Raw genomic sequence first — 144,179 nt, 5'->3', positions numbered from 1 at the left:
TCTCCTTTGAATGTTAATATCACAGTGGTAGGCTCCGCAACTTAAGCTCTGTGTTCCCCTTTAAATCCTAGGATAATGCCAATGTCCTATCACTATTAAATGACCAAGATTAGATGCATGAGGCATCATTTGGTCCTACAGTACTTCAAAGAACATTTATATTAATTACTGAAACCTATAGTTTTGGGGAGAGTTTGCATTTCACTTTGAGTAACCCTGAGGCTTGTAATAGTTCTTTGTCATACATCTGTCTGGAAAGGGTTCTTCCCAAGGACCCAGAGCTGTAACCATCAGTTTCAAAGTCCTCTTACCCATCTCTCGAAGGAGTTTTAGAATGTCTTAATAAAAGTAGACTACCTGGTGACCCACCTTAATATCCCAGAATTCCCCAAAGAACATAAAGTGTATATATGCTTCCTAGGATATGTTTTTCATTTGCCACTATAATAAATTAAAACTCCAGAGGAGTAATGCCAGTGGTTTCTCTTGTCAGTTTCTATAATATTAATTTATTTGTTGAGGGAGCAGTTTTTAGCACAGAGAGACTTCATCCCAGAATTCTCATTAGTATCAGCGACTCATACATATAAGTACTACATCCAACATTAAAAATTACCTTTGTCATTTTCTTGGTAAACAATAAAAGCAGATTTGATGAGAAAGACATCATCCATATGGTAATTTGATATCTTAAAAAATCGAGTAGGCCATTTAAATTGGTAAGTTCAATAAAATGCCATTAAAGATATCGTATTCCCTTTCTCCCCAACCAATTCTGAACCCAGGAAAGGGTTACCAAGAAAGCCTGAATAGTGTCTTGTTTAACTTTGAATCAGATATGGCTCCATTTATTTCTTCAAAAAATGGTAAGAATTAATTAATATTAATCTATAATCACATTGATGGAAAAATTAATGGACATTTTAATAAAAATATAACCTTAACAGGATTTGAAGTTGTCCTTTAGAATATAAAGCCAACACTTTATCCACAAAGCAACTGGTCCTCTGATACCAGCTGATGAAATTATAAAAATTAACTGCAGGGGGATTTCTCTTTTGTTCTGTATGCATTAGAAAACATTTTGAGAACTAAAAAGAAAAACGCATTAAAATGAAAGTAAATTTAGAATTGATCAAACCTATTCATTATTTCGATCTCTTTAGAACATGTTTTTATTTAGAGAATTATGGTGCCTATTAATCCAAACACATCTTATTCTCTTTACTAAATTATCAAGGCTTTGTTTTGTAAATTTTACACTTTTAGTTTTGGAGAAGACTTTATAATCCTAAATAAATAGGTCAAATTACTTGGATTACTGAAGTCTTGAGAACTATTGAAACGACAGGTAAGTACATGGCATATTAAATAATTTTGCTTAAGGAAAAATTGCATATATGCTGAAAATTAGGGCAATATCAAAATGATAATTACAATGTTAAACATGTACTTCCTGGAATATAAACAGTCACATTCATTTTCTTTATTTACTATATACTATATAATATTTAGTAAACTAACCCATACATAGTAGTTACTTATTAGGAACTTATAGATGAGTGAAAGTTTGAACTTTTTCAATATTTATTGAATGTTTATGAAATTAAACACTGTGCATTGTACAGAATACAATGCTATGTATAATATAAACTATTATTTTGCCATTGTATTCATTTAGTGCTTATCAATATTTCAGTGACAATACTGAATGTTAAAAGCTATTTTTCCTCATATTATATCAGCCAGAAATCCTTATCAGAAGACACTCTTCATAGCTACAGAATAATGATAACTCAGCTTTATAGTGATAACCCTAAAGCAAACAAAATATCCTGAAATCCCTTTTAAATTATCAAAGAAAGAAGTAATATGAGACAAAAAAGTCATAATAAGTAGATTTTTATTATAGTGTAGCAATTTGAAAATTGATAATTCATGTATATATGGTTACTCTCTGCAAAGAAGAATTTTTGATTAACTAAAACAATGAATCCCTGACTATACCTAATGACAGAACTGACAGTCCTCGCATAATAATTAGGCCCACTGCTGGACATTCACAGTGATGCAGAAGCCGGATTCTGACTTTTTTCTGTTTATTATTACAATTCAAATCATGTTTATAATTAGTGACATGGTAAATAATTGTGTCCCTTTCATTTACCTGATTTCTTGGAAATGGGCTCTTTATTCCAAAAGCATAAGGAGATGAGAAAAGCCCAGTGATTCTAGGAGAGAGCAGCTTTTGTCATGAAGTATTCCTGTCTGTATGTTTTTCGTAATGCAGGGCAGGAATTAGCCCAGAGCTGCAGGCCTCCAGGAGCAGAAGCCTGTGGCCCAGTGAGGTCCTGTAGGAGCCAGTTTCCTCCTCAATAGACACTCGAGGTTTTCCTCTGAAAGATGCCCTCTTATTGTCTGATTCTGAATATTTCCCATTTAATTTTCTTGAGGTCAGTATAAAGTGTGTGAAATAAGATTGCAGATGCCAAATACGTACTGTAGCCGTGACATCAAAGTAAAACAAAGAGATGCACAAACCTAAATGAAGTAGACTTTGAGAAAAAAATTATGAGGAAAAAAAAATCACACCTTATTTCTAGAAACTAATAAAAATCTAATATTGACAAAGCCAAGAGATATAATTCAGCTGGTTAAAGAGTATGTGTATGTTTAAGCGCTCATTCCTTTGTATCAGTGATTCTCAAGTGGGGAAACATTTCTGATTGTCACATCTCTCTTGGGTGGGGTACTGTCTTCTAGTCAGTAGAGTACAACAATGCTGCTAAACATCCTACCAGGCACAGAACAGTCCCCGCAACAGAGAATGTTCCAACACAAAAAGCTCAATGCTGCCAAAGGGGAGAAACCCTGCTTTATACTCAGTGAAATTTGGCTAATGTAATTCGTCTTCAGTTCTCTGTGTCATTTCTTTCTTTACTAGACTCAGATGAGGAAAAAACATATAGTATAATATATTTCTTCAAAATGAAAGTGCTTATGCATTACTTATTTTGAATGTAATACTGCTATGCCTAAGAGTACACAAAAATACCAGAAACAGTTGTTCAATGTTCACTACTGTCAGCACTCTACCACAGATACCCCATCTGGTACGGTCTGATATGGATAATAACGGTGGAGTGTTCTTGCTGTCTTGACTGTAGTCATTACTGTGATGTTATTTTAGGACTAAGTAGTGTTTGCCCATTGGACCATAAAAGTGTGTCATGTAAATACAGGTTTTAGAACACACAATAGTCTGTCCATGTGTAGAAATATGCAGGAAAAAAAGCCTCATAAAATGCTATTTAATAGTATTTGTTGGGCATGTGAAGTAATTCCTTTTCAAAGTTAAATTACTTGGAAAAAAAGGGGCTTCTCTTTTCAAGGACCCCGTAAGTAATTATACTGCATTATACATCATTCGTATGTCAATGCAAATTTTGCTTCTAAATGGAAAGAGTTTTGAATGACATAGTGCCAAGCAAATGTCCAACATTAACCAAACCTTTTATTTATTTATTTACTCTCACCTGAATTGCTCCTTGAAATTGAATTGGGGGTAGGGGGTTAGTATTATGTAGCCAGCAACCTCATATTTGACACTTTATCCTAGAATTAAATCCTGAACATCAAGATATATCATAGAAAAGAAATTTTAAATGACAACAACCTTCAAAAAAAAAAAATCCTTAACAACAATTGAGACATATTTCTCCATATTTATATGGACAGCAGAGAAACAAAATGGGAAATATAATGGACTAAAACAATATTTAGAAATTTTATATTTTGAATCATACATGAAAATGTATACCTAGATGTGTATGATGATGTTGGAAGCTTGAAATCTATGCCTTTTTTTTGATCTATTTTTTTCCATTCCTGTAGTAGTGATGAACATCTTCCTGAGATAAATTTATAATGACAGTAAAATTTATAGTTATGTTAAATAAAATTGCCCAAACTGTTCCAAGTGCCTTGATGATAGAAGAATTCAGAGTTATTAAAATGGTGGGTAGACTAGAGACCCTTAGATACTTCTCAAAACAAATCATCTTTACATTTAGGATGAAAATCTTACAGAATTAAGTTTTTATGCTTTCTGGTACTCACAGACATTTCAACATTAAGAAACAACTCTGAAAAAATATTAGAATTTTATTTTTCAAAAATAAAGTAGCCAAATATTCATAGATGTTCACTAAACTAAGATTTTATTTAATTCCAATATTTGAAGGAATGTGTGTGAAAGAAATTGAATGAATGGATAGAAAGATAGATAGATAGATAGATAGATAGATAGATAGATAGATAGATAGATAAAAACTTTTCTTTCTTCCTTTTACAGATTCCCCTCCACCATTTAAAAGATAGTTAAACCTACTCTAGTAAAATTGTTTTTCATTTAACATTTCATTAAAAATATTTAGACAAATCAGCAACTACTTCAACACCATTACTCAATTCTATTCTTTAGTCATTTAAATTAAAAAGAAAAATTGATATGAATATCAATTTACCTGAGTGGTGACATTTTTAGTTTTAAGAAATACAGACCAGTTTCATGAATATCTATAATGTGCATAAGCTTTTAATTCTCTGATGTTGTTACACAAGAACAGATTGCTGATAGATTTTGCCCTCGTATCTACTCAATAATATGATAGTTTACATGTCTGTAAATGGATCTTCTTTCTTTAAAGAAAAATACAAACCAGTGAGAACTGAGATTGAGGATTCTAAATCAACACTGACTTATTTAAATTCCAGGCTACAACTTGCTGTTAGTGCATCTTCAGAAAAGTTAAGTAACCATGTGTAATTCAGTTTCCTCATCCATAAAATGCTGATAATAAGAGTATCTGACTAATCAAATTGTTCTAAGTATTAAATGATTTAATATATATAAAGAGTTTAGAACAGTGCCTGGCATATAGCAGCACTATTAGAAGTTGGCTACTTTTGAAAATATTGTTAGCATTTTTTTCCTTCATTTAAAGAATAAATGTGTAATCCTTGAGTGGAGCTCCAAGTTTTTCATAGTGTGTTTGTAATATGTACCAGAGTAGGTGGCCAAAAGCAACCTGGGGTTCAGATATGAATCTTTTTCACTACACTAAAAACACCAGCCTTTGCAAGAGACTAGGATAATTAAATTTAGTATTAAAGTCCTAGTGGAATTTTCCAAACTAAACCTTAATATTCAGATTTTATTTTCTAAGATTTCTATATAATAGGTTTATTTTGGATGTGCTTGACAGTTCCACTCAGTATGGCCAGAAGTCAGTAAGTCAGAAGTCTTAACCTGTTCTCATCCCACCTAGATTCTCCACTAATGTCCTCATCTCTTAAAAGTGTACTTTAATCCTTCTGCTGGTCAAGCCTAAAACCTGGAGGTGACTCTTGATATTTCTCTTTTCCTCCCTCCGCAATTCTAAATTGTCACTAAGTCCTGTAGTCTTTTTCTTCTTTCTTTTTCTTTTTTGGCCGCCCTGAGGCAAATGGAGTGCAGAGCCAGGGATCAGATCCAAGCCACAGTTTCGACCTACACCCCAGCTGCAGTGTCCTTTAACCCACTGTGCTGGGTTAGGGATTGAACTTGCATTCTGGTGCTGTAGAGATGCCACTGATCCCATTGTACTACAATGGAAACTCCATGTCCTGTCATCTCAATGCACCAAGCACATGCAAACATGTCCACATCTCTGCTCAACAATGGCCACGCCACATGTATCATCTGGGGTTCTGCCAGGAAAGAGAGATCAGCTCAAAGTGGGCAATTTGAAAAAAAAAAAAAAGTTTAATAAAAACGGGTAAAAGGTATGATAAGGACTGAAGAAACAACCAGAAGTACTTTAAGACCCCATGGCTAGGAACAGCAGGAAAGCCTTTGACAAAATAGGCTGAAGGGACAGGGGAAGAAACGGTTACCAGAAATTAGAGAGAATGGCTCTGTTGTGAGTATTATCTGAGATAAGCTGTGGCCTTTGGTAGAAGAGTAGAAGGCAAAACAAGAAAGGAGCAAGGGGCACAAGCACCCAATCTCATTTTTTCTGTCATCCTCCAGTCCCAGGCTGGTATCTCCCATCAACTAAACCACAGTGGAATTTAGAGGACAAAAGAACCCCTTGATGTTGCTTATGGCTATCACCAATTGGGGTTGGGGGGTGGATAGGGCATGCACAGAACAAACAAAATATTCTGCACCTCATTTTTCTCCTAGCCTGTGTCATTTCTTATCTGAATTATTACCATAATCTACTCACTAGGTTACCTGCCTTTTCTCTCATCACACCTATCCTTAATCTATTTTCCTATGCAGTTAAGAGTAATCTTCTTAAGCCTGTATCAAGTTTTTCTTCTTAAAATCACTCTATTATTATGTGTTTTTTCATACTCCCAAACTCTTTGCTTTAAAATCATAATATTTTATTATAAAGATTAATTTTCTTAACATTTTTCCTAGTAGACTGAGTTCTGGAAAGGCAGGCATCATCTATTTTCATCCTCAAGTTCCCTATCGGTGTGACTAGTGCCAAATACATGTTGGATGAATTAGTGGATATCAGAAAACACAGATTTATATTTTTAAAAGCTTCTAAGTTGATTCTAATGTTCTAGATTAAAAGAAAGGATTATTGAAATAATCTTCTTCTGGTCTAGATTTTAAAGAGAATAGTTAATAAAATCAGTCTTTACCCATTTAATTCAGTTATTACATGTTAAGAACTCAAGATGTGCTCCTGAAAAGTTTTCTTTTTTTCAAGGCTATCTAAGTCTTTTTTTTTTTTTTTCTTGTCTTTTTTTTTTTCTTTTAGATATCACATTTAACTTTGATTAGGCCAACCAAGTATTTCTCCCTTTTAGAGCTCAAACATGAATGACTCTATGGTGAACCAGTTCACATGTAATGTTACATTTGAGAAGAGGAAATATTTCCCAAGGAAGTGCTTTAATGCCTTCTCATTATCTGATGCTATAGAAGAACAAATTCTTTTCTACAATTTAAACATTTACTATTTTTGTGGATTTAAGAACCACCACAGGAATGAGGTCATTTCACTGAGCATTTTAATGTTAAATTGCTTTTTCTTTGGGTCAGAGGCCCTTGAGTTTCTACATACCTGGCTGTGATCTTTTTCATTTCATTTCTGATAAATTTTCTTTTAAGTTGTTTTCATCTCATGTGAAACCCCAATATTTCCTCATCTGTTTTTAATGTTTATATACATTTACATACATTTGATATGCATCTGCCTGTTCTAGCACTGAAGCAATTCCATTTCTGCAACATGCTCTGCAACACCACTTGCCAGAGAAGGTACATGTTTCAAAGTCTATTATTTTGATAAATAATAAGTTAGTAACTGTATTATTTGGGGGCATGAATAACTCATCATTTCTAAGTATTTTTTATGAAATTGTTTCAATCAACAATTGCCATAGTAGTGACAATGCTGGATCCTTAACTAGCCTAGCCACTAGAGAACTCCTATACATTTTATTTTATTTCTCCACTTAATAATGAAATATAAGTAGAATCCCTAATTTACTGACAATAATTGTGTGAAAAAGCAATTTATTAAAGAAATGCTCTTATCTTCTGCATATAATTTTGAAAAGAGCACTAGCTCTAACATCTACTCTCCAGAATTTCCATTAGCAGACTGCCCTCCGCTGTGTATATATCTATTAACATACATCCTAGGTTGTAATCAAATATTTGTTTAATTGACTACTCTTAGCAGACTTAGAAGTTGCAAACCTCAAGATACGTATAAAGCTGTAGTGGCATGTCATCATTAGTTAATTTATAAAACCTGGGGTTATTTCTCTACTAGAGTCCCCACTAGGTATCTTCTGCATTTAAACTCATACTGCTAAGATTTCTGGAAACAATTCAATCTCAAGTCCTGAATCCAGTTTATTTAATTCTTACCTCCTCTGAAATGCAGCCGACATTAATATCTTCTGTTGCTGTCCCCATTTATTCTACATATATTTAAGGGTTAGATAATTTTGTTTATTCTACAGTTCCCTAATTGAATTGCTGTCTATCCATCTAATTTTTTCAATGTGATTATATTTTCTACAAAGGTAAGGCAATGTCTTATATCTCTTGCATACCTCACAATTTGTAGCACAGTTAATGATTACACAATTATTTATTCCATTTACTTATGCAACCCCAACTGATTATTAAGAAACATTATACAGTTCATTTAACAGGACTAGAGGTGATAAACTAAAAGCAACTTTAAGGAAATGATTAGGAATTATTTATTTAGAAGATCTATTTTGCCAGGTTTTTATTTGGTATTAAATGTTATCCTGACTGATAATGGAAGTAGTGAGATTACTAAAATTCAGTAGTTTTTCTTGTTGTTAATGGCATCGACATCCTGACTTCAGAAGTGAAAGGGTGTAGAATTCTGAAGTCAGATCGCAGGGAAGTTTGGAGTAGAAGACAGGCACTCCATCTTGCCCTACCCACCTGCACTGAGAATGAGAAGGGCAGCAGCTTCCAGGTAAAACACTAAAACTCCAAACTGAGGTCTCTGACTTTTATTTTTACTTGTGTTATCATAGACTTGATTATAATTTTCAATTTGTAAAATACTTACTGAGTATTGCTAAATTAAGATACTATATTCAAATTATATGAGATGTAATATTATTTTCTCAATTTTAGATCCTTTTGAACCTGTAGATGTTTGAAGGAACAACTGTTTTTATCCTTCTTGTTGTGGATAATGACAACGTAGTGACATAGCTATCTACATTGCCTTTTATTTGCCAAATCTGCATTACAGTCTTAAAATGTATCTAAATATTAGGTCCTGGGGAAGAACAACTTTTGGGAAAAAAATGCTACAGTATGACAACTAACCTTAATACTTTTTAAAACTTCCTTATCTACAAGTCTTAAAAGGAAAAGGTTTTCTAACCGGTATAAGATGTTACAGTGTTAATCTACATTTCAATAAGCTATTTAAAGGCAATACTAGAACTGTCAAGGACCTGCTCTTAAACTTGAGAGAAACCTACAAAGGAAAATGCTGACAGTTTCACTTTATGTGACATGAAAGCATTATTTTATCAAGAAAAATGTTATTAGATCCTCAAACATTTGAGCATTTTCCATTGCAGATTCTCTGAAAGTTCCACAGATACTCTATATTGTGTGGTGCTGGAATATTACCAATGTAAAATATCCTGATATATACAAATAAGGAAGTGATCTGAATAAGCAAGTTTTCCTCTATTTTACTTACTTCTATCTAAAAATTTTAGTGATGTCTGGAGTTTGAATAAAAGGCATTCATGTTTGAAAATTTAAAATGTAATGAAGGAATTTGGGAGGAGGGATTTAAAAGTCTATGCTCAGTTGCTCAGTTATGTTTAGATGTTGGTTAAAGATTTTTAGACTTGGAGAGTCACATCTTAAGCAACCTTTGAATTTTACTATATAGGCTTGGTAAAGTACCACACTCCTGGTCCCAATCTTAAAAATGAAAAGAGTTTTTCCAGGTCAGCAAATGATTTTTATTACCCAGATAGCCTGGGATTCTACAAATTTAGTCATAAATAAGTCAAGATAATCTTTTTTCACTCCTACTTTTCTCCTATTCTATTGCTTATTATAATGTTTCCCAAAGTATACCAAGCTTATCGTTGATAGTTGATGAGTCAGAAGAATACATGAATAGATATTATTATTACTACTATTATTATTATTACCATTTTGCTTTTTAGGGCCACATCCATGGTATATGGAATTTCCCAGGCTAGGAGTAGAATCAGAGCTACAGCTGCTGGCCTAAGCCACAGCCACAGCAACATGGGATCCAAGCCACATCTTTGGCCTACACCCTAGCTCATGGCAATGCCAGATCCCCAACCCACTGAGCCAGGCCAGGGATTGATCCCGCATCCTCATGGATACTAGTTGGGTTTGTTGACCACCAAGCCATGATGGGAACTCCCCGATTTTATTATTTAAAAACCAAAGTAATTAACATTTACTTTAATATGCATTATGTAAAAGAGAATCAATGTGTTAAAAATCTTAGATGTCATCTCTTAGGAATATAGGCAATATATAGACAATATATGGACAATATAAATACCTATAATTTTGAGAAAGAGTTGATTTAAAGGAAAATATTCAGTAACACTAGTATAAGTGGCACAAAGCTATAGCCAAAAAAAGTGGCGGTGGGATAGAAATGCCTAAAACCGGAGAGACACTGTCCATGGTACTCATCATTCTCATTATCAAAAACATGGTATCTCTTTCTGAACCCAAATAGACTGATCATCTTTGAAACATTCTAGTACTTCCATAAGGATATCTTTATCTCCAGTGACTCTGTATCCCAAATCAAGATTTTTGCTACATTATCAAGTCTGATGTCAACAGCTGTGTAAGGAAATGATAGTAGTGAAATATTTTCCCTTTTCTCCTTCTCATCAGTGAGGACTGTTACTCTCCTTTCTATGTCGTGTAGTTCTTCCTTTCCAATATGGTTTAAGGTTTTATTTTTAATCATTAATCAAAAGTGAAAGGATGAGGAAATTTCTTACAATTCCATTTTAATTTCTTTTAATTCTTGACAGTACAGAACTAAACTGAAATTTATTAGCATTCACTCTTAAATTTCTTATCTACAAACATATATAAATTTCGTAAACCAAAAAACCCAAAACAAAATTTAAAACAGCAAAAAGTTTATAAAACTAAGTATGGACCCCAGCATTAATGGCTGAACAGAGAATATTATTTTTAAATTCTTAGTGGATGATAAATTTGTATAGAAACTGAAAACTTACGAATTATTTAAAACCTGAAATTACTTACCAGAAGTTATACATTTGGATCATGAGTAATCCAACTTCAGAAAGGAGTTGTGAGTGAATCTACACTGTTGAAGCTTCACCCCATGCTGTTTTCATGGGAAACTCTGACATTGATTAGATATTGGGTAAGACTAATATTGGCAACAGACCAGTAAGCCTACCAGAAGAGCCTTCTACCAGATTGGCAATTTTGATCTTGGCCCTGGATATCTGGCGGATCTCATTAATGTTGGCACCTTGGTGTCTGATTGTGCAGCCAATTAAGTTATTTGGAATGATGAGTACATGGCGGTTTGAGTAGATGCACCCACACCTGCCCACTAACTTTTCAACTCTGGATAGTAAGAGTCAGTTTTGGCAAATCTGGTTTTATTGTGTCTCATGACAGAACCAAAAATTGTTGTCTTGCCAACTGGTTCAGCTTGGCCAGATGGAGCAGAAATTATGTTGTCCTTGAATCCAGCAGGCATCTAGAGGTGTATCTCACTCCCATATTCTTCCATAACTTTCCGTGGTAATTCTAACCCCTGTAAATACTTCACATACAAATTAATCTTAAAAAAAACTCTTCTTCCAAAGCGCATTAAATACTTTGACAGATTTGTTGACAGCACTTGCTATATTCCAGGCCCTATGCTAAACACACAGATTATCTCATTTATATCATCTCCTTATACCATACCAACTAAATACAAGTGAGGAGACTGAGGCAATAAAAGGTCAAAGGTCAAGTGATCAACATAGGGATCACCCTATATCTGGTTTCAGACATCATAGCTTTTATCACTGTGTAAAATTATTTTGATAGAAAAATCCGATACCAAGACTTATGTTGAGTCTTCTTTCATATTTCTCTTCTGCATATGACCTCAATCACTCAATTTTAAATGCTTGTTGCTCTTGATCTTATGATGCTCCACCCTATTGGTTTCCTTCCCACTTCTCTCAAAACCTCATGTTCCTTTGCTAATTCATCTGCTTCTTACTGCTTCTATGAATAAGCTTTGCACAAAATAGAGTAGTTGATCTATCCCTATGCTCTATTTATATATTCATTATTTAGCATGTATTGAATACCAACTCAAGGGCATTTGGATAATAGAATGAAACAATTATCAAAATACAGTTGTTACCCTCAACAGAGTCTTCTCCACTAGCTTGGGGTACCAGATCACATTCTGTTTTGTTTTTAAATTAATCACTTAGATGAATGTATGTTTAGTGGGAACTATAGTTATCGGCAGTTATAAAATGCTTATCTTGTTTAACTGTCCAAGTATCAGAAGAGAGAGAGAGGAGAGGAGAGGAGAGGAGAGGAAAACTTAGACCATTCTTTCTGTTGTTACTTCAAAATCCCTTTTAGATTTGAAACCGCAATGGCAGGGGTACTACCATTAGTACAATTCCCTACACAAATGGCACACCAATGAGTGCTACTAAAAGTAAAATTAAAATTAACATTAGTTTATACATAAAAGTTTAGTTAATCTTCCATTAGCATAAACACTAAGTCTCAGGCTCTTCTGCCTCCTCCTCAAAATGAACCATCATATTCTGGTTTTTGATCCCAGATAACCACTCTGAATATAAGCTTCCTCATGATTATTTCTTCTCTAAGGACTTAGTAATTTTCCCAGGACAGCAAAATCTACTTGGGAACATTAGAGTCAATCGGAGAAGTTCAACAAGCATTACATCTCAAAAAGGAATGGGTTAGGATCCTTTTCATGGCCTCTCAAAAGACTCAAGGGCCACTATGCAAATATAACAAATTTGTTTTCAAGTAACACAGATGATTGGTAGAGGCCAGCCATGCCAGACACAAAAGATCCTATTACCTACTCCTCTGGGGGTATGGAAGCCATTTGAATGTTGAGGAAAGAATCAGGAAATATCTGCTCCAATTTGATGAACTGTAGTTGCTTGGTATCTCTTGGCACTGTCTCTTGAATAGAAAATTTAGTCCTTTTCACTAGATAGTCTATTAGAATTTCTCTATTAAGTAAGGAGGGCTTGTATAGTAACATTGTTATTTCAACTTCTTACCCTAGAGATTTTCTCTATTGTTATAAAAGAGATTGCTTTGATTAGGAGACACTTTATAGACAAACACTATTATGAACCAGGAAAAGAAGTAATAGGTAAACTGCTCAGTTTGTGAAATAACGATGAATTAGGGGATGAAGGTGTGAAGTAAAAAAAAAAGTTTTAGAAGAGAGTGAGCCATGAAACTTGTTAGAAGACCAGAGCCTGTGATGAAATATTGCCTGTGGTTGAAAGTTTCTTATCCTGGAAGGAGCTGAGTGCTTTTAAGAAATGGAATGTCTATTTGAACTTACTTGGTTTGCAATTTGCTCACATAAATTCCCCCTGCAGTCTTGATCCTTAAGAAAATGCCTCCTAACCCAACATCTTGTGCCAGGGAAATTTGGGGTAATGACTCATTTTGGGTTCTCCCTCACAAAAGCAAATATTACAAGGACAAAAACTGTGTCCAGGTTGTTTTTTTATTTAAGATATAATTCTGGATTCTGAGAAGTGGAAGTGAAGTAGCAGGAAAACACAGAGTGAGGGTCCATAGTTCAAAATCATTATTATAAACCTTCATTCCTTCCTGGTCTCAGAGAAATGTTCAGGAGTTTGAATATTCTGAATTCAGTATTTTCCAGGATCTGCTCCTATTTCATATTGGTTGAGAGTTATTCTAGACATGTTAATTCTTCTTTATTCATGAATTGCATACGCATCTGGGTTAGTGAGCCCCACACCATTAAAAAAGATCTTGTGATGGAGAACAGAAAGACAATATGGGTTCCTGGGGTGGAACAATGCCAGCTTCAAGGGAGCCCAAACAGTCCTTCTCTGAGACAGGTGTTATTATCCCCATTTTTTTCAGATATGGAAATTAAGTCACAAGGAGATTAAATGACTTGCCTAGATTTCTCAGCTAATAAATAGCAGAGCTGGAATTCAGACCTGAGAGTCAGGGTCCAGTGCAGCCTCTAAAGTACAGCACGTGATGCATCTAGGGACAAGATACAAAGTTCTTAGAAATGAAAATCCAAGGCTTTGTCTACAATGTTATTACATTGCTACCAGTTTTTCTTTTTTTAACAAACCCTTATTAATTTTTGTTTCATAACCACGATATTAATGTTTAAAATGATCTTACATGCCTCATCATGTATACATCCAAAACACACTTTACCGTAGATTTTGTTCTTTTTTTTTTTTTAATTTAACAATACAAAAAATAGGTCAAGCACCTTTGTTAATTAACTCTATTTCATTAAAATCATGACTTCTGGTTTAAAATGCCTTCACTCTAGTGTGTTAAATTTATGTGGATGGTCCATAAACAGTCCCTAATTAGTCACATGTGTATTCAGATGTGGGCTCGTGTGTTATAAACTAACACTGAAGTGTATAAGGAACTGTCAGTCAGATCAAAAGTCAACTGAAAATCATCCCGTTTGCAAAGCTGAGAGCCTGTCACAGTTAGTTAGTCATAAATGTTTAAAACAGCAACCAAACTTTTATTCTAATTGAGCATGAGTTGAAAGGCTACCCACTTTGATGTCTTTGCTTTTATCATTTGTATATAACTAAAAAACTACTATTATGCTTTTTTTAAATCCCCCCTTTGGAGTGGTAGACATTACTTGGTTCTCAAAATATACAGGTAGATCAATCTATAATTGCAGGGCCTTCGTACTATTTCCGGTTGTGCCTATAATCTTCCACGTGCAAATGTTCAAAAGTAAAAGTCTTCACCCTTTTTTCTCTATTTGATCTTTTTCCACGTATTTGCAATTTAGGACATAAGGAACACATCTTTGCAATAATTTTAGGGGAAGGTCTTTTAAAGTGTAATAGTCCTCTTATCCCATTTTTTTCAGCCTTTTGTAGCAACAAATCAAATAATAGATTTTTAATTAATATAACACATTTTAACAGTAAAATTCAGTGTTTCAGTGGCTCCATTTTAGAGATTTAAACATTAAGCCTCACATTGAAATGATTATCAATGTCCTAGAGCAATCCATCTGGAATTATGGCAAAAATCTCAGAGTTCCAGGCCTGTACCCATTTTCATTATTTTAGTCTAGAATTTCAATGCAAAGCCTGAATTGCTTTCAGGTTCATTATCCTATAATTTCCTGGCCAATAATATTATTAATTAGAATAGCTAACACTGGAAATACTCTCTGGACTACTCAAAGGACCACAACTGTTGTCATGTTTTTTGCTTTTCATGCCACAACCCCCTTTATAAATTATTATTTTTGTTTAGTAAATTATCTTTTAAAGATATTCAGATAGCAAGAAAAGAAATACATATTAACACAGATAATTACCACTTTTACTCTCTTTATTCCTTTGTGTAAATTTTAATTTCCATTATTCATAATTTTCCTTCTGTCTAAAGACTTACTGTATTATATCTTATAAGGCAGGTCTACTGGTGATGAATTTTTCTCAGTTTTGTATTTCTGAAGATGTTTGTATTCGGCCTTCATTTTGGTAAATATAATTGATAACTATAGAATACTGAATTGACAGTCTTTGTTTTTCAATAAAGATGTATGTATAAAGAAATATCTCCATTATCTTCTCACTTGTTTTATTTCAGGCAAGAAGTATAATACCATTTTCATCTTTGTTCTTCTGTGCATAACATATTTTTAATGGGTATTTTTAAGAGTTTCTCTTTAAATAGATTTTGAACAATTTTATTATGATATGCCTTAGGGTGACTTTCTTCATGTTTTTTATGTTTGGAGTTCTTTGAACTTCTTGGCTTTGTGAATTTTTGTTTCCTTTGGAGCCATAATGTCTTCAAATATATTTTCTTTCTTTCCTTTCTTTCTTGTCCTTTTGGGACACTGAATATCCCCTATATTAGTCTACTTGAAATTATTCTGCTACTCATTAATGATCCCTTTCCTTTAAATCCTTTTCTCCCTTGTTTAATTTGGATAGTTTCTATTGCTAAATCTTCAAGTTCACTAATATTTTCTCTCTAATATCTAATCTGTTGTTAAACCATCTAGTGTTTTTTTATCTCCAACATTGTAGCTTTCACTCACTAGAAACCTCACTAGAATGAGGTTTCATTCTAGAACTTGTAATAACTCTTTTAATATCATCCCTATTAATGATTCGATATGTTTATTATGGATGAGTTTCACTTGGCTGATTATTTTTCTTATTACAGGTCATGATTTCCTTCCTCTTTGTATGCCTATTGATCTTTGATTGGCTGCCCAGTTTTGTGAATTTTACCTTGTCAAATGCTAGGTGTTTTTCATTTCTATAAATCTTCTTGTGCTTTGTTCTGGAGTGCAGCTTAGTTACTTGGAAAAACATCCAAATCTTTCAATTCTTGCTTTGATGATTTTTTAGTACAGTCTAAAGGAGTTTTCAGTCAGGGGTAATTATTTTGAAATACCGAGGCCATACTTTCTGACTACTCTCGCCAATGCTTTGTGAATTAAGGGTTTTTCCAGTTTACTTTGTGGGAACAAGCACTGTTCCTGGCCCTGTGTGCACACCAGGCACTCTTCCCTCCAATCCTTTTGGATGTTTTTTCCCCAGCCTTGGGTAGTTTTCTCACATGCACATAATGATCAATGCTAGATTAATTCTAGAGGAGAACACACTGCACATCCTGGGACCCTCCTTTAGTACACTATCCTAGGAATTTTAACTGCCTTGTTTTCCCTAAACTCTCAGTTCTGTCTCCTCAGCTCAGTGATTCCTCTGGGCTTGGCCTCAGTTCCTCTTCCCTGTACTGTGGCCAAGAAACTACTAAGACAGTAAACAGGATAGATTTAGAGCAAGTCTTCCATGGTTTCCAGCTCTCAGAAACCCCCGTCCTCCACTATATTATGGCCAATTCCAGGAAAATTATTATTTCACTTATTTTGTCTGAATTTTGTTATGGTTTTTGGGTGTTTCAGGTGGGAAAGTAAATATTGTCGCTGTTATTCCATCTTGGCCAGAATGATTACTTTCTGAGAATAAAACATAAAAATTATCTTAAGCATTTACTATGACCTAAGCATTAATTTAATGTGAGAAAAAATAACATACACACACACACACACACACGTATGACTGGGTCACTTTACTGTACAGCAAAAATTGGCAGAACATGGTAAATTAACTATAATAAAAAATAAATTTTAAAAATTGAGATAGGAGTTCCCATCATGGCTCAGCAGAAATGAATCTGACTAGTATCCATGAGGACACAGGTTCAGTTCCTGGCCTTGCTCAGTGGGTTAAAGATCCAGTGTTGCTGTGACCTGTGGTGTAGGTTGCAGACTTGGCCTGGGTCTTGTGTTGTTGTGGCCAGTGGCTGCAGCTCTGATTCGACCCCTAGCCTGGAAACTTCCATATGCTATGGATGTGGCCCTAAAAACACACACCAAAAAAAAAAAAAAAAAAAAATGAGAGTGGAAGAACAAAGGTGGATGATAGTATCAATTTCCAGAGCATGGAAGTTGATTCATTATGTAGGTTAAAACATTAATGAGGGATGAATAGTTGGAGCACAGGAATTTGTAGGGCAATGGAACTATTCTGCATGATACTACAATGGTGGATGAATATCATTATACATTTGTCAAAACACACAGAGGAGTTCCCTTGTGGCAGGTTAAGGATCCAGCCTTGTCACTGCCAGGGCTCGGGCCACTGCTATAGAGTGGGTTCGATCCCTGGTCTTGGAACTTGTGCATGCCTTGGGAACTGCCACCCCCGCCCCCCAAAAAAAAACACACTCATAGAATGTACAACATAAAGAGTTGACCTCTAATGCAAACTACAGACTTTTGGTGATAATGATATGTCCATTTAGGGTCATTGGTTGCAACTAATGTACTATCTGGTTGGGGGCTGTTACTAATATGGAAGGCTAGGTACTGGGAGAGCAGGAAGGATCTGGGAAATCTCTGTACCATCTTCTCAATTTTGCTATGAATTTAAAACTGCTCTAAAAATAAATTTTATTAATTCAAATAATCAACAACTCCAACTTTTTCTCTCAGGAAGTAGATTAGAGATTACGAGGGGCTAAGAGAGAGGGGAATGGGGGGGTCATTGTTTAATGATAATGAATTTTTGATTTGGGTGAGGAAAAAATTTTGGAAATATAGTTGTACAACATTGTAAATGTACTAATGTCACACAATTATATACTTTAAAAATGGCAAATTTTGTATTATATATAAATATACATCATAATTTTAAAAATAAATGTAATATGGTAAAAATCATTGAATTGTACACTTTAAATGTGAATTGTATGGTATGTGAATTATATCTAATAAAACTGCTAATTTTTTCAAAAAAAAATGCATTGCATACACTTACTTATTGGATCCATATAGTAACTCATGAGGTAAACATTATTATTATTACTGAGTGGCAACTTTGATCGTTGCCTGGATAATATCATTACTACTTCTTTTTACATTTATAGCAGAAGTTCAGATTAGTTCCCAGGACATTACTCTGTTCTTGATGTATAAGTCTACCATAAATGAGATCTACTTTTTTTTTAATTGTTAATACAGAGTTTTTATTTATGATTATTTTTCCATTATAGTTGATTTGCAATGTCCTGTTAATTTCTATCCCTACAGCAAACTGACCCAGTCATACATGTATATATATGTTCTTTTTCTCACATTATCCTTTGTCATGTTCCATCACAAGTGACTAGATATAGTTCCCTGTGCTATACAGCAGGATCTCATTGCTTATCCATTCCAAATACAATAGTTTGCATCTATTAATGCCAAACTCCCAGTCCATCCCACTTCCTCCCTCTCCCCTTGGCAACTAGAAGTCTGTTCCCTAAGTCCATGAGTTTCTTTTCTGTGGAAAGATTCATTTGTGCCATCTATTATATTCCAGATATAAGTTATATCACATGGTATTTGTCTATCTCTTTCTGACTTACTTCACTTAGTATGAGAGTCTTTAGTTCCATCCATGTTGCTGCAAATGGCATTATTTTGTTCTTTTTTATGGCTGAGTAGTATTCCACGGTGTATATATACCACATCTTCTTAATCCATTCATCTGTTGATGGACATTTAGGTTGTTTCCATGTCTTGGCTATTGTGAATAGTGCTGTAATGAATGTATGGGTGCATGTATCTTTTTCAAGGAAAGTTTTGTCTGAATATATGCCTAAGAGTGGGATTGCAGGGTTCTATGATAGTTCAATATTTAATTTTCTGAGGTACCTCCATACTGTTTTTCACAGTGGTTGTACCAGTTTACATTTCCACTAACAGTGTAGGAGGGTTCCATTTTCTCCATGCCCTCTTCAGCATTTGTTATTTGTTGACTTGTTAATGGTGGCCATTCTGACAAGTGTGACGTGGTATCTCGTAGTAGTTTTGATTTGCATTTCTCTAATAATCAATGACGTTAAATGTATATCTTTCCTCACATTCTAGATTCATTCAATTGTATATATTTCAGAATTTTAGTAAAGAGAGCAGGATTGTTTCTAAGACTATTTTTTAAAGATATAATAAATTCCTCTAGAGGTGAATTTCAATGGACAGAGGACTGCTGAAGTATAGTCCCCAAAAACATTTTATTTCCTAAGTTTTTTGTGTGGATAACATATGCAAATTGTTTTGTTGTCGTTGTTTCCTAATCCATATCATCAACTATTGCTTTGTTTTCTTTTCACATTTAAAAAGTAGTTTTTTTTTGTTTGTTTGTTTGTTTTTATTGGGGATGCACCAGTGGCATATGGAGGTTCCCAGATGAGGGGTTGAATCAGAGAGCTGTAGCCACTGGCCTATGCCACACTCACAGCAATGTGGTATACCACAGTTCATGCCAATGCCGGATCCTTAATCCACTGAGAGGCCAGGGGTCAGACCTACGTCCTCATGGATGCTAATCAAATTCATTTCCACTGAGACACAATGGGAACTCCTAAAAAATACTTTAATAAAATAACATTTTTCATAGCACCAGAGTCATGTGGAAGTCCTGGGCCAGGTATCAAACCCATGCCACAGTAGTGACCTGAGCCACTGTAGTGACAAACTTGATCCTTAACCCACTGTGCCTCAAGGGACCTCCAAAATAACTTTTTTTTTTCTTTTTATGCCCATACCTGCAGCATATGAAAATTCCTGGGCTAGGGATCAGATCCAAGCTGCAGCTGAGGGCTTTGCCATAGCCATAGCAACATCAGATCCTTAACCCACTTAGTGAGCCCAGGGATAGAACCTGCATCTTCACAAAGTCCTTAACCTGCTGAGCCATAATGGAAACTCAAAGGAAAGCTCTTTTTTATCAGAAGATTACACACCGAGTGATTATAAAAGTATTCCATAATCCCTGAAGAAGATACTACTTTAATACTATAAAAATAGACTCCTAGCTAATCCCACATTCAGTTACTATAACTATACAAAATCAAAAAGTGTAGAAAGTTATATATTGAAACTTACCCCATCCTGACAACCATTAAAGAACAAAAGTGGAGAGAGAGAAAGTTTTTTAAAAAAACATGAAAAATATTTTATCTGTTACTAGTTGAGGACATTTTTATGTTTTCACCTTCCAGATAACATCCCAGAAGAAGAAATCTAGGCTATATGAAGAGCATCTCAAGAGAAAAAAAATACCTTGAACAAGTAAAAGGATAACTCATCATGACAATGAGACATATGGTCAAAGATTCAACAAAAACCATAAGTTTGAAAATGTTAAATAATAGTTTAGGAACATTATCCAACAAAGCTTTCCTGTGATGCAAGTCTCCGCGTGAGAATATTTTTTGAAAGCTTTCATATTAGTACTGCATATAGTGTACATAAATAAAACACAGAAAGAAAATTATATATGATGCCAGGAAAGAATTGGTAACTCCATTTAAAATGGCACCACAAAGAAACTATATTGAGGAATTAAATAATCAACAGATACAGTGCCACAGTCTTGTTGTATTTGGAATTAAACTGAGAAGAACATAAAATAGCAAAGAAATGTTGAAGCAAAGATGGGGAAAACAAAAATAAAGTCACCTATGGGTTCTGTATTGTGAGGCTATTATATTTATAAATGTCAACCTCTAGTCCCTTCCATCTATAAAATGATACAGTATAAGGGTGGGTTGGGGAGGGGGTTGTGATCACATTACTGTACTTCTGCAACTTCTGAAGGGTGTTTGCATTACCCAAGACAGACAAATCAATCTTCTTACTAGAATGTTTAATTTTAGTGAAATTGGAGGAAAAAGACTCTCTTTCACTTTTCATCACCAAAGTACAAAGACTACCTGTACATTTTTTCTATACAAGTTGGTAAAAGAAAATGAAGCAATAAAGTGACAAACGTAAATGAAGAAGGAGAAAGAGATTGAAGAAGAGAAAAATATTATGAAAGAAACATCTTTAGCTCTAGTCCCTTCCATCTATAAAATGATACAGTATAAGGGTGGGTTGGGGAGGGGGTTGTATGTGTTAGGCTCTTCAGATTCTCTCTTGTTCCCCTAGCCTTTCCCTGATATTCTACCCCCCAAAAAGAAAGTTCTATTTGGCTTAAAATGGCCTGGTGTTAATTCAGTTTCTGTCACTGAAATTGAAAGAATTTTGGACCAAGAGAAACATGGTCTGACTTGATCATTTTGTGACTCAGCAGCATGAAACTTTGTTTCACACTGAGGAGTTAGAATTTAGTAGTAAAATGCGCATGGAATTATACCATGAACTAAGTCAATTCACAGTGCCTAGATGCTAGTCTACTATTTCAGTTTACATGTTCCACTGAAACATTTTTTGAGAAATGTAAAGAATTTGAGAAATTGGGGGCTAGAAATGTGAACTAGAAACATTATGTAGATGTGTCCTTTTTATTATTAACTTTATTAAAAATATTTTTTACTCATATACCATATAAATAGAAGAATTTAAAATTAAGTTAGGGAGTCTCTGTTGTGGCTCAGGGGGTTAAGAACCCAGCATACAGTCCATGTGGAGCAGGTTTGATCCCTGGTCTCTCTCAGTCGGTTAAGGATCTGGCGTGGCTGTGGAGTAGGCCTAGAGCTGCAGCTCTGATGTGACCCCTATGCCATAAGTGCAGCCCTAAAAAAATAAATTTAATTTAATTTTATGCTAAATAATTATTGAAAAGTGCTATTGGAATTCTATAAGTAGTCAGCTCTGGAGATTGAATGTAATGGCTAAGACAAAGCTCATGTGTTTTGTTATATTTTATCTCTGTCTCATTTTTCTTATATTTCAGAGAGTTTTTATAAAAATTAGATGTGGTGATCTATGTGACTCTTAATACATCATAATGCCCCATTAAATGTTATTTTCTCTTCTTTATTCTAATACTTCATATCAGAAGAGTACTCCCTATTGCAATATATTAGTTGGAAGAGAGCAAGAAAAGATTACTGAACTAGAAAAGATATCACCAAACCCTGCTTCTAAATACTCTGAAGTTCTTCATGGTCATCTGCTGAGCAAAGGGGTTCTGATGTTGCCATTGTGGCTCAGCAGTAATGAACCCAGCTAGTATCCAGGTGGATGTGGGTTCGATCCCTGGCCTTGCTCAGTAGGTTAAAGATCCAGCATTGCTGCGAGTTGTGGTGTGGGTCACAGATGTGGCTAAAATCCCACGTTGCTGTGGCTGTGGCGTAAGCCAGCAGCTACAGCTCCAATTCAGCCCCCTAGCCGGGAACTTCCTTATGCCATGTGTGCGGCCCTAAAAAGGAAACAAAAAGTGGGTTCCACTACTAAAACTATGTTTGAGAACCTCTAATTCTGTTCCAAACTCTTTTCACCTGTGAGAATCTAACTTGCCCTCTGTCATGATCTTGCCCTCCCACTTAGGCCACATTCTTTTCATCAGCTAAAGTGCAGCTTAGAACTCAACGTAAGTACCCTTCCTTGATCTGCCTAACTGACAAATTTAATATGAATTAACATGAGAAAAAATAACTCCCAAGAGGCACCCAAGTGTGCTCCAAGGACAATGGGTCAGTGTTAGATGAGAGGGGAAATTTTGAATCCAGTATGGTCTTGGGTATTAGTCACTCAGATTGTCCCCTGGCTCTGCTGGCCTCATGCCTGGCTTGCAGGGAAGGGAGGAAAGATTGCAAAGATTGACTAGAAGCTGAAAGGACTCTTTCATTGGAATCACTGAAGGGTTTTGGAAACCCAAGGCAATGGTACTTTACAACCTCTGTCCTAGTAGGATCAAAGGGTTGTGGGTTAAGTGGAAGAGTGTGGGGTATTTTTCCTTATTCAGAGTTTCTGTTAAGCATGAAAATGTCACAGAGTCTGAGTAGTAGATCCCCTGACAATTGGAATGCAGAAAAATTGGAGATGGTATTTCATTGTGAAGAGTTTTGGAGATTTTATTGCAGCACTGATGATTTGAGATAAGATCAACAGTATAGTAGGCAGATGGGGTTGGGAGGGTGCTTTCAGTGGCTTTGATATCACTCAATGATCCATATCAGGAGCAAAAGTAAATGGTAGATACATGCAGTAGATGGGAGAATTATTTTCTTAGCACGGTGAGATAATCTTGGACCTGTTTTGTTATATTATATTGTAATATAATAAAGAGATCCACTAAAAGCTCCAACAATTTGAATTGTGTGCCCTAAGAAAAAGAGTGAGATAGGAATATTCAAAAGCAAAAAAAATTAGCAGAATTTTGCAGAGACCAGTGTTAGAGGACTCCTGCATCCTTGGAAACTGCAAAGACCTGAACTCAGGCATTTTCACTCAAGAGCTTCTTAGTTTAAATTAGGGTCCAGATTCTGAAGGTCTTCTTATTTCTATCTTATTCCCAAATGATTTTTCTCTGATGTAGAAACTTATAGTTTATTGAAAGCTCAGTTTTCTCATTAGACAAATTGGGGTTTGAATCCTAGTTCTTTCACATACATGTTTTTGGCCTTGGCCTAATCACTTCACCTCCATTTGCTTCTACTTCGTCATCTCTGCAGATGGAATAGTAACTTTACTGACCTCACAGGATTTTTGTGAGGCTCAAATGAGCAGAGTACATTGTTTGTGCTCAATAAATATCAATTAAAAATAAGTTTATCATTACTTTGTAACTATAACCATGTTACAACATGCTTAAATGTCCTTCCCTGAATTGTTTCTTACCCGTCTGTATCATGATCTTCCAATTTCTTTCTCACTAATATATGTCATAATGATTCTGTATTTTTTACTTAATGATCCTAAGAGAGATTGTGTCATCTTTTCAAGATTCATAAATGACTTTTTTCTGAATCAGTTGAGTCAGTTTCTTAAGTTCATATAATCGTATATAAGGACAATTATGTGAATATATATATATATATATAGAGAGAGAGAGAACATATATAGAGAGATAGTCAATAAGCAAGCCAGATAACATATTAAGTACCTACTTTCTATCAAGAAATATGCTAACAATAGGGATATATCTCTGAACACAAAACACAGAGTTTTATCTTCCTGGCCTCCTAGAACTATTTTGCAAGAAATTTTATGTGGACTAAAGCTCCCAAGTCAGATGCGGATACATATTTGGAAGTACTTTTCATAATGTTGTTATTTTGATATTAAAATCCTCCAGGCACTTATGACCTGGGGAAACATGGATTTCACTTTGCAAGGGTGAAGAATAGAGCACCCTGAAGAAGGAAAGCCTTAAGTTTGGAAGATCAAGGTAGAAACACAGAGGAACCTGGTTAATTAAACCTTTCCCTTTTAATGGGAACTTGAACTTAAATGAGTCACATGCCTCGTAGCTCTAGAGAAAAAGTAATGAAGTTAGAACTTGTGATGGATAATACTGTAGAACATTGCTAATACTTAGAGGTAAGTCTTTGAAATAGCTTTAGTGTCTAAGGAATAAGAAAAGGCATGTGCTTTGTTATTGTTTAATATATTACAGAAAATTTATTAAAATAAAAAATACTAGCCCAGTTTTGTTTTGTTTTTTTTTTTTCTTTTCTAAGGCCACACCCACAGCATATGGAAGTTCCAAGCTAGGGGTCCAACTGGAGCTGTAGCCGCCGGCCTACACCAGAGCCACAGCAACACAGGATCCGAGTCGCGTCTGCTACCTACACAGCTGTGTCTGCGACCTACACCACAGCTCAATGCAACGCTGGATCCTTATCTCACTGAGCGAGGCCAGGGATCGAACCCACAACCTCATGGTTACTTGTCGGCTTCATTAACCACTGAGCCACGACAGAACTCCTAGCCCAGTTATTTTTATGGAATATATTGGAGAGAAAAAAACCTCTGGATCTTAACAGATTAGGTGAATGCATTTTGCAAAATTCTTAGCTATGTTCTGTTGGTAATTTTCAATAACAGATTAGAAAGCATCTCTTAGAAATTCTTATAGTATTATTAGAAGAATAACTAGAATTTCTTGTGGTAAAGTTAGGGAAGAAAAGAAATGTATCAAGAAATCAGAGGGTTTGAAAAAAAACCTCAAAGTATAAAATACTCAAATTTGAGGGTCTGGTTTGTTTTATTTCATGGAATGTTTATCTGCCATACATGAGAAAACTTAATTTACAAAATGAAAAGTGAACAGAAACACAAAGCCAACAAAATATCAGAATGACCTAATTGCCAAATGTTTGCTGTTGTCTAGAGCAGTGCTTCTCAAAATTTTTTGTACACATCAATTACCAGAGGATTTAGTAAAAATGTAGTATGTGATTCAGTAGGTCTGAGATATGGCTTGAGAGTCTGTGTTTCAAGCATGTTGCCAGGTAATGCTGATGTTGCTATTCCTTTGATCATCATTTTGCCTTATTAAATTTTAATTATAAATTTATAGGCCGTTATAAGAAGTAATACAAAAAGATCCCTTGTATCTTTTATCCAGATTGCCCCAGTAATACCATCTCCAACCTTTGTAAAAATCAGTTGGGAATATTTATGTGGCCCTATTTTTGAGTTCTCTATTCTCTTCCATTATCCTATGCATTTATACTTTCACCAATATACCACACAGTCTTGTTTGATGAAGTAGCGTAATAAATCTTGGAATTGAGTAGATTGATTTCTCCCACTTTTATCTTATTTTCCAAGGTTGTGTTAACCTATTCTAGTTCCTTTCCCTTCCCATGTAAATTTTTGAATAATCATATTTGTATTTAGAAAATTTTCTGCTGACGTTTTGATAGAAATAAATATATTCAGGGAGAATTGGTATCTTTAGTAGTTGCATCTTTCAAGCCATGAACACAGTGTATCTCTCCTTCATTTAGAACTTTTCTGATTTATTTTATCAGAATTTTGTAGTTTTAGCATAAAAGTCTTATATGGATTTTGTTGGATTTATATTTCTAAATATTTCTTCATTTTTGATGAGCTGTCATAAATAGTATTATATCTTTGAATTGTGTTCATCTTTTTTTGCTGGTTTATACTGTTGACTTTGTATGTTTAGTTTGTATTCTGTAGCCTTGTTAACTCACTTATTAGTCTAAGATTTTGGAGGGAGGGTGACACGGGAGGGAGGGAGGTTGGTAGATTCTTTAGAATTTTGCTACTATGTAACCTGCAAATAGAGATATTGTATTTCTCTCTCATCTGTATGGCTTTTATTTCCCTTTCCTACCTGATAATACTGAGTCAAATTATAGTACTATATTGAAAAGAATGGTAAGAGCAGACATCCTTGCCTCATTCCTAACCCACAGGGAGAGTATTCAGTCTCTCACCATTAAGTTCAATATTAGCTATAGATATTTCATAGATGCTTTTTGTAATGTTAAGGGAATTTCCCTCTCTTTTATTTTCCTGAGGAATGGGGAGTTCATGTAATTTACCCATGGCCACCCTGGTAAACATTTAGCATCTGATTGAGAAGACAAGTCTTTCTTTTTAAATCCTATTCTCTCAAGAATCCTAATGCATATATAAAACTAAGAAGGTTTAAAAAAAAGCATGGTCTTGTGTTCCCCTGTGGTGCAGCAGGTTAAGGATCCTGGATTGCCACTATAGCAGTGGCTCCAGTTTGATCGCTGGCCTGGGAACTTCCACATGCTGTGGGGCACAGCCAAAAAAAAAAAAAAAAGAAAAGAAAAGAAAAATGAAAAGAATGGTCAGAAAACAGTGAGAATATAATGTGGCTAAAGTATAAATGTGTCTATGGAGAGTAGCGTAGATTAACTCAATTGAACTGATATGTGGAAGACATCTTTAGAGTTTGGAGAATGGGTTCAAATAGGGTGGGATTGGAATAAGGGACCTGAGTTAGAAGAGGTCAATTCTTCCGGCAAGAATTGATGACATCCTAAAGGAACAAAGTAGTAGTCAAGATTTCATTGCTTATGATTTCTAATTAGTTCTTTTCATGCTAGGTAAGAATAGCTTTAATATCTATAAAAAAATTACTTGAAATAGCTAGTAATTGCTATAACAAATACACCCACATATTTCAGTGGTTTTACACAATAGATTGTTTCTTGCCCATGCAGCAATCCAGAGTTCATAGTTAGCATGTGGCTTTTTACCACAAGATGATTCAGTGACCCAGGCTGCTTGTAGTAAAGTGGAATCCAGTCTGTTGAAGCAGAGAGAGGAAGGAGAAGGAAATTTGTTTCTTAAAAGCTTTGGTCAGAAAGACATGTGTGACTTCTAAACATATCCCCTTAGCTGGCACTCAGTACCTGGATCATATATATCCACAGAGACCTAGAAATACATTTAACTGTGTGCCTTGGGTGAGAGGAGGGGACACAGATTTTGGTGAGATGTATTTCATAAGAAGTCCTTGCCAGGAGTTCCCATCATGGCTCAGTGGGTTAAGGACCCGACTAGTATCCATGAGGATGCAGGTTCTATCCCTGGCCTTGCTCAGTGGGTTAAAGGATTGGGCATTGCCTCAAGCTGCTATGTAGGTCACAGATGCAGCTTGGATCTGGTGTTGATGTGTCTGTGGTGTAGGCCAGAGGCTGCAGCTCTGCTTCAACCCCTAGCCTGGGAACATCCATAAGCTGAAGGTGAGGCCCTAAAAAGTAGAAGAAGGTAAAAGCCAGAAGTCTTTGCTAGAAAATTAGAAGTCAATTATCTAGAAAATGTAAATACATAAAAGAGTAATTGTTTTAATACATATATCTTCCTATTGCTGCTACAACAAATTGCTATAACAAATCGGTAGCTCAACGCAACACATTTATTATCTCACAGTTCTGAAGGTCAGCGGTTACAAATGGGTCTCACTGGGCTTAGATCAAAGTGTCAGCAGCGCTGTGTTTTCTGGAAGCTCCAAAGAGAATCTGTTTCCTCTCTTTTTCCCCCTTCTAGAGGTAACCCACATTCCTTGTCTTATAGCCTTCTTTCATCTTCAAAGCCAGCAATAGCCAGTCAAGTCTCATGATGAAATTTCTCTGGTTTTGACACTTCTGCCTCCCTCTTGCATATTAAATGACCCATGTGATGACATTGAACCCATTAGGATAATCCAGGATAATCTTATTTTAAGGTTAGATGATAAGCAATCTTAATTCCATATAAAATGTAGGCACCCCCTCCCCCCACTTTGCCATGTAACATGTGAACTATTCACTGGTTTTAGGGATTAGGATATGGGGGGAGGGAGTTGTTTTTCTAACTGCTAAAGGATAGTAGAATTTTATAGACAAATATAAATGGATATTATCATGTTATTATATTTTCTATTAAACAAGGAAATGCAGCCCTAATGGAAAAGTTAAGTAGCTCTGAATTCAAATTTCAGCTGTCATTTAATAACTCTGTAAACTTATTAGTTCAGACAAGCTGTATAACAACTATATGTTTAATTTCTAACATGTAAAAATAGGAATAAGTCATCCTTTACCATAGATCTAGTGTTAGGCTTAAAAGAATCACTGTATATTTAAGATACTCCCTGAAACATTGTTCATTAAAAATAAGCTGGTTTAGTTCAATGTAGTTCCTCTTTTATCCAGGCTTGGAAAAGATCACTATGACCTTAGATAAAGGCATCATTTTTTAAACTTGACTTTCAAGGCTGGCTGTTTTTCAGTCTATATTGAAATGATGATTGTAAAGTACTTGTCAAAAGAGGGGATATTATGTAAATTCCAAAAGCACTTTTTGCATATCAAAAATATGAGACCCTAAACATAGAAATTGAGAAACTCAAAAAGGAAAGTTTATACCATTGGGTAAGAAAGTTGGAGTGCCTTTAAAGCTCAGGGTGGGGATGAGGGAGAACCATGCTCTGTGTAAGGAAAGATTTGGAAAAGTAAGTGTTGGATGAAGATGCTGCTAGAGTCCTTCAGAGAGATTGGCCCCAAGAGAAAAAATTAAACAAATAAAAAAAGCAAATTGGACAGTCTTAGAAGAAAGTAGAGTCTCTTCTCTGCACGTTCATTTGGGACTTGAATAGGAAATTGTCTTGGAGAGTGTCTCCAGAGGTGAATAGAGTAAGAATGGCAGTGAAATGAGCTAAAGCAGAGAAATGCCAGATATCATATCCTGATTCTCCTTCCCTGTAGGATGTAGACATTGAGCAAATCTTGTGTGCCTCCAGTAGGGAAGTGGAAGGTAATATTCAGGTTTACCAGTATCCCAGGAGATAGATCCCTTCATGGCAAGGGACAAATTAACAGACTACAAAGCCAGGGACTAGTTGGAGGGTTCACTACCAGTGAGAGTGGAGATGAGAGTCAGAAAAGTAGGGATCCCTGCACACTAATCATGTTAAGAAAACAGGCCTCTAGGTACAGCATCACTGAGCACTTGAGCAGTAAATGTATCAAGAACAGGGTTAACACCAGAGGCCAAGGAGGACAAGTTACACCTTAAGAGTGTGGAGGGGAGTTCCCGTCGTGGCGCAGTGGTTAACGAATCCGACTAGGAACCATGAGGTTGCGGGTTCGATCCCTGCCCTTGCTCAGTGGGTTAATGATCCGGCGTTGCCGTGAGCTGTGGTGTAGGTTGCAGACGCGGCTCGGATCCTGCGTTGCTGTGGCTCTGGCGTAGGCCGGTGGCTACAGCTCCGATTCAACCCCTAGCCTGGGAACCTCCATATGCCGCGGGAGCGGCCCAAGAAATAGCAACAACAACTAAAAGACAAAAGGACAAAAAGACAAAAAAAAAAAAAAAAAAAAAAAAAAAAAGTGTGGAGGCCGTCAGAGAATGACCCGTTGGAGTAAAAATCATGGCTCTCAGACGCAAATAAAATGCACACGTGTCAAATATTTCTTTAACTAATTAATGAAGGAGTGAGGAATATTTTACAGATGTCTAAAAGAAGAATTAAAAGAGCACACACTTATTTCAGTAATCGCAGATACAAAAATGAATTTGCCATAAATGCCAAACTCTGCAATATCAGGACCATAATCAATTGCATTCCATCAGACAAAATTAGTTTGTGACACTATGGACAGGAAATATTTGTACCACTATCACGTTTACACAGTTTACAGAGTTATAAATGAACTCAAAGGCAGAGTGAGTGAGTGTTATACAATCATGTAACTCAGAAGGGTGTGCCAAGAGGGACAGATACCCAATAATCATTTTTGCCTGACTCAGTTTTTTCTTTCTTGGTCTTTTCTGACCAACCACATGCAGACCACTCTCATGATATTTTCTCCCGCACCTATGCATCATCTTGAAAAGGGAAATGAGGAGTAAAGGATCCAGAGCATGAAGAGACTCCCATGATGGCACCCTTTTAAATTAAAAAAATATATATATAGCATTCCTTGAATGAGTAAATGTGAAGAGTTTGTTTTCACCAGTGAAACTGAGAACTTTACAAAATTTAGTTCAGAGAAGGGGAAATAATGACATTTAGAGATTTTCCACATTTGGATGGAGACAGGTAAATTTTAAACCTGATAAATATGCCAATGGATTAATATAGTCTCTGGTACAAAATAAAGTGCTCAATTGAGAGTATCCTATTACTATGCATTCAGGAAGGACCAGCTTTGCTCCTTTGTGGGTAAACAGGCAGAATGAGTGGGCACCATGCTTAAGTAATAGAAATTATAATGTTAAAAAAAGCATGTGTCTCTTACTGAATCAACATAATGGTATGTTGTATTATATGGCTGCACTTAAGCTATATCTATAGCTTATCAGGAAGTGAGGATGTGATTCTGAGCAATCTGGGCAGGGATATGACCAGGTAAAGTTTGAAAATAATTGAAAGGTTTTCCTTATCCTTCTTTGGTAATCTTTATCCTTTCCTGGCTCCTCCTCTGTCCTTCAGGCACCAGGTCCTTTCTATGGCCTTCAGTTTTCCAGAATAAAGCAGTAGTATACCATCCAGGCCTGTAATTATTCATCCTTTTAACTTCTCCAACTACCCACTCCCCTCAAAAATATGACCCAAAGGGGGTGCATTAATCGACTTTCAGTTTGGAAATGATGTACAGACATAATCATTCCATTAAAATGAGAATGATGAGAAAGAGTTCAAATGATTATTCTAAAGGAATAAAACCTTAATGGTATTATGTTCTGGAAGGCAGATGGGTGGGGCAGGTTTGAAAAATATTTATAGTATTAGATGGATTCTTATAAGTATCAGTTAAATTACAGTTAGGCCTTGCTCATTCTCCAGTGTGTGAGAATGAAGTTTAATCCGTGTGTTTGAGTATCACACATTATGCTGGAATATTTCCCCGTCATTAGACCATGTATATATATGTGTGGTGAAGATAGAAGCACACCATCCTGAAGAACAAAATTCCAGGGCTAAGTTTGCATGTATTCTGAAAGTATTTTCCAGATAATTAGAAAATGTTCCACTGAATCAAAGGCCTCCTATATAATACACAGTTAAATGATTATTTTGGAGCTTATTTTGGAGTATTATTACCTTTGAGAAAGCATTGTTATTGGGCACTTTTTTCTTGGAGACATTAATGCATATAATTAAAACCATACAATTCAACTTCTCTGCAGGACATCTATGAAACCATTTATGGGTTGTTTTTTCTTGTCCTTCTAGGTGTTGCTGACTGTGGGCTCAAAGTAATGAGAAGAAAGTTATTTTTAGTTCAGCAGAAGTGTTGTGGTTGCTCTAAACTAAAAAGGCTTATTTAGAGTTTACATACTCTACTACGGTACATTGTGTTTTATATAAAGCTAATTGCTTTCCTTAGTTTCACCATTATCCATTTTTTTCTAATAAGCCTTTCCCCACTAAAGAAAAGAAAATGGAGTAGATTTGTATCACTAGTTGGAAAAAAATAAAATGTTCAAAGTAAAATAATACATTAAAAACATTTCCCCACCATTACCACCGTAGTTTATAAGGACTTTACTTTTTACCTATTTTCAAAGTAAAATTTAAGGGAAAATGTATGTGTTCCATATATGCTTATGTGAGTAGATGACCTAAAGTGATCATTATCTTTCTGCGTATGTGCAAAAATCATTGATGAGAGAAATTTTGTGTAACCCTTCTGCTCACAGGTATTCCAGTATTTATCATCATCATTACATCTTTTTATTAAGCACTTACCTTTGCCCTTATCTCTGGTGGTTGTGGAACAAAGCAATGTAGCTACTCATGAGCCTTGAACTTAAGAGCTTACTATCTAAAACATTAAAATGAGAAACCATTGGTTAAATAGTTGCCTGAAGTCTTACCATCAAGTTTCAAGCCCAATTTATTCTGAAAAATGAATACTAAGTTGGATATAAAATCCAAACCACTGTCCCCAGGCCATTGAACATTTGATAGTATATGGAGATGTGGTTCTAAATAGCTATTTCAGGATATGATTGCACCAGCCACTCAAATATGAAAATGGTTGTGATTCATTTGAACATAAAGTTTTCCTATGCCCAGCCATAGGCAGATGAGAACTATACCAGCCATGAGGCAGACGCATAGATTTTTATCAGGCTGAGTGAAAGCACTTTAGTGTGAGTCAAGTAGCCCAATGCAGGCAAGGAAGGTTATCGCTGAAGGCTGTGTGCTTGACTGGAGAGGAGAGTAAAAACATAAAAGGAGTATTAGGAAATAGGTTCCTGCTGCCCATCACCACTTCATCAGTTTTCTGAGTGTTACTTAATGTAGAAAGATCATTGAGAATATGCTTTTTGGATGTTTTGGATGTTTCTGATGTTTCCACTTAGGTTTGTAAGCTCAAAATGATGACCCATGTATTAGACAGAGTAAGTGAGGCTGAACCTAGACAAAAATGGTATAGCTGGAGGGGTGTCTGTAAGTGTCTTCCCTCTCTCACCTCTTCCTTTCAATGGCAGCTGCACTGCTATGGCCCGGTGATCCTGACTGTCATTCTCTCCTCCTCGGTGATACTTTGCGAAAGCCTCCTTCTCAGATCTGAACCCCATGAAATCCCATAGCTAACCAGTGGACCAGATCTGTTCACCAGCCATTCTCCAAACCCCACCTTGTACTGTCTTCCAAAGTATCTTCATTCCTCCCGTGGAAGAAAATAAGATTCTATTTCTAGCCCTCTCAATAGCCCTTCCTGAAATATAGCCAGGCTCCTGGATTTAAGGGGTTAAAGACAGAGAAGGGAGAAGGTTGAAGAAAGCCAGGAGAAAGTGTCTCAGAAGGCTTTTAATAAAATAGGTCTCTACCTGTCTTACTATCTTGGAAAATATACTTGAAAAAACATGAGTATTCCATAAGCATACTGATGAGAAACATGAGAGAACTAGACATGTAAGAATTCTACTTAGTTAACTCTTTTTATTTGTCAACCAATTCTAGCTTCATAAGTTAATACAGACTATTTTTTTCAATTAGAACAAAATAAAATTCTTACTTGTTAAAACACCTAATATGATCTAAGCACCAGAAAAATCTCATTGTACTTACTCTTCGCATATTTAGGTTACTGAGGTGATTCCTTGAAGTTATCAGTGGAAGGGAGGCTCGATATAAAAAGACTTTTCTTTATGTTATGGTAGGCAGAAGTTTGGTCTCCATGGTCTTTGCTCTCTAGGTCACAACCCTGCTCAAGCTGCATTATATGGCAAAATAGATTTTTCTTATATAGTTGAGGTTGCTGATCTGCTGACCTTAAGGTAGGAAGATTATGCTGTGTGGGCCCAATCTCATCACGGGAGCCCCTCAAAGCAGAAGATTCCTTTGGCTAGATACAGAAGAGATGCAGCCAAACAGAAAATCTGAGATTCAAAGTATGAACATGACTCACTCTTGCTGTCTGTTTTTTTTTTTTTTAATGATTTTTTCCATTATAGTTGGTTTACAATGTTCTGTCAATTTCTACTGTACAACAATGTGATATATCTATATATATTCTTTTTCTCACATTATCCTCCATCATGTTCCATCATAAGTGACTGAGTAGCATTCCGTGGTGTATATATACCACATCTCTTAATCCATTCATCTGTCAATGGACATTTAGGTTATTTCCATGTCTTGGCTATTGTGAATAGTGTTGCAATGAACTTATAGGTGCATGTATCTTTTTCAAGGAAAGTTTTGTCCAGATATGCCTAAGAGTGGGATTGCATGGTCATATGGTAGTTCTATATTTAGTTTTCTGTGATACCTCCATACCATTTGTTTGTTTGTTTGTTTGTTTGTTTGTTTGTTTAGACTGCACCTGTGGCAGTTCCTGGAGTAGGGGTCGAATTGGAGCTGCAGCCTACACCACAGCCACAGCAATGCCGCATCCAAGCCAAGTCTGCAACCCACAGCACAGCTTGTAATGCCAGATCCTTAACCCACTGAGTGAGGCCAGGAATCGAACCTGCATCTTTATGGGTACTAGTTGGGTTCTTAACCTGCTAAGCCACATCAGGAATTCCTCACTCTTACTGTCCTGAGCTGGACAGGACAACTTGACAAGAAATGTCAGTGTTTTAGCAGCTGAGAGTGGACCCTAGCCAACACCCAGCAAGGAAATGAGGACCTCAGCCCTCAACCACCAGGATCTCATCTCTGCTTATGAGCACATTATCCCCATACCTATTTCAGTGGCCTTCAGACCAGAGGCCAGGTGGTCGAACTCCTCATCTTTGGTCCTATGAGTCCCAACGCAGAAGAATTATTCAAGCCTATTCATATTTCTGTCATAGAGAACCATGAGAAAATAATTCTGTATTGTTTTAAGCTCCAAAATGTATGTAATGTGTTATGCCATTGGTAGAAAAGTAATAATACACATGCAATAAACCACCTCTCCAAAAAAAATATATATATACACACACATACGATGATAACTATGCATTCCATGTCAATCTATTGTCTGAATTGTGGACACAACAAGAAAAATTAGTGGAAAACCCTCACAAACTCATCTCACCTCTAATTTGGTTAGAGAAAACAACAGCAGAAAAAAGTTCCCCATCATTAAGAGAAATAAAATTTAAGACCAAGACTGTTATGAGAATTAAATGTGATTTCAATAATAAAGTACGTCTAGGTGTTCCCATTGTAGCTCAGTGGGAAATGTATCTGACTCGCATCCATGAGGACACAGGTTCTATCCCTGGCCTTGCTCAATGGGTTAAGGATCCAGCTGTGATTCAACCCCTAGCCTGGGAATCTCCAAATGCTGTAGGTGCAGTCCTAAAAAGACCAAAAGAAAAAAAAGAGAAGAAGAAGAAAGTACATCTCTTAGCATGTTTATCGTGTTCTGTGCATGATATTATCTTTCCTTACCCCATGCTGCCCATCTGATTCTGTTACTTAGAATTACTGTACCTGCATATTTCCAGAGTTACACACCCTAAAAAGATGCCATCGTATAAAGCAGGTATTGTGAAGCCAGGCAGGGAATCACTATCAACTATGATGCTACAAACTCTCATGACTGACAGTGAATCTCTAGGTTGAGGCTTCTGGGGAGGTAAGTTTCTGACATGTTCCCAAGGTGAGTCTTGGGCAGTTGCCAGGCACACACTCAAGAATCCCACAGCTTGAGTATGGCCAGGCCTGATGAGAATGGAATTCCTGACAGCTGAGTTATGGGAATCTGCCAGATGGGTAATGTGTCCCTACAACATGGCCAAAAGCAGAATCATTGTTTCTCCTGGAAGCCTGGTAGCCTGCTCCATCTGCTTTTCATAGATTTTACCAGTGAGCTAAGGGAATACAAAGAAACTATGTTTCTTCCTCTCTCTTAGTTGAGAAGGTTAAGTAGAAGGGCCGTGCTACAAAAGAAAAAGCAGAAGAAAGACAGATAATGCTGTAGTGTGACTACACTTAATCATACCTAGAGCTGCTGAGTTGATGGCTGCCCTTGTAATTCAGCTATGGTTGAAGTTGGAAAACCTGCCGGGTTTGTGGGAACTGGCCTCTAGTAGCAACTGTGACCATTATTTTTCTCTTTTATGGCATTTCCTTTTAAACTATGTTTGAGATCTTTGTTGTAGGCGTATACCCTGGGGCACCAGACTGGTGTGTGGAGACTTCAGTGAGATACAGCACATAAAAGGATAGAGGATAAGTGTGACGAATCGCAATGACAAGGCTAAGTTGGAGGTAACTTGTGAATGATAAAGTGGACTGAAAACTCCCTTCCTGTGACAGTGCAAAGGGGAGATGAGAGGCAACCTGAGGATATGGATCCTGGAAAGTATGCCCACACACGCTATGGACCACAATGCCCTAATCAAACATCCAAGGTCTGTGTTCACCCTGTCCAAAATAAATAGCATCCGCCATCAAGTGCGCACATTATTAGCAACAGGCTACATGAGTTAATCATTCATGAAGGTGGGGAATTTGGCATTGATCCAAAGTTGAGCGATGTGTGAGTAAGATGAAAGAGCCTTGCCTAGGTATTCAGAAGCAAGAGCAATGCAAAAACGGTCATGCGATCAACAAAGCAGTACAGTTATTAAAGCCCTCCCAGGGTGAATAAACAAAAACTCACCAATGACAGCTAGAAAAAAACCAAACAAAAAAAAAACTTTCCCTGGAGTGACCACTTTGTATTGCTTCCTTTTTTTTTAACTTAAGAAGCAAAATTTAGTTTATAAAAATTAAAGCATAAAATCAAATCATATCCCAAACATTAAACAAAACTAACTCAAGTAACACATTGAATCTCACTTTTGGCTTGTGTTTGACAAGAAATGGCCATGGCAGTTTTTTGGCATCTTTCCAACTGGACTTCCTTACAGAGCTGCCAGGACACTGTTAATTAGGAAAATAGTTGCAAAATAAAGAGGCTTTGGAGAGAACAAACTACAAATGTGATTCAAATATATTGAATCTTTCCAAGATGTGCCTTGTGGCCTTTCTCAGCGTATTACTTGTTCAGAACATCACTCATGAGCCAGGAACCATGAACATGCAGGAACTGTGTACACGATGTGGTGAGTTCTTTTGTTTTACGGTTGAAAACATACTTTTCTGTGCCTCTCCTTAGCTTGTATAAACTTAACTTCATTGGCAACTTTCTGCCACACAAATGAAAAGAGAAAGTGCTCTTTCATACTTCCCAAAGTTTCTGATATAATATTTTAGAATTATGAGAAAACAATATATTAGTATATTAAACTCTACTATAGTGTTTTCCATACTATACTCAGGGTGGGAAACGCCCTGAGTCTTGCATAGTGTGAGAGCTGAAGCAGGAATCCTCTGGACTCTGGAACTCTGATACTGTGTCACTGTTAGCCCTGCAGCCTGACGCTCTCCAATTTGGAACAGATTCTCAGTTAGGATCTCCTGATGTCTTCTTAGTAGCGAGTGTTTCCTTTGTTTTTAGCCCAGCAAGAATTTGGAGAGTTTTCTAAACACCTATTCAGGAGATGCTTTTCAATTCTGCACTATGCAACCCCCTTTTATTTTCTTTAAAACTCTTAACACAACTAGAATTCTGAAAGAAAGGTCTAACCTAATGTAATGGTCCTTTCTGTTACTATTTTCGTTTCTAATATTTGCCTCTATATCAGCTATATTTGATAGGTCAGAGTTATCCAGAGAAACAAGAACTGAAATATACATATATATATTATATATATATATATATTACTGGGGTTGGAAAGCCTGAAATCTGTAAGGCAGGCTTTGAAGCTTGAAACTTGGGCAGCAGTTGATGGTGCAGTCTTAAGACAGATGGTTTTCTTCTTTGGTAAACCTCATTTTTCTGCTATTAAGGCCTTAAATTAGATTGGATCAGATCCATTTTGTAGAGGATAATCTCTTTGTTTAAAGTCAACTGATGGTAGATGTTAACCATAGCTACAAAATACTTTCATAGCAAAACCTAAATTAGTGTTTGATTAAGCCATTGGTTACTTTATACCCTAATCAAGTTAACACATTAAACTAGCCAGCACAGTCTCCATCTAAGGAGGAAACAGCTATTCTACATAGCATTCTTATGAAATCTCTTTACATCCTTAAGAAAACTCCTTTTCAATGTCTCCCAGAAATATGGGTAGAACTTTGAACCCCTTCCTCTGTTTAATTGTCTTTTCTAGAGAAGATCCTTGATTGAGAATAGTGACTTTTTCCTTTTTTTTTAATGACCCCCCCCCTTTCAAAATTGTTGAAAGCTTTGGGTCCCTCTTTTGTGGAAAAAAAAAATGTCCTCATGTAAAATTGTAATATTTCTCAAACCCTCAGGTGTTTATTTTAATGAACCTAACACCTCATTTTGTAAAACTTTGCTCTAGATTAAAGATTTGAGAAATGAGACATTCTGCATTTTATTTGGGGAAGTTTTCTTTTCTCACCATGGATTGAATAAGAATTAATTTAAAAATGGACAAGGTTAGTTGAAGCAACAAGCATAGCTTAGTCTGTATTACTGTAGATAATTGAAGACACAATGTCAATTAATGTAAAGAAAACACATTCTCAAAAAGTCACTTTTGTCCCTAAGGCCCACAGAGAACTTTTCATAATCATTGTCACCTCTGCAAAGGAGAATCTTATTTAATACACTACAAAGAGCACATAATTTTAAGAAGGGACCCTTTAAAAACCTAGAATCTCAGCAATGCTAGAACTATGAAATTACTAGGAATTTCATTGACTGCCATGCCCTAGACTAAGAGTAAGCAGGCTGTTGTCAGCTGGATTATTGCTAATTGTTTGCATCAATATTATTATCATTATGAAGATAAAATGAGTCTTTTCATGATAGCATATCAAACTCAATTTATAATGAACTAAAGATTTAATCTTAAATATTAATGAGTCTTCCACCTGAATTCGAGTGATTTTACACCAGTTACTGATGATTTCAGTAACTTTAGTATAATATGTTTTACGCACAAAATATTGTTTTAAAAAGTCAGATTTCCTATAGACACTGTATAAATAAAGTATCGCATGTAATAGTTAAGTAATTATATCAGAGCCATAGGGAAATTAGATGAGAGTTCCATAGTGGTCTGTATTTTTTAATACAGTGTTCAGTTTGGGGAACTAATATTAGGAAAGTCACTGATGAAGAAGTGTACATTTAGGAGTTCTGGTATGGCTCAGCAGGTTAAGGGTCTGATGTTGTCACTATGGCAGCTGGGGTCGCTGCTGTAATGCAGCTTCGATCCCTGGCGCAGGTATTTTTGCATGCTGCAGGTGTGGCCAAAAAAGAGAAGTGTATGTTTAAAGTCAGTGAGAAATATGAATAGATAGATAGATAATTGATAAATAGATCTATAGAATAGGTGGATAGATACATAGATCAATATAAATAGGTATGGGTATACATATATACATATGTAGATATATATTAAACTGAGGGTATTTATTGCTTAGAAAAGTAAACATGGCAATAATTCAAGAACCTTGAATACTTAAATAGATTTCATGTTAAATTCAGGATGTAGGACAGTGTGTATAGTGTGCTACAACTTGGGCCAAGTAGAAATATATGCATAGCAATGCCTTTGTGTGTACATAGGCTATCTATAGTTGGTTTCATACACATACACAACTGATAATAGTAGTTGTTTATGGAAAGTTTATTTTTCGCTATGTTTTGTGTGTTTTAATTTTTAAACAGGACATATATACTGAATCAAAAATTTGTAATTAAAACAAAATTGCTGGAGTTCCCATCATGGCTCAACAGAAATTAATCTGACTCATATCAATGAGGATGCAGGTTCGATCCCTGGGTTAAGGATCTGGCATTGCTGTAGGGTCAGAAGAGGCTTGGATCCCACGTTGCTATGGTTATGATACAGGCCGCCATTTAGAGCTTCAATTTGACCCCTAGCCTGGGAACCTCCTATGCTGATAGTGCGGCCCAGAAAGACAAAAAAACAAAAAGCAAACAAACAAAAAACCAAAGTTGCTATAATGTGGATAAGGAAGCCCATTTACAGATATTTATTGTAAGGTTTACTCCAATGGGAACAATGAGAGGGGGATAAATATTTATCAATTATATGCTTTGTGTTAGAAAATTCAATAAATTATCTAATGCATTCCTATAAGGTAGGATCTCTTATTCTCATTTAAAAGAGTTACACTGAGACTCAGTAAATTTAAAAATCTGTTCAATATCCCTCCTTCAGTGTAAAATGGAGGTAGAATTTGATTTCAGTTCTGTTTGACTTTGAGCCTGTTGCTTAAAGCTGCTATCTGTGGAAAGTTGATGACCCCTAGGGTCTATTCCAGTCCTATTACACCATGATTTATTGAAGACTGGAACTGAGAAATAAGTACTTTTGAGTCTTTTTAGTTATAAAGTAAAAAAGATCAACTGGTAAATAAGCAAGTCGCTTTTTGCTTTTGAAATTTGAATATTAAAGATGTTAGGGTGAATAAGAGAGGAAGTTAGAAAAATGTCTCTGTAAACAGGTTATAAAAAATAGCACTGGCAGATAAGAATCTTTTGGCAGATAGCCTATGTTGGCATTGAGAGCAAAGACAAAAGTGTAGAGTTACTTGAATAATAGAGGGCCGGTGAAGATATCCACAGAACAGGATGAAGTAATTACAGCTGGGAAATAGAGAGATGAGCTCAGGCTCTTGTTTTGGACATCAGAAAAGAAGGGAAGCTGAGAAAAGCAACAGTTTCTGTGGTTCACATGACCAGTCCCAACACTCTTCTCAATTCCTTTCCCAATTTCATTCACATTCTCACGATTTCTTCCAACCACTTGGCTGATTTCAGTAGAAATGACACATATTTCATTGAACTCCCAGAACACTCTTATTAAAGATATTCCCTTAACAATAACTGTTTTAGTTTTTGTTGGACAAATTACAGCTACACAAGCTAGCCAATTACTATATCTGATAATAGACAAGACTGACCAGTGGGTAAACATGCTGGACCACAACAGAATTAACATTTTGCCTTATATTCCTTTGTTGTACAAATTATAACATAGTTTGCAATGCTTTGTTTAGACTAAGAGATACTCATAAGAGCTGTTTGATAGAGACCTAAAAATATTATAAACTTATCTGAACCACTGGTTGATACAATGTTTATTTGATTTATACAATAAAATGAATTAATTTAGACTATATCAATTTGGAATTTGAGATAATTCACTCAGAGTCTGGGCTAAGTGGGCTTCATATGTATTAGGAAGAAGTGTGTTTGCTGATTCAATTAATAGAGTAAATGCTACAGAGAGGGGCATTAGAATATTTAATGTGGAATGAAAGCTATTTCCAAGCATCCCTGGTTCTCAATCAGGGATGACTTTGTCCCTCAGGGAACAATTTGGCAATGCCAGAGATATCCTTGTTTTTTAACAATGAGTCAGGGGTGCCACTAGTATCTAGTGTGCAGGCGCAGGGATGCTGTGAAACATCCTATAATGCACAGGATATCTCCCACAAAAAAGAATTATCCACCCCAAAATGTCAATAATGCTGAGGCTGAGAAACCTCTAAAAGCACCCATTTATCTTATGTCAGTATGTTTATTGCAACCTATGCTTATCCAGTCATTAAAGTAGTCCCCCTAGAACTCTACTAGGAAATCTTTGGTTGGTCTAGGTTAGTTAATGCCATAAAAATCAGTGTATCTATTTGTTATTCTTTGTTTTGTATATTTATGGAAGTACATAGTAGTTGTTGTCATTAAAATCAACTCTAATATGACAACTAAAGATACTTGAAAATGAGCAAAAATTGAATTTCTTTTAGAGAAAATCTGTATTGTGATATAACTCACAAATTTAGACTTTTCCTTCCTTCCTTAGACTAAATATAACTAGGAGAAATTTCAGTTAAGTTTTTTTTAATATACACAAGTATTTTGTCTGGATATGAAGTAGTGGATTTATTTTTAAAAACAACATTCAATGAAACTGAATATTCAGATAGTTGAGTTTAAACTATGTACTATGTAATATATACTACTAGGAAAAAAATATGCCTTAATGATAGAGCCAGAGCTATTGTAATTATTTTTTACTGTATTATTATTATTTAGTAACTTGACTTACATTATAAACTAATTGTGTGCATTTCCAAAATGCACTTTGTGTTAAGTTACAAAATTAAAATTGAAGAAAGAAATCAACATGTTTAGACAAAGGAGAAAGGAAGTCTCTAAGTAGTTTTGCTGGGCCCTCCAAAAGCTACTAGACCCTAGGGCAGCTTTGTATGAATTAATATAGCTTTGCTTTAATGATATACATTTGTAATTATGCACTCTTAAATATCCAAAGAACTTAATGTGTTTTAGATGAAAAAAAATCAGACTTAACAATACCCTTTATAAAATAAAATTTAATTCTATTTGTTATAAGGAAATGAGAAAAATAAGCCAAGGTATAACCGTCTAAAACCGGGAAAGCAAATACAGAAACTTTTTCCTCTGTTTTCCAAAATTATTTTTAATTTTTTTCTTGGAAGAAGTAATTATTTTTCACTGTTCATGAAAGTTAAGAGGAAAAAAAAAAAAAAAAAAAAAGCCCTACAGAATAAACCCAGGGATCAGAATCACACCTAGACTAGCTGGTCACTTTTACCACCGAATCAATAGGCAAAAGGCAAGGATTTAAAAAGTCTTGTTTTCTTCTCAATCCTTGAGTATCCAGGAAGGATTTTTCTTTGTTTGAGGGGTAAACTAAATTTAAGAGAGATTACATACCAATTCTGAAAAACATAAGAACACCTAGACATTAGTAAATCTACTTGTGATCTACAAAGGTGCTTGAGAAAGGGTAGAGTGATGTAACAGTAAACAAAAGGATAAAAATGATAAATTTAAGACTTTGTACTTAACCCTTCAAACCTTTTTTTTTCTAGGTGCTTCTCCTTTAGTAATAATAATAAAACATAGGACTTTTGACCCAGTTCTGCTACTTGCTTTCTGAGTAAACTTAGAAAATCACTTAACCACTTTTTGCCAGCTTCCTGTGCATAGTGATAGCATCTGTACCATGTCTTTTTTCCTCCAAGTGGAACATCATTCGTCAGCCAGAGAAAGACTCAGCAAACAGTACATCAAATGGTTGCCTAATGCGCGGTACTGCATGTTGTTTTCCTTGAGCACCATTCTGCGTTCTCTTAGTTCTAACGAGCAATCATTTTCTGCTCTGGTTAAAATGGCCCTCTGGGAGTTCCCCTCGTGGCGCAGTGGTTAACGCTAGGAACCATGAAGTTGCGGGTTCGGTCCCTGCCCTTGCTCAGTGAGTTAACGATCCGGCATTGCCATGAGCCGTGGTGTAGGTCGCAGACGCGGCTCAGATCCAGTGTTGCTGTGGCTCTGGCGTAGGCCGGTGGCTACAGCTCCGATTAGACCCCTAGCCTGGGAACCTCCACATGCCGCGGGAGCGGCCCAAGAAATGGCAAAAAGACAAAAAAAAAAAAAAAAAAAAAAAAAAGGTCCTCTGATGCATTTGATTCTTATCTGAGACATACCAGATAGGGTTTGTAGTAGATAAAATGTCTTGATTTTTATAAAGCATGCTTTAGGGGTTAACAGGTACAAGATAGATGTCTTAAGAATTTTTCATATTGTAGCTTTTTTTGTAGAATTTATTAGTGGAACTGATTCAGTTCTTTGAACTTTACATCTTGTTTGTAAAAACATTTGTGAAAACATGATCTGCAACTCTCCCAGCTTGTGAACTTTCTAGGCAGGTGTGTATCTTCTCAAAACTCAGAGCTTTACTTGCTTGCAGTGCATGAGCAATATAGACTTGAAGAATGTAAGGATCCCTCACTGGAAATCAGAGCCAGCTCAGGAAGAACATTAGAAATATATGTAATTATAAAGCCCTTAGGTTGCTTATCAAACTTCGATGAGTAGCACACTTGGCTTAGTACCCATATTTGGAGACTGTATTTGATTTGAGAAGCCTCCTTGAGTATTACTAACTTTATAACCAAGAATGAAGAATCTTTAAAAACAAACAGCTTCCTAAGTATTATCAGGTTTGCCTAAACCTCCTTTTAAAATGACTGTAGACACAGTCAAATGTGTCTCCAAATTGAGTGGCTCTGACTTCCACTCTCTTTGAATACTAGCAGAGAGTTTCAACATGCATCTCTACCCACTTCTAAAAGAGGTATGTTGTTATCATAAAGAACTTGGTTTTTGCCCTGCATTCCTGCCATGGAACTTCTGCAACCCTTAGAATTACCTAAGTAATAGACATGCCTTTGTTACTCATCATTTCACTTCAGATTAAGTTCTGGTCTCCCAGAATACCAACCTCTGGTGACAGGGTTGGAATTTTGAGTCAAGCCAAACTCTTAAGAAGGAAGGGAGGTTGGAGATTGAGTTGAATTATATGGACATTAATTTAATAAGGCATGCTGATGTAATGAAATCCAGGAAAAACTTTGGATGCTGATGCTCAGTGGAGTTCCCTAACTGGTGAACACATTGACATGGTGGGAAGGTGATGATAGGCCCAGTTTCCACAAGAGGGAGACGTGGAAATTCTGAGATCAGGACCCTCCCAGACCTCACCCTATGTGGCTCATCATTTGGCTATTCCTGACTTGTATCCTTTCTACTAAGACTGTCGTCCTGAGTATAGCATCTTGCTGAGTTCTACAAGTCATTCTAATAAATTATCCAACTTGAAGATGTTGATGAAACCCCTGACTTGGTAAACAGTCAGTCAGAATTATGGTTGGCCTGAGAAACCCTGAACTTTCCCTGACATTTGCAGTCAGGGAGGTCTTATAGAGAACTGAGCCCTTACCTTGTGGGGTCTGTGCTAACTCCAGACGGCTAGTGCTGTAACTGAACTGCACTACAGCAGTGGAGGCAAAACAGAATAGGCACTCTTGGAGCAGCAAGTGAACATCAGGAATCAATGAATGGTATGGGGCCTCTCCTATATTTCTTTACCTTCTCCCTACTGCTTCAGCTGAAACTTCCAGAGATAACGCTCTTGTGGGAGATGCGGAGCTGTGATACCTGCATGGGTTTAAGGGAGGACGTGTTGCTCTCCCCACTGGTCCTCAGTTCCAAGTACCAAGGAAGATGTTCTCTTTAACAAGGTGGACTTCTCTGACTGTTCAACCTGCACTCAATTTTCATTAATAAATAGAACATACAGCTTCTGCAGTTGAGCATCTACACTCAGTTCAATGGTTTTTCATAGTTTTTCTCAAGAAGAATGTACCCATGCTCTCTTTAAACCTCTATAACTAAAGAACCCGTTCAAGTACTTTTCTCGGAAGGAAATAATTCTGCCCTGAAACTGAACTAAAATTCTTACCTTTGAGGAAGTTTAAATTGCTTTCAATATTTTGTTATTATTATTAAAGTATAGTTGATTTAAAGTGTTTCATCAAGTTTTGTTGCACAACAAAGTGACTAGATCACACACATTTCCCTGTGCTGTACAGTAGGATCCCGTTGCCCTTTCATTTCAAATATAGCAGTTTTCGTCTATCCCTTAAATTTATATGTCTATACAAACACAAATACATACATATATGTTACTAAACTATAGCCTAATAAACATTGTAAGGGGTATCAACCTAATTATTGAATATATAATTGAAAGACATTCTGGTTATATTTTATAAACATGTTATATTTTAACCAATACAACTGGGTCATGCCTAATTTGAAGGAATAGTTGCCCCTTATATACTCTGAGTTCTATGCATAAAAATCATTCTCATGCTCTGGCTAAAAAAGAATGTCACCATTTGGATTTAAGGCCATTAGTGCAGAAATAAGAGTTGGTTTTCAAATTAATCTTGCTTCACAATTATAACAGGGAAAAAAATCTCAAATTATGCTCAATTACCCTTTATTTGTAGGTAATGTTGGACAACATTTTTACCTTTTAAACTCTCATATATTTCCATTAGTTGTTTATTTAACCAAGTACAGCAACATTTCAATAACTTGCATCTAAAATTTTACTGTTCATTTGCTTGCAACTACAAACCCTGGAGGTACTACATACCTGGCCCTGATCTTTTTTCCACTCTGTTTCTGATAAATAATTCTTGCCTATCTTTGCTTCCATCTCATTTGAAGCAAGGCCAATATTTTCTTATCTGCTTTCAGATGTTTATGTACATTTGATACGCATCTGCCTGTCCCTAGCATTAAAGCATTCATATCTCTCCAGCATATTCTTTGCTTAACAATAATCTCAATAAATAACATGAATACATGCATTCTGATGTGCAGATACTAATAATAAAAAATAACTGGAGAGTTCCTTAGTTCTTATTTGGTTAGAAACCGTGACATTTCCTGTGCTCTAAGCTACATGTACCTTTAGTGGCAGTAATTTCAAAAGATGGTTTTATTCCTCAATAAGAAAATAAGAAAGAATGTTTTTTTCTGTCTGAAAGGGAGTCAGCAACAGAGTGTTGAGGATATGATGGGAAAAATCTTGCTTCCTTTCCATCCCCTTCCAAGTTTTCTCCTTCTTATGGCCAGAGGGGGAGACCAGCTTTTCATCTAAGGTGGTGGCATGGCTGAAAGTAAAGGGATACTTTTGTGATTCAGCACTGGCTTACACAATACTGCTTCTGTGACAGCACTGGGTCCCTTGAGGGAGTAGAAGACTGCTCAGAGTCAGCTGCCAGCTCTGGCCTAGGATGCCTCACTTGTCCCTCCCTGCAAGATTAGGCTCCTATTGGGTGAGTTTCAGGTGTGCTCCCCTCGGACAGAACAAAGGAGCATGGGGTCTTGCTTCTCTGAGCCAAGGAGGGAGGCCAAAGTTGTGCCACTACCATAGGGCAAAAGCCTGGGGTCCCTTCTACCGCACAGCTTGCTTTTCTTCCCCCAACACAGGAGCCCACAGGACTAACTGTCCAGCCCTTACTGGAAATACTGATGGGGCAAACAGAGTATATAGGGACCCCTTCACGCATCTGCTTATTTATTTGTTAAACATGCTATTATGTTATCTACTGCCTTATGTACTTCCTAGCAGAGACCAGAAAAGAAAAAAAAGACATTACAAAAGAAAAGAATATTTTTATTGCATCTGTTATTTAAACAAAATCATAAAATTCTAAAAGTCCCTCAAGAAAAACATCTCTCCTCTAAGAGATGTAACTATGTTTAGAAAAAAGTCTCTTTTCATGTTCCTTTCTGAACAAACTATCTTGCTCCTTTGAATTCTATCAATTTTTGGGTCTATATCTATGAAGGCATGTGCGTGTGTGTGTATATCTGTATACACACACACATATATATATTCTTAAAAGATGCGTCTATATATATGCCATATGTATTTTTGTAATATTCTTTCTCAAATGATCATATAAGTCTATATATTCATTTAATCCTTGATTTTGAACAAATAAATATAGCTTACATACTAAATAATGATTTCCCTTTCATTCATAAGCTATGGGATAATCACTTGCTCTTCCTCTGAATCATTGTAATTGTGCCTTCTCCTTTAAAGAAACTGTCCATAATTTCATAGATGGACATGATTCATGCTTCGGAATCATGATTTTCCGTGAGACAGGAAAGAACAGGCCCTCCCTTTTTCTCTTCACCAAAATGATGAAAAGAACTGCTTTGAGTTTTGCCTTGTGTTTGTCTGTGAATTTTTGAAACTTCTCTAATCATTTTTCATAAGGGTTTTCATAACTTCAGTGAGTTTGGGGGAAAATAACAATTCTGAAAACTGTGCACATTATTAGCCTCCCTTTGAAACCCTTGCTGCAAATGTCTCGGTCCGGCTAGTGGACCATGGGAAGCTGAGAACGCCAGGAAGCTTCTTATCAGAGAAATGAGTGGTAGAATATTTCCTTGTAGTGACTGTAACAGCAGTGGTAATTCTGGGTGAAAAGGGCATAATGATAATATCTACAAAATGGTACACTGTTCTCTGAAATGCGACATGAATATTCCCAAGAATGGAAGATAACCAGCTGCAGACACTGCAAACAAAATGTTCTAATGCAAAAAACCCTGGAGCTGTTGTGTTTTTCCCCTCATTGTCAGAAAAAAGAGAAAAGTGGTTCAAATTACATTTCTTTTCCTTCTCTAACAATTGTATGAAAAAACAAGAGAGGACAACTACTGTAAATGTCCAGGTTTTTGGAGAGGGAAGATGAGGATTTGATGAATTAGCAGATAAGATTCTAAACAGTGATGATTAAATAGAAAAGTAACTGGATGTATGGGGAATATGGGATCTAGTTACCCCAGGACTATGAAAATAAGTACAGGGTGCAGACCTACAGCAATTTCCTGAGTGAGGGGAAGTAGAGAGCGAGAATAGCTGAAGCAAACAAGGGGATGCACAGGAAAGATATGAAGAGTATGTGTCTATATTGGAAAGTAACCAGGAAGACACAGAGAGTCCCTCACGGTTGACTGATTCCAAATAAGCCACTCACACATGAGGCATGGTGCTCAGGTCTGCTTGCTACATCGAGGTCAGCCATGACCAGCAGAAAACCATCAATCACTCCCACTCACAAAATGTAGTGAGAGTGATTGATTGTTCAAGACTGAATTAGCCCTGCCTGATTCATGGGAAATCTTAATGGAATCCAGGGTCCCTGAACTGGAAACTTGGGTTTTGGCCTGGAAATGGACCCCCAAACCTTGGGGCTAAGTCCAGGTGGGCCCTAGTCAATCCAACTATGCAGCACTTAGAGACCGAGTTCCGCATATTACTCGTTTTGTCTTAACAAATTTTTATATTTTCGTTCTGAAAAATGTAAGAAAATAATATAGCATTTCCTGATATTTCAGGAGCAGATTCTGTTAGTATTTTCACGAAGAACATGTTTATTCTCCTACCTCCATCTTGATAATAAGCACTCTTCATTTAAAATATCTCTTTTTAGACAACAGTTTCATGCACAGAGATATGATAAGGAGGACATTATTTTTCAATAAATACATATTCGGCTGCAATGAAGTGTCAGGTACTTTGTTAAATATTTATGCAGTCAGTTGTAGTCCCAAAATGCTGAGGACTTCTGCATTGCAAGATACATATTTTCTTGGAAATGATGAAAACCTTACTTCCTACTCTAAGACATTCATATGGCACAAGATAAAAGCCACTTCAAGAGACTCCTTTTTCCTCTTCAATTATTCCCCACCTTCCTTTATTATTATTTTTAACTCAGAGGCAAAGGAATTACTTGTTGAAATTCTAAATTGTGGGAACACAAGTTTGGGTCCTTAGACTCTTTCTTGGCTGGGAAGGGGAAATGCCTGACATTTCTTACAGAGGACAATGATGACAAGCTATATGTGGTCTGGACATGGCAATCACTTCTTTCCCCTTGAACTCTTAACCTTTGAGGTTTATAGACTGGCTTAAGCTTGAATCTGAACTCTCGCAAGACCTAGTAAGGACATTTATTTTCAGTGGAGAGCCCCCGCATTTTGGAAATTCCTCCTTTCTCCAAGTGTGACCAAATCTAAGTTTAAACCTCTGAGTAATTTGTGATGACATGTTTTAGAGTAGCCTCTGAGTTGCTTGTGGGTGGCACTATTTTTATTAGTAGTGCAGGTTCTTCTTTTACACTCATTCTATTTAGGGACAGATTTTCCTTGCTATCGACTATCAGAAAGGAGAGTACATTCTTATTAAACCAAAGTGGAGTAAAATACAGAAGCAATTACCTGAGGACAAATCTTGTCAAGAGGTTCATAAAATAAATTGATACAAAGCACAGACACTTATAGATACAGTTCAAAGCCATGGTGACTTGATGCTGAGATGCTGAATGTAGTTCCTGTGGAAGGAGGTGGGCAGAGCCATTCTCACAACACACAGGGTGCCTGCTGCTTCTGTAAGAGCTCACTGCAAAACACGGCGAATGCTATTTTCACTTTTTGCCTTTTTTGGGAGGGTAAAAGCAAAAAGTGTATTTGAATTTCTTTCTATTAGTAAAAACACGTACGAATGGAGGTCTTTTGTAGAAGTGAAGTGGCATAAAGTAAATTTTCAAAAAGGAGGATACCTGCCTGACTTTACATCCGTTTCAGTACACACTTTAAACAAAGAAATGATGAAGAAACATGTTCCAAGCAATTCATCTAATTCAGATTACAATCCCCAGAGACAGCAAGCAGAAATCAAACTCCAGACCATCTGAGACTAGCCCAAATTTAACATCTCTCTAATGAGGCCATCTAAGATTGCTCCCTGAGGAGTCAAGTCTGAGGTTGGAGTGGTGTGAAAATTTTTCCTATCAAGCACACATGCTCTGACATAGCCAAAACATATTACGAGGTCTCCTTTACTCCTAAATATAGTCAGCATTCTCTTTGCTGTTTTGCAGGAACCTTGGATTTAATAAAAATGAATTTCAGAACAAAATTACTGAGTATGTACTGATGGGACAGGTAGCTTGTTGAAGAGGAACCATGAGGCATATGTAGTGTCAGAATGTGTCTTTGGGTCTGCTTCTGTTAGAAGGGAAAGACCTGCATCCAGATGAAGTAGCCAGCTGCATGGGGTGGATAGAAGGTTCTCTGAATGTCAAGTCACTTCCACCACTGCCTAGATACTCTGCCTGAAGTTCTTGCTATTTGTCTAACTTAAAGACTCTTTAAGTATATTACACTATGGTGCTCTGGATGAAGAAACTCACCCATTTTATTTATCCATTATTTCAATAATTTGAATTAATATTAACTAACCAAAGAGCTGAACAAGGTACTGCAGTAAAGACACCCATGTCAATTTCACATTGAAGGAATGGCAGGTAAGAAGGTTTTATAGGCTGTGTTTCTATCTCAGCTAGGAGATCATCATGGTAGTGCCTCTGCCCCAAAAGAGAGTTTTTAAAATGTTAAATGAGAGTACATGACAGAACAATTTTTCTAGAATCATGAGGTACCAGGTTTTAGAAATGGACACACTTATATATAAAAATTGGGGCAACTTCCATTTGACTGGGATCCAGTTATCCCCCTTTTATTACTTATTAGACAACTATTTGTATGCCTGAGATTGCTGATGCATATCCAACCTATGTATTTATTTACCACATTTCACCTCAATAAATCTGCCATGTTTTGGCCCCAAATCCTATTGCAAGGATGATGTTTACCACACATCTTTAAGCTATAATTCTCTTTACTGGGTTGTCAGTCAGTTACACAATCTAAGATGTGGTTGTGATATTTTATAAAGACTAGTGAGTGATAAAGCTGAAGAGGTTTCAGAAGTAGGATGCAAACTAGTAGGTTCTGGGGCTGGGAAATGGTGATTTTGAGCTATTCTCTTCCACTTCTTATTCCCAGGTTCAAAAATTTTATCCTCTAAGTAATTATATTGAAATAAATAACTATGGACTGACAACAAAGATGGAACCAAGAGAAGAGCATCTTTGAACCACTTTCATCTTAAAGACAAGAGAAACCACCCAACAGCACTTAAGATGTCCAGTGAAGTCTCAATAGAGCATTTGTAAGAAAGACTCTTTCCATTCCAAGGCAAAATAAGATTGTAAAACACCATTTTTTTTCATACTTGTGGGAACATAAGTCCACATTTGAGAGTGGCTTCAGCTTGGCAGTGAATACATCTGGGGATCATTAGCCATCAAGGTCTTGTTAGTTTAAAAGTGGAATTGGAAGCCATGAGTCCTAAAAAATATGAGTTGCACCCTTAGTAAGGAAAATGTTCCCTCTGAACTGTTTCTAAAAGGGTAGAACGAGAGACAGTTTACGTTTAGGTTATGAATACATGTCGGAGAAGGAGAACTGTGCAATAAACAACTTAAATCATCTTTTGCTGTATTAAATGCCCAAGGAGAAAGGGGAGGGGAGGCCTAGGAAGAAGAGAAAAGAATAAATAGAAAGGAGAAAAGGGGAGAAGAGGATAGTGGGAAAGGAAGGGAAGGAGGGAAGATGAGGGGAGAGGAGAGAGAAGTCAGTCTTTTGAAATTATGAGACCAGATTTCCTGTGTCCATGAGTCATCATTTAAAGGCATTTGATGACATTTAATAGAATTCTTGATTTTAACAAGGCAGATTCTGCGTGCACAGGACAGCATTGTGTCGTGAAAAGGACAAAATAGTAACTGGTTTTGTGACTCATTCACATTATAAAGAATGAATCCCTTCGTGTATTCACACCCTAGAGGCTATTTCACTTTTTTGTTAAATTAAACAAAGCCTTCATTTGTAGCCAGGCAGTGGCACCTCTTTGTGGTTACATCACCACAGATGTAATGATACTCTTAAAAGATTATGCTTTCAGTTGGTTCTATAAATGCAGTCATGGGTCGGAGTGTATACAGTATATACAAACACATATGTGATGATATTTATTATCAGCCCACATCTTATTTCCCCCATTCCTTTCCCTTTAGTTTGATGACAATGATGGATTTGAATTCCAAAATGTTAGTTTCATGATTTTTTTTTTAGTCTAAAATAAATATCTCATAAGTACTTTCCTCCTTGGGCAATGTGTTTCTCATTTGCTGTGGCACTAAGTGTATAGGTATGGCTGACCGCTAACCTGACATATGCCTGTCACCAGGGACTGCTGGTTCTTTCATCTTCTTAATGGACATTTCTCTACAGATGTCTGTGGCCTACCTGACTATAATCCTTTAAATTTTAATTCACTTTACATTTAGCCTGGTCATAAATACCATTTAGGTACCAATACTCTGCTTTATGCAATCCCTAAGGTGGTGCTTTTATTTTAATGAGGCCATTTGCAACTTAAGAGCAAAAAAATTCCATCTTTGATTGAATATATTTGTCAGTTTTATTCCCGATTGGCATTTTCATGGGAAAACTTGGATAAAACTAAAGGATGGCTGCTTACCAAGTGGGATAAAAGTTTCAGTATGTTTCTACTTTCAAAATTTACTGAATAAATGGTCTTTGAAATTCATTTTGAAAACATCAAAGTAAACCCTGGCTGTAATCAAAAGTAAAATCCGGAATTAAGTTATGTTGCAAATGAAATTTCCACTGTTTTTTTTTTTTTTATTTGAAAGGAAAAAATAAATTGAGACTCCAGTTAATAAACTACTTAAATAATGGGCTAGCATAATAACACATGGAGGTGAATGCAGAAGGATACATACAAATAGTGGCTAATTATCAATTTTGCAATTATGTTGTCCCATTTTTATTCCAATGTTATAGTCTTTTTATGAGGAACACAGTATGTTCCCTCCCCCCAACGCTAGCATTTAGGATCTGGTAGATTGCCATTGACTTTTTAATTTATTTAAAATTTGGTATGAAGTACATTTATTTAAATAGTATCTTTAAAAACTGTATGCACAGTTTTTTAATCATGGGGTCAAATTCTCCACCCTAGTGCACACACTTTGCTGTACACTTTTATAGAGTTTCTCTGTATTCATAGAAATTAATTTCTAGGCATATGTGATTAGAAATATTAAATTAGGTTTTTGCTCTGTATAAGTCAGTGGTGATTTCATATAGTTTTATTTGAGGGGAGGAGCAACAGATGAAAAATTAATTAGAGAAAAAAATTTGAAATATTTTCTTGGAAAGCAAAAGAACTTTGACTACTTAAAATGCTATAGTAAGTGGATTAGTTAACATGGTAATTAAACTAATTATTGGGTTATTTTTACAAATTTGGTTTGTAATATTCCTCAAAAATGACAATTATGGTAGTTATTTCCTTAAGTAAGATGGATGATGTTTCACTATTTAACTCAAGAATATTTTGTACAAAAGATTTTGTATTTCCCATTTAATCTTTTCATCTAATTTTAAGATATTGTTATATTTGACAAATATGGCAACTAAGGTTCAGAGAGGTTAACTTTCTACTGTTGTACTCAAGTCATGAATTGGAATTCAAACCTATATCACTCAGAATCCCAGTATTTTCAAAAATTGTCTTCTCTATTGCCTTTTCAATGTTTCCTAAGTATAGTTTTTTGATTATTTATTTAGAGTGTTAAAGGTAAACAAGTATTTTAACATGACTAGGCCGGAATACAGTGTGGAAGTTGCAGTTATGACATACCTTTACTAATCCTTCTATCAAGGGCACTTTGTCCTTCAGAGAAAAACCTAGACCATAGAAGGCTGGGAAACTTGACTATGCATTTCAGCAAAGGCCTGTGTAATTTATTTCCATATTTTTTTATGATTTTGTTCTTAAAATTCCTTTGAGTAACTGAAACCGCAATAGAAATAATGGTATTATGAGCCTAAATAATATTTTATACCAAAATGCAAAGTTTATAAATGAACTTACTACCACTACTGAGATGGAGCAAGACCACCCCTACTCATGTCCTTTCGTCTGCAGAAAGATTTTAGTCAAAGAACAAGTTGAATCAGAGAAGTAAGAAAATGCAGAAGCAAAGGATGACAGTCACAAATATTAATAGTTTAGTCATTAAGGAAACTCAAGGACCTTTAGTTCCTTCCCAAGGACTATAGGTACTATTCTGAGCCACATCCTGTGAGCTGTCTTGCAGATACTAAAACTCCTATCAGGTGGAAGAAATTAACTACATTATGACCAGACTGTAGCCATGACATCAGCTGCCACAGTTTCAAGAACTAGCTTCTATGAAATGGAACAACCTTGGAACTGAGATGAACTGTACTTAAAATAATCAAGATGGCTTTGGTCAGACCACCACATGACCAATTTCAAGAGGACTGTCAGAGCTGACTGCTATTTCTGCATGTAGCCCCCTGCCTCTGCTTATACACCCCTGAAACACTCCTTTTAAAGGTCTTGTCCCCTGGTTGTCCTACTCCCTGGTTTACCAGCCTCCAAAATAAAGCAAACTTTCCTTTCTGCCAGACTTGCCTCTTTATTGGATTTAGATCAGGGAACAGCCCCACCCCACTTTCAGGAACAGTTTTTCTGCACCATGAGGCTGATGCTTTCTCTTGATATCTGGCTCCGCTTGGTTCCCCTCCCCACTCCCAGAAGAGCCTCAGCCATGACAAACTCCAGGAAGGCTGCATTAAGGATGGATCCAGAGGGTATTTGGGGGTGTGTTCCTAACAATTGTTGAAACCACTTGTTTAGGGGATCCTCCCAGTTTCTCCCCTGCTAGACACTGCCTGCCAACTTACCGTTTCCCTTGGTGGAATGGAAAGATGCCTCTGGACAAACTAAAGAATAAGTCCACTGATGTTCACCTGGGCAAATTTCTCTTTTGAGAAGAATGTATCGAGCATTTTCCAGTTGGTTCTGAACATGCGTCTGATGTTGAGGACCATTTGTGTTGGGGAATTGTTTGTTTGGGACTCTGTACTGGTCACCCCCTCAGAGGATTTGTGCCAGTGCTGTCTTCTGGCGTGTGAATGTGTATGATGTGACTGGTATTCTTGTTACCCTTTATAAAATGAGAAATTCAGGTTTAATTCATTAGAAAGATTTTAGCTATGTAACTATGACTAAAGAAAAAGAGTTTTTTTGTTTTGTGATGTTTTGTTTTGTTTTTTTTAAAACACTCCATGACAACAATGCTCTTTAGACCCCAGAGAAAATTGGGTAGATAAAACTCTTTTGGTTATTTTTGCATGTGCAGTTAGAGAAATCTGGCTTGATAAAATACTTTTTTTCAGAATTCTGACCCTGAGAGAACAAAAATATGCCTAGGAGAAAGCTTGACATTAACTCTTATCATATCTTAAAATACAAACACAGACCCCTTTGCCTCAGATTAATTGGTAGAATTTCAAGCCAAAAAAAAAAGAGTGTTTGGAGGGTTTGGGTTTATTAAACACACATCTTATACCACATTACAGCTTTAAAGATTGTGCTATGAGAAAAATGTATGTTTTTAGAGGTTATGAAATAGGTTCTTAAATTTGCCAATCCCAAACCACTGGTATAATAGTTCAATTACTTGTTTCTTGGTTTTGTTAAGATTTTTAAGCATTAAAAATCATGATATATAAAAATGATTAGGGAAACATTTCAGTGTGTAAAGCAAGTAGGGTATGTGTTATCAGTGAGAGAAGATATAAAGAATGGAGATGTTTTGCTGAGAGTTAAAAGGAGAATAATTTTGTCCTACAGTTGGTTGTTTCTGGATGGGAAAAAATGAGGAAAATTAATATAAACACAAAAGGTGTAACTGGGTTACCATGCTGTACAGTAGGAAAAAAAAATTAATTAATTTAAAAAAACAAAAGGTGATAGATGGTTTGGAAAAAAGGAACTTTGAGAAAACAATTTTATATGTTGTCAGAACTGATTAAGATTATATTGGATTTAATTAGGTAAATGAACTTTAGTAAGTTGGTATGAGACTGGAATTTGGTTTTCTTTCTCCTTGTTAAAAAAACAAAGTTTTCCTAGAATATTGAGCTGCTTTTGATAACAGATTTGTAAGTTCCTTTATCTAGCTAACTTTGAGTTTTCCAGAGGGGCCCTGAGAAAAATACTGATAGGGAATTTAAAGAATTCAAATGGAAAGCTATTGTTTTACTTCTAATTGTACTTTTGGCCCCAATATTCAGAATGGAAAAAAAAATTGTCTAGTGAAGTTGTCACAGAATGTAACTACTCATGATGTGTATAACTGCTGGCTTTAAGTTATTGCTAAACATACATGTACAATGTTTGTGTGACAATTGGGTATAAGTGATAAAGTGTGTGAACTATAAAGTGTTCCCATTAACATACCTCTGGGCCTGTTCATGATATCTGATTAGTTTTTTCTGAATGTGGAGAACCAGACAAAAAAGAAGCCTAGCACAGAGGGACATAAATGGACCAAGAGCAGGCAACTAAGCCACTCTGGCAATATTGGAAAAATATATTGATTATCAATGCTTTCCATGGAAAAGATTTGCAATTAAAAAGGGAAAATGATGAAAGAAATTTGAACCTATTGAAGTATGGGAAAGTCATTCTGACTTATAAATTAGTGAATTTGAAATTTAGGCCAACCAAAATAGCCTGTTATGACCTATTGAACATGCATTGTACATGCATGTTCAACCAATGGTACTTTAACCATTAAGGAAAAAACACACATACATTCAGAGAATAATACAAAGATGAATTTTGATTATTATCCTCACTGCAATATGTCTACTAATTTTCACATATTTGCCCAGGTGCCATAACAAAGCAATCAAAGAGAGGGGTATTGTTTTCATAATACAAAATATTGATGCTAAGCTTATAACTCAAGTTTATTTCTGACTCTGCGTCCATTCTTCAAACTAGACAAAACAATGCCCCATTTCACCAGGAAGTAGCCAGAGCAGTCATCACCCCATTTCTTCAGAGTTGGGGAAAATTGAAATAGAGATGGAAACTAAAACCATGTTCTTCTGCCAAGTCTGTGATTAATCTCTCTATCCAAAATTGTATTCCCTTTCTTGTTCCATAACTGTCCTTCCTCAAGATTGATGAGCATCAAAGAAATGGAGGTATTGAAATGGAGTAGGACCCTGTGATCCTCCTGCCATCACCTCTGCCTGCCTTATATGTAGAAAATTTAGCCAAAGAATGTTTTTTAAAATACTCAATGAATTTTATTACATTTATAGTTGTACAACAGTCATCACAACCAAATTTTATAGCATTTCCATCCTAAACCCCCAGCGCATCCCCCCACCCCCCCAACCTGTCTCATTTGGAAAACATAAGTTTTTCAAAGTCTGTGAGTCAGTATCTGTTCTGAAAAGAAGTTCATTGTGTCCTTTTTTTTAGATTCCACATGTTGGCGTCTCACTGTCTGACTGACTTCACTTAGCATGATAATTTCTAGGTCCATGCATGTTGCTGCAAATGCCATTATTTCTTTCCTTTTAATGGCTGAGTAATATTCCATTGTGTGTATGTACCACATCTCTTTATCCACTCCTTTGTTGATGGACATTTAGGTTGTTTCCATGTCTTGGCTATTGTACAGAGTGTTGCAATGAGCATTGGAGTACATGTGTCTTTGCGAGTCATGGTTTTCTCTGGCTAGATGCCCAGGAGTGGGATTGCTGGATCAAACGGTAGTTCTATGTTTAGTTTTCTGAGGAATCTCCATACTGTTTTCCACAGTGGTTGCACCAATTTACATTCCCACCAACAGTGTAATAGGATTCCTTTTTCTCCACATTCTCTAAGCACTTATTGTTTGTAGACTTTTTGATGATGGCCGTTCTGGCCAGTGTAAGGCAGTGCCTCAGAGTGGTTTTGATTTGCATTTCTCTAATAATGAGTGATGTTGAACATCTTTTCATGTGTTTTTTAGCCATCTGTATGTCTTCTTTGGAGAACTGTCTGTTTAGAGATTCTGCCCATTTTTGATGGGGTTGTTCATTTTATTGGTATTGAGCTGCAGAAGGTGTTTATAAATTTTGGAGATTAATCCCTTGTCAGTCGATTCATTTGCAAATATTTTCTCCCATTCTGTGGGTTGTCTTTTTGTTTTGTTTAGTGTTCCTTTTCTGTGCAGAAACATTTAAGTTTAATTAAGTCCCATTTGTTTATTTTTGTTTTATTGTCATTACTCAGGTAGATCTGAGAAATATTGCTGTGGTTTATGTCAAAGAGTATTTGGCCTATTTTTCCTCCAAGAGTTTTATAATATCTGGTCTTATATTTAGGTTTTTAATCCATTTGAGTTTATTTTTCTGTATGGTGTTAGGAAGTGTTCTAATTTAATTATTTTACATGTGGCTGTCCAGTTTTCCCAGCACCACTTATTGAACAGGCTGTCTTTTCTCCGTTGTATATTCTTGCCTCCTTTGTCATAGATTAGTTGACTGTAGGTGCATAGGTTTAATTTGGGCTTTCTATTCTGTTTCACTAGCCTATATTTCTGTCTTTGTGCCAGTACCAAATGGTTTTGATGACTTTAGCTTTGTAGTATAGTCTAAAGTCAGGGAGCCTGATTCCTCCAGCTCCATTTTTCTTTCTCAGGATGGCTTTGGCTATTCTGGGTCTTTTGTGCTTCCAAACAAACTTTACAATATTTTGTTAGCCAAAGAATAAGTTTAATCAGAGAAATAAGAACTTGCCAAAGCAAAGTAAAACAGTCAAATGAGACCAAATAATAATAGTTTAGTCATTAAGCAAAGTCAAGGACTTTTAGTTCCTCCTCAAGAGCTATAGATACCATTCTGAACCATAACCTGTAAGCTGTCTTACAGATTAGACCACACATAACTAATTTCAACATGTCTGTCAGAGCATTGTGCTGTTTTTGTATGTAGCCTCTTCCCTCCACCTGTGAAATCTCTTGCCCACTGGTTGTCAATGGGGGGAGTTGGCCTTTGGACAGGAGTCAGCCTCCTCTCCCCCACTCCTGGCCTCCAAAATAAAGCAAACTCTCCTTTCCACCAAGCAGCCTTGCCTTCTTAATAGTTTTAGAGAGGTGAGCAGCCAGACCACACTTTTGGTAACACTGCCTTCCCTAATATATAGTGATACAGATATTTAGATGTTCTATGAATAGAAGCCTCAGTATCTTTTTCCTTTACCAAGTAATTAAACCACTGAGGAAACTCTGCTTGCATTGAGAAATAAGTCTATCTGTCATGGTTTATCACCCAGGATATTATTTGCAAACAGATACATGGGGAGTTTGTAAGAAAGGATAGAGAAGAAGAAAGTTTTTTATTTTATTTTATTTTATTTTATTTTATTTTATTTTATTTATTTTAGGGCTACAGATGTGGCATATAGAATTTCCAGGCTAGGGGTTGAATTGGAGCTACAGCTGCCAACCTATGCCACAGCCATAGCCATGCCAGATCCAAGCCATGTCTGTGACCTACACCACAGCTTGGGGCAAAATAGGATCCTTAACCCATTGAGAGAGGCCAGGGATCAAACCTGCATCCTTATGGATACTTGTTGGGTTTGTTTCTACTGAGCCACAATAGAACTTCCAAGGAGAAGTTTTATAAAATTAAATTTGAAGTCGAGCAAGCTATTCTTTAGGTTTTTGGAAACTAACCCTCAGAACACTAGTTCCTGTTCTCTGTAACCTTCTTGCCAATCTCCCATTCTCCTTCCTTCCTTTTTTTTTTTCTTCCTATCATTTTGTCCTAAATTCCTTGTTCTCTCAGTTAGCAATTATCTACCTACCTCTAATGCTTAAATTAAAAAAAAAAAAAAGCAAGGAAAACAAACAAAAGTAAGTCCAAATCTATTTGGAGGGTTTGGTTTTTCAGTTAGTGAAAATACACCAAGCAAATGTTCTTGAGTAATCCAGGAATCCTTATCTTCTTGGAGGCTGAATAAACTCTTAGATCAAAACTTTGGTAGAGCCAAAGCTAATACATTTACAGACTGTATATCCTTGAGTACCTTTTAAAATGAGTATCATTTTTCATACATTAAAGGCAATGGTTTTGAAGTATCCTTACTTTTCTCCATAACTGATAACAATAAGCACATCAAATATTTATCTCACCTTTACTACTTGCTAGACATTGTGTTGAAATTTTTGTTCATTATTTTATTCCTCACTACTTCCCATCAGCTGGACCACATCCTCTCTAATCCAAGACATGAATGACTGCCAGCATCGCCTAATTATTCTTGTTGCTCCTTGATGGCTTTCTATCTATTCATGCAGGAGCCAGAGAAATCATTTAAACATAAGATATACTATGCCACTCCTCTTTTCAAAATCTTTCTGAGGCTTTATATTTTACATAGAATAAAATCTAACATTCTTACTCTGCTCTATAAGACCATACATATCTGACTATATCTCCTGTTATATGCTTGCTCTGTCCAGCTCACTCTAACCTGCAAACAACATTGGCCTATTCATTGACCTTTGAACAGGCCATGCAAACTGCTGTCTCAGTGCTTTGCACTTCCTGTTGCTTCTGTCTGAATAGCTTTTCCTTCAGATAGCCACGTGGCCAGCCCCATTATTTTATACAGTTACCTCAGAACACAGCCACCCCCATTTATTTATATATCATCTCGAGTTGCTTTCTTGCTATAGTTGCGTAGTTAAGTAGTTATGAAAGAACTGTCTGGCCTACAAAGCCTAAACTATTTACTATTTGTCCTTTTATTAAAAAAATAATTTGCCCACTACCCCCCTCCTCCCACTCCAGTATTTATCACTAGGTAGCATGAAGTACATTTTTATTTGTTATATCATTATTATCTGTCTCCACTTGATATAAACTATCTGGGGGTCGCCATTTTCAGCATTTTATTTATTGCTGTATTTGCAGAACCGAGAATAGTAGTATGCGGCAGGTAGGATGTTAATAAATATCTGTGAATGCATGAAGAAATTTGCTAGTTGGCAAACTCTGACTTTATTTTCTCAATTTATGTTTCTTGGAGATGTGAATAATTCTCTATAACTGTCTGACATATCTTATTCTACAAAAGAAAACTTCATCTTGTTAAGAACAGTGGTATTGATGGTAATGCAGCGATTGCTGGCCATCAACCTTGGGTTAAATCTAGGTGAAAATAATCTTACTCCATAGGGATTTGAATTTTTAAAATTATAGTCAGAAACAAATTTTGGTTAAAAAAACCATGCCATGTATGACATTGTAGAGCAGGGTAGGGGTGGAGGGATGGGTGTTCTTGCCTGTTTATTATTAAAAGCAATTATACTGAAAGAGCTCATGAGATCCTAAATAATTTCTAAGGGAAACATATACTCAAGGTGTTATGCTTTTTGAAAGAAGTCGAGAACCTGAAATCAGAAGTGGTAAAAGTCCTTGGTTCTATTGTGTACCAACTATATTGTGTACCAACTATATTGTGTACCAACTATATTGTGTACCAACTATATGTACCAACTATATTGTGTACCAACTATATTGTGTACCAACTATATTGTGTACCAACTATATTGTGTACCAACTATATGTGTACCAACTATATTGTGTACCAACTATACCTATATGTGTACCAACTATATGTGTACCAACTATATGTACCTATTGTGTACCAACTATATTGTGTACCAACTATACTGTGTACCAACTATATTGTGTACCAACTATATTGTACCAACTATATGTGTACCAACTATATTGTACCAACTATATGTGTACCAACTATACTGTGTACCAACTATACTGTGTACCAACTATACTGTGTACCAACTATACTGTGTACCAACTATATTGTGTACCAACTATATTGTGTACCAACTATATTGTGTACCAACTATACTGTGTACCAACTATACTGTGTACCAACTATACTGTGTACCAACTATATTGTGTACCAACTATATTGTGTACCAACTATATGTGTACCAACTATATTGTGTACCAACTATATTGTGTACCAACTATATTGTGTACCAACTATATTGTGTACCAACTAAATTGTGTACCAACTATATGTACCAACTATATTGTGTACCAACTATATTGTGTACCAACTATATTGTGTACCAACTATATTGTGTACCAACTATATTGTGTACCAACTATATTGTGTACCAACTATATGTGTACCAACTATATTGTGTACCAACTATATTGTGTACCAACTATATTGTGTACCAACTATACTGTGTACCAACTATATTGTGTACCAACTATATTGTGTACCAACTATACTGTGTACCAACTATACTGTGTACCAACTATACTGTGTACCAACTATATTGTGTACCAACTATATTGTGTACCAACTATATTGTGTACCAACTATATTACCAACTATACTGTGTACCAACTATATTGTGTACCAACTATACTGTGTACCAACTATATGTACCAACTATATTGTGTACCAACTATATTGTGTACCAACTATACTGTGTACCAACTATACTGTGTACCAACTATACTGTGTACCAACGATACTGTGTACCAACGATACTGTGTACCAACGATACTGTGTACCAACGATACTGTGTACCAACTATACTGTGTAGCAACTATATTGTGTACCAACTATACTGTGTACCAACTATACTGTGTACCAACTATATTGTGTACCAACTATATTGTGTACCAACTATATTGTGTACCAACTATATGTACCAACTATATTGTGTACCAACTATATTGTGTACCAACTATACTGTGTACCAACTATACTGTGTACCAACTATACTGTGTACCAACTATACTGTGTACCAACTATATTACCAACTATATGAGGATTATTAAAATATCTATATTACATGATTATTTTGATGAATAATCAAAATAAGATGAACTATGGTTTAATCTACATCACCATAAATATTCAATGAATACAAGCTTAATCTGGAAAAATCTGATTTTTTATTTTTCATCATTTTAAAAAACCAACAAGTATTACAAATGGGCTACTCTTGGAAAATATTCTGATGTCCATAAGGTTGATTTGGTGTCTTTCTAACTATTGGTTCAATATTTCTCTCTTCCCACATACCTTTATGCAGTTTCATAGAAATTTGAGGGGAGCTGACCTGAGTGGACCCAGTTTTTCCACTGACTGGCTATGTTGTCTAAGCCAATTATTTTACATTGTTGAGACTCATTTTTCTCCTTATGTAAAATGAGGATAATGATGATAACTACTTAATAGTAGTCTTATAAGAATTAAAGGACTGTATTAAAGTATTTAACAGAACATCTAACATATTTTAAGTTCTAAAATTTCATTTCACCAAGGTCTCCCTCTCTCTCTCCACAGCTCTTACCAACCAGGGTCAGCCATATAACTTGTGGTTATGCTACATGATTTTCAAGTCACCTAAAAAATGAAACAAAACTACTAAAGAATATGGCATAATATGGTAACACTATGTGTCCAGGATATTTAAACCTTGTTGGAATTTTGAAATTACACACACATGCACACACACACACACACAAACTCAAAGAAAATATTCTTTGATGATAAATTTCATACCCCTGAAGAAAAAAAAAAATCCTAATCTTTCAAAGGATCTCATGTAGATACTGTGTTATTCTCCCAGAATTTGGCATGGCTATTTTCTTGAAACACATCCTCAGTAACATCCTATTTTGTTCCCAACATCAGATATTTCTTTGCTTTTGAGGGAGGGGAGAATTTCTAGGTTACTTTTGTTTTACTCTCTGAGTTAAAAAGAAAGTTATATTACTGTAAAACCTAATATGCAGCTCAAGGAGAAAAAGGAGTCTGTCCCCATAACTATAAGATCTGACATCCAGTGTAGGTCGGACTGTTTTAGAATTGAAACTCAGCAACTGCTTTATTCTATTTGTTTTCTTTACTGCTGCTGTGTACAGGCTGGAATGAGTAAAGTCCTTCCACACTGTGTCTGAGAGCTCTTTCCTGGTCTTGCAGCCACACCTAGCCACTTAAGAAAGCATTTCTCTTTTTATTGGTGTCTCCGGGTACTCTTTATTTTACCTTTATCTGCATTCTTCTGCATTTCATCTATGTCTTTGATCATGCTGTACTTTGACCTCTTTCTAGCTTGAAAAGGTTTTATTCATAGACTATTCCCACCTTTCCTAACCTTTCTCAGAGTCAGCTATTTTTCCAGAGGGTCAGCAGCTATGGAATTCAGCATGCTAACTTCAAATAGTGACCTCTTTAAATAAACATTGCTAAAAGGAGTTGTTCAAAGGATGTTGTATGGACTAAATAAAGCTGGACTTAGTCAACCTTGTGAAGCAGTTGTAGTTTATCTTTCTCTTCCTCTTCTTCTATCAAAACATGACTATCCTGTGTTCCATTTCCTTAGGGTGCTGCTTAAACTGGATGACATCAATACTTAAAATGTTGAATTAATATTATTATAGCCTTTATTCCCAGTTCTCTCTCTCATTAGTAGAATTTGTATTTACCATATTTCAAGGCTACAAACATATTTTTAAACATAATTTAGCTACATTTGAAATTAAGATACATCTTACAATCTATGACCTGTTGTAATTAAATTGGCAATATTTTTCTTCCTTCGTTGTACAAAATAATGCTATAACTTATAACTGATGACCTCTTAGATTAAGTCAGAAATATGGAACTCCTAGAAAGCAAGAAGCATTAATTTGTCTGAACTTTAAGTGCAATAGAATCTTAATGCAAGAATCCATTTTGGCCAAGGAGTAATATCCTTACTTTCTCTAAACTCAGCCTGTCACATAGGTGACTGCTGGTTCCAGCTATAAAACAATTGGCTCCAAGTCCAAAAGGAGCATCCCCAAATTTAGCTAAAGGAAGCAGCTGGCTTTGCAGGGATGGGAGTGCAAACTTTCATAGAATAAGTTTATGATACTCATGAAGGTGCCAAGATGGTTTTAAGGAATATAAGAGAAAGAGTAGGTATAGAGTATACTATGGGGGGTCTGCTTCCACCTCTGTTCTATAGGAGGTAAGCAGAATTTCTAAAGCCTACTAAAAGGGGGAAAAAAATAAACACCTTTATTCCTAGCATTCATTCCTGTTTCATTATGGTTGTTTCCTGAAATTTATCTTCATAAAAGTAGGACTGTGATGCTTTGTCAACATCAATGGGGTGGAATTAAACAAAAATGAAACACACAATCTGTTCAGTTTCCTGTCATTTAACTACTTAATCATGTAGCATGTGTCTTCTACTCATTTCCCAGCTATTAGCTCATGATTTATAATTCTAGGAGGAATATTTCCACTTGTGCAATGCTGCCTGATATGGTTAAAATTACACTGCCCATCTTGTATCTCAGATGGATTTGCCAGGCTACATATCTTTAGAAATCCTTCTTGGGCTCTAGGGACTGTGTGCTTGCAATGAGACAAATTTGCCACTAGATGGTGATCTTGCAAATTAGCTCACCGAACTGTATAGTGAGAAGACAGAAATGTTCGGTATTTTTTTTTTTTTTCCTAACTTTCAATGTTATTTGTACCAAAATATAACTAACTTACATCATTAAAGCTTAGTAATGTAAGATCATGAGTCATAATTAAAGAATTAAAATATAGGTTGAACTATACATAGTTGTTCTAAATTCTGGTTAAGACACAAAACTGTGGGTTACCTTCTAGGCAATCACAAAATACATACTGATTCCTATCTCAGAGATAAGGCCAAAATTTCATCAATTTTTAAATACTTTCATGTATTTTCAGTGAGGTTGATTTGTGGACCTAATTTGTTTGGGATTAGAATTGATGATCTTTACAGTTCCTGTGAATTTTAAGGGTAAATGCTTTTTAATCACTTGAAATTAAATACTATCTCTAAGTCATAATCTCTGTTAAGTTTTGTTGCAATATACTAAGAACCTCTTGACCAAATCAGAAATATTCTAGTACATCTGATTACCTTTAGCTAAATTTTGATAATCAAGTTTAGCCTTTAATGCAAGTTCGAATGACAGTCTATCTTTGTGTGCCTGCAAACACAAAGTTATGGCTATTAATGTTGAAGGAAAGACGGAATACCAGAGTAATATTTTAAAACCTCCTTTTTATTTATTTTTCTCCTTATGTGTTCTTCTCTTAAACTAGACTCAAGAAGAATAACTTTAAGTTGCTGTTGAAATCTTCTTTCTTTTTTCTAAAGACATAACATTGTTTGCAGTAATTTTTTATACACAAACAGCATAGTAATTTCTATGTGTAAAGTCTGAATCTCAGGTTGGTTGGACCACATGTTTAAGGAACGCATATCTGATCCATAATTGTTTGCAGAGACCTGAGCCTAAGAAAAGTTGTACCTTTTTCTCTTTCTTTCCTTCCTTCTTTCCTCCCTCCCTCCTTTCTTTCTTGCCTTAGCATCATTAAATATTTTTCTAGGTATTCAAGGATCACATTTTCTTCTTAGATACATCAGCTCTCCAGTGTTGGCTAATAGAAAACCACATCTAAGGCCAATAGGAGGAATTAAGTTATGCATAAAAAGAAATAAATTGTCTCCAGAAATAATCAGAGCCACCACCTATATACTGTGCCTTAAATTGTTTCTGTCTTCTCTGTGTACTACCAACTCAGCTTCTGTCCACTCATTAAAATACTGTAATCTCTTGCCAACTCAACCTACTGTAGTCTTCACACTGATAATGTGTCCCTGGTCTCAGATTCCATTTGATTTGGTCAAGCAGAAAACCAAAGTTAGTAGTATATTTCTAAAGACCCAGGTAGACCCTAAACAGCTACCACATTTAAAAAGTTAAAAACTGTGCCATTTGCTATTGTTTAAAATGGCAAACTCGGCAACAGTGCCTATTGAGTTTAATTTTTTTCAGAAGAGCTCTTACCCAACAATCAATCAAAACCATAAACCATGAACAGCACTTATTCAAACAGAAATATGTTTATAGAAATTACAGTCTAGGTGATATATACAGCATTGTGAAGGAAAAAAAATTAGAGAACAATTTGTAATTCTTTTTTTCTTTGGTCTTATTGAGGTATGGTTTCTGCTACAGGATGTAGAAAGCTAGGAATTCTGCTCCAGCAACTGCAGAAGTAAAAAAGCTGGACAAATTGAAAATTCACAGTTTTTCTCAAACCTGTCAGAGAGCTAAGTACATAAGACAGGAAGTCATCTAGAAAGCTGGGGAGAGGCAGTTGGCTATAGAAAGAGATAGAATACAAACACTTGTTTCCTAAGGCAGGGGTCACCAGACACTACCAGGAACTCACTAGGATAACTCTCAAGTTGAAGGTAGAGTGCAGACTGGTGGAAGGTGAAGGGTGAAATTGGAGGGGGACCCAGGTATTGGGGAGGGGAACTTGCACTCCAGCAGTCGTTTTACCCATGAAACCCACCAGGTGATAAATGGAAAGAATGCGAAAGTCCCAGAGACAGCTTCTTTTGTGTAGGAGAAAGAAAGAAAGTAGACATTGAAAATGAGACATGAAACTGTCCCTCAGCACCCCTGCCCCAATCTCAGTTTTCTCCACTGTCTCCTTTAAGAAACAAAAAACCTTAATGTAAAGAGAGAAGGACAATAAAAAAAATGTATTTCTTCTGGCACTGATGAAAACCCATTGCACCTGGCAGAAGAAATAAGAAACAACCCTCCGGCCCTAGAGAAGTGGTGAGGACATATTTTTAATAAAAACTCTAACTGGGGGAAGGAGCAGGAACATGAAAGCCACATCCAGGAGACCCAGGGATGCTTCTCTCCTTCACTTTCTGCCACAGGGCCAGGATTGCGGGGTAAACTTCAAGAGACAGACCTCCTGTGAAACACACTAAAAGGGAAGATTGGACCGCAAAGGTGGAATAGAAATGGAGGAAAAAACGTTGGGAAGCCAGCCTGTACTTTAAACACAGGTATCGATAACTATTTGAAAACTATTTTCCACTAAAGGCGAACATAGCAACAGCAAGTTCAAAACTATGTCTAGTCACTTATGATGGGAGCATGATAATTTGAGATAAAAGAATGTATACATGTATGTGTAACTGCATCTCCATACTGTACAGCAGAAAAAAAAATTGTATTGGGGAAGTAACAATAAAAAATAAATAAATAAAAAACCTATCTAACTCCTGGCTAACACAAAACTTCACACTAAAAATTGAACGGGTGCGGAGTTCCCGTTGTGGCGCAGTGGTTAACGAATCCAACTAGGAACCATGAGGTTGCGGGTTCATTTCCTGCCCTTGCTCAGTGGGTTAACGATCCGGCGGCGTTGCAGTGAGCTGTGGTGTAGGTTGCAAACACGGCTGGGATCCCGCATTGCTGTGGCTCTGGCCTAGGCTGGCGGCTACAGTTCCGATTCGACCCCTAGCCTGGGAACCTCCGTATGCTGCGGGAGTGGCCCAAAGAAATAGCAAAAAGACAAAAAAATAAAATAAATAAATAATTGAACGGATGGAAAGTTCTTCCTATTACAAGCATAAAAACTACGTACCTGGGAATTCCTGCTATGGTGTAGCTGGGTTGAAAAATCTGACTGTAGCTGCTCAGGTTGATACAGAGGTGCAGGCCTGATCCCTGGCCAGCACGGTGGTTTACAGGATCTGGCGTTGCTGCAGCTGTGGCATAGGTCGGCTTGGGTTCAGTCTCTGGCCCAGGAAATTCCATGGGTATGGCCATAAAAAATTTTTAAAATAATGACTTATCCGAATCTCTATTTTCCTACACAAAGTATTTGGCTTTCTACAAAAAAAAAAAGTATGAAGAATATGAAAAGGCAACACATACTCTGCAAGAGAAAACACAGTTAGTAAAACCATCAGACTCAGCACAGATGTTGAAACTATCTAGACAGGGAATCTGAAATTACTATGATTAATATGTTTCACAAACTAATGAAAAAAATTGCACAACATGAAAAGTTAGATGGCTAGTTTCACCAGAGAGAAGAAAACCATGAGGAAAAATCAAATGGAAATGCTAGCAATGAGTAGCATAGCAGTACAGATAAAAGGTGCCTTTGGCTGAGTGGGGAAATGAGTGAACTTGAGCAAAGGGCAATAGAAATCGCCCAAAGTGGAACACAAAGAGAAAAGAAAGTGGGAAAAACAAAAATAACATAGAACAAAACATCCAACTACTGTGAGACAATATCAAAAAAAAATCTAACAGTTGTCTAACTGGAACCTAGAAGGAGAATCAGGACAGAATGGGACAGAAGAAATAGCCAAGAATTTTCTGCAATTAATCATAGCCATTTTGATGCTGTGATCCAGGAAGAGCACAGATCCAGGAAACTGGACGACACCGAACCGGATAAATAATCCCTCCACAGGATGGCAGGATAGGGAGGTGGGTGAACACAGCTAGGCATATCATATTAAAAATGCTGAAAACAAAGATAGTAGAAATCTTGAAAGCAGGTGAATCACAATCAGAGAAACAAATATGTTATAGCTAATTTCTCATCAGAAACCGTGAAGGAAAAAAACCACTATCCTTCCAAGGAATGTACTATCCTATATTCTTTACCCAGAAAATAGCATCATTCAAAAAAGAAGCATAAATAAGGGCTTCCTAAGACCAATAGAAAGCAGCTTATACTTCAAGAATCGTTAAAACAAATTTATCGGACAGCAGGAATATGATAGCAAATTGAAATTTGAATTCTTTATCAAGAAGCAAAGAGCACTGGAAATGGAATAAATGAAAGTACAATAATTATTAAATTGCTCTTAAGAGCTTAAAAGATAATGGTCAAAAGAAAAATAGTAGCAATGTATTATGTATTTACAGCAAGTATACAATAAAATGTATGGCAGCAATAACACAAAGTTGTGGGGGAAAGGAACTGGAATATGCAGTTATAATGGCCTTATACTACTGTGAAATAGTGTATAAATGGTATTTGAAATGAGTCTGATTAACCAAAGATGTATATCTAAACAATAAATCAGCCATTAAAATATGAAAAAAATAATAGTATGTTAACAGTGGAGATAAAATGGATTGATGCAAAATGTGCAATTAACCCAAGAGAAAGCAGAAAAAGAGGGGAAAATAAGGCAAATAACAGATAGAAGGACTAAACGGCCATGTTGCTAGATAGTAGATTTTAATCCTCTAGACTTCTGTTGTTTTCTCTAGAACCACTCCGATGAACCTTAACTCATATGTATAACTAGAATAATTTAGAAACAATCTTACCTGGTATGAAGATGCATTTCTACAGCTTTCATGGTTTTCTGTAGACAGAGTAAATACCTGGACTCATTCATTCATCAAATACTCATTGAACAAAGGCTTTCTCATGCCAAGCACTGTGCTTAGGACAATGGATACAATGTTGAACAAAAATAAGCACAGATCTAGTTTACATTTTCCAGTACTTACTGCCTTGTAGGTTCTTGGTCAATAAAAGTTTTCCAAAGTATATTCAGGCATTTTTCTTTTTAAACAGCTACCTTCTGATACAATAAAGAAGTTATTATTTTAGAATATTTTAATATTTGTGGCACTGCTAAGAATAAATCTTTGAAAATGAGGGGTAGTATAAAAACATGTATCTACATATAAGAGACAGTATTGGTTGTCTACATGACATTCATTGTCTCCTTATATCTTATTAAAGAACTTGATATTTTTCAGGTTTCCGATCTTTCGATCTTTCGCCGTATGACCTGTATGACTGATCCTATGACCAGATGTTAATCCTTATCAATCTAAATCAATTATCCAATTTAGCTTGCACACTTAAACCAGTGAATAATTCAGAAACTCAAACTTAATCCAATCAGTGTATGGCATTCCAGCCATGGTTATTTTTACTCCATGGGTTGATCCTTGACATAATGAGTCAAACACAATGGGAGAGAGGTTTTTTTAATTTTTTTTCCTCCGAAAATGGAAAAGTGGCTTTTTTTCTATTCTGCTACACAAGACAAGGAGTTAGGCTATCCTGGAGGTTATTGACGATTATGTTTCGGCCTGTTTGAGAACAAAGCAATACACATACAAGAAATGGCCTGATACAATTATAGAGAGACCGAGTTGGAGTCATAGTTTTAATTTTCCTTTTGCTTGCCCTATCCTGAGAACTCCAGTTAGATGAGATTCACTTAGTCATTTAATAAATATTAATTGAGCACATACTATATATCAGACATTCTTATAAAGGCATCCCCTGCTTTTTAAAAGTTCAATATGCCACTTCATTTTTACGTAAGACCTACATTAGTACCTGTCTGAGCTAACTGAAAGAAATCTAAAGACAATTTTTGCTTAAAAAAAAAAAAAGGTTAAAAGTGAAAATAGAGTTCAATGCTTGTTTTGGCACAAGGCATTCATAGAAGCGGGACATGTTTCAAGCATCAAAAATGACATCACCAAATGCCTTCCTTCAAACTATACGCTCCATCTCAGCATCAGGTGCCATGGCTTTGATTTCTATGAATTTCTGTTCTTTATCTCAATGTATTTTTTGCATCTGTTAGCAAGATATGTCCTAAGGTGACTGCTTCTTTGCTTTACTTCATTTTGGCTTAGGAAAGATTTCATAAGAGTGCTCTACTTTTGAATAGTGGAAGAAACGTATGCTAAGGATATAGCATGACGGCAAAGAACAAAAGCCCATGCCTTCAGAGAGCTTATGTGCATTGTAAAGGTAGAAAGTAAATAAGAGAAGTAAATATAGAATAGATCAGATGTTAAGCAATGCTTTACTGTATTTGTTATTTTTGATTGATGTTCCTCATTCATGTGGCTATAACTTTCCATCTGAGGTCATTTTCTTCTTGCCTCTTTTCCCAGGAATCCTACCCCCAAATTGCTAACCCCTTCACTGCAGCAGCCTTGAACTCGACTCCCTCTTCCTCATCTCAGCTCCTTCTCTCTTTGTGAAGGTGGTAAAATGCCTCCAAAGACAAATCTGGAGCCATGTATTTCTCTTCTCGTTAGGATAGGTTCTGCCTGTTGCTCCATGTCTAAAAACAGCTGCCTTGTATATTTTTGGTTGGGGGAAAAGTCCAGCGCCATTCTCACAACCAGAAGTAGAAGTATACCTGAGTCTTACATGATGAATGGGATTAGGAGAGATGGACTTTCTAAGTATAAGAAATAGTCTGAATGGAGATTCGAAATAACTAAATATTATTGATGCAATTGTTGAATATAGTTAGAAAAGGAGGACAGTGTATTTCTAAGAACCATGAGTGGACACATATGTGACTAGAGGGAAAAGAAAGGAAGAGCTACATCAGAAAAGGACTTGTATCTGAATAAGCATGTATCCCTTTCCCACCTTTTTTCCCTATTATTTTTGCAGTGCACATTGCTTATTGAAAACTTTTCTGTACATTTTCACTATAAGGTTGATTAGAGTAAAACCACAACTAACTGTTCACTGTTATATTTCCAATTCCTATTTCATAATAGACACACTAATGTGTGTATATGTCTGTATATATTAAATGTATTTATCTGTACATATGGGCTTGTTTCATGCATTAAATTATTTTAAATTATTGCTGATTATATCTAACTAAAAGGCATTACCTATGATTAAGTGAGTTATTTTGAGAAATAAGTTTATTCTTCCAGGAAAATATGTTACTAAGAAAATTTATTTATTTCATTAAAAATTTCAAATATTGGCCTTCACATTAAAGCTACCTCAGGGCAAAAGTTCAAAGGGATTGTAATTAAGTAAAATAAATACAAGCGTGAATGTCCAACATATGTTAAATCAATGAAATACCCATTTTAAAAAATAACTAGTACAATTCTCTTGGTAGGTCAAGAGCCCGGACAACAGTGTCACAAATAATTTAATTAAAAAAGTCCATTTGGTGACCGCAAATGGTTATGATATTACAAGAAAGAGACTTCCTTTGAGAAGTACTTTTCTTGATTTGGTCTCCCATTGAGAAATTATTGCTAGTTCCCAAATCAAAAAACTTAGTTTTTGCCATGTGTTTTCTAATATATGATGAATGTGAGAGAGATGTTTCAAAAAAGCCACCTGGAACAAAGCAATGGGGGCACCCAAAGCTTCACTGGAAAAAATAATAAATATTTTAATTTTCCCTATTTGCATTTAGACATACTTGCTGGAACCTTTAAACACCAAAATAAATAACAAAACTTCTGAGCTATCCCATCTGACTTGAATTTTGAAAGTGTTTTACATGTAGTTAAATTCTACCTAGCTTCTCTAAAGTGATGCTTCTAGGCTCCCTGTTTTATTTTTTAAGTAAAAGTATTTGACATATTGAAATTCAGTTACCTGTCAATCAGCTGCATGTGGAATAGACCCCTTGTGGATTAGACCTAATATTTTTTTTAATTTCATAAAATTTTATATTCCACAGATATTTATGACATTTTACAGATTGTAGGCCCTTCATAGGACTTATTAAGTAAATGATTTTCCCATCTTTTTGTTGTTGTTGTTGTTATTTGAGTAAATACTATTTTTATTTTAGCATGAGAAACTGATTTGCAAAACTTTTATCTTGAAGAGCTGAGGGGAATTTATCAAAATCAGGTGGACAAAATAATTTTATATAATAAGATGAATATATAATACCTTCCAAATCCTAAAGGAATGCTTTCACCCTCTGCAGAGGCAGAAGGCAACTGTCCAGGCTAAGATAATTTAGAAAAACACATTAGGGTTAGAACTCATTGAATGCAATATAGTGACCTGAGTTAAATTGAGCAGATATTTTAAAGGGGGTATAGATGAGGGACTATTTATAAGCCTAATGGGGATTTTATAATATAAAGAAAAGATTTAACCCAAGATTCCCTAGGAAAGACTAAAGACAGGTACAATATATCTGCATATACATGCAAGTTTCTATATAAACACCCAGGGGAGAGCTCTCTGTCTGTTCTCTCTCTTCTTTCTCTAACTCTCTGTCTCTGTCTTTCTCTTTTTCTCTCTTTGTAGATTTTCTTTGCATTCAGTATGTGCTAAATTATATCACACTACCATTTTAAGCTTTTATGTTTCCTCTGTACAAGAGAGCAACCCAGACTGAAACTGGAATCTCTTAGTCCTAGTGTCTAATTTCTGGCCCCCTAAATCTGATTGGCTCACCTTGGGCAGTTTTCCATCTCTTTTTAAATTCCTAATAGAAATATTAATTTTGAAGTACTGTTCTGTATCATTTATTTGCCTTCAATATAATGCTCTACAGAGGAAGTTTAAATTGCTAATTATTTTACTTACAATTGTAACATGGTGGTTCACTATATGACTTTGTGTCATTTGTAAGATAACACAAGAGAGAATTCTACACCACGGATAACTTAAAATCTTTAAGAAACTTGGAGTTCCTGTTGTGGCGCAGTGGTTAATGAATCTGACTATGAACCATGAGGTTGTGGGTTCGATCCCTGGCCTTGCTCAGTGGGTTAAGGATCCAGCGTTGATGTGAGCTGTGGTGTAGGTTGCAGACTCAGCTCGGATCCCCTGTTGCTGTGGCTCTGGCGTAGGCCGGTGGCTGCAGCTCGGACTGGACCCCTAGCAAAAAAAAAAAAAAAACTTTAAGAAACTGGTAATGAGTATTTTTTTTTTTTTTTTTTATCAGTAGAGCCATTAGAACAGAACACTGAGAACCAGAGGTTTGAGTCATGAGCAGAAACCTTTATATCCCAAATCTGGACTAAAGACAAAGGTAACTTAAAATTGGTAAGTGGAAGAAGGAAGCTGTAAATATCAAAGAAAGCATAGTGACTAAAAAATTCATGCATGTTATCTCCTTTTTTTCCCCTACTTTCCTTATTGTTTTGTATAAGAAGCATTAGTGAAAGTGAAAATGGCAACTTAGTTTTTAGAACATAGCCAGATGGGATTGCAATGGAACAAGAAGATAACTTAGTATGAATCTATGAAGAATAGTAAAAATAAGAGAACTTCTCATCTTCCATTTTGGAACAGAAAAGAACATTTGCATTTAGACAAAATATAGTTGTAGCATATTAAGCAGAAGCGAACCCCCATTACTATTTTATGGTATAATGATTAATTTCATATAAAAATATGAAGTGGATACCTCAAAGCAAAAACACTTCCTTATATCGAATGTATTATTTGAAGAATGTAGAAGCAGGAGTTCCCGTCGTGGCGCAGTGGTTAACAAATCCGACTAGGAACCATGAGATTGCGGGTTCGATCCCTGCCCTTGCTCAGTGGGTTAAGGATCTGGCATTGCCGTGAGCTGTGGTGTAGGTTGCAGACGCGGCTCGGATCCCGCGTTGCTGTGGCTCTGGCGTAGGCCGGTGGCTATGGCTACGATTCGACCCCTAGCCTGGGAACCTCCATATGCCACGGGAGTGGCCCAAGAAATAGCAAAAAGACAAAAAAAAAAGAATGTAGAAGGAAAGTTTCTTTCCATACTTCTGCTCTCTTTTAGACAAACTCCTGTAGACACTACTGTTTCCTCTGCTTAGCGGTCACTTGGCCTTCTTCAGTAGCAAAACCATGGTGTTTAGAGTCAAGGGGGGCATCACATGATCATAATGAAGCAAAACTCAGGTGAAGCAACTATATGAGAATCATGGTTCCAAAATATGGAGACTTTTGTTCTTTTATGAAAAACTGGAGCTATTAGATCAGCCCTTGGGTACTTTTAGATTTCTTACAGGAGATAATAAAACCCCCATTATTTACCCCATTTTATCTTAAGTTAGGTAGTCTAACTTGTACAGGAAAAAAAATTTTGACTCAAATTGTTTTCCACATTAAGGACACGTATGCTCTTCTAATTTATTACCACCTTATCAGTGATTACCCTGATGACTCAGTATAAATATCGAAACCATCCTAGCACTCTCCACAGCTTTAAAACACACAAAAAGCTGGAAAAATATTTTTAAAATCAAAATTTTAACTACCCAGGTCTCCTCTGCCAAAATTGTCAATACTTCTTACTTATAAAAGGAAAAAAACATAGCTCCACAGTGTAGTGACCTAATGAAAAGCCTCTTAACCTAGTGATCAAATATTGGAATAAGTGGACATCACAGGCTTTCTGGGAAGGGCATCCCATTACTCTTTTAGTAATCCTTACAAATCATGATCTACATTTAATCATACAGAGCATCAAACATACACAAATTGAGTTACAAAATAACTGCGTTGTATCTCTCAGAAATATCAAGGTCACAATAGAGACTGAGAAAAAGGAGCCCAAGAGATATGGCAACTAATTGCAGATGATCCAGAATGGATCTTGGACTGGGAAAGGAATAAATACAGAAAATTATTAGAACAATTGGCATAATTTGAATATGTATAATAGATTAGATGATTATCTATAGCTGTGTCACAATAAAAACAAGTACTAACAGTGTTTGTGAGGTAGTGGAGGAACTAGAATCTTCATACACAGATGTATAAATCCTCATGCATTGCTAGTAGCAATGTGCAATAGTGCATCTGCTTTAGAAAACAGTTGAGTTCTTCCTTAAAGGGTTAATTAATCATAGCGTTAGCATATGATTCAGCATTTCCATTTAGGTCTATACCCAAGAAAATTAAAAATGTATGTTGTACCTGAATGTTAGAAGCAGCATTTTTATAGTAGCCTTGAAATGCAAATAACCCAAAAATCCATCAGCATATGAATGGATAAACAAAATGTGATCTATCCATAAAATGGAATATTTTTCAGCCATAATAAAGTTTCAATATATAAAAAAAAAATAGTCTATAGCTCTCTCAGTGTTCAGTTTCCTGGTTTTGATCATTGCAGTGTTGTTATGGAAGAGGCTGTCTCTGTTTTTTATGAAATTCACAGAAAGATATTAATGTAGAGAGGTACAATGTCTCCAATTTACCACTGAATGATTAAAAGTAAAATTTCTTGAAATTATATAAAAATAAACGTTAGAAAAACCACATCCACAAAGGGAAGCCTTATCACAAGCACCACTTGGGCAGCTTTCTTTCTTAATGTCTTGATCTAATGCGTATGTTCTGTCTCCCCCCCATAATATCTTAGACATACTACTATCTTAGTATCACTCATATTGAATGATAATCAGTGATTTGCATCTTTTCCTAGGATAATCAAAACTATTCGAAGACAAAAACTGTGTCATACTTAATTTTGAAGCTGAGATTATAGCACAGAGCATGTTATAATTAGGGGCATTATAAACAGTTATTGAGTAAGCATATAGAGATGTGTAAGACTAAAGAAATATGCACTGCACATGGAGAAGGAAACTTGGTTACTATTAATGAAAGGGTTTGTAAATCTGCGATTTTATGCATTTTTTATAATCATTCATTTGACTGCGATTTAAGGTGACACTGGTTAATTTTAGAAAACTGAATAGTGTAAGCTGAAACACATTTAATATTCAGATTTTTACAACCACTAATTCACACACCAGTGACCCTTTGAAAGACTTGAAAACAGAGTAAATATGATAAAAATGAAACAAGACAAAAAGAATGGTACATAAATCCTAGGAAAACATATCACTTAAATGCCATTGCTCCTGTTTCAGTGTACTACTTGGTAGGAAGAGAGAAAAATCCCTTTAAATTTCTGTCTCCACAAAAGTTTTTATCTCATCCTATCTTTATCCTTTTCCCTCTTGTCCAGCCATGAGCACATTTACATAATTTTCTTGTCCACAACTAATCTCTACCACCTCTGTCTTTTAGGAGGAATATAGCACTGCACTTAAATCTTAGTGCTGTTTTTTTCCTTTTAATGTTTATTTTATTTTATTTTTTATATTTTACTTATCTGACTACTAGAAAGAATATGTTTGAAGGAAGTTCTTGTTCTCTATTCCTGATTTTCCCTTCTGCATAGAAGACTCTCCTTCCACCCCTTTGCTTACTTTACCCCAGATGGAGGCACTTGACTTGAGGAATAAAGTAGGCATTTTCAGGTCCACTGCTGTCTTCCCACAAGTACACAGACTCTCTTCTCCACCAGTGGCTGCCTTTCCGCCATCAGTCTAGTCCAGTCTGCTGGGCCCTGGTGGGTAATTCAACATCAGTGATTCATTCAGCAGGTCCAAGTGACTGTTAATCTAATCAAGCACCTCCCATTTGGCCTCTATCCATAAAAGAGCTGATTAGTGAGTTTCACCTGCCACTCCTTTATTTTATTTTCTAATTGTTTTTCAGAACTCTGATGTGGAAGGGGGGTGTTATTTCTTGGGTGCCCCTTGGAGTCCCACACAGTATTATATGACTGATTTTGTAATTTTTTTAACTCTAACGAAGTTCAATAAGAGAACCATCCTAAAAGGTGTTCTACAGCTACCCTAAACACCATGTTCTGAGTTCTTTGTTGAGAAAGAACCCTTTTACAGAAAAGATAGGTAAACAGAAGAATGTCAGTGTGAAGGCCCTCCTCCCCTCTTTTATCCTAGTCTGATGCAAATCAGTGCAGCTTCCCCTTAAAATTAACTTAACATTGTCAGACATTATTCTTAGTGAGATTTATATGCTGAAAGATTTTCAGATTTATATGCTGAAAATTTTTCTTTATCTCGATGCAAATGAGATGGGAATCCATGTTGAGAAGATGTGCTGCCAGGTATTCTTCAGGATTCCTAATACTATATCATCTCTGCAACAGAGTTTCCATAGTATATGCCCAGAAGTTTTCATATAGCTCACATGAAAATGTTGGGGTATTGGGAAATATTGGTTTGCATGAGGTTAATCATACTTAATCTTTTACAAACTATTATGGTATAAAATTCACTGTGAGTCTCTGAGAAGTGAATGTGGTTCTCACTAGTCCTCTTCACTTTGGGAGTCTTCATCTTAATAGCTTTTCTCACCAGGAGTAAAGACAGATGCTGGATGAAGGGCTGTTTTTGGTAGAAACACATGGCAGATAAATAATATTTGCTGGAATTACATCAGACTCAGGTGCGATGAGTCAGGAACACTATTTTATCAGTTTTCCCAGGGATGGTCAGACCCTGGAGGATTCATTAATGATAAATCAGTTTACAGGAAACGGATTTATAAACGAGAATGCCAATTTATTCACTTAAATGGAACAACACACTGCACTCTGTAACAGAATCCTTGCATCAGCTGGCAAGTACATGCTCCTTCTCTGTAAAAGTCTTGGGAAATCAAAGTAAGTTCAGATGGTTTCTGTGGTGAGTCAAGAGGTGTAACAAAAGGAATTGGCTGATATTTGGGGAATGTTGCGTTCAATAGTAGCAGACTTATCCCTCCTTCTGCTTTTAGGTTAATACCTGCCATGAAGTTAAGAACATCACTAAACCAGCTATGTTCTGAGTCATTGCTGATTAAGCATTGACAGATTTTAGTATTTACTTTTAAAAAAGAACCAAACTAAACAATATTCCTGATCACTTAACAAAATATTCTGTTATAACATTTCTTTGTGATGGATATTTCACACAATTAATTACTTTCTAGCTTATCTTTCATTACTTATATTTCATATTAGTGTGTCTCCATTGGGTTTTGGGAAAGGTCCATATGCTCCTTGCTCAATTTTAGGAGACTTATTTATCTTATCATCAAGACATGTAAAATAGTCTCTTAGGGAGGGTTACTTCTACAAATGACTAATCTCATTTGTTTTGTGTTGAATGATGTCAGCTTCAATTCATGCAGTGGCATTTAATGACCATATTCATATATTTTAGGGTAATTCCTATTTAAAGGCATAACATCAATGTGCTGTCTACATAACTAAAACACTCTGTTGCTGCTTGGTGTGGAGATTTTACGCAAACAATCATACTTTTTTTTCTTAAAACACACACACACACACACACACACCTGAAAGGAACACAACTTCAAACACTGGCCTGATTCTAAAATATCATATTTAATGATTCAGTATAGGACATGTTTATAAGGTCTTTGTCTTATGCCAGCTTTTGCAGTTGGCTTGAGGACATAAAAGATAAACAGAAGTCAGAATGCAATTCTGAACATACATTGAATGTATTAAATATTAATTGGAAAATCCTCTTATATTGAGCAAACAACCATCCATCTATTGCTCATTTATTTCAGAGGGTACCAGAAATGAGTTAGTTTTCCTTGAAAAATTCTCCCTCAATGCCGATTATTCATGTCTTACCATTTAAATTTTATCATTTTACAATAACAACTTTGTGCCATTTTTTGTAACACACAGATATTCAGAATTATAGGGAATCTTGAATGCAAATCTCCCTCAGAGAATTCACCATGCTGTCAGCATTGTGAAAGCTGAAAAAAAAAAGAGACTAGGTAAGAAACCTAACTCAGTAGCACATTGGCTGGACAAGCATTAAAACTGAAAGTTGTAAGACTTAAGAGTCTACCTGGATTCTAGTTCTCTGCTATATTATCTTGGAAAAGCCCTTTATCCTGTATGGATCTCATTTTACTTATCTCATTAAGATGGTTATAAACTCAGATGGCTACAAATGTTAGGCAGATAACCTAATGATTAAACTGGGCTGAGGTTGAGACTCAAAAATTATAAGAGGTTGTGGCATTAAAAAAGCAAAGAGAAACCTAGATGCCTTACAAGTTTGTAGCTAGTTGACTTAGTTGCAGTTATTCATTTGGGATTTTACTGAGCAACATTTTCTAAACTCTTGAAAGTATATTGGTGTGTTAAGTATCATTTCCAAGGAGAATGACTGGTCCTCTACATGCTTTAGTATTTTGTGCAGTAACACAAGGCAACATTAGGATGGAGCTCAGAAAGGACTAAAGAATGAAAAAACAAACAAAACAATCAAACAAACAAAACAGGTACTTAGATCTCAGGTGGTTTTGTAGATCAGAAAGTATTTTGCCTTACTTTTTAGAAAGGTAAACTGGAGTTAATATGGCTAATTTAGGTCTCTTAGATTGTTAACAGCCAAGCAAAGACTAATACCCCAGACTCCTGCTGGGTCTCTTTTTCTAACACTGCCATTTTTTGTAACACACAGATATTCAGAATTATAGGGAATCTTAATAACAGTCTAGGTCAACCCCTTCATTTTTCTAGATGAGGAAACCTACACTCAAGGGATTGGGGTTATCAATGACACAGTCAGCAACAAAGCTCCAGCTACAACCCAATTCTCCTAACAAACAAGCGGTATTCATTTTTCCATGTATTCCGCAATTCTTTTCCTTTTTGTAAAAATTGATGCAGAAGAAAGCCATAGCCATGATGTCTAAAATGTCTGCACAACTCCTGTTTTAAATATTGTGCAAATAGTGATATAAGTGACTAAGAAGTGATCTTTAGAAGAGACCCTGCTTGTGCTGTTACATGATTTTCATTGCATAGTAAACCTGTCTATTTCTCTAGTTCAATATATGAGCATGTTATATCTGGCACATACTCTGCTTATTTTTTTTTTGGTTGAATATTCAACAAAAATTCTAAGTGTACTGGTTTTTATAGGCAACAATAATCCTGGTATCATATATAAATCATTGCTAAGCCAGGCTTCTTCCTCTGATGACTTCACTTTTTTTTTTTTCTTTTTTATGGCTGCACCTGCAGCACACAGAAGTTCCCAGGCTAGAGGCTGAATCAGAGCTGTAGCTGGAACCTGTGCCACAGCCAGGGCAACACTGGATCCCAGCTGCCTCTGTAATGTAGGCAGCAACTTGCAGCAACACTGGATCTTTAACCCACTGAGTGAGGCCAGGGATCAAACCCACATCCTCACAGAGACAACATTGGGTCCTTAACCCAGTGAGCCGCAATGGGAGCTCCCATGATTATATACTCTTGAGGAATGCACAATTTGATCATTGTAAATTGTGCTAAAATCTTCTCATGAAATCTTGAATGGAAGTGTATAAGTCAGACTGGCAAGCTTTGTCATCATGAAAGGCTTTTGTTACCATGGAGAGAATTATCAATATTCACATTATTTAGCAGAGGACATTTAAGAGAACACCGATATATATATATATATATATTTTTTTTTTTCACAAAGAAGGAATCAGTGAGAATATAATAGAAAAGGACAATGCTGTGCTACCAGTGAGTACTTCATAAGGGTAATATGGAGTCCTGGAAGGTCATCCACCTTCACCCTAAACCAGCTTTGCAGTCAAACTCCTGAGACTTTCAATACATTCACTTTACCCCAAGTTCCTTAGAACTTATCTCAAAATGTAATGTTTGCCTTCACTTGTGTGTTTTCAGGCTTGATACAGGGGTTAAATTGTTAATGCTTTCCCTTCACTTCCTTAAATTTTTTTTAATCAAACTTTGCTTTTTCTCTCCCTGGGGAACAACAAATGGACAGCTTTCCTCTCTTGTTCTCCTCCTTCCATTACCATCACAGCAGAATGCATCTGAGACTGTAATAATTCAGTGATGAAATACAAAATGTCGCAATGCCATCTCTCTTAAAGTGAACTGAGATTTTGTTATGCCATTTTAGGTGCACTAATAGCAACTCAAGCCCCATGGAGTATCCTAATGTGAATTTAATGAGCTGATAGCATATAAATGACAGTACTGTGAGGGTGAAGGTGACATAACCTTTTTCTTTCTATTTGATGTTTGTCTTTGAAAAACTACAGATCTGTTCAAAATGTACAGCGTTATTACTAAGTAGCGCATCACTCACCAAAGGAGCTACTATTGTTTTAGCATTTAAAAATAGTTTTCTCTGTTACTGGAATAAGTAGCAAGAGCAATTTTTTTTTTATCATTAGGCTAATAAAAATCTGAATAGTCTTTCTCAGAACAAACACAAATTATGTACTGCTCTGGTGTCTATTTTGCCATAGGCTGATTATTTCCAGTGACAGATATTTACTTATAGGCCCCATATCTTTGAATGTCATAGTCAGTGATAAAACATCACTACAAATTGGGTGTTAAAAATAGCAAAACTATCCATTCTTATTTGTGGTATTATTTGAGAGTGCAATTTAGATGCTTTATAAAGATGGTCTTTATAGAAGCTTTGTCAGTTACAATCAATTCCACAGTTTAAATTCAGTCTTTCAGGATGGTCCACTGTGAAAATTCAGGTAACCAAATTAAAGACTGTAGTTTATCCCTGGTACATGTGGGCACAGGAATAAGTGGAAAGAGTGAACAAATTTTAAAAAGAAAAGAAAAATGGGAGCTCCCATTGTGGCTCAGTGGTTAATGAATCCGACTGGGAACCATGAGGTTGCGGGTTCAGTCCCTGGCCTTGCTCAGTGGGTTAAGGATCCAGTGTTGCCGTGAGCTATGGTGTAGGCTGCAGACACAGCCTGGATCCCGCATTGCTGTGCCCCTGGCATGGACTCCTAGCCTGGGAATCTCCATATGCCACGGGACTGGCCCTAGAAAAGGCAAAAAGACAAAAAAAAAAAAAAAAAAAAAAAAGATTCAGTATCTTTGCTGGTGAACAGTAACAACGAACATAGAAATACTTATGTGTATATATATTTTTTTTCTTTTTTTTTTAGTGCCACAACCACGGCATATGGAAGTTCCCAGGCCAAGGATGGAATCCGAGCTGCACCAGCCTATGCCACAGCCACAGCAATACAGGGATCTGAGCCATGTCTGCAACCTATACCACAGCTCACAGCAATGCCAGATCCCAGACCCACTGAGCAACGCCAGGGATCGAACCCGCATCCTCATGGAATACTAGTTGGATTCGTTTCCGCTGGCACCAAAACAAACTCCCAAAAATAATTTTTAAAAGTTTATGACACTTCCAATGCATTTTTCATGAAACTTATGTCCTAAAATTACTAGGTATATATCAGAGCATTGTGGATGTTTGAAGGCTGGAAGGTGGGGTCAAGAATTGACAGAGTGAAAATATGCGGCATATGTGGTTATACATCACTAGACTGAAAATCTTTTACATTCCTCCCATTTTAAAAAGGGAATATACACCTCAAATACTTTTTAAGACTCTTTGAACTTTTCATTGAACCTTCTTAATTTACAAATGAAGACACTGGGACCAGAGGGATTACATGATTTTCTGAAGTCTCAAGACTGGTTTAAATAACAGAGCTAAGCAAGATTTCTCAACTCATCCTCTGATTCCAGGTCTGTAGCCACTTCCCTTTCATGGCTACATCAAGTCCTGATAAAGACATGAAATCAATGTGATTTTTAAAATTCATTCACCATTCATGTAGGTCTAAAATAACTTGCATGAACTCTGATTGGAATTGCAGTTGTCCTGCCTAATAATTAAGTGAAAACTAAGTTAAACAAAGTTTATCACAACTCAAAGAGTTGATTAGTCTTCTAAGCAAAACTATACTTTGGGTTACATTTATGAATATAAAAATTAAGCAGCTTAAGAGTTTCAAAAGTTTGGATTTTGGCAAAGTTCAAAAATCTTCTGGTTGCCAGGTGACAAAGCAAAACATATCACATATGCTTAACAACCAATATGTACATATTTTGTCTTTCCAAGGTTTCTAGGGCTGGTCAGGCATAATGATGCATTACTGCTGAAGGAGCTTCCAGCAGGGACAAATGTTTATCTGTTTCCAAAAGCATTTTCTTACTCCATAACAAAAACAGACCAAGATTTCTCATTGTTTAATGATTGGGTAAGGTTAATGCTACCCAGATTGTATTCCGCTTTTATATTTGTATTGTCTCAGACACAATATTTGTTAAGTAAAAATCACTGATTATGTTGTGGTTGAAAAGCATTAAACATATGAAGATATTATTTCCCCCATGGACTATAAAAGCATTATAATATTTGGCATACATATTGTCATTAAAATATCAAGTTATTTTTATAAGTTTTGGGAATTATATTTAAAGTCTGAGTATTATATTGCATTTTACATTATTTACATATATTTTTGAGGCTTAAAACAAAATCCCTTTGAGGCAAAAGACCAGTCAAAACATCTTTTATTTAATGTCTGGCCGAAAAAAAGGTAGAATGATGTATTACTCACAGACAAATTCCAAAGAGAATATTAATTGCACAATGGAACTATGCCCTCCTGAAGAACAGTAATAAAGTCTGCCTATTTAAAAGTCAGAAACTTATTTGTCATCTACTGATGGCAATGCAGTTTTAGAGTCAGATAAAAATACTATTTGATTATTTAAAAGCGCCTGTAAGTTTTAAGCTGTGTTTTGTTTTTTTTAATATTGTAGTAAAATGCGACTAAAATATAGTGAGTCAAAAAGGAGAGTAACCATTATGAAAGATTTGAAAAAGGATAACGTTGGTTGTTTTCTTGGCTTTTTTTTTTTCAGCCTTTAGGCTAAAGCCAGCAATATAAATGTGTGCAAAATTCAAGCAGTAGAGAAATGTATTCTAGATATTGAATGTGTTAAGTAATTCTACCTCATGAAATTATTCCTTTTCAAGTTTTTTGCACATTCCTTTTTTATCTTGTATATACAGATTAATAATTTCCTGATTTTATGTACAATAAAATTATACTATTTATATTGCTTTTCAGCATACTTTCTTCACATACCAATATATTCAAATTATCTAGCTTATTCCTTAAGATAATTTACAATATTCATATATTCAAATATCATACCCATGTATCAAAATGATATATGATGAATTAATTTAATCCTTCCTATTGATGGATACTTTCATTCTTAAAAATTGTATTATTATATATAATACTACAATACACTTTTATATATGTGTTTATATTATTGGGGCATTTTTATAAGTAATTTCCTAGAAGTAGAAAGACTAAGTCAAATGTCATGTTTCAGTTTTAGGTTTTATCATCAATACAAAGGTGATCACAACCTCATTAGCTCTAAAAATTTCCAAACTTTACAATATTTTTCATTTTGATAGTTTAAAAGAAGATTTTCAAAAAGTCAATTTATTTTAATAGAAATGGGCTGCCTTTTCAGACATGTATTGCCTATTTGTAATACCTTTCAGTGAATTGCCTACTTCTGGTTTGTCAGTTTTAAAATCTTTATTCTTGTTGATTTGTAAAAACCTTTTATATTAAGATCGTATGACTCTATCAATTATCTGTAGCAAATAGTTTAACCCAGTATGTCATTTTCTTTATCATTGTTCTTATGAGTTAAAGAGTTCAAAAATTCACTCAAATATGTTCATCTTTTCTCTTATCATATCTAAACTTTATTACCCTAGATACATTCTAACAATTTCTAAGCCATGGGGGTTTCAGCTAAAATGTAAATGATTACGATGGTTCAAGACCAAAATTTCAAGTGTCTGAGATAATTTTGTGGCATACCTAACTTTTCTTTATATTTTAATATGGTGCTTCTCTGCTAATGCTTTTCTTCTCTAACCTGAGTTGTTATAAAAATAAAATTAACTTGGAGTTCCTGTCGTGGCTCAGTGGTTAACGAATCCAACTAGGAACCATGAGGTTGCCGGTTCAATCCCTCGCCTTGCTCATTGGGTTAAGGATTTGGCGTTGCCGTGAGCTGTGGTGTAGGTTGCAGATGCGGCTCGGATCCCGCGTTGCTGTGGCTCCGGCGTAGGCTCCCAACAGCTCCAATTAGACCCCTAGCCTGGGAACCTCCATATGCCGCGGGAGCCGCCCAAGAAATGGCTATAAGACCAAAAAAAAAAAAAATTAACTTTTGTTTCTGAGAGCTTGGTGGTAATTTATTCAGTGAGCGCTACTAAGATTATTGATCACAGGGAAGACTTCTGTGAGGAACAAAAGCAGCCTTATGTGTTTTCTGGGCATTGTTGGTTTGTTGGGTCTGTTGTTAGATAAGTGGAAATCCTAGTTATAACTTCATCATTTGACCTGTGGATGATCCTCTTTTACCTGACAGAGTTCAGGAGACTATGAACTTAATTCCTAGAAACGCCTGTAATGCCTGGTTATAAGATTCTGCTATCATTACACACCCAGTGGAATCCCAGGGAACTTTCAAAGTAGCTCAGGACTCTGAAGAAGACAGAAAATGAAACAAAGTAATTCCTGATTCAAATGGAGCCAGACTTTAATTGAAGTTCAAAGTTGAGTGTACAGCAAGATGCAAAAATCCTAAAAAGCAAATTGTTTCTCTCTTTTAGGCTGGAAAATGTTAAGAAGTGCAATAAAGTTACTGTTGTACCATAACAAAAAAGTAAAAGTGTTTTATCTCTTCCTTTCATGTATTCAAAAATATGCATTAAGTACGTATACTATTCAAAGTATTGTGCCAGGTATTACATAAGAAATATAAAAAAGAAGAGTTCCCATCATGTGGCTCAGCAACAGCAAACCCAACTAGGATCCATGAGGATTTGGGTTCAATCCCTGGCCTTGCTTGGTGGGTCAAGGATCTGGCATTGCTGCAAGCTGCAGTATAGGTGACAGACACGGCTTGATCCCATGTTGTTGTGGCTGTGGCTTAGGCCAGCAGCTACAGCTCAAATTGAACAACTTTCTTGTGCCACAGGATGTGGCCATTAAAAAAAAAAAAGATGAAAAAAGATATGAAGAAGATGAAATGAATAATAATGATGATGATGACTTTGGGAGCTCTTTATATAAATAAACACACAGACCAAAAGAAAAAAAAAAAAAGCAAGAGGTAATATAAAAAGAATACAGATAAAGTATGATGGGAATTTTAGGAAAAAATTTTGTCTGTAAACATCAGTGAAACTGATTTACAGAAAAGGTAACAATTTCACTGTTTTGAAAAAGTAAGAGACATTTACACATAGAAATATGTAAGCAACAATTTCCCAAGGAGAGAAAATGGTTTGAGTAAAAAAAAAAAAAAAAAAATGCCTGCTCAGAGCCAAACTCCTCCTTTGACTTCAGACAAAACAGGATCAATAATTTAAAGTTCTTCACCTCAGAGAAGGTCCAATGTCCCAACATCATGGGATTGCCTGCCATATGGAGACTATATATATATATATATATATATAAAAATTTCAAGTCTTGGCCACAGTGATGAACACAGATTATTTAAATATATTTCTTATATGAGAACTAGAGATAAAACAGTAGACTTTAATCCATGATCAGTAGTAAACAGTTTGAATTTTTTCTTGTATTAATGGATACTCTTATTATGCAAATAAGAGATCTTATATAAGGCAGGCAAAAAGACTTGAATTTTTCATATACTCTTTTATCATATATGTATTTTATTTTGATACATTATAATTTTTCTTTTTATGTAAATGTTGGAGAAGAGTTGGATTTGGATATAAGGAAGGAGAGAATTCAAGATCTCTGATTTTCTGCCTGTAGCCCTGGATAGAAGCATGGCTGAAAATCAGCATTATTTTTACCTTGCGTCCTAAAACATGTGAGATAGCAAAATCCTCACTAATACAGCTTAAAACAGAAAAAAAAATCAAATACTTCAGCATATATACCAAAAAGTACTATGTAAGAATTGTCATTTTTGTCCAATAGTTGCAAGTAGTGGCCCTTCCAAGAACTGTGACCTAGAGCATAAACGCAATATATGCAGCTAACACTGCTGAACGACCAAGTTATGTGCAACATGTTTAATATTCAGAGATTGTCTCTGGGAAAAATGTGCATATCCAGTGTGAATCACTTCTTGGCCTTAAGTCCCAAGAGTGTAAAAAGGGTCAAAGGGAGAGCGATGGAAGAGTATCTTTCTTCTTTCCTTCCAACCCAGGCCTGTCATTCCATATGGACCAATATCTCTGACCATCACTTTGGTGCTAGGAATAAGTAAATAGTGACATCTTGTTAAAATGATCCATTTACATGAAACTTGGTTGCTTCAGGGGAGTAACTATGGGACAGCTTTGAGATGCTCACTTCTCTGTTCAAGTGTATATGTGTGTGAAGGCAGGAATGTGGCTTAGCTGACCTCTGAATTAGTCCTTCAGCCTAATTCTTCTACCTTTCAAATATATATTATTCTACAAGAGCTATGTGGAAATAAATTTCATGTCCTAGAATTATAAAATACCAAACTTCATCAGCTTTAATGGGAATTAAAACCCATTTACCTTAAAAGGAGAAAGACTCAGAGGAATGCAAATGGCTTGGACAAAAAGAGTACATCATCACGTGCAGTTTACTCTAGAGGGAGACAGATTGGGCAATCCTCAAGGAAACAAAGCTTGAGCCATAGAAGCAAATGGTCACTGCTGCAAAGCCCAATAAATTCCAGCTTTGTGTATACAAGTGGATTGAGTAGGTTTGGAAACCACACCTCTGTCAGTTTATACTTATGGATCTGGTCCTGCTGTTACCAGTCAGATTTTAAGCTTTGATTTATGTAGCTTTTGGTGTTTGAGGTTTTGTTTGGTTTGGGATTCAGCCTTCCCCCCCTTCCTTTCCTTTCTTTTTTTCTTTCTTGTTGCAGCAACAACATTTTGTCCAAAAACATACACCAGAATCTTTAATTATATGTACACATAATGTCATTTCATAGAATGTACATATTTAATATAATCTGAATGTTCTAAATCAATGTCGAGCAGACCTTCCACAACTAAAATAATATGGAAATTTGTATAACCTTCAATTATAAAAAGCACAATTACAGGAAAGAAATGTTTTCCAGTCTCTTCTCGGAACCCTAGATAACTTGTTTATTCACCCTACATTTGATTTATAACAAATGAAATGAATTGCCATCAAACTCCTCAAAATGCAATTATTTCCATAGGTCACAGATCTAAAATTATACCACAAGATGCTCAGCTTAGAAGGAACTAAGTCCTTCAGTGTTATCCAAGCCCTTTAGTGGACAGATGAAAAAAATTAATGTCAAAAGAAGTTTGTTCGGTTATTTGTTCAAGTTCGTACCACTGGTTAACTCTGGTGTTGTGTCTACTTTTCCTAGCCCTTGACTCCTAATCTAGGTTTACTTTCCCTACACAGTATATGCTGCAGAAGGGCCTCCAAGTCCTAAATCTAGTACTTTTCTTACCTTGGGAATGAGAAATTTCAACATCAAGGAGCCTAGATTACTAATGAGTTGGTGTGTGTGGAACAGAATACCTTCTATTGATCCCAGGTTATCTTTTACCAGACTTCCACACAACAGTCCTCCATCCTAAACACTAAAAAATGAAACAAAACAAATGAAGAGTGAAAATGGAGGGAGAGAGAGAAAACTGTTAGTTTTCCAATAAATCAGGTACAAAAGATCATGTTAGAGTCTCTCTCCCTATGGCATTGGGAAATTGGGACATTAGTTGATCCAGAATTAGGGACTGAAATAATAATTATTACTATTAAAACTTTTAAAAATTTATTTTATCTCAAATTTTATAATACTGAATCACACAAATAGGAGAGATTTTTTTTAAGGTACTTACTACCTGTGTAATTTCTTCCTCCAACAATGATGACTTGGTCATGAGTGTACAGTCCTTTATATTCTCTAATGTTAATGCATTTCTTCATGGATAATGTGAAAGATATTTTAATGTATTTTAATTTAGAAATATATAAGAATTGACTTAGAAGTAAAAGGAAATGCTTTAATATATTCTCTTTTTCAAAGCAAATATGTAACTATTAACTATATATTTACAGGTGTACTATCATTAAGTCCCAGTTGGATAGGATGTTGATAAAACCTTTGAAGTCTGAGAAAAATACACCACATATCAGAGTAGTAGTTTTTCAGCACTAACCGGTTATTGGGATCATCTTGGATACTTTGGGAAATACTGATGCCTGGACCTCATGGTCAGAGATTATGAATTAATTAATCTGAGCTACTGCTTGGGCACTGTAATTGCAAGCAAGGTTGGGAACTCTTCTCATGACTGTGACTTTGGTGTTACCTTTCATCCCTGTCTGCTCTTGCCCAGCTGACCTGGAGTTATGGAAGCCTCTATAATATGGTTCTGCTAGCTATATCCTCACTATATGTCTTGACGGGATCTGATGGACACTTTATTAAAAAGATGAGTGGGGTCTGTAAAGGGAGGGCTGAGATACTTCCTCTTCCTGTATCGTCCCAGAAATAGCTGAAGTACACGCTCTCCACAGATGTCTAACGAAATTAAAATAAAAGAAAATATCATGTTACCATCCTTGAAGTATGCTGATTGCATACAAACACTAAAACTTCCTGGGTTAAAATGCACAATCCATTCACGTCCCTTTCAAATCCTTAGCTTTATTTTCTTAAATGGGCATCTAAGACCTTGGAGCTTTATTTGCTTCAATAGCCAGCCTCCCACCACTCTCAGAAACTCCTCTGAATACCGTAAAACTCAGCCTCACCCCAGGCTAATTGATAGTACTCTTTCACAGAGACATCAGCTCCATTTATTTGGTTTGGCACCATACTGATCCTCTTCCTTTACACCTTTTGGGAAGTCACGGACACTGGAATAGAAGGGCAGGAGTTTAATGTCTTTCACTAACAACCAGTACCTCACTTTTTTTTTTTTTTAGTGCTTCTTTCTTTTAAAATTTAAGTTTATTTTTTAAATTACAGGTTTACAATATTGAGCTAATTTCTGCTGTACAGCAAAGTGACCCAGTCATACATACATATACTATTATTTTTCTCATGTTATCTTCAATCATGGTCTATCCCAGGAGACTTGGACAGAGTTCCCTGTGCTGTACAGTAGGACCTCATTGATTATAGATTCTAAATGTAATAGTTTGCATCTACTAACCCCAAATTCCCAGTCCATCCCACTCCCTCTCCCTTCCCCCTGCCTCACTTCTTGCTCTATTTCCTCTCTCAACCAAGGAGTCATTTTCTTTCTTTTTTTTTTTTTTGTCTTTTTTTGTCTTTTTAGGGCCATACCTGTGGCATATGGAGGTTCCCAGGCTAGGGGTCCAATCGGAGTTGTAGCTGCTGCCCTATCCACAGCCACAGCAAGGCAGGATCCAAGCTGCATCTGCGACCTACACCACAGCTCAAGGCAACACCAGATCCTTAACCCACTGAGCGAGGCCAGGGATCAAACCTGCCTCCTCATGGATGCTAGTCGGGTTCATTAACCACTGAGCCACGACAGCAACTCCACTCCAAGAATCATTTTCTATTTGAACTTTTCAACGTCTATTCTGTTTGTTCTGACCCTCCAAGGTATATTCCTGTATAGTTCTGTGTCATAGTCATGGGACCCTCTAATTTATATCTTTCCCTTTGCAATTGCATATTCATGTATTGCCTTGTTTTGCAGAATTTAGGACATATTTCTGATGATTCAGAGAAATAACTTATTTTACTTACTGTGTGGGTGCCCTTGATGCATTGTCTTTACAACTGTCTTTTTGTTTTTGTTTTTTGTTTTTACTGTCAGCATTGAGAGGAGATATTTACTCTCTGAGAGGCAGCATAATCGACAAAACTGATTGGTTAGAGGGATCACCTGGAGAACTTATTAAAATTCAGAATCCTGGTTCCCATCTAAGAATCATTCAGTCAGAATGCTTGATGCCAAGGTCCAAGAATGCATAGAGTATACAACCTAGTGAGCAGGGCTTGATCTTTAGAGCCATGCAGTTCAATTCTCAACTGACTAACTTACCAAACCTCAGTTTCTTCATGTCAAAATAAACATTGATTTTCCCAGGATTGTGAAAATAAAATGAAATTAAGTATAAAGAACAGTATAAAGTAAAAGCTTAATAATTATTGGCCTTTTCCTTTCCTCAGAGCTTATGATGAATCTGTGCATTTACAGAGATGTACTCAGGAAAATAGTGCTGATTGCAAAGAACATAATTTTTCCTGTTATCTTTTCATTCTTTCTCTTCCAGAATGTGTCCCCTTGGCCCAAAAGAGTAGTATAAAAAGCATCATTGGGCTTCTGACATCAGAATTGTTGTTTGCATCCAATCTGGAGCCATCCATCCATAGTGCAAAACCTCCTCTTGGTCGTTTTCTGCCTTACCCTTCCTTTTCTCCATATGGAAAGGATTCGGCTGTGCCCACCTGTTTGGTGGACGGGAGGGAGAGAAATTTGGCTTTGCTTTTGTTGTTAAGAAACATTACTCTGTTGCTCTTCTATCCTCAATAAAGGCACTGACTCCAGGATTTTCCTTTTACTAGGGTCATTGGGGTTGACATTCAGATTGCATCTTAAGGGAGAAAGCAATAGTCATTAGGCTCTTTTGAACTCAGATTTGCAAGGAGGAAAAAATACAAAAAAAAAATTTCTGGATAGAAGGTAACTCATAGTGAAATGTAGAAACCATCTACATCTGTTTTGCCCCAGAACGCCCCTTCAGATTAGTTGGAATGTAGCCAGAATGTCTGATAATTCAGTAGTTACACTTTCAGTAAGAAACAGATTAACTAGCAAGCCTTAACACTTGGAGTCCTTAAAAACACATTTCTAGTCACTGTAACAAGTTCTGCTAAGTAGAATTAATCTGGAGGGACAGAGAAAACCTTTCTTCTTTCATCTACAGAGGATAGACTAGAAAGCTCAAGAAATCAATGGGAGGAGTTCCCTTTGTGCCTCAGTGGTTAACGGACCTGACTAGGAACCATGAGGATACAGGTTCGATCCCTGACCTTGCTCAGTGGGTATAAAGGATCTGGTATTGCCGGGAGCTGTAGTGTAGGTCACAGATGTGTCTTGGATCCTGCATGGCTGTGGTGTAGGCTGGCAACTGTAGCTCTAATTCGACCCCTAGCCTGGGAACTTCTATATGCCGCAGGTGCAGCCCTAAAAAACAAAAAACAAAAAACAAAAAACAACAACAAAAAAGAAGAAATCAATAGGAAATGGGAGACATTTACAATGTAAAATCTAATTGGAAGCTAAATGTGATTCTGAGAAAACTATAAAGCAACTAGAAAATACTTGTGAAAGTAGGAACGCAGGCAAGTAAATATGAACCTTTGTAATAAAAATCTTAACTAGAGACAGGATCATTGCTGTTCCTCTGATCAAGGGAGGAATTCCTCTGGGTTAAAAAATTAGAGAGTAAAATGTTATCATCCTGGCCAGTGGCAGGTTAAAGTCCAGTACTGTAATTGGTTCTGGGTCCTGTATTCTTGACACCTGACCAGCATTCTTGACACTTTTTCCCATCATGTCTTCAAGAGGCTGGGCTCTCCTTTCTTCCTTTCCTAGTCAAGTGATCTGAAGGCATTGTGACGTTTATCTGTCTCAAGTCATCTTACAACACCTCATAATAATTCACAGTAAAAACACATGTATAGGCTACATGCCTCTGTTAAATAGCTGAGAAAGCATAAGTGAAAACTCCCCCATTACAAGAGTTTTATATTTGCCACCAGGCCAACCTGATCATAGTATCCTTTGTTACATGTCCTTGACACCCCTACCCCATCTCCTCTAACACCTCTTCACTCTTAGTGAAGTTAGACATCATCTTTTTTAAATCTTCATATTAATTTATTATGATCTCATGGCATTTAGCCAATTATGCCATGAAGCTGTGGTACATAGATAATACCTACAATCTCACTTAGAGTAAAATCCCCAAATCCTTAGCCCATTCTTCCTACCTTTACGTAACAGGTTCTTTCTCAGTGGACTCTGCACTTGCCTCATTATCCCCACTTTAGCCACACTATCTATTTGATCTTCCAGAAATATGCCTACACAATAGCTACAGCAATGTGGGATCTGTGTCACATCTGTGACCTATGACACAGCTTGCAGCAACACTAGATCCTTAACCCACTGAGCCAGGTCTGGGATTGAACCCTCATCCTCACAGATACTAGTTGGGCCTTCAACTCACTGAGCCACAGTGGGAACTCCCATTCAGGTCTTCTTAAACATCATCGCTAAATGGCCTCCTCTGCCCACTTTATCCTGTTTTTTTTTATCTTTAAGTTTTATTGAAGTATAGTTAACTTAAGGTTGTTATTATTTCTACTGTACAACAAAGTGACCTAGCTATACATATATACATATTCATTCTCTCTCAGAATATTTTCCCACATAGATCATCACAGAAACTGGGTAGAGTTCTCTGTGCTATTCAGCATGTCCCCATTGGCCAATAATTTCATATACCTCAGTGTGCATATGCCAGTCTTAAACCCCCAGTCCATTTCTCCCCCCCACCTATCCCCTTTGGTAACCATAAGTTTTTTGAAGGCTATGAGTCATTCTTCAAATAAGTTTATTTGTATCCTTTTTTTAGATTCCACATACAGGTGATATCATATGATGTTTGTCTTTCACTGTCTAACTTGACTTAGTATGATAGTTTCTACATCCATCCATGTTGCTGGAAATGGCATTATTTCATTATTTTTCATGACTGAGTAATATTCCATTGTATATATATGCACTACATCTTGATTTTCCATTCCTCTGTCATTGGTTATTTAGATTGCTTCCATGTCTTAGCTACTGACATAGTGCTGCAGTGAACATCGGGGTGCATGCATCCACCCACTTTATCTAAAACAGCACCTCAGCCACTCAATGTTGACTCACTTTGCTCTATTTTCCTTCTGATTCCTATCAACATGACATTACATTTGTCTTATTTATTGACATTTTACTTTTTTTTTTTTTTTTTTTTTTTTTTACTTTCTCCATGGTGAACATGTTAGCTCCATTAGAGACTCTGGCAGTTTTCTTTATGTCTGTGTCTCTACTATTTAAAACAGCACTTGGAATATTGGGGCTCAGGAAATATGCTCAACAGATGTGTAAAAGTCCTATTGAACTTTCAAATTTTTGAAAGCAGTGAGCCAACAGCCCATAAAAATCTCTTGTACACAGAATTCCCATTGTGGCTCAGTGGTAACAACCAACAGGTATGTGGGTTTGATCCCTGGCCTCGCTCAGTGGGTTAATGATCTGTTATTGCTGCAAGCTGTGATGTAGGTCACAGATGTGGCTCAGATCAGGCACTGCTCTGGCTGTGGCCTAGGCCAGAAGTTGCAGCTCCAATTTGACCTCTAGACTGGGAATCTCCATATGCCACAGGTGAGGCCCTAAAAAAAAAAAAAAAAAAAAAAAAAAAAAAAAAAAAAAAATCTTGTACACAAAATCTTTATCAGTATAACTTTATAAAATATCATGTGATTAAATGAATTAATAAAATAGCTATTTGATTAGTTAAAAGGCCTATTCTCCCTCCACAATTTGGTCCTAGATGTTCTGCAAGTGTTACTATTACAGGGGGAGCAATGAGAGAGTGTCATTGCTGGTGACTCTAGATTACAATTCATTAAGGTTTCTACTTTATAGTTTCTTTAGAGGAAGGGCCAATGGATATTCACCTAGAAGCCTGAAGAAAAACTAATTCTGTTCCAAATAAGGGGGAATATCATCTGTGCTTTGTGGGCCCTAGAAACTCTACTAAGTCATCTGATATATTTGGGCTTCACCTATCCCTCTGGGGCAAAACTCATTGAATTCTGATCAATCTTACTTTGGGAAATTTCATGCTCTTTTTCTTTCAGTGGGATAAACCAATATTACTATTCAAAACTAATAGGATACTTGTGTTCTATAACATTGTAAACATTTTAGAAATATAGGAAATTTTAGAACATGTAGCATTTTCTATTCTTTCTGTAACCTCAGTCCTATTCTTTGACATGAGGGATGCTTACACATACATTGCTAACAAGAGTTTATCATCACTGAAAAATATTAGGTATGTTTAGACTTTCCCCTTGAAATATTGTACTGATGAAGACTTTATGACTTTATGGCTTTTGTATTCTACAAAACAATACTTAACTAAAGACAAAAAGGAAAATACAAAACTTTGGGGGATACATTTCACATTACAAAAGCCATTTGATGTTTGATTCTGGAATCAATAGCTGTCCAGGACAAAACAGAAATCCAATCTTAAATGCTGAGATTCAGTTCAAAGCTCATAGCCTACTGCTTCAAATTGCCTTTAAACTCACTATTATTATTGTGAGTGATTTTATGAGCCTATTATTTTGTAGTCGCTCATATGGTGTTTATACTACCAGTATGTACCATACTTGAACTTTGGCTCTTCTGGAAAATACCTTCAATAGATTATCCATGAATTACATATTCATGGTTATCACTGTACCATTTGGGCTTGATGGATCTCTCTTTCTTATCCATTTAAAACTGCAAGGCCTTGTTTACAGATTCTGAAAGTTCTAAATGAAGAAAAGCATTCCATTAGCTGTAATCAAAATGGTGCTTTTTGTCAGGTGATACTATTTGTCACTGATCTCATCTTCATAGGCCAGTTCATTGCATGGTTTAAATTTCAACTCAATTGTCATGCTTGCTATTTGCAAACACTGTGCAGAACTTCCTCACTTAAATTCATATAGTAAGTTATCTGAATGAGAGAACTGTCAAAGATTTCAAGAACCAAGGTTGTGAGTGTGTATGTGTGTGCCTGTGGGAGTACCACATGTCTGTATTTTTTTTGTTTGTTTTTTGTCTTTTTGCCATTTCTTGGGTCGCTCCCACGGCATATGGAGGTTCCCAGGCTAGGGGTCTAATCAGAGCTATAGCCACCAGCCTATGCCAGAGCTACAGCAACGTGGGATCCGAGCCGCGTCTGCAACCTACACCACAGCTCAGAGCAACACTGGATCCTTAACCCACTGAGCAAGACCCGGGACCGAACCCTCAACCTCATGGTTCCTAGTCGGATTCGTTAACCACTGCGCCACACCGGGAATTCCCACATGACTGTATTTTAACCACAACACTCCAGATATGAAAATCGAGGAGAAAACAATTTGCATGATAAACCACTTAGGTTTTGGAAAAGAAACAGACTGGTGTTTTCATGTGTCTATTTAAACCAAACTTTTAAGGGCTACTGTACTACAGCACAGTTTGTTCAAACAAATATGTTTTGTGATTTGTTGTGTTTGTGAGTTCTGTTAAAATATTTATTTTGTGCTCATATAGACTAATTTTTTCCTGTGAATTTGTGTTTCTCTGATATGACTTTTCCTTTTTTTGTGGGACAGAGTTAGCCAATAGATTTGTAAAGCAGCTTTTAAACTCTCTCCCTCATCTCCTATTACCACTTTTGAAATTTTAATATATCAAAAATATAATTACATAAAATTTAAGTTTATATAAATTTAAAATATAAATATATAGATATTATTCTTTATAAAACTTTCTTTTTTAATAATAATAAAAGAATCCCCAAAAGTTTAAAGGATTTGTTTAGTGCCACACGACTAGTTATCAATAAATATAGAACTTAGGACCCAGAAGGATGTTTGAGGTTAAATATAAAATGCAATATGCATTATTGAACTACTTTATTTGATACGTACTTTTTAACTTAATAAAACGAACAATGCAATACTGTTCTTTGCAGCTTTTTTATTTGTATTTCTAAAAGACATGTCTAGCAAATCCTAAGGTCCAATTCTCAAACCACATATACATTATTTTTTAACTGTGGTTAGAGATCCATATATGAATATGGGAAAATCATAAGCCCACAGTAGAGGTAATAAAGAAATCTAATAGAATTAGCCTTAGCTATTCTGTCTTTTGTAATAACTTAATATAGCAATTATTTTTGCCTCACATCAAGTTACTACAATTCAAGTATTATTGAATTACAATATATGTTTAAATAAAAATGGTAAATCTTCAAGCTTATTACAAGAACAATATATTATTGAATTGAGCTAGATGCTAATACATAACAGCTTTCACTTTATATGCCTTATGATTTATATTTACATCTCAGGAGTGAATTCCACAATCATTTTATATTAATCAAGGCTAAAAATGTGTCCTAAATCCCCCTATGTTTTTCCCCTTTTGGAAAATAGATAGTATTGCAAGAGCTGTAGGGTTTACTTGAAGCATAAAAGCGATGAAAAGTTGCTAAGAAGGAAGTATAAGAAAAATACAAAAAAAGTTTATAAGAACAAGGCAAGAGGAAAAGAGCAATAGTTACAGGGGAATAATTGGCACCTGACAAATATAAGCTATCCTAAAAAGTTTTGCAAAAACGATTGTGCAATATTGGAATTTAAACCGTAAAACACTCTTGAATAAGTACGTCATCCATCTTGTGTCTTTATTTTCGTCTGAGGAAATATAGTGAGTAGGATTAGCTTTCCTAAATAAACTAATCCTGTTTCAGGGAAATGGCATTTTCCATGTGAAAACACCTGTGTAACACTTCCAACTCTTGTGCCAGAAAGTTTTCTCATTGTGTGCAGTGTTTACTTGTTCCTCAGCGGGGTCTGCTGATGCTAATGGACTCACAGCAGTGCCTCCTACTTCAGTTATTACAGGTCTAATTCAGTCATTAACATTTCATTAATGGACCGGCCTCCTGGCTGCCGGCAAGGCTGTGCAGATATTGATGAGCTCCCCGCTAAAAGAAACAAGCCTTTAAGGTGGACTGCTTCAGCTATGGAGTATTTAGTGAGGGTTTTGGGGAGAAAAACGTGGACTGTTTTCTGAGGGTTGGGCTGGGACTCTCAGCTGAGATGGTATGGAGGGCGAAGTTCTGTCCCTCACTCTCAGGAATACCACATTGTTTCGTAAACAGAGCACATATTTCAGTCTAGGATGGCTGGTTAACTAATCCTTCCACCCCCCTCTCAAAGCGAAGTGCTATGCATATGCCCCCTGTAAGGAATCCCAAGCCAATTTCCCACAGCAATTTTATATTTGTTGGTGTTGGTTTTGTTACTGGGAGTGCAAATTTGAAGAAGTTGCTTGAGGAAAACATCTTTTAACCTCTCCTTTCCTCTCAGCTATTGCTATCATGGAAAAATATCTTGAACTTAATGCCTCCAGTCACTTTTTCACCTCTGTCCACTCCAATAAGTAAGTTTTGGTTCTAACCATCCCATGTAAGCTCAGTTGTCAGTGATTTCCATATTGCTAAACCTGATGGTGTTTTTTACCTTGATGTTTCAGCAGCATTGAATACATATCCAACCCTTATTTCTTTTTTTGGATTCGGTGATCTGATGTTCTCTTGGTTTTCTTATCATTCTTTATATATATATATATATACATATATATATATATACAATAATTTTTATTTTTTTTCCATTATAGCTAGTTTTCAGTGTTCTCTCAATTTTCTACTGTATAGCATGGTGACCCAGTTACACATACATGTATACATTCTTTTTTCTCACATTATCATGCTCCATCATAAGTGACCAGACAGGCACAGTCTTCTGCAGCCATCCTTACTGGTTCTGCCTCTTCTGATTAACCACTCCAAGTTGGATGCTTCTCTTCTTCAGTCCCTTTATGACTGACTCCAAACCAATGGCTTTAAGTACCATTTCCCTGATGAGATTTTTCAAATCTAAATCTTTTATTTTTGCCTCACATCAAGTTACTACAATTCAAGTATTATTGAATTACAATATATGTTTAAATAAAAATGGTAAATCTTCATGTTCCTTAGAAAGTTAAATTGTTTTCATTCCAGCTTTAGCACTAACATCCTATGTTACTTTTTTTTAAAGTCAAATAATTTCCCTTAATTTCTATTTTCTTCTCTGTAAAATAAAGTTGTTGAACTATTTGATCTCTAAGATCTCTTCAAACTCTAAAATTCTATGACTAGAGTGCAGGCTTTGTAAAAAGCAGGACAATCAGATCTAAGAGAATGAACTGTATTCCCAGTCCTCCTATTAAACAAATTGTTATCTTCCTGTGCAACTGAGAATTGAAATATATTGTATCATACAAATTTCTAATGCAAGTACTTCATGAAAATTACTAATTTGATACCACAATTATGCTTGTAATGTAAAATTATTAAGTATAGCCATATTGCTTATAACTGTACATGGAACTTATATTGTTGCAATAAAGTGTGTTTAAATTCCATTACATAACCTTATTGTATTCTTTAATAGCATTTACTATTTAAATAGGAAAAAGAGAAGCAAGCAGTCGAGAGAGAATGATTACAGACACTATAAATTCTATTTGGATTCTAAAAGGGATAACTAGTGAGTTTCCTATAAGCACCTCTAAATTCTTTTACGGTCAGAATTACAAAATTTTGTTTTTGGTAAGCGTGGAAAGTAGCAGAAGTAAAATTAGGGTTGAGTCACTTTAGAAAACATTGAATAAGATTACACATGAAAATATACTCTATGAGATATGATTTCTGCTTGATAAATGGGACTTTAAGATTTTTTGTTTTGTTTGATATTTTTAGATGTTTTTAGACATGGAGAAAGGCATACAAACATTTAGTTAGATACTGTGTTCTGCTGTTTAGAGTAATTAAAATCAAGTTTTCTACAGCAAGGAGAAAAATTGCTGATGATTTCATCAGTAAAAATAATAATCAATGTTTATATAACTCATGCCACCTCTATAATCCAAATCTCTAATATTTGATATTCTTTCCAGAGATGCATATTTTAATCAATTTTTACCTGCTCACTTGAACTATATAATACTTTCACATATTTTCCTTTCTTCTGACTGTACCTTGTAATGAACATTCAAACAACCAAGGATGCCCTACCATGCATATGTTTTGATAAGTGTCTAATCTAATATCTGGCAAAGGGCTAATTTATTGTCAGTGTGAATAAGGTATGAAAGTGAGTCAGAAGGAACATATAGTTATCATGTCAGTTCGATTTGATTCAATATGGTCACTTCCTCTCTTAGTATGATTTAATTACAACCATCTTAATTTTCAGCAGTTGTATGAAGGCCTAACTACCTAAACTTGGTAGTCATGTCTCCATGATCCATTTAGCTTTTGGTATAGATGTGCCATAATTGTGTAGTTGCTCTAGAGTCTCCTTTTACAAACATAAATCCAAAATTCTGGAGGAGTAAATATTACTGACCCATTACTTTGCAAGATATTTCTTAATGCTTGTGGAAAATGTGAGGAAAATTATTCAAAACAGATTTTTTTCTATTATTAATGGTTCTTTTCTGTTGCTGATCCTCTGGTTTAGAAACGTGACTTTATAATGTTCTACTCCACAGAAAGCAATTGGTCTCACATTGTATTTCAGTTTTCCTTTTCAGATGAATATCATCAGTTCCTTGTCACTCATGATATGATTCAGCCACGTTATATTACTGGCCATGTCTAGAATGTGACATATTCTTTCCCCTTGCCAGGTTATGGAATTGCAGTTAATTTTGCAAACTTGAATACTCATGTCTGTTTGACAAGCTCTTATTCATGCTTTAAGCTTAGCCTAGATGTTAGTTTTCCCCACCATTGGAGATATATCCACTCTTTATTTTATTTAAAACATTGCATTGGGATTGTTTATTTGTATGTGTACTTCCTTGACATACTGAAAACAGTTTGAGATGAAGGATTTTTTTTTTCATCTTTACGCCTTCAATGCTGAAAATATTGCCTGACACATAGTAGGAGTAAAATAAATGTCGGCGGTTATTAAAGGTCTCGATTAAATCAAGCATTAGTATAGTGTTAAAGACCGAACTGTGTCCAGCAAAATGCATACCTTGAATCCCTAAGTCTCAGTGATACTATTTGAAGATGTAGCTTTTGGGAGTTAATTAGACTTAGATAAAGTTATGAGGGTCTCAGTGATACTATTTGAAGATATAGCTTTTGGGAGTTAATTAGACTTAGATAAAGTTCTCATGATGGGATGGGATTGATAGCCTTATGAGAAGAGACACTGTAAAGGTTGCTGTCCTCTCTCTTTCTATCATCTGAGGACACTGTGAGAACTTGGCAATAGGCAAGCTGTGAAGAGAAACTTACCAGAGCTGGGACCTCCCTGGCACCCTGATCTTGAACTCCAGGCCCCATATCTGTGAGAAAATCATTTCCTGTTGTTTAAGCTGCCCTGTCTATGGTATTTTGTTGTGGCAGCCCAAGCTGGCTGTTACATTTACTATCGTCAGATTCCCTCTTAAAAAAAGTCTCCTCATATTTCAATAACAAAAGTGGGCTGTTTGGAAATATGCAAAATTCTGAGTAGCAGTAGATTATGAAACTCTTAGTAGTGCGTAATTGAAACTGTTCACATCTACCTTCAACTTCTCTAATTTATTTTTCCTCACTTTCATAGATTTCCCTGCTATAAATCTTTACATGGGTATAAAACATAATAGAAAAAAATAGTTATCCCCAAATCTTGCCAATATGGATTCGGCCATTAATATTTTTGGCATCAATGTTGTATTTTGAGTGGAGGTCAGTTTTTCACAATTAGAGGAAAGGTTATTCCAAGTTTCTCTCCTGTTCCTCATAAGGAAGTCAGTGGGGTTTACTGGGTGGTCCAGTGTTACTTGCAATTGGAAAGAAAATTCTTATTATCTTCCACGGACTATGACCTTATGCCTGAAAGATGAGAGTTGATTTACCTTTACCATGCTCACTTTGTAGCACTGAAAATGTTATTAGTGGTCATAAAATTACCTAATTCTATCTGTGTTGATTATTTTAATTAAATGACCTCCTGAGCCAGAAATGTTCCTAGTTAACTATATGCTGTGTGAGGAAGTATTTCTTTTTATTTGGTCTATATTTATTGCCCTTTAAGTCCAATGAGGGTCCCTTTGTGCTCATATTCCATGCTGCGGTGAGTAGGAGGGAATGATCAACTGTCATTTGACACTGAAGGTCTGACTCAGCTGTTCGCATCCAACTGGTCTCTTCCCAAAGTACAGACTTATTTTGTATTTTAAAATACAGATTTTCTTCCTCCCCCTAGTTATTTCTAATATTTCCCTTACTTTCCCAGTTATTTTTTACATTTTCTTCACTCTTCCCCAGTGATATCACAGGTTTAAGTACATACATACCTTGCCTAAAACATTGGGAAATAATCATCCAGGAAAGGGGAAATCCCTGGGGCTATGAAATAGACCTCATACAGGAAGTGGACATGATACCCTGTTAATCACCTCAGCTGTGTCTGAAATGAGTCAGGGTGAACAGGTGGAGTCAATCAGGTGTCAGGATTTCCTGTTTGATTCCCACATGGTGTTTTCCTAGATTCATTGCTGCAGGGCCAATGGGTTGTATAAAGTGGAGAATTCTTGCCTAGTGTATTATAGGATACCTGCTTAAGCTTTGTTCTCAAAAGCAATTAAAAAACAGAAGTTAAGAGCAGAGAGAAGTTATTGATTAGATTAAAATTATTCCTCAGTAAGAACTGAATATTTATATTTCTGATGTAGTGATAAGAATTCATAGCATGCTGGAGGAGAAAGGTAGACTATACTTATTAGACACTATGGCCAATTTTTAAAATTATTTTCTTCCATTTGTCAGATTATTTTGGATCCTAGAAAGCAATCCAGTGGACCTATTTCAATGGCTTATATAAAATGTAGTAATATGGAGTTCCCGTCGTGGCACAGCGGAAAGGAGTCTGACTAGGAACCATGAGGTTGCGGGTTTGATCCCTGGCCTTGCTCAGTGGGTTAAGGATCTGGTGTTGCTGTGAGCTGTGGCAAAGGCCGGCACACCTGTAGCTCCGATTAAACTCCTAGCCTGGGAATCTCCATATGCTACAGGTGTGGCTCTAAAAAGACACACACAAAAAAATTATAGTAATAAAAAATGATCACATCAAAAACATTTCTGACAAATGAAAGAAGTGATAGTCTTAGTCTATGCCTGAAAAAGGCAATACTCTACCAGAATGGTGGTAATCTTATTTAATGCGATTTAGTAGCTACAATCCCATGCTTTGAAGCCAAATAACCTGGGTTGAAAGCCAGACCCTACCTAATATGTGATATTGAGTAAATTATTTAACCTTTCTCTTTTTCAGTTTTCTAATTTTAAAGTGTTGATTTTAATATTACATTATAGATCTGTTGTGATGACAAAATATGTTAATGTTAATAATGTTCTTCAAGTAGTGTCTGGCCCAGGCCAAAATCTATTCCTCTTTGACATTCCAAAAGATATTGCTTTTAAAGACATAGAGTATAACTTTTTAAGAGTACTGTACAAGTTAGCTATTCCTGCTTAAGGAACATCTCAGACCTTTGGTATCTTAATATCTTAATTGTTGCTTCTTATGTGTCTATAGGTAGGCTGGGGATTGTTTCATCTTTGCTGGTATCTGCTAGGCTCTGCTAGGGTCCTTACACACCTCTATGTTCAGCTGTTTGGTAATCTAGGGACCACTTGATCTAGGAGAGGCCATCAGCATGGATACTGAACTCTGCTCTGCCCAGTCTCTCACCTTTGGAGTCTCCTATTTGGCAGTCATTCAAGGGAATAAGTTTTGTACCTCAAGGCCCCTTCAAGGAGATAGAACTCAAAGCCTCTGGCCAAAACAAGAATTATCAGACCCTTATCATCACCCCAATGGTCTCATTATAATGCCCCTTCCCCACATTGAGTAACCTGGCCTACTCCTTCATGCCCCCTGCTCGGAAGGGTATGTGGTCCACTCCTCACCCTGCCCCTATAGGCTTATATGTCCCCAACCAACCAGCAAGTGTATCCTAAGACCACTCTTTGCCTAACCAATCAGTTGGTCAGCAGGTATATCCTGAGAACGCTCCTCTCTCTGGGTTATAGAAACAGACACAATCACATGCTCAGGGTGGACTCTCTCTGTTCATAAGGAAGTCGCCCCACTTGCAGAGTCTCTTACCTCAATAAACTACTTTCTCTCCACCTTGCCATGCTTAATAAGCTCTTCTTTCTTTTCACCCTGATACGAGTCCAGAAATTCTTTTCCAATCCACGTACACAGACCATGGCAATTAGTAGAAATGTATGAGCAGTTTTTGAGGCATTTGCTTATTTGAAGCCAGCTGACATCCTTTTAACCCATCTATGGCCAGACTCAAGGTATGGTCAAATGGACCCCAACTCTTTTCAGAGGAATTATAGACACATTGGATACAGAGCTGGCTCAAGTACTCAGACCACCAGTACCATCAATCTATCACAGCTGTAAATGCTCAATACCTCAGATTAGGTTAAGGAGCACATTTTATTGCAATGATTCAATACTGTAACATCTCTCAAATTTCATTGTACTTCCCAGTCGTGAGAATTTATTTATCAACTCTCTTAGGTTTGAAACTTTGAGAAAAAAGAAACATAGAAAACAAAGGGAAAATGTGTGAAGGATTATTAAGAGTTAAAAAATAAAGTAGTGTTTCTCTTTGCTCAGAGGTAAAAGGGTGGAATGACCTATGAGAAAATAATTCCTCTCATATCACTTTTACACACCACCGTAATAATATATATACCAGAATCACTAAACCCAATAAAAATATAACAGTCACTTAATCATTTACGAAGAAGGGTTCTTTGCATTATCCCATCTCATTAAATGTTTCAGTATTGCTTTTAATAGTACCTCTGTGATTTAGAAAAGAGTCTGACTTCTGGTATCTCAGATGGTCAGAGGGCCACAATACTGTATTTGGTCTACCAATTACACCAATAAAGTGGATAAATGGAAGTGTGGATGGATTTTTTTGTGGGATTCTGGAATTGTTTTTTAAGTCATTTATATTTGGGTTTACTCTGCTATAATATTTTTTATTTAAAATTCCAGGAGGCTGTGGTTTTGCTGGGTATTATTAGGATGGCTTACATTTAGTTTCAGTCTTTTTCCAGAGTCTTTAAGCATCATTTTCTGCTTAATTTTACTTTTTTTTTTTTAAGTTTTAGATTTCTTCAGTTATTCTGATTTCACTCTCTAATTATACCTTTCCCATTGAGCTCACACTCACATTGCACCTTCTCTTCTCTGTTGAATGTGTCCCTACTTCACCATACTGGCTGCGAAGTATCATCTACTTGCGCAAAAACAAGAGGAATCCCTTGGATTCCCTTTGAGCTGCACCTACAAACATATTGAGCAGGGTTATTTAGCAGCAGGCTTCAGCCTTTACACTCATTCAGAAGCAATAATACCACATTTGGAAGATAAAGGGTTTAATTTCCAAAGACTTGCATGACTCCCAGTCTTCTTGGCATAGGATTTTCATGAACTTTCCTTGTGACTTTAAATACAATTCTCTGCAGAACTGAAGTATGCAAAAAAAAAAAAAAGTCTAAAAAATACTTATGTGTCTGTACTTACGTATTCACATATATGGCTTTGAGATAAGAGAGGCAATATTAAGATAAAACTGAAGTTTCTGAAAATCCTCTTTTTCGGAGTTCCCGTCATGGCTAAGTGGTTAACAAATCCGACGAGGAACCATGATGTTGGGGGTTAGATCCCTGGCCTTGCTCAGTGGGTTAAGGATCCGTCATTGCCGTGAGCTGTGGTGTAGGCTGCAGATGCGGCTTGGATCCTAGAAAAGGCAAAAAGACAAAAAAAAAAAAAAAATCCTCTTTTTCAATTAACCCAAAACTCCTCAGTTGAAATTACAAGGCTTTTTGTTATCTGGTGGCAAGGAAGACCAATCTGGAAAAAATCAGGGTTCAGTAACTAAATTAGACTTTTGCCCCCCTTGGCTTGTCAGTATTTAAACTTAAGACAGCAGAGTCTAGTTTCAAAAGTAATGTTCCAAATGAAATCCTTTCTGTTCTCAATAAGAGTATTTTTATAATAGCACTGTTTTTATTGTAATGTGCTCAGACTTTGTACTCTATAACATAGTATTTTGCTCATTGAAAAATACAGAAAATACTCTCATTTCTAGGTTCAGCTAGAATGTGTTTGGAGATTATATTCAAACCTAGCACTCACTTAGCACTAACGGTTTCCTTTTTTCATCTGAATTCTCCTGGGAGAAATGTAAATGGCGATGGCTATAGCAACAGTTCGAGCTAGTGTACTGATGGCTGTGGGAACCACTGCAACAGAGCCCCTCAGCTAGAACATTTGACTCAAAGACCATTTCTGGAGGGAAAAAATAGGCATTTCAGGCAAGACAATTATTAAACAGGAGCTGAATTATATCCATTGTAAAACAAAGAAGAAATATGCCAGTCAAATAGCAGTGTGTCTTTCCTTCAGAAAACTTTACACAACTATATTAAGGTGTGTGTATGTGTGTGTGGTGTTTATACTTACAGAGCACAAAAAAGCACATAAAAGCATGTCAAGAATGAGCATGTAAGAGTTCTCTTTGTGGCTCAGCAGTAACAAACCCAACTCTATCTGTGAGGATGCAGGTTTGGTCCCTGGCTTTGTTCAGTGGGTTAAGGATCCAGCATTACCTGGAGCTGTGGTGTAGGTCGCAGATGCAGCTTGAATCTGGCATTGCTGTGGTTGTGAAAGAGGCTGGCAGCTGTAGCTCTGATTTGACCCCCTAGCCTGGGAAATTCCATGTGCTGCAGGTGTGGCCCTAAAACAACAACAACAACAACAAAGTGCTTATCCCACAGCGTTATTGTGTGGATTAAATGAGTTAATACAAAAATTTGAGAGACTCTCAAATTGAACCCAAAATCTACTGGTGTCTGGTATATAGTAAGTTCTTAGCAAATATATGTGATTAGAATTTTTATTATTAACATCAGTATATATATATGAACTATGAAACAAAGATTTGATTCATAATTTTATAAATAATAGTTTTCCAATTCCTCAATACTAATATCATTTAAAATTTTCTAAAACAGAATTTCTAAAGCAAATCATACCAGAAAATATTTCTACATCTTGAAAAACAAGTAATAAAGGAAATTTTTTTCCCATATAGCCATGATAACAATACCTAACTCAGTTATCTGAATGTTTGTTTGTTTTGTTTGTTAATCAATCTTTGTACTTCACAGATGCAGGAAAAAATAGTTTGATTTGTTTCAGTTGTGTTTTCATACCTGATACTGTGAAGGCACCATCATTCTCATAAATTCATTAATAAAATTAATCATAAAATAAGCTATTTCATGATTGTCGCAGTTACCCCATTTTAAAAGGCATGTTTCAGTTGTAAATCAATAAAGGATACAAAAGTTCTACCAGATGGTGAAAGAGCAGAGAGCTTAGTAATTACTGGAAATGACAGGAGAGCTAACTCGGCCACTACTCCAAAAGAAAAGGGGAAATAGACTTCAGTTTCTGATGGGAGTATGGCGAGATTCAAGAAGAACATGTGGGATTGAAAATAGTGCTCTGGCCATTTTTGAAAATAAAATATGCCACTGAGAATCTATGTTTTTTGGGGAAATCTGACAGTGAATAATTTTTCACATGTAATCAGATTCTTACTGTTTATGAAGCTAGGACCCAAGCAAGTCCAGATTTCCTGATATACTCACAGCTCAATAAATACTAATTAAGTACTCATCGAGAATAAAACATTGTGCTACATAATTTAGGAAATACAAAGAACTCACTGCTTAAGACAGGGAAAGCATGTGCATGAATTGGTTTAATACTAAGTGTTGAATTTAGGTAAGGATGGGAAAGAGGAAGATTAACATTGTCTGGGAATCTGGAGGAAGTCTTATCTTGACATGAATCCTGATGCTTAGGTAGAATTGTTTGGGCATAAAGAAAAAAAAAAAATCTGCAAAAGAAAAAAAGCTTGAGGAAAGATAGAAAAGTGAGAAACAAAGGTATCTCCAAGTAATACTTGCAGGTCTGCTATTAGAAGTGGAGAGGAAATATTGAAAAGCAAACTAAAAGGCTTGGACTAGATCATGGAAGTCTGAATAGTCAGGGGACAAAAGAACGACTCAAACTACTTTTGAGAAGGAAAATGACAATCAAAATTATGCTTTAGGAAGGATCCTTAATAGAACTAACTATGTAGAGAGGAGACAGGAAGTGACAAGTAGGCAACTGGTAAAATATTGTTAAACATTAGGCAAGCAGCAGTGACAGCTTGGGTTCGAATAAATAGACCCTGAAACAGGGTGTAAGTGTAAGGGGGTTTTCCAAGGTAAAAATGACTAGACATGAGGTATAACTGAATTTATAAGTACATGTTGGTATATTGATTATAATGAGACAACTCCCTATTTTAAAAACTGGGACACCTGGAGGCTGATAAGGGCAATACTAGTTAAGGGAACTGGAAGCATGAAGGGATTTGGAAAAAAGGTCATTTTTAGGTTATAGGTTTTACAGTAAGTTCCAAGCCTCACTGCATAATGTCCAGAAGATAGGTGGAAATCTGGAGCTTAGAAAAGTCTGAACTAGAGGAAAAACAGTATTAAGCAACTATGGTCATGGATGAAATTACCTGGTAGAAGAAAAAATCAGCAGGAAAAAAGAGGTCTAGAGTTGAATCTTATTAGACTTAATATCTGACATGAAAGAAGAGGAAGAGAAGTCAGTAAATAGCAGCCAAGGGGCGACCCAGGACCCACATAGAAGATATGAGAGAAAAAGCACCTTTTTAACACTGGGGAGTCAGCAGAATCCACTGGCAGAGATTATCATATAAAAAAATGAGAAGGACTCTGCAGATTGTGTGAGGTTACACTCCCCATTTTCCTTTCCCTAGAGCAGTGGTCTTCACTGCAGAACATTGGATAAACTATTGAAACATTTTGTTTTTTGTCTTCATTTTTTAGGACCACACCTGTGGCATATGGAAGTTCCCAGGCTAGCAGTCGGATCACAGCTGCATCTGCAACCTACACCACAGCTCATAGCAATGCTGGATACTTAACTCACTGAGCAAGGCCAGGGATTGAAACCACATCCTCATGGATATGTCAGGTTTGTTACCACTGAGTCACATTGGGAACTCCTAGAAACATTTTTGATTGTCATGTCCAAGTGGTGCTACTGGCACCTAGTGAGTAAAAGCAAGGAAGGCTGGTAAGCATCCACAAAGCACAGACTACAACCTCAGCAAAAATTGATTTGCTCCCAGGTGACAATAGCTCCAACACTGAGAAGTCTTGCTCAAGATCCTGTTGAGTACAGTTGACCATAAGAGTAAGATTTCTATCCCTTTTCAAATGAGGAAGGGAGAGTCCTCAAAATGCCAAAATTTTTATGATACCTCATAATTTTAAAAATGGGCCCAAGACATTTTCTTTTTTTTTTTTTTCTAGTCTAAGCAGTAGCAACAGACCCTATATGTTTCCAACACTAAATGTCAGATCTACTTAAATATCATGAACTGGGTTATATTTACCTTTTCTAATTCAATATGGATTTCTTCAATGTATAGTTGGACTGCTACAAGTTTCTGTGTAACAGGTTAATGTTCATTTTAAATGCATTAAAAAGTTGCTTAAATGCATTTTAAAACCTTTTCACTAAGGTCTGTGAATGAAATACATAAAACAGCAAAATGTAATTTTCTTCTATTTTTATTCTCTAGGGCAGTTATATTTTTAGAGTAGTTTAAAAAAGATGTTTATGGAAAAAAATCCATTGTGGGAGAAACTGACATTTTGATAACAGTGATTTTTTTTTCCCCAAAAATGCATATCATAAAAATAATTTCTGACATGTGTGGTTCTTCTCTCAATGGTGACCAATTTTTTTAAAGCACACAATATCACTCATTTCATCTTCACATGAAGCAAACTTCTTAAATTTACTACCTACACAGTCAAATATATTTCAGAGGATGTTGATTTATTTATGTAAAAAGCAAGATAATACAAAGTGGCACTGGGGAATTATTTCCCTTCTGCCCTGGGCCTTTGAATCATAGGCTCCATCATGCTGCTCAGCTGTTGACTCTGGACAGAGTCCAGAACAGCACAGTACTGTGGAAGATGCCAGAAAGATACACCACCCCGTAGCAAATGAAGTAAGAGTTATCTTCTCTGCAAACTCAAGAGGATAACAGGATGATTTGTATTGCAGTTGATACACAGAACATTCATCTTTAATTTTCAGTGCCGGTTAGGGGCATTTTTAGTTCACAAGATGGCATATTGCTCTCCTAGGGGGTGAAAGGAAGAAGACAACACTTGCACCCATCTTTGCTGACTGAATCCTAGTATGTTTAAGCACACAATACTGATTTCTTCAGTCGGTGTTGTTTTGTCATCCTAGTGGAGAGGGTCAAAGATTCCAGCAAAGGAGAACAAAAACGGATTACTTGTACCAACACACGTGGCATGCCTGTAATAAGCCACCATTCTGATCGTCTCTTAGTGGCATCCTGATCCTTGAGGCTACACAGGTAATAAAATTGGCGTGTGCTTCATTTTCTGTGGTGAGAGCAGCAGGGCACTGCCACTTCCAGAACTTGTGCATGGTTTCCACAGCCAGTCGGTCTAGTTGTTGTTTGCTTTATGAGTTTCCCAGGGCTAGGGACGTTGCCAGGTACTGCAGCTGTGCAGAAGTATGGGATCTCATTTTACAGGAGAGACTTTCCATGGAATTTCATGGAAATTTCATAATGGAGAAATATTTGGCATTTTGGGAAGAAAGGATTTTGTTTTTAATTTTCTGGGCAGAACTCCCCTATGACAACAAAGTACCCAGAATATAGTGCCTACATGGAATTCAAGCTCAAGCTCTAAGGCTCAACCCTGTGAAAGAAAGGTCAGTGTAGCCATTTTTTAAGATGTATCCTTTTCAGTTGAGGTGATCTGACCAGGTGATAAGCTGATGAGTGCACTCTTCCTTCAGTTGAATTAAGAGTCAAAAATCCAGTGACTGGATTGCCAAATTAAACCAAGGAGCCCACCAACCCTGGCTGAGCCATACTGGATTCATTTCTTTTTTTTTTTTCTTTTTTATTGGATTCATTTCCAAAGGGTGAATTCTAGCATTTATTTTGGACCTGAAAAATAAATAATTTAATATAAATTCAAATAAAAAATAAGGAAAGATTTTGAGGAAGTATTTTTTAAGAATTAGTTGTATAAGTACTCAGTTCAAAATAAAATCCTGTTCTGGAAAACTGCTATTTTTGCTCATGATTATTGAATCCCATGAAGATTACAAACAAAGACAGTTTGCGACTTAAGAAAAAGTAACAATGTAGAAGAGATCGCTCCTGAATTTTCGGAATCCGGTTTACTTCTTGGAACTTACCACCCTTTTTGATCTTTATTAGCTTTGACATTAAACCAAAAAAAGGTTTCTGTAGCAGAAGCATCTTCACATTTTCCCTAAGATTTCAGTCTCACAACATACAAAGAAATAAGATTATCCAGGCCTTTGGCACATAAAATGTATTCAGTATATGGTAGTATTTATTTATTTTTTTTTTTTTGTAGAACATTGGAAACAACAGCATAAACAAGCTAATGTTGAACAAAACTTTTACTACCCATGTTCATTACTAAATTAAATCCTACTATAACTCCCATATACACACTCCTCCTCATGCCCCACTCCCATAAATTTTAAAGACAGTTTTTCTGGGATAAAATCAGGTACTCTTAAATTGACACATAAATTTTGCACCTATATAAAAGCACATAGGCATAGTCTTATTTTTTCATCTTTAAGACACCTTTAAGTTGACGGATACTTGCTGTGATATTGTGATTTATAATAAGTATGTATATTTGGTCTTTGTCCATGTTTCTGCACAGACAACCTAACACTCTTGGAATTCCTTCATGGTTATTGCAATAAAGGTGTCTTTTTTATGCTAATCAGATTACTTTTGTATCTAAGGATGGAGATTGGATGACAGGAAAACCAACCCTGTGATTAATGGGAAATTTCAGCCCCACTCCCTTGATCTCCTAGGAGGGAAGAGAGGCTGGAAGTTGAATAATAGCTGATAGCCAATGATTTAATCAAGCATCCCTATACAATGAAGCTTCCATTAAAATCTAAAAAGATGGGGTTCTGAGAGCTTCTGAAACAGAGCAAAACCCTAAAATCCTCCCACCCATGCCTTCCACCTGCTTTTGTCTGTAGAAAAACTTTAGTCAAAGAATAAGTTTAATCAGCACAGTGATAAAATGCAGAAGCAAAGGCACAAAGGTCAAATGAGACCAAACAATAATAGTCATTAAGCAAAATCGAGGACCTTTAATTCCTTCTCAAGGGCTATAGATACTATTCTGAGCCATATCCTGTGAACTGTCTTGTAGTGACAGAAACCCCCACCAGTGGAAGAAGTTAACTATGTGATGACCAGACTGTAGCCATGACAGAAGCTGCCACAATTCTGAGAACTGGCCTGAAAGAAATGGGAACAACCCTGGAACTGAAGATGAGGTGTATTTAAAACAATCAAGATGAGTACCACAGGACCAGTTTCAAGATGACCGTCAGAGTTGACCGTGCCATTTCTGCTTGTAGCCTCTTCCCTCTGCGCAAAACTCCCAATTAAAATGTTGTGGCTCCTGGTTGTCAGTGGCAGGAATTCAGTCTTTGAACAAGAATCTGCCCTCCTCTCACCACCTCCTATTCCCCTCTTTTGCCTGCCTCCAAAATAAAGCAAACTCACCTTTCCAATAACCTTGCCTCTTTATCAGCTTTAAAGCAGCAAGCAACCAGTCCTCAGCTTCTCTAAATTTTTCTGCACCCAGCGGTGGAGCCGCTCTTGTGATATCTGTCTCCTCCTTGTTTGCCGGAGAAGAGCCTCCACCATGACAAAAGCTGGGTTGGCTGTACTGAGCCCACTGCTCCTGGCTAGCTGGGCACAGAGTGGGACTGGGGGGACATTCCTAACAGCTGATGAAACTGCTTGTTTTGGGAGCCTCCCTTTTCTTTCCTGCTCTGCACTGTCTGCCCTATGATTTCCTTCGGCTGAACTGAAAGATGCCTCCAGACAAGCTAATGAGCTCCAAGACTAAGTCCACTGGTTTTCACCTGGGCAAATTTCTCTTTTGAGTACAAAGTGTCATTTGGCCATTTTTCCAGTTGGTTCTGACATGTATCTATTGTTGAGAACCACTTATGAACACGAACTGCTATTTGGGCATTTTTACCAGTTGTTTCTGACTTATGTCTGCCATTGAGGACCATTTGTTTTGGCTAGGTGTTTGTTTGGGACTCTGTATTGGTTAGGCTCTTGGAGGATTTGTGATGGTTCTGTTTTCTGATGTGTGAGTTTATGTTCCATTTGTGTAATTGGTATTTTTGTTGCCTTTTGTAGAATGTGACCAACAGTATACTTAAGGCTCCAAAGAAAACTGGTTGACCCTTTTGAAATTCCAAAACTGGTTTTTTTGACGTGCAGTTAGAGAAAGCTGATGTGACAAAATACTGTTTTCAGAATTTTGACCCTGAGAGAACAAAAATGAGCCTAGGAGAAAGTTTGAAGTTAACTGCTATCATGTCCTTGAAATACAAACACAGTCCACTCTTCTTGAGACACCAACTTTGGATTAATTGGTAGAAATTCAAGCCAGTTGGAGGGAGAGGGGTTAAATTGAAATTTATAAACTTATTTCATCTGTTATATATAGACTAATAAGTTCTACATTAAAATAGTTGATTCATAAATAAGTTTGAAAATAAAGGTATGAGATATCTGTCTAGGTGGGCATAAGTCTTTGTGATATTGTTATAAATAACAAAATAGAAATAAATGGGATACAAGCTTTTAGATAAACACTTTTGGACCTGCCTTTCAGTAACACTTTCATGTTCAGGAACCAGAATGTTTCCAAGTGCCACCAGGTCCCCAAATCCATACGGACAGTCCTTTGTTCAGGACCTCACTATATGTATCTCTTTACCTGGCTATTGACTAGTACTCTTTTATTATATTTTGTAATAAACTGGTAATTTAATGAGTAAACAGGTTCTCTGACTTCTGTGAGCCAATCTAGCAAATTAATTAAACCCAGGGGGGAGGTTGTGGGAACCTCTAATATAGAACAGGTGATAACAGGTTGCAAATGGCATCAGAAGTGCATGGCCACCTTGTGGGGCTGAGCCCTTAAACTGTGGAATCTGATGGTTATCTTTGGGTAAATAATGTTAGAACTGAGTTTAATTGTAGGACACCTGGTTGTTATCAGAGAGTTGCTTGATGGTGTGGAAAAACCACATACACGTCTATCGGAAATTGGTTCCAGGATATCAGACTTTCAATATTTGCTAATATCATTTGAAGCAAGTTTAGATCATTTCCCATGTAAAATTTGGCCAGAATTCCTAAAGTTGAAGTCTAAAATACTCAAGAGTACCCTCAATAAAGCCAGAAATGGAAAAGCTAGAGAGAGACAAAAGGGCAGAAATTTGAAGCAAATCAGTGATGATAAATAAAACAATCTTTACTTCTTTAGTATGCCTTTAATCAAAAACGCTGTTAACTGTGGCTAATTTCAAGCTTCTTAGTAAAGAGATCTAACTGGGAGAGAGAAAGCTGTGGCTGGTAGATTCCTGGAGACCAAATTAAAGTCAGCTATTCTCTGTCTTATTGTAAAATACCACATTCGCTAATATCCATAGAGGTGAGATGTAAAAGTCCATTATAAAATTGTTGTTTAGAATTTAAAAATCATTTTCTCCTTTAATATTATCATTTATTATTGGGATTCACTATCTTCTAGGTACTGTGGTGGGCATTGGGGGTATAAGGATATTTTAGATAGAATCCTTACCCTCAAGGAATTCATAGTATTCTCAGGGAGATAAAAATTTCAACAAATGACAGAATTTTTTTTTTTTTACCAGAATCCCTGGGGTGATGGGGAAAGCATGCTGGCCTGGCAGGGCTAGTTCCTATGAGAGAAGTCCATGTATTGGGATAAACTGCCCTTTTCCTCTAGTATTTATCTGTTCACAGCCAGGTGGGGCACATCCTGGGGAGGCAGACTTGGGAAGAAGCCAGAGAAGGAGAGAAGAGAGTCTTACAATCATTCCACTTTGAAGACACTTACATATCAGAAAACTTAGGAAACTTATGACGAGCCAAATATACTTGGATCTCTACTATAAGACATGGATTCACGTGGCTAAAATTTGATCCTGGATGTGACACAGGACAGAATGATGCAACTTGTGGAGGCCTGTGGAATAGATCAGGTCTCTGATAGTTGACCCGCAGTGGGCTCAGAGCACAGATAGAAGAAACTAGAAAATGTTATTTGGAGCTCAACAAAGAACAAGGGAAATGCAAAGAGGACATCTGTCAAGGCAGGCTTCAGGGAGGAGGTGATGCCTATGATGAGTCTTAAAGATAAGCCAGAATTTTTAAGAGTAGATCAGGCACTCTAGGTAAAGGGGTAGAAAGAGGAAAAGAAATAACTTATGAGGATTGGGTGTTTCCAATAGGACATTTGTGGAGATAGGAGTCAGGTCATAAGAGGCCTTATTTATATACATTGTTACGGAGCTTGAATTTTATCTCTCAGACTGTAGGAGACATTGAAAACTTTTAAACAAGGGATTGATTTGTTTCATAGGAGGGTAGGCTTCGCAGTTAAGCCCAGAAAACTTGTGTAAGCTAGAGTATGCCTGAAGCCTAGGACTGTGATGATACATCAATCAAGAGTAGCCAAGAGACATCAGGATTTCAAAAAATCTCATCTTCCCCCAAAGGTCTTAATAAGTTCCTGTCATCAGAGCCATTCTAGCAGCTGTGTTGTGTAAACAATGTGTCTATGGCAAAATGCTTTGCAGTTCAATAGCAATCCCTCCTGCTCTGAAAATAATGGGGATATTTTAACGACCATTCTCCTCTTCCCCAACACTCTATTGGTAGTGGAAGTGAGAGTAGTTTTAACAGTTTAAGATGTGGCTACGGTCAGTCAAGGGCTCCTGGATTTGGATGATTCCAAATAAGGGTTTTGGAAATGAGTTGTGAGAAGTCTTTTGTCAATAGCTCCCCTGCACATTCTAAAAATGTGTGTAATAATCAAAGGAGTTGGACTATGTTCTCTCCTATCTAGTAGTAGTACTGTTTGAGACATCTTCATTGAGTTTTTTCTTTTCTTTCTTTTTTTTTTTTTTTTTTTGCTTTTTAGGGCTGCACCTTTGGCAAACAGAGGTTCCCAGGCTAGGGGTCTAATCAGAGCTACAGCTGCTGGCCTACGCCACAGCCACACCAGATCCAAGCTGCGTCTGCCACCTACAACGGCAAAGCCGAATCTTTAACCCACTGCACAAGGACAGAGATCAAACCCAAAACCTCATGGTTCCTAGTCTGATTCACTTACGCTGCACCACAACGGTAACTCCCATTGAGTTTTTTCTAGGATTACATTTGTTCCTGCCTGTGTGCATGCATATTTCTATTTACATTTTCCTTGGTAATATCAAGGAAACTAGTAAGAAGTAACAGGCTTATTTTTATTTTTCTTCCATTTTTTAATTTTACGTCTTTTAATTGGTTTCCTTAATATTACAGTGTTGTATTCCAAGATGTGTCAAAGAGAAGAAGAGAGAGGGAGATAGAAAGAGAGACAGAAACATAGACATTTTAGTTTTCTAGTGGATGGTATGGGCCATAGAAAGAAATGGGTCTGAGCAGAGGGATTTATTGACAAAGATGCCTGGCTGTAGACTGGGTGATGTGGTGATGTTGAGATGATAGAGGAGTAGCAGCAGATGTATTGCTGTGCTTCCTATACAAATTCCTTTTCAAGCCATTTGTCGTGACATTCCCCCTGCCCAAATTTTCAAGAATTTTGTCTTGTTTTTTTGTTTTTGTTTTTGTTTTTGTTTTTAATTTCCAGTTCTAGAGCTAGCTTATTGCATAGTTGTACTGTGTAACTAAATTAAAAAATGAATGAATAGGCTTACTTTGCACTATGATCTGAATGTTTGTATCCCTGCAAAATTCATATGTTAAAATCTAACTCTTGAGGATGGTATTAGGGGGTGGGACCTTTAAGAGATGATGCGATTGAAGCCCTCCTGAATGAGATTAGTGCCCTTATAAAAGAGACCTCAGAGATCCCTCACCCTTTTCCCCATGTAAGAGCAAAAGAAGGTGCCAGCTATGAACCAGGTAGAGGGTTTTCACTGGAACACAACCATGCTGGTGCCTTGACCTCAAACCTCTCCAGCCTCTAGAACTGTGAAAGATAAATTTCTGTTGTTTATGAGTTACCCAGTTGGTGTTATGTTATTATAGCATCCCAAACAGATTAAAGCACCTTGCTTTGAAATGAAAAGTCAATGGGGAAATGAGAGGGCAGGGGCAGATGGAGGGAATTCATCAGTAATAGTTGATTTAAGAGAAATAAGACAGCAAATGAGCTGGTGAGTCTCCACTGCTCCCCCAGATTCCTTCTCTGCCTTCTTTTACCCTGCTCTGTGACCTAGGAAGCTAGCTTCTATGCACTGCATTGCCAAGTGTGTTGTTGTTGCTCTTGTTTTTCTGGGCTTCCAGGTGGGTTCAGCCACTGGGGAAGAATGGCAGAGGTATATGCAGGATATGAAGGACTGGAAGAGACATGTTGGTGATTTATTTCCCCCTTCATGGTTGGGGCAGGTCTTCTTCCATGATTGCATCTCTCCCTGGACTCCAGTAACACTGTTCCCTCTTTTTTATTCCTTCAGGCCTAGGAATAGCAATGTCTTCCCACTGTTCAAATGTATCACAGTACCTTAAACATCTCTAACTGGTTCCCTTAATCCTGGTCTTTCTATTAAATTGTTCTCATATAAAGCATTGTGTATATACTGTATCTTTCATAATGGAAGTCCAATTGATAGAACAGGGAATTCTAAACCATGAAGAATAAAAAGAGATATGGGACAGATCTTCAGAAAAAGAACTTCAAACTCAGGGAGATAACATCTCAATATGCCTACAGTTAAAAAAAAAAAAATCAACATAAGTCAATAGGATGAACTGCTCTCTTAAGGAATATGGGCAAGTCTGTTCACTTATATACAATTAGTAGAAATATTTTCCCAGATGTCTGACATTAATGCTCCTATTTTTAATTCCATGAACTCAAGGAAGAGCAAAGGGAGCACACAGGTGGGGGTGGGTATTTGCAGCTGGAGTTAGTACTTTCCAGCAACTCTGCATGGCAGCCACCTACAGCACTAATTCTGAAAGCTTGGTATGAAGCACAGGACCAGAGGAAATAAAATCAATACGAACAAATCCCAGATGAAAATGAATGCTTCCTGATGATTAGCAAACTTAAAAAGGAAAAAAAAAATGAAAAGAAAAAACTTTAATAGCTCAAAATTGGCTTAATGCAAAATATTCACAGACCACAAAATACATATTCTGATAGAATTAAGGCACTCTTTTAGAGCTTTCTTACTTGGCTACAAGTCAGCACTCAGTTTTTCTTGAGTGAAATATTTGGTTTCACTCATTAAAATCATTAACATCGGAAGTAACTTCAAGACTTGCTGTTTCCTTAACACTGAGGCACAGATCCTGAGCTCAGAACTTGGAAATCAGAAAGATTTTCCATTCACTTTGGACATAAACAAAGCAGATTAACCAGGTAAATGATGTATATCTCTATTCAATATTTATAGACATTACTATTACTAATATCTGTAAAAAAAAAAAAATGAAGAGCCATCCAACCCCATACATTTAAGACACATACACCTGCAGCCTAGTCATTGCTCACATACTCAGAATGAAGTCATATTTTATGTCAACTGGGGTTGTGGTAATTTGAAATAGTGTCATATAAAATATTAATGAATTTTCAATTTTGATGTACAATTAGACAACACAATTTTTATTTTATGTTTATTCCTATGGGAAAAATAATTTTGAATTATGAGTTTCAAATTATGTAAAATCTTCAAGAAAGGTTTCCTTACATAAAGTATGATTACATCTGTCTTCCTTTGCAGAAAATTCTCTTGTGCTAGGAATAGTGATAGGCAAGTTGGCTTGAAGCTGAAACTCTGCATGGATACCCCTTCCTTGTAAGAGTCCTTGTACAACCTTGGGAAAATTGTTTAGTTTCTGACAATCACCTAAATAGAATTGTACCAAGTATGATTTTTAATGTGGAATCTCAAGTATAGGAAAGCATAAGAACCCTTTTTTTTTTGCAATGTATAAATTTCTATTTTAAGCTTCTAAACAGCCAACACTTTGGGGTGTAGGGGTGGATATCATTTGACCGTGAAGAGGTATGCTGTACGGTGGAAAATATCATCCTCTCACTTCTTAAGGCATCAGTCCACCAGACTCCTGGTGAGAGCATCTTCATTCTTGTCCATCTAGGGTCTTCAGTCCTGCAGTTTCTTCTGTCACATCAGAGCCACAGTCGGGACATGGGCAGACAGCTGCTACTTCTGTTCATTAATCAGGATATTAATCTCTTCTGGGCTCTGTCCTAGACATACCAGCAACCACTTTGTCTCTGAGAGCTTACTGACTTCCTAAGGCTCTACCTGGCAGGAGTTTTCAGGTTCTTTCTGCTCTAAGATATTCCCAATGTCCCTGTAATCTTGTAACCTCCCAAGGGGTCTGCCCAGGAAAGAGGACACAGGACCTTTTTCTCTGAGATTCACAAGTATCATAGGTCTCTCATTACTCCCCATTCCATTACTTTCTCCTCCAAACCTAGAGGCACATATTTTTCCTCTCCTGGAATCTCTCCCCTCTCTTTTTGCAGCTCTTACATCAAAAAAACACATGTACATGGGGATGTTTGCCTATGAATCACAAAGGATACATTTTAAATTGAATTTATGTCTTCGAAACCAGGATGTTTCCAACTGTTTTCATCATTATTCCTATATTGCTGTTGCTGTTGTTATTGTCTGCATGTAATACCACTTCGCTAATGCGAAACTCCCAGACTAACTACCTGCATATATAGATAGAAATAAAGATGGAGCTAGGGATAACCAGGAGAATAAAGAACATATGGGAAAATTTTTAAATAATGTTTATTTGAGTATATACTTCACCCACATAATATACAGATAAAATGAATAACTTCTGTAATTCATTTTGTAAATTAACGTTTTCAAGTAAATTTTAAATTTTACACTGTATAACTTGAAGAAAACTTTTTTTCAAAGAACAGTGTTTGCAATGATTCAAACCTTCACAGCTGTATGAGATTGGATAAAGGGATGAAAATGTCAAAGTCTGGTCCAGGTGAAAAAATGAAAGCAAAGGGAAAAAGTCATCTTTAATTATCTTTGGAGTAAGTTAGTGTCAAAAGGCAGGTCCTATGCACAATTTCATGGATTTATTTTAAAGAAGGACTAGTCCTCAAATGAGCCTTTTTCTCACAAGTGAGTTGAAGGTGCATTTTTACTGAATGATGTTAGTATAGACTAATTGACAACTTGTGCTCATATAGCTGGATTGGTGAGATGTGACTGGCTACACACATATACAAAGCAAACACACATGGGGAAAAACATGACTCTTCAAGTTGGGACAAAGCAAATGGCCATCTAAACTATGAAACTGTTGAAGGGGAAAATATTATGAGTTTATGAGAAATTATGGTATAGTTGGAAGGCTAGGGGAACACAAATATTATAAAACATATCCAAAAGTATGGTGAGTGTGAAATGCTCTATTGACAGCCCTATTAGTCACTCATGTCCATTTCTCCATCTGCCTGGTGTTTGACCTCAAGCAAGCACTGGCCTGGGCTAATCTTAATCCAGCCAGAAAGCTGAAGTTTTGATCCCTTGCATGGTTTCTGTTTCTATCACCAAGGCTACTCTCTGTGAGTCCATTATGCTAACAAATGAGGTATTCTGCTTAGTTAATTTTCAGTACTCTTCCTTTGAAATATTTCTGGTGAGCATTGATAATGGTAAGCATTGATATGTAATACAAAGATTTTTAGATCTGTATTCACTCCCATGTATCCACTTGGCGTTTCCTCAGATCTTGTCTCCAATCTTCTAATATATTTCCTTCTAGACTCCTGAACCACTAGCTAAAAACATTCATCACTGCTAATGATTCTATGTGTATTTTTATCTCTAGCCACTTCTACTTTTACACAAATAGATAATTAGGTAAATCATCCAATGCTCGCTCTGTTGGGAAGATTTCTTCTCAGCACTTTGTTTCAAAGCTACTCCTGTTTAGGGATGTAATGCCACAGCAATTCACTTTGAGTTTATATTGATATATCAAGCCAACTCACCCTGCGACTGTTTTGTCCTCTGTCAATCAGTCAGTAGCGTTGTCCACCATGTGGTCCCTAGGTGTGAGCTGAGTGAAAAGCACTGGCACAACCATGGAGCTGATATGGGGGTCTGGGCCACTTACTCATGCAGCGTATTTGTGCCTCTGGCCCATTTACGCCTGATCCTGGCTGTAACACTTACGCTTTATGATGGATTGCCATGGAGCCCATCAGGCCCTATCACTTTTTGGTCTGACAGAAAACAATGCATGATGGATAGCTCTGACCATATGGCCACCTGATGTCTTAAGGTCAGCCGCTCAGTCGCTGCCAAGACTCAGTATGGACTAGATGCTATTTTTTGAATGCTGGATAGTTCTTCCTTACAGATAGCATGTTCTTTCTCCAAAACTCTGGGGCTTTAAATTTTTATTTTCTTACTGAGACTTGTTATAAACACAGCAGAGTAATTTTCTCATTATAGGTACTTCTAGTATCACAGCATCTGCTAGATTAGAGGGCGCAGCAGTGGGCTTGCTCTTTAACATGGACTTGCTGAAGAGATCTTTCCTGTTCTAGACTCAGTTCAAATGTGGCTGCCCTCCATGTCACCAGATAAAAGGGGAAAAAAAGTGTATTTCTAGCTGTGGATTGTGCTGTTGGCCAAATCCAAACAGACACACCAAACATTGTACTTCCTTCTTAGTGGTAGAAGTTATAGAGTCACATGTTCTTTATTTTAGGAGGTACAACCAGGTATAACTCAGTCAACTGAACTTTTGGCATTTTAATCTTTGTAAGGCTTATCTTCCACCTTTTAGAGTACATGAGCCATATGCAGGACTCCAGTGTATTTTCTGTTCCTTGTTATCCAGTCTGATTAACCTGGTATCATTGATATAATAGGCTATGTGTAGAGTTGGCTTAGCCCCGAAGCAAAGACAAATATATATACTGCTGCCTCTCCCACATAAATGTGGACTGCTTTTGATCCTCTGCTCTCAGTGTGGAAAACAAATTTATCTGCCAGATCAATGGTAACACGCTTTGTGCTCCAGTCATATCAGTTGACTCTAGGGAAGATATTACATTCAGTGCAGCTCGGTTTCAACTGGGGCTGCTACTTGGTTATGATTGCAGTAGTTAACTTTCTTCTCCTAATTTTAACTTTTTTTTTTTTTTTGGGTAAGGAGATATACTTGAGTTAAATAGTGGTGTAATGGGGAGTACCACTCCTGTATCTTTTAGGTCATTAAAAGTAGTATTAAGTTTTAACTGCACTAAAGATACAATATTTTTTAATATGTTTGTTAAATATTGGTGGCAGTTTTAGAGGCTTCCACTGTGCCTTTCTCACTGTGACAGCTCTTACCCAATAGGCCAAGCAGGTGTATCAATTTCAATTGTAAATCCAAAGACCAGGAATATGAGCATAGAGTGGGTCTATGGACAAAGCAGGCCATTGCAAGCTTGTCTTGGGTTCATCGCCTGGCCCATATATGCCTCTACTCTAACATGGAAGCCACAGTGATGCTTCAGGTCCTTAAGCATTAAAGTCAACTTAGATCTTATGTTCAAGCATGCTTTAAATGTTTGAGTAATCCCCTTTCCCAAACACATAGTTTTCTAAGAAAATGGTCATAGATCCCTTTGAGGAAGAATGGAAAGATCGTTACTACATAGACTTGCACAGTCCGTGGTATAGCAGAGTCATTCCTCATTTGGGGTCTGATCTTTCCCTTAGTCAGTTAGCTGGTGAGTTTCTGGCCTTTTATGATATATCCATGTTAGCATTCCCAATTCTCTGATGAATCTTTTATGTTCTTCCTTGACTGTTTGCTGTGGCAGCCAGCATTTGTACTTTGCTTTAATGTGGACCATTGCTCCATTCAATCTCCCAAGAGACATCCTGGTAACATATTAGTATCATCTCCAAGAGCCCATGTCAGGACAGTAAATGTTATGACATTGAAGAATGCCGTTATATGGATAAACTCTCTAATCCAACTAGTTATGCCATCCTCCTTACCATCATCCTCAATATCCTGTATATATTCTCTTATAGTCTCTAGTCTGTTGTCAGTACATGTTGGCTAGAACCTGCAGCTCCCAGGTTTTCCCTGGAGGCTATATTATTATTGGTCTTTTGGTCAGGAAAAGTGGAGGTTGATCCTGAAAAAAGCTTGTGTTGGAATACAAAGCAAAGTTGTCTGAATACAAAGCAAAGTTGTCTGCATTTTCTTTATTAAGAAAGAAAAGCTAGATTTTTAATAGCAATAGGAAGCCACTTCTGCAGGTCCAAAATGTTTAGGAGTACCTGGCATTTGAAAATTCTTGAATGTACCAATCCAGATGTTATTATTTCAAGTTTCAAAGTCACACTCTTTTCAAATTAGTGCTCTAGTCTTGGTGTAGCTGATATGTGGAGATTGAGAATTTTATCTTCTCTACAAATCCATTTTAGTAAGTGCTGGGCCTAATGCTTGGCTGCTTCTACCATCCAGCTGCTAGTAATGACTACATCTTTATATGTTATCAAGGTACTACTTTGACATTCACAGTTTTACATTGCAAATAATCATCTTCAGCCTGTTATTATCTTTATCTGATGCATTTAGCAAATTTCCTCCAACTTCAAAACCCTATAATGAATACTTTATCTGTTACTCTCAAATACCTGAGGTACTGCACTAACCATGACCTTCTTTTCAGCTGTTGTTGAACACCTGTTCACAACCAAAGGAAATTTTAACAATTTATCCCACTACATGTCAAGAGATATCAATATTCCAATTACCTTGAGTGGTGGGGTTTTCAATGCCAATAAACCAAAGAATGACCCAGTTCCCAAGTCCCATTTTAGCGTATCATCATTTTAGGTCATTTTTCTGGAAATATACTGAGATTGAGATTTATAAGCAATAATTTTATCAGGGATGCTCTAACATGTAAGGAAGTGAGGGTGCCAGTACAGGGCAAAAGGATAAGTTGAATTATGATAAATTATAATAAAGGTATTAATCAACTCCAATCTCACATGGAATCTAGAACTAGAAAGAGCCTTCAAGGATTGTCCCAAATTATTGCAAATGGGTTGAACTTTTGAGATTTCTAATTTATTATTCATTCCATACAGGCTGTCCCCAGCAAAATCAATTCCCACATGGTGATGCAGCTAAGAATCATCAGTAGCCATTACTCCTAGAAGCTCATGGAATTTGAAAGGTGGGTATGGGTGGCATACTATACCATCCACTATAGAGGAGTCACCTAAAGCATTGAATTCTGATGGAAAACTTTACAAATTGTATATGGTCAGGAGATTGATGAATGACAGATGAACCAGTGAGAGGTTCTAAACTCAGGACAGTCACTGAGTTGGTAAGGGGCATCAAGACTGTGAAGTAAAAGAATTGCAAACAAATGAATACCTGGGAAAAATGGTACCATGTTGAAAATAGAAGGTATACTGACTGGAACAAGAGAGAATGTTGACAAACTTCGCTAGCAAGTATGGACTTGAAATCCTCATTTCACTAGAGTGAAACATGAAGCCACTAGTAACTTTTTATATTAATAGTGTAAATTGTTGACCCACTTCTGTGGGTCCATTTCTGTACAATATTTTTACTTTTTTTTCTAATACTTAAAGAAACCAGCCCTCTGGCAAGCATAAATTTTGGATCTCTCACTGAGTTTTCCATATCATTAAAATAATATATATAATTTAAAATACTTGTGTTTAATTTGTATTTAATTTATATTTGTTCCTCAGCCTCAGCACTGTTGACATTTTAGACCAATGATTCTCTGTTATGAGGTTGCCCTGTGCATTATAGTAGGTTTACCAGCATCCCTAACCTCTGTCCACCAGATGCCAGTGACACTCCCCTTCCCCCAAGTTGTGACAGCTATAAAATGTCCCCAGACATTGCCAAATGCCCCTGATAGAGAATCACTGATTTAAAATCATGTTCAGCTGTGGTTTTTTTTAAAATGCTTGTGTAGAGAAGAAGTTATTTACAAAGCAGGCCAATCTTGTGTGCATGACATTTGGGAATGTAATTTATTTAATTGTAAAGTAAATACTGAAGGAATGAGGAGTTAAGAGAGATCATATTAAAAAGGGAGAGGCCAGATGATTTTTTTAAATGGAGGAAATTAACCATAATATTTGTTTTTTGTTATTATAGGCAATATGACATCATATTTTTCTTGTTTTCTGCTTTGTCCATGATAGGAAAAAAATAAACAATTTTAATCCTAAGAGGATCAAAATTTTTGAAAGGAAAACCTAAAGGCTTGATAATAGCAAATAAAGAAAAATGACTCTTTAAAAAGACTTGGAATAACTTTATTGAGTTGGATTGCATGATGAGTTTTTAGTACTGGGTAATAACCAGTAATATATGTTTTATATATATGACAGGCACTATATCAAGTAAATGCAGGGATGAAAAAGCCATGTTTCCTACCCTCAAGAATCTTAACAATTGAAAACTGTAATTCTGAACTTGATCATACATAGGAATCACTGAGAAAGTTTTGTAGTTTTTTGTAGACATAGTGCTCAGATATGACCCCAGACCCATTAAATCAGAATTTTGATTTAGAAGAGAATCTAGGCATCAGTATGTTTTTCTAATATTTCTTGAGTTATAATTGACACCCCCCACTGTATAAGTTTAAGGTATACAGCATAGTGATTTGACCTAAATTCATTATGAAATGATTATCATGATAAGTTTATTAAACATCCATCATCTCAAATAGATAACAGAATTAAAGACATGGAAAAAAATTCCTCGTGATGAAAACTCTTAGAATTTACTTCCTTAATGATTTTTTTTTTTTTTTTTTTTTTTTTGTCTTTTCTAAGGCCACCCCTGCAGCACATGGAGATTCCCAGGCTAGGGATCTAATCAGAGCTGTAGCTGCTGGCCTACACCACAGCCACAGCAAGGCCAGATCCAAGCTGCATCTGCGACCTACACCACAGCACATGGCAACGCCAGATCCTTAACCCACTGAGCAAGGCCAGGGATAAAACCCGCAATCTCATGGTTCCTAGTCGGATTCGTTAACCACTGAGCCATAACGAGAACTCCTTCCTTAATGATTTTCATGTGTAACATCAAGCAGCGTTAATTATATTATATTGAACATTACAACCCTATTACTTATAATCCTGTAACCAAGAGCCTGTACTTTTTGACTGCCTTCATCCAACTCCCTTTCTCCCATCCATTCCCTCTGGTAACCACAAATCTGTTTCTATGAGTTTTTTTGTTTTTCGTTTTTAAAGTATAATTGACCTACAGCACTATGTTAGTTCCTGTTACACAACTATAGTGATTCAATATTTCCATATATTTCAAAACAATCTCCACTGTAAGTCTAGTTATGATGTGTCACTGCATAAAGATATCACATAATTATTGACCATGTTTCCCGCAACATATTTCATACTGACTCACGTACTTTGCAACTGAAGTCTGTACGTTTTAATATCCCTCACCTATTTCTTTTTCTCCTCTGTTTCCCTACGCTCCCTGTTTGTTCTTGGTATCTATAACTCTGTTTCTGCTTCATTATGTATGTTTATTCTGATTTTTTTTTTTGTCTTTTTGCCATTTCTTGGGTCGCTCCCACGGCATAAGGAGGTTCCCAGACTAGGGGTCCAATCGGAGCTGTAGCCACTGGTCTACGCCAGAGCCACAGCAACGCGGGATCCGAGTCGCCTCTGCAACCTACACCACAGCTCACGGCAATGCCGGATCCTTAACCCACTGAGCAAGGCCAGGAACTGAACCTGCAACCTCATGGTTCCTAGTCGGATTTGTTAACCACTGAGCCACGACGGGAACTCCCTGATTTTTTTTTTTTTTTTAAGATTCCACATGTAAGGGAAATCATACAGTATTTGTCTTTCCCTATCTGACTTTGTTCACCTAGCATACCCTCTAGGTCTACCCATGTGTTCATAAATAGCTAGATTTTGCTCTTTCTGTGGCTGAGTATTAATCCATTGTGTATACACAGACACCCTCACATATTGTATATCACATCTCTATCCATTCATCTATTGATGGGCATTTAGATTGTTTCCTTATACTGGCTATTGTAAATAATGTTGAAATGAACACGGGGTGCATATATGTTTTCTAATCAGTGTTTTTGTTTTCTTGGGATGAATACTCAAGGTGGAATTTTTGGGTAATATGGTAGTTTTATTTTTAATTTTTTGATGAATCTCTATATCGTTTTCCATAGTGGCTGTAACAATTTACATTCCTGCCAACAGAGTGTTTCCTTTTCTCCACATCCTTGCCAACACTTGTTTGTTCTTGTCTTTTTGATAATAGCCATTTTGTAGTTATCAGTATTTTAAAAGCCTTCCAATTAGTTCCAATTCACAGATAAGGTTGAAAGAGAAGTGTATGAAAAAACAATTATATTGCAAAAGAGTAAATATTATATAGTAGTATTGAGGCACAAAGGAATAAACACTAAACATAAATTTTTGAAAGTTTCATGAAGTTGAATGTTATCCCTATTGCAAAAGAGGCATAAATTCAAATATATATTTTATATTAAGGTAAGCAAAAATGTAGATGAGTAAACTTTAAGACCATGTTACGGTATAGTCTTTGTGAAATGCAGAAAAATGAATAAATGCAAGAAATAGCTTTTTTCTGTCAAGCTGCCCTAAAGTTCATAGTCATTTACACTATACAGAATTTTTATTTTTTTATCAAAAATTCCAGATGATTTGTTAAATAACAAAGAAGAAAATAAAAATTAAAGTAATATTTTGTTTATAATTACCATATACTATAAATCATTCAAATTATTGATCTGGTAATATGCATTTATTAAATCCTTATAAAAACAATGTAAGTGTCAGATATTCCAGTGAGTAGTAGTAATTAATTTAAAGGACAAAGTGGATAATCATACCTGTGCTCTATGGTGTGGAAATCTGTCTTGCCAAATGACAATTTATTCAGATGATCCGTCAGATCCAGTACTACCACCCAGGAAATATTTGGGTCAGTTTTGAATGAATTTTGCAATCTGTCCCACACATATGTAGGAAAACTTTTTCCTTTCTTTTAAATAAACTATAATTTGATTTCTTGAATTTTCATGAAATAGAGTAAATCCTGTGGTATGATGTGGTGTCCACAAAAAGTGAGGATATTACAAGTGCACAATACATTTGTCTCCAGACATTTACTACAGTTCAGTCCTGAAATTATTGCAGTGTTTCTGCTGGAAGTATCTCTTGGAGAATTTATATTTGAAAAGTATGGCTGGGACCTTGCTAACTAATCATAGCTTTTAATTTCTCAGCTTTATGAAAAATCAGGTTAGAGCCAGAAATCCATATACCTGGACATCATTGACCTATTTGCCTAGAATAAAGCATACAAATCCAATGGTCATATGAAGTGCATCCTTGTATCTTTTGCAAAACCACTATTGAGGGAATTTTCCATCACATTGTTCAATATCATATAAAGATCATTAATAGATAGTCTCAGAATTCAGTTTTGAGAAAAACAAGGTTTCTGTTATCATAGACTAGTACATATTTTAATATAAAGGACAATATTATGTGTCAAATTACTCATCCCCTTTCATTATAATACCATAACCATCTATATTACTCTGTCACGTTTTTGGCTTCTTTTTTAATTTTTTAAAAATTTTTTATTTCCAGAAATTTTTGAGCTAAATTTAATGTTCAATTACAGTAAATGTATTAGCCTAAGCTCTTGGAATATTCAATTTCCCCAACATCTTGTCATTTTACATTATCTTTTTCTAGTTTTATCATTGCATTGAATATATATTTAATTTGCATCAAATAATTTGCCAAGGTAAGCAGGTAGAATATATGTTAGAGTGTTTAGAATAATTGGGTTAAGTAACCATATGCATTATTTGTATTTATTCTGGTTCTACTTCATATTTTGTCTTTTAAAATATAATATTAAAGTTTACTTTCACTGAAGAATGCATTACTAAGTGGTGAAATGTTACTGGTTTTGTTTAAATTATATACATACATGAAAAGTATATCTATTCAGAACATAAAGTTAAAATCTAGGATCACAGAGTCTGTCTGTTCTGTCTAGAGACAAAACAACTAAAAGTAAATGCACAGGAATTCTTGTCATGGCTCAGCAGTCACGAACCCAACTAGTGTCCATGAGGACGCGGGTTTGATCCCTGGCCTTACTTAGCATTGCTGTGGCTGTAGCACTGCTGTGGCTGTGGTATAGGCTCGCAGCTACAGCTCCAATTCAACCCCTAGCCTTGGGACTTTCATATGGTGCTCGTGTGGCCCTAAACAGAGAGAAAAAAACAAAAAACAAAATTAAATGCCCAGGCTACAGGGCATTAGGTTTACTTATTTGAATATCTAAGATTATGACAAATGTCATAGATATAAATTATCAAATAATAGTAAATTTGCTCTTCTGCTGAAAATATTTTACTATAGCATTTTTATATTAATTTTACAAATTATATTCACTTAACGATATTTGCTTTAAGAAATTAATGAGATAATATGCATATATTTAAAATATATAGTGATCATTTTCCCACCTATGGAAACAGAAGTTCTAGCAATATCAGGATTGTAGTTCATGATTTAAAAGGGTCAACTTTATATCATATTCTTCTTTCCTAAAACATTTTTCTTTTCATCATTTGTGTGTCTAATGAAATTATAGAAAGTAGCACCTCTGCAGTAATAGAATGAATGCCAACAGAGTTTTTTAGTCATTAATTTATCTGCATCTTAAAAATAGCTTTTCCTCTTAGATAAACAATTGAAAATGATGACATAAATATATGAACACATGTAAAGATGTAGATTTATATCATGTCACACTTGGCATGCCAAAATAATGAGTCATAATGCAAGCAGTCTAACTTTCATGGATCCAGAGAAAATTCCATCACTGGTTCTCTCCAAAGAAATTTAGATTTATATAAATGTCATCTTAAAAATCAGTTTTTCTCTTGCACCATGATTAATATGTGAAAAAAAATCTACCATTTATGTATTCTCAGAGATGTTTTAGAAATATCTGTTAATTTGTGCCCTAATTCAGAACATAAAGAAACATTTCTCTAGTTCTGTAATGTCCAATATGGTAGCCACTAGCACTGTATGGTTATTTAAATTAAAATTAAATAAAATCAAAAAGCCCAGTTGTTCAATTGCAGTGGCCGCATTTCAGGTACTAAACAGCCTTTTGTGGCTAGTGGCTACCATACTGGGCCACAAAGAACACGTCTATCATCTTCTATCAACACAGAAATTTCTTTACTGTACATGGATAATCTAGAATGTCATCTCACCAACTGCATTTGAGTTGGACAGCACTTCTCTACATAATTAACAGAAAAATAGCACAAGAGGGACATGTTTCCATCCTCTTACTGATGTGTATTTATTCTAATATCACAAAATATTTTGTCTTATATAATCTAAAGCTCTAAAGCTTTCCCATTAGGGAATTACACATATCTTATAATATGGATTTAAAACTTGTTCAGGGAGTTCCCATTGTGGCTCAGCAGTAACAAACCTGACTAGTATCCATGAGGACACAGATTAGATCCCTGGCCCTGCTCAATGAGTTGAGGATCCAGTGTTGCCTTAAGCTATGGTGTAGGTCACAGACACAGCTCAGATCTGGTGTGGCTGTGGCTGTTGGCTGTGGCCAGCAGCTGTAGCTCTGATTTGACCCCTAGCCTAGGAGCTTCCATTCGCTGTGGGTGCAGACTTGAATAAAAAAAAAACTTGTTCAAAATAGTAAGATAATGTTAGGAAATCTCCTGGAAAGTACTTTAGGAAATTGATAAATCACCCTCTAGAAAGTTTTGACCATTTACTTCCTCTTAAAAACTATAGTTGTTGATAATTATGTATAACTTTTTGTTTCTATAAAAATTTTTTACAGATTTTTTTACTGCCTTATTCACAATTTTATATGTAAATGTGCCCATAAGACTACATCTCCTAAATTAATATACAACCTTTGACTTCTCTTTATTTAATACTGCATAATACACTAAGATACTTGAAAATAACATAATAAATTAATATTTCTGGATGACACAACGTTAAGAGAAAACATTTTTATTTCAACCACTATTGGCAGATTTCATAAAATGTAGTTGATTTCTCCCTATCAATAAGTCTAGTATTCTGAAAATAGTACATCAATTTTGACAATTGAGCCTCTTCCAATCCTTCGGGTCACTGCTATGAAACATTTTATGTGTAGCACTGTTACTATTTACAGATATAAGGCATAAGGGTTGATATTTATAGAACATTTGATCTAATTCCATTTATAATAACCTCCTCAGTCATTATCCAGCCAAAACATGAAATTTTCCAGTAATGTAAAACCCTGTAACTAGTTCATATGGTCTTCATTCAATCAACTTATTAATTTGAAAATAATGGGCAAATGCATGGGAACTCATTATATTCCTTGCCCTCAGGAAACTAATAGTTTAGTGAAAGGCTTCTGACAAGTGAGCAGGGAATTATAATAAAGTATGGTAAGTAAAACCATATAGTTAACTATGGATGTTAATGAGAAGTAAGGAAAACACTTAATTATTGAGCTTTTACTGTGTAATAGAGACTCTGATGGGCTGGGCACTTTCCATGAGGACTTAACCCACTTTGCCTGCCACCTTCATGGGACTGTCTGAATGCTCTAAAATCTCTAGTGAATATTGAAATTCTCATGAATTCAGGAAAAGACAAGCTGAAGTTCCCATTCCATGGATTCCTTGGGTGAACCTTCCCAATTTGTGAAGGTAGATACACTATGAAGCTGGAGCAACTTGTGGGAAGATCATTTAAATCCTTCTAATACTTGAAGACACCATTAGGTCAACTTTTCTTTATATCAAGGGTATCAAATACAACTACCATTTGATCCAGCAATCCCACTCCTGGGCATCTATCCAGAGAAAAGCATGACTCAAAAAGACACTTGTAATCCAGTGTTCATTGCAACACTCTATACAATAGCCAAGACATGGAAACAACCTAAATGTCCATGACAGAGGAATGGATAAAGAAAATGTGGTACGTATATACAATGGAATATTACTCAGCCATTAAAAGGAGTGAAATAACATTTTTAGCAACATGGATGGACCTAGAAATTATCATGCTAAGTGAAGTCAGTCAGACAATGAGACACCAACATCAAATGCTATCACTGACATGTGGAATCTTAAAAAAGGACAGAATGAACTTTGCAGAACAGATACTGACTCACAGACTTTGCAAAACTTATGGTTTCCAGTGGAAACAATTTGGGGGGTGGGAGGATGTGCTGGGGGTATGAGATGGAAATCCTATAAAATTGGATTTTGATGATCATTGTACAACTATAAATGTAGTAAATCCATTGAGTAATAAAAAAAAAAAGGGGTATCAATGGAAAAGTGGTTCTTTGGAAAGGAGATGTGTTACTGAACTGTACAGCCATTGTGAATACCAGCAATGAACATGTCACAGATAAGAATCTTTTCTCAGACAGTATCTTTACACTTGCAAGTCCAGACTTGAAGGGGGAGATCCAGAAACTTAAAGGTTGTTGGACAGATGAAGCAAAATTGACAAAACGTTTTGATCTAGCTATCCTGTTTTTCATTCATACAGTGGAGCCTATAAGGAAATACCAGAGAGGTTCACTGGGAGACCATTAAAAATGTCATATTTGCTGTGTCTGAACTTGAAAAGACTGCTCACTAAAACAGGTTACCTCTGTATTTCCCAAAGTCATTAAAGGAGGAGGGCTAATCACTGCTGTTCCTATATAGGAAATGCAAAAGGAGAGCCGATAGTACTCCAGTGGAAGATCAGAATAAGTGAGAACTTGGTGCCCAGGAACAGGTGTCTTGAAGAAGACTTGAAGTAGGTGAGAGAGTGAGTCTTGTGAAAACTGGTGGACAGCATAGAGATAGATGGAACAAAGGCACTAAGCCAGGAAAAGCATACTTGACCAATTAAACATGAAGAACAGAAATGTCAGAGTGGTAATGGAACCCAGATCATTTAGGTCTGGTTAGATCATTTTAAGCACATCAGTTCTACCCCAAGGAAGAAGGGTGGACATTTAAGGGTTTTTAGCAGGGGATGTTATGGTTAGACCTCCATGTTTACATATTTCATACTGACTAGTTCACAGAGACTGTATCATAGAGGGAAAAGAATGAATTAGGAGATTTGTTAAGAGACTATGGCAAGAATTTTGGCAAGTTGTTGTGGTGATATCTGGAGTTGTAGCAGTGAGAAATGGTCAGAAAATGGATTTACTTAAATTTTGAGCTAATGAGATTTCCTGTGGAATTGAACATTAAGTGTGAGGAATATACTTCTTTGACCTGGCATTAGGAAACACTGAGTTGTAAATAAGTGAATTAGGAAAGGTGAGGATGGAGCAAGTGTTGGGGGTAGATAAGAAATTTAGTTTTGGATATGTTAAGTTCAGAATGTCTATTAAACGTCCAGGCAGAGATGGATATATGCACCTGGACCCTGGAAAGATACTTGAACTAGAGGAAAATAAAAAGTCACCAGCTTAGAGAGAATATTTAAAGCCATGAGCCTGGATGAGATATCCAAGGGAGTGGATGCAGATAGAAAAGCAAAGCAGACTAAAAACTGAGCTGTGGGGAAATTCAACACTAAGAAATTAGAAAAGATAAAGAAGACTAAGAAGTGACCAATAAGTGAAAGAAAAAATGAGTATAGCATCCTAAAGGCAAGTGAGTGAGGGTATTGATACAACATTGTGCTCAGTTATGTCAGATGTTGCTGACAGTTGCAGTAAGATGAGAAATAAGAAAGCTTGGACATTGGTAAAGAGGATAAGTATGAGAAAAGAATCAAAAGGAATATTTGGACTGCACTCATACTCAGGCAACTGAATGCCTGATGTTTCAATTCAGTGAGATAAAGCTCGACCCCCGGGGCACATGCACATACCCAAGGGCTCTCCAAGTTTTCCCTTGCCTCACGTGGGCTGCCAGGTGGGGGCCCAGGTTAGAATTGGCAGTGGCAAGGGTGGGAACCCTAGGGGTAGTCACACAAGTGGCGTTGGGTTCCTTGATCAAGAAAGGCTTCTAGTGGGGCAGTGCTAAGTCCATGAGCTATGCCTGCAGCATCTCACAGTTACCAACGGTCTGGCCTGAGCACAAGTGTGCTGGCAAAGTCAATGCTCAGGCACTAAGCATTGTCCATGCACTCCTGGAAAATAAAAGCATACACATGGACATTACAATCAAGGATATCAGAAGGATATTCTAATATTTTAGAGTTTGAAATCCCTGGCTTTAAAAACTGCTACAGCATATCAAAGTACATATCCACAGACAATAGAAGTTAAATTTAAAACGGCTGCATCTGAGGCAAAAGAACACTATTTTCATAAGAAATTTTGAGTCTATTCATTATTAATGAAAAATTAATAACTTTGAAAGTATTTGTTTCCTTGGCATTGAAGCTACAGCTATAAAATATATAAAATGTTGTTTTGAATTTTTAAATAATATTCAAGTCATGAAGCCACTGTTCTGTCTTGAATAATCACCAATAGTTACAGGAAATGTCAGTAGAAACCTTTAAATGCTCTTGTACAAATTTACATTTACATTTATGTAATAATTACATTTATACATTCAAGTTACAACAGCACATCAAAGTGATTCACATGACGAGTTATACATCTCTAGAAAAATTGTTCCTCAAGAATTATCATCTCTAGATATATTAAAATTTTTATTTCAAAATAATTTATCAGGAATGAATTGCAACATTTTCAGTCTATAAAATACTCTGAAAAGTTCTAGTAACAGCCACATCAGCAGAAGTATCCTTTTTAAAATTAAAAGTTATCAAAAATTATTTGTACCCTTTCATTGCCAAGAATGGCCAATGTCAAATTATGTTGACTGAAAATCAGTTATTAAATGCATAACTTCTAATGGCCAGCTTATGAATATTCAGAAAAGTAAGCCAGAAAAATCTTATCAATCAAGAGTTCATATTAGTAAAGCATTATTATTGTATTATAAATAATTACACTAAAACACTATCTTTCCTGCCTTTGTAAGTTTGTTGTTACTCCTGTATTACATGCTGTTATTGTGTTATATAGGCACTAAAATATTTTTAAAAGAAGCTTTATGTTCCAGTACTTTTAATGTACTTTTTTCCCCAGAGTCTTAAAGGTAGGAAGTGACCCCATTTTTATTTGGCATGACAAACTATATAGCCAGCTCTGTTAAGAAGTTGATTTGCTGTGATGTGCTATTTTAGCAGAGAGAAACATTTTGAAAACGAGAAACTGAAACAAATAGCCAAAGGAGAGAGTACAGAGATTTGGGGACAAGTACAAGGAAAAGGTTAGAAGACGTGTGAGGGAGAGTTCATATCAGGCAGTGCCTGGATACAGTCAGAATGTTAGTTAGGATCAATTGGACCAGTGAAAAGTTGCCAGCTGGAGTAGTCCCTGCAGATCCTCCACGGCAAGAGTGGGAAATCCTGCTGTCTTGTTTGTTTGTATTAGGTAAATGCTGGTTAGTTACAACTTTATGTTTCTCAACTAGCTGCCATCCCCAGTTCCTCAGGGGAATCCTTAACTTCATTCTGTACATGAACAAGCATTTACTCCTCCAGTGTTAACATGGAGTTGCCCATATGAGAGGCAGTTTTATAGTAATTAGTACCTTCATTCCTTGTGACTGTTGCTTTAGGGCTTGCTCATATTTGAAACCAGTCTTCTTCAAATTCTCTGTCCTTGGTTTGCTTTTAAATAAGGCACATCTGTCCTGTCCCATACCACCAAGTCTGAAACACTGATGGTCAGTGGTTTCATTGTGCTTCCAAGGGTCCTCAACAGTGTTTGCAAGCATGTTCTGTTCTATTCTAAATATTAAAATGCAACTTCCAAAATGGGTAAAGAACAAAATCCTGTGTTTAGAATAGCACACATATACTCCTTCTCTCTCTCTCTCTCTCTCTCTCTCTCTCTCTCTCTCTCTCTCTCTCTCTCTCTCTCTCTCTTTCCCCAGACCAAACAGAAGCTTTGGCAAGCCATGGGATAACCCAGAAGAAACCTGTGTGAAAGTTCTTATATGGAGAGTGAGTAGAGAGATCTGGAAATATGTGTTTCTAAACAATGGCAAGAAATCTAGCAACTGGCAATTATACAAGATTTTCTTTTTGTAAACAACACTGGAATTTAAATTATTTTCAGGTAGCAATGCCAGGAATTTCTAAGGAAATATAAGGATGAAATGAGTTGAAAGAAAGAAGAGATACTGGAGACCTGTTAAATTAGGTAAAACAAAGAAAAATTAAGGAAATATTTAGAAGAAGTAGTAAGACTATCAAATTTAAATCTGTAGTTCCTTCCCCTCTGTGTAAAGATGTCTTTAATATGGTAATGGATGTCAGAGGGTGGGGAGAGAGGCTGCAATCACATCAATAGGAGATAAGAGGACTCCATCTTTTCTGCATATAAAGCTTTAGACCTGCATTTTATTTCAAGTTTGGTGAACAGCAATCAGTTCCCATTTGTGATTAGACTCTGTCTTTTCACCGAAGAGAGGGTTGAGACAGAGTTTTAAAGGTTATTCTACACTAGACAAAAGGAGTACATGAAAAATAAAAGGCTTTTCAAATGATCTAAAGTGCCCTTGAATCTGCCACTTTGATATCATTAGCAAATTGTGATTGATTAAGTATCACAGTTAAATCTCTTACAAGCTTTTTGGAATAAAAGAGAGTATAGCAAGTGTGGATATTCCCAGTATGTGGCATTATTTTCTAAATGTAGAGTGATTTTTTTTTTTTTCAGGTTGCATAATCCTATCTTTTACTTCTGAAATTATAAAGTAAGATAGAGTCCTGGGAGTAATTGTTCCTGAATCAGGGTTCAAGCAGACGACTGTCTCACCATTTTAGACTGGGGATTAATAGTAGCAGTCTTGGGATGATACTAAAGTTCTACTCCCTTGATAAAACAGACTATGAGTCAGACATGATTTATTTGATTGTTTTTATGAGTCACTTTTTTAGTCAAAAGAATTTACTTGTTATGAAGTTGGCCCATTTCAAATAAACAGTTTAAGGGAATTTGTTTCCAGGGCAAGAAGATATTGTTTTCTTTAATATTCTAAAACAACAACAACAAAAAATTCACTAAAGATCACCAAAATTCTCTTAAATATAAGGATAATTAAATATTTATTAAACCAACATGGTTTGATATACAAGGTAGCATTTAATCTCTGTCTTTTTCTGATGTTTCGGTGGTGAAGGGAGTTATAGGGGAAACAAGAGAATAACATATTACAGACTGCCACAAGGATATGGAATTCACAGACCCTTTTTTAAATATACGAAAGTGGAAGCAGTAAATATATGAAAGTGAATTAGGTTAGAAGGCCCAGAATGATATTTTTCACTATCCTACTTGTTGTGATCTATTCAAAGCTATAACTAGAATTTTTTAATATTCTAGTTGCTTCTCTGTGCATCCATTGGTAAGATCTCACTTTTCCATAACTTTTGAGGTTGGGTATGACCACATGATTAGCTCTAGCCAGTGAAGTATGAGTGGCAGTGACACTGGTCTTTTCTAGGGAAAAACCAAGGACCAGTCCATTATTTCTCTCTGACATGATGACCATGGAAAATCATTGCCAGATAGAGCATTTGTAGTCTGGGTACCTATGTAAATAGGAATGATGTAGACTCTCTGCTGACCACAATGAACCTGTATTATAAGGCAATAAATTCAATATATAAGCCACTGAAATGTTAGAATAATTTGTTTTGCAACATATTTTATTCTGACTGGTACATGTTTTATCCCCCAGATAAATTCTTACATGAAATAATATACCCATGTATTTAACTTATAAGTATAGCATTAAAAAAAACTTCAAAATATTTTAAAATAAAATTTTGATTGAAGTTATTAACGAAAATTAATACTCAACCTTAATACAGTAATTAGCTAATCCTTCTTTGACTTATTTTTTTTTACCTATGTGCTGATAAATTTCTGGGCCTTTTGATGTCTTTACCGCTTTTGTTGTGACTACAAATGTGTCAAGTCTTTTTACTTGGTTTCAGTGTGATTGTAATTCATCTTTCTGATAGTTGTGAGGTAATCTCCATAACTCCCAGTCTCCACAGGCCACTCTTTATTATTGGAAGCCTTACCGTTTATTTTCAAAAACATTCACAACTGTGCAGTTTATTAAGGGCATAGGATCTTGTTTTACTTAGAGTGCATGAGAAGGTTGTTTTTCATCCAGCCTTTCACAGACTTCCCTTTTCCCACCTTTCCTGTGATTTCTCTCATGCTATCATTCCTCTCTGGTCAGTTCTTAGTTTTCCTTCCCATTTCATCTCCATCTCGCTAAAAGCCCACTATCCCAGTTGTGGAGAAAGAGTGGCAGATCTTCAGACTCTGCATAGAAAATTTGATACCTAGTTCATCATTTCTTTATTCAAGACATTGTCATCAAATGCCTGCTAAATACTTGGCACTCTGCAAGACAGTGCAGATACAGCAAGTGGAATGCAATGCTGGTCCTTAAATCTTGACCTTGAGACAGTTTGATGAGAGGTTAAGCTGTTAAGAGAGCACCTAAGAGAGTCTCCATGCCCAGTTTTGCCTGGAGGCTTCTTGGTTGTGATGGCTAATCTGAGAATGCATCAAAGTTTTCAAAGGGATTCAGGAGAGAATGGAGGGCAATAGGAAGAGATCTGGGCGGAGAAAATATTTAACAAATCTCCTAATTGAAATATCTTTGGTTTTTCCAAGAATAGAAGTGATTTAGTGGGCCTGAGAAAGAATTTTTGTTAAAGGACAAATAATGGACAAGCAGGATTGCGAGAATCAGATTTAAAAGTAGACAACATGGGTCTAACAATAAAAAATCATCCCGTGTTTTAAAGTGTGCTCACTTTAATAGTTACTATTTATCCTCAAGGCTTTTCCCCACCAATGGAAGAATTTTTATATGGCAAGGATCAGATCTACATTTTTGCCAGGTGACTTTGGTGACAGTATGGAGAATTTCCTAGATGCTGGAAAATCAATCAAGAGTTTATTGTTATTTAAAAAAAAGAAAAAAGATGACAGTAGTCTGAATTAGGTAGTGATAAGATGGAGGAAAAGAGTGGATGGTTTGTGAAAGATTAGGAGGTAGAAAAAAGGTTCAGTAGTTGCTGTGACAGGAGGAAGAGGGAAAGGGAAGCAGGAAAGGCAATACTGAGTCAGAAGATGGGCATCTGGGCAGACAAATTCTTTGGGATGTGTATAAAAGGAATCAGAAAGCAGGACAACTGTATTGTATATAAAGAACTCCATTTTAGAAAAAAAAGTTTAGTAGAACTATAAAATGTTACTCCAAGTTGAAATGTCCTTTGCTCAACAGTATAAACCAGATTGAAATGCTATGCTCAAAAGATTGGTCAATCACACCTTCTTCGTTTTGCCTCTTAAATATCCTTTCCAGAACACTTCACATTTTTCTTCTATTTTAAATGTTCACAAGCACAACATAATAGTGTTTCAAACTCATGAAATACTTCTCTTAAATAGCATTTGTTTCAAGTTGTAAAGCTTTTAAATTTACAATGCTTTCTAAGTCACCTTTGAATACAGTCTGTCCTCTATACTCACAGATGTGGAACCCATACTACTATACCATCTTATGGAAGAGACTTGAGCTTCTGTAGATTTTTGTATCTGAAAGGGTCCTGGAACTAATCTCCCCCAGATTGTATTACCATCCACATGATTTTGATTGAGGCGGGTTCTCTTACAGATGAGAAATTGATGCTCAATTCTTAGGTGACCCTGTATTTAATCATGATTAAGCTGAGGAGTCCTGACTCAAATCCACATCCTCTGGTTTCTAATCAATTATAAAGAAATAGTGCAGGTTCCAAACCACCACAATAAAGGGACTGTCACAGTAAAGTGAGTCTCAGGAACTTTTTGGTTCCACAGTGCATATAAAAGTTGTGTTTACACTACATTGTAGTGTATTAAGTATGCTATAGCATTGTGTCTAAAAACAAGGTAACTGTTACATTGCAGTTAAAAATTATAATGTAACAATTCTTAATTTTAAAATGCTGTTGAAAAAAACGGTACCAGTATACTTGCTTGACACAGGGTTGCCAAGAATTTCGATTTGTAAAATATTCTTTTTCCTTATGCATATGTAAGCTTTTGTGACTATTCTTCAGCATATATTTTGGTATAAATCTGCACATGTGTGGCAAGATATGGAATTATTTAGTTACAGGTTTATGTGTGTGCTCACTTTAATAGTTACTATCAAATATTTTTATAAGACGAAGGAACTAATTTGCTACTATTTGTAGTTTAGTAAATATTCACTTTTGATAATTTTTCTTTTGGGTTGCTTTTTTATGTTTTTTTTTTTTTTTTTTTTTTTTTTTTTTTTTTTTTTTTTTTTTTAAGAGCCGCACCAGCGGCATATGGAAGTTCCCTGGCTGGGAGTTAATTCGGAGCTACAGCTGCCAGCCTACACCACAGACACAACAACTCAGTATCTGAGCTGTGTCTGCAACCTACACCACAGCTCACGTAATGCTGGATCCTTAACCCACTGAACAAGGCCAGGGATCAAACCTGCATCCTCATGGTTACTAGTTGGGTTTGTTAACCTGCTGAGCCATGATGGGAACTCCTGTCTTTTTTATCTTAACATGTAAGAGTCCTTTATATATTCTTGGTAAGAGCTGATTGCTGTATACATGCAATGCAATGTTCTTTCACTCTATGACTTGTCTTTCAGTCTCTTAATATTATTATAATAAACAGAACTTTAATATTTTAATATTTAAATTTCAAATATTTTCCTTTATGGTTACTGCTTCTTTGTTCTACTTAACACATCTTCTCCTGCCTCAAGTTCATGAAGGCCTTTCTCCTATGTTTGGTAGATTATCTTTCAATTTTAGATTATGATCTACCTAAAATTTATCTTTGAATATGCTGTTAGGTATAGGTCAAATATCTTTTTTTTCTATTTAATTATACAATTAACACAACACTACTTATTAGAGGTTATTTATCACTAGATTAGAGTATTACCTTCGTTATGTAACAATTGACTGTATATATGTGACCCCACTATTTTGTTTCATTTGTACATTTTATCTCCTATTTGTTCCAGTTTCTCTAGATTTATTATAATTTCATATGTGCATCACGTAAATTCTCTAATATTATTCTTTTCTTCAATGTTGTCTATTCTATTCTTAGTCTATTGAAATTTTGAATCAGTTTAAAATAATCATTTTGAAACTATACTGATAAGCAATAATTATATAATCAAAGAAATTTATTGCATTTTAGTTAACTTCTTTTAATTTATTTCGACCATGCTTTTAAAGAGTTAAGGAAATTACCAAAGCTAAAACAAATAGTACATTACTGTTTATTTTGACATTTGTCAAAATATCCAGGTTCTGATTCTTTTTTCCCTTATGTATAAAATATGTGGGTTGCTTTATTTTTTACTTAGAGTGCTAAATTGCCTGTGACACTGAAATATTGTTTTTAATTATTGTTTTGCATACTCAGCATCAGATCTGCTCTTATCTCTCCAACATCTCATTCTTTATATTCCTTTATCTTTACAATTCACATATATCCTGTTGGAATATGTTTTTTATCCATTTTCTGGAAAAAATACTGTTTTTTTTTTTTTTTTTCTTTTTATGGTCACACTTGCACCATATAGAAGTTCCCAGGCTAGGGGTCAAATCAGAACTGCAGCTGCTGGCCTATCCCACAGCAATGCCAGATCCAAGCTGCATCTGTAAAGTACACTGTTGCTTTCAGCAATGCTGGATCCTCAACCCACTGAGGGAGGCCAGGGATCTAGCCCACTGGATCCTCAACCCACTGAAGGAGGCCAGGGATCTAGCCC

At 36.1% G+C, this 144,179-nt stretch overlaps 1 long non-coding RNA gene across 2 annotated transcripts; it reads left to right on the top strand.

The window, feature by feature from the left end:
* Positions 36,986-135,098, top strand: LOC102164639. Of its 2 annotated transcripts, XR_002339178.1 has the most exons (4): positions 36,986-37,205; positions 75,055-75,155; positions 126,265-126,353; positions 135,006-135,098. It is a non-coding gene; the product is annotated as an uncharacterized LOC102164639 (long non-coding RNA). The 2 variants fall into 2 exon arrangements; XR_002339177.1 differs by lacking the exons at positions 75,055-75,155; positions 126,265-126,353; positions 135,006-135,098 and adding an exon at positions 51,488-55,006 and having other exon boundaries at positions 37,018-37,205.

Source organism: Sus scrofa, chromosome 15, assembly GCF_000003025.6.
Source record: "Sus scrofa isolate TJ Tabasco breed Duroc chromosome 15, Sscrofa11.1, whole genome shotgun sequence".
Classification (NCBI taxonomy): domain Eukaryota; kingdom Metazoa; phylum Chordata; class Mammalia; order Artiodactyla; family Suidae; genus Sus; species Sus scrofa.
The sequence above is the reverse complement of the archived record's forward strand: the minus strand, read 5'-3'. Positions and strand labels throughout refer to the sequence as shown.